The sequence below is a fragment of the Anomaloglossus baeobatrachus genome, chromosome 2, assembly GCF_048569485.1.
Source record: "Anomaloglossus baeobatrachus isolate aAnoBae1 chromosome 2, aAnoBae1.hap1, whole genome shotgun sequence".
Lineage (NCBI taxonomy): Eukaryota > Metazoa > Chordata > Amphibia > Anura > Aromobatidae > Anomaloglossus > Anomaloglossus baeobatrachus.
The window spans coordinates 623,599,487-623,743,665 of record NC_134354.1 but is presented as its reverse complement, the minus strand read 5'-3'; the positions used below and the strand labels follow the sequence as shown (position 1 = coordinate 623,743,665).

The following is a 144,179-nucleotide window of genomic DNA, read 5'->3' as shown; positions in this document are numbered from 1 at the left end:
AGTTTTGGAGCGGGGACTAACCTTCTCACCAACTTATGCTGCTGACAAATTCTCATTAACCAAAGACCTGTACCTGTTTTGCCGAAATCTCGTTTTTCAGGTGATATATAAAAGACCACAAATCATGGATAATATGACACCGATCGAACGACAGACGTTTCAAGATCTACTTGAATTGCTGGAGGAGAACACGGATGGACCAGGTAGGAGACACTTCCCCCTGAGAAACAAATCTGTGGCGGCTCCATCTTTCGCCCTGGTACCAGCAGTGAAAATATTTTTCGAATTGGCTAGAGCAGACATCGCCAAACTGACATCGGGCCCACCTAGGGCTCCGAATTTATCCATGCAGGAAAGGCAAGCCATATTTAAACTCAGGGCGAACAACCACTTTGTCATCAGGGAGGCGGACAAGGGTGGGAACGTGGTGATCTGGCCCACCGACATGTACTTGGAGGAAGCACACAGACAGCTGAATAATGTAGACTTTTACGCCAAGTTACCATCTAACCCGACAGAGGTATTTAAGTCGAAATTCCAAAAGCTTCTGTGTTCCGCATTACGCCATGGCATCATTAATGACAAAGAGTACAAGTACATGTGGGTCCCGGATCCCATTGTTCCCACCTTCTACCTATTACCTAAGGTACACAAATCGGTTACCAAACCCCCAGGCAGACCCATCGTAGCCAGTATAGGAAGTTTATGTGAGAAAGCTGGCACCTACGTGGATTTCTTCCTCCAGCCATTGGTGAACCGACTTCCGTCCTTTGTTCAGGACACTGTCAATTTCATTAAGATCTGTAGGGATATCACCGTTCCCCCTGGCGCTTTCTTGGTTACATGTGACGTCGAATCACTGTACACCAATATTCGGCACCCAGATGGCATGCATGCGGTTACTTATTTTTTAGACTTACAACATCGTTCAGACCGCATGCATGATTCCTTCCTGGTGGACCTCCTGGATTTTGTCCTACGTCATAATTTTTTCCTTTTTGACAGGACGTACTATCGGCAGATCTCGGGAGTGGCCATGGGTGTACGGTGTGCCCCCTCTTTCGCCAACCTTTTTTTAGGTTGGTGGGAATCCACTATTGTTTTTCAATCTCAGGGATTCAGGAGGGGGGTGTCACATTGGCATCGCTACATTGACGATGTATTTTTCATCTGGGAGGGCACGGAGGAGGACTGTCGCATGTTCATCTCCGACCTCAACAATAATGATCTTAACATCTTCCTATCCTATGATATTTCATCTACAACTGTCTCCTTCTTAGACCTGGAAATTTCCATCAAGGACGGCGCATTATCAACCAACCTGTATAGAAAGGCCACAGCCACGAACGCCCTCCTACACTTCTCGAGTTTCCACCCTCGACATATTCGAGTAGGTATACCCACTGGGCAGTTCTTGCGGGTGCGGCGGAACTGCAGTAATGACACCGACTTTGGTCAACAAGCTTCTAATCTCACCTCCAGATTCAAGAACCGTGGATACCCTAGGAAAACTATATCAGAGGCCTTTCAGAGGGCTAGAGATGAGACACAAGAATCTCTTATCCAACCCAGGCCAAGATGTAAAGACAACCACATAAGATTCATCACGACCTTCAACAATGAATGGCAGCAGGTGAGGAACATCTTACATAAACACTGGCCCATCCTAACCACGGATGTGCAGACTTCTTCGGTGGTCTCCCCTCAGCCAATGCTTACGGCCCGACGTGCCCCCAATCTGAGAGATTTGTTGACCCGTAGTCATTTTGTGAGACCCACCATTAAGCTACAACGTGGTGTTAACTTGAGGGGTTCCTTTCCATGTGGCGAGTGCAACATCTGCGGATACATGCAAGTGACTCATAATACTTTTTTCAATCCTCAGGATTCCACAAACCACCCCATCAAGGCGTATATCAACTGCAAAACGAGGAATGTGGTATACTGTATGATTTGCCCATGCGATAAAATCTACGTTGGCCAAACAACTCAAGAATTAAGGAAAAGGATACAGAAGCACTTTTCAACAATTAATCTGGCATCCTCGGACACCGTAAAAGGTAAAACATTAACATCTGTGGCGGCCCACTTTCTAGCCTCTCATCAAGGTAGCCCACGCGGCACTCGGGTTTTTGGATTACAGAAGTGTCATCCTAATGCTAGGGGAGGTTCCTGCACCAGATGGCTGCTTCAGAACGAATCTAGGTGGATCTTCCAATTACATTCTTTAGCCCCAGCAGGTTTAAATGAGGAACTGCTGTTCACGGGGTTCCTCGGTTGATATCATCCTGGGTCTCTTCTCTTTATTTTGTATGCGAATACATATCCATTTCTCCCGACATGCCCTATTAATTGGCCTGTTTGTCCTCTCTACAGATGAACCTTTGCTACACAACGTTTCTCACACACATGGGCATGCTGAATGGCAGAGCTCTACTATCAAGCCTTGGACAAGGACCACGGCCGCGCATGAAAAGCACCATTTGGGCTCTTATCATCACATACCCATCTATCGGCCTCGGACTAGGGATGATCTCCCTACACCGGTCTTATTGACGTTCAGTGACTTTTGCCTGCATCTGTCACGGTCTAATTGCCTGCTAAGGGTTATGTATTTCTAAAGCCTCTTTCAAATTGGATAAGAGTGACCTTTATCTCTTAAATTTAATCACATTTTATTGCCTCCTTGCAAGGCTCTTGTGAACAGTTTTGCATCAATCACTGTCCTCGGTCTGGTTTGATAATCATACCATCAATTGGTACATACCCCGACGCTAGGTTAGTCATCGGTGTACAGGTATCCCAATGGATGGTCCTATATACTGATGGCACTTGCTGCACCTATAAGAGCTGATAAGAAGGTGGGAATCTCAATTTTGCATTAGGTGACTTTATGTGGAACATACGAGCTCAGGTTTACCTATACCATCTTTGATATATTGCCGTATCCCTATGTACTCATTACCATCTAGAAATGCAGCATAGATATGAGAAGGCATTCCTTTGGTGTACTCTATTGGGGTTCTTGTACACTTTACCTATAGGTTTCGGGTAAAAATCCGATGACATATGCAGTTATTTGCACTGCTACATGGAGCTATTCCCGTATGTCTTACCCTGAAGGACCTCCTAGAGTCTGGGGCGAAATCACATATGCACATTTGCATCTTCTGTTAAAAACGCTTGTGCAGGTTGGGTGTTCATAAATAAGTGATATAAATTAGCAGGCATCAATTCACTAAATGGGGTGTCTATGTGCTTTCCATGCGTGTTACCATCAGGGTCTGTATCTATGCACCAGCATGCCTACATTATTGCAGGTTGATGGCTCTGGTCTTTGTATGGCCACATACCTATCATTTTTTGACAGGTCTCTTTATTTTGTATTTTCCACTTATGTCACCGTATATACCATTCAGGGTTTATATGGCCATATGGCTTTGGTCAGTATCTCCTTCCTGGTAATATTCGCGATCTGTTCATACAGTAGTTACATTTCCATGTTGTCATACCAATGACTCCGTCATATGAGTCTTGGATGACCTCCGCCCGGCCGCAGTGGCGGCCATCTAGCCTCCATGTCCGTCCGATCTAGCGCATATGCTGTGCGACAACCCATGTTTATACTGGATATCGCTTTGCCTTCTATGTATTTTGGCCGTTTGGCTCTTCCGTCCGCCCGTAATCGCGCATGCGCAATAGAATGTTTTTGCTTGGCTATCAGCCATTGCTGCCGTATCACAATGCGCATGCGCAAAATGGCGCCCGGACACATAACTTCAGTCCTATCCACAGCTTCACAGGTGTGTACATACTGCTCAATAATATGACTTAGACAGGTATATATACCACGCCCTCCTTTGCACCATAGTTACCTGCCCTGACGAAGCCGCTGGTGCGGCGATACGCGTCGGCCTCGTATCTAGAGCACCCGGCCTGACCGCCCTCATGATCTGACTGACCACCCCGGGACTTCTGACTGGTGACTATATGGCATTCATTCTGTCCCGTTCCACATGACTGGACTTCGGCCGCATGGCCTCAGGCAGCTGACCACTCTGTATTGGACCGTTTCTGGTATACATTCTGCTCTCCTCACATGCAGGCAGCATATGGGTGAACAATAGCAGCCACCCCTTGGCCTCAAACTTGGTTAGATTTCCATCTTCTCTTTCCCACTCCCTCAAAGGAGTCACTATACTCCTGGGACTGGCTTTGCCTGTTGTACATACAGAATATAGCATACTGCACCCGTGGTGCGGTTCCTGTTGGCCGCATTGCAGCTGCGTTTCCACATTTGAATACTAACGCATATCCTCTGTAGTTACTACTTTGGGGCTTTTGGATTGCCAAGTTTCCAACACCCCACGCCCTGGTACCTATACAGGATTTATGGTGTGGCTATCAAACCACATGGTTTTTGCCAGGGACATATTACACTAACTATCACCAAGTGACTTATATTGGTCCCTTCAGCATTCTGTATATGTCTTTCTGACACAGGACATGGGTTTGCAAGGTCCATATTGCAACATGCGTGTGTTTTTTTATATGTATTGTGATTAACATCTGCCATATCTTCTCAGTCTTTTGGTGCCATTATATGGATTGTTACCATCTATAATATGTGATATGCAATATTTGTCCTTTCCAGGGTTTTGATCTTTCTGTCATTCTTGCATCATTTGATATTATACTGTACTTCTTGACCATTTTTGGTCATCTGTGATACACGTTATTTTGGGCATTGGGTCTCGCCTCAGTGGTGCTCCTATGTTGTGTTGTATGTTTTTTAATTGTTTTTAAATACGTGTTTCTTATGTGCAATAATAAAGGTGTGTTTTATACATTATATCATTGGTGTGCCTCTGCTTGCATGTGCGGATTCTTTTTCCCTTCCTGTTTCATGCAATTTCTTCCGCACCAGGGTGCACCCAAAAACGATTTATTGTCCCAGCATGAGTGGTGCGCTCCAAAACCTACCTTTCTAGCTGCTGGAAGACCCATGACCTCTGAGGGAGACCCAGCTTTCTCACACTGGGCCCTACATTATGCTGCAAAATTTGTTGGTAGTCTTCAGACTTCATAATGCCATGCACACGATCAATCAGTCCAGTGCCAGAGGCAGCAAAGCAACCCCAAAACATTAGGAAACCTCCACCATGTTTGACTGTAGGGACCGTGTTCTTTTCTTTGAATGCCTCTTTTTTCTTCCTGTATATTCTATGTTGATGGTTTTTGCCTAAAAGCTCTACTTCAGTCTCATCAGACCAGAGAACATTCTTTCAAAACGTTTTAGGTTTTCTCATGGAAGTTTTGGCAAACTCCAGCCTGGCTTTTTTATGTCTCGGGGTAAGAAGTGGGGTCTTCCTGGGTATCCTACCATACAGTCCCTTTTTATTCAGACGCCGACAGATAGTATGGGTTGACACTGTTGTACCCTTGGACTGCAGGGCAGCTGGAACTTGTTTGGATGTTAGTCGAGGTTCTTTATCCACCATCCGCACAATCTTGCGTTGAAATCTCTCGTCAATTTTTCTTTACCTTCCACATCTAGGGAGATTAGCAACAGTGCCATGGGCTTTAAACTTCTTGATGACACTGCGCACCGTAGACACAGGAACTTTCAGGTCTTTGGATATGGACTTGTAGCCTTGAGATTGCTCATGCTTCCTCACAATTTGAATTCTCAAGTACTCAGACAGTTCTTTGGTCTTCTTTCTTTTCTCCATGCTCAATGTGGTACACACAAGGACAGAGGTTGAGTCAACTTTAATCCATGTCAACTGGCTGCAAGTGTGATTTAGTTATTGCCAACACCTGTTAGGTGCCACAGGTAAGTTACAGGGGCTGTTAATTACACAAATTACAGAAGCATCACATGATTTTTCAAACAGTGTCAATACTTTTGTCCACCCCCTTTTTTATGTTTGGTGTAGAATTATATCCAATTTGGCTTTATGACAATTTTTCTTCTTCATTTTTCACTGAAGACAAATTAAATGAAGATAATAATACCAAAGAATTTGTGATTGCAATCATTTTCAGGAAGAAACTGAGTATTATCTGACAGAATTGCAGGGGTGCCAATACTTTTGGCCAGCACTGTACATTACACGCACCCTAAAGGTAGATTGGTGTCCCCATTCCTTGGCAGCTATCCCTTGGTTGCTGTCCCTACAGCTCCCCTTTTATTCAATCAAGGGTAAATAGGACAATAATATATACCATCAAGGAAATGTGTAAAGAAGTACTTATCTCAGACGTTTTCAAAGGAACACCCTTATACTATTATCTCTCTCTGATATCCAATGATGCCCAGGCTCCCCATAGTCCTTATTCACATCAAAAATCAGTATCAAAGCCTCAACGCATTTCTCCCCACTTATATGTTGGGGTTCATCAGGAGACAGAGTTACGGCTCGATCTCCACAATGTTATCTCAGTTGCACGTATGGCAGCACATGCCTCTCCAGGACGATGCATATTATAAACATCAAACGTATACCCTATGGTAATAAAATATCCAGTAATAAAAAGAAACCACTATGGATAATTAAGAGAATGCAAAGTATAATAAAACAAAAACAAAGGGTATTAAAGCTAGCAAAATTAGCTACTGAAACAAAAGTGACCAAAGACACTAAAATAAACCCCATTTTTTTTTTATAAATACAGCAATGGCAAAGGGAAAAAAAAGGTATGGTATCGGCCCCATAACAGATTATAACAGGAAAATTGCAGACAAAGAAAAGGCTGGGATATTAAACAGGTACTTTTCATTGGTGTTCACTAAGGAATTGACTATTCCAGGGATCATTAAACAAGGCAAAAATCAAAGTCCCCCCATGATATAACTAATTTAACACAAGACGAATGCCTGCATCTGAGTAAATAAAACATTGACAAATCTCCCGTGCCAGATGGTATTCATCCACAGATTTTGAGGGAATTGAGCTCAGTAATTAACGAATGTATCTTATCTTCTTAACTCTCTTGTAACAGGATTCGTACCTCAGGATTGGAGAATGGCTGATGTAGTACCAATATTTAAGAAAGGTAAGAAGGTGCATCTAGGAAACTACCGTCTGGTAAGTCTGACATCAGTGGTGTGCAAGGTTTTTAAGGGCATTTTAAAAGATAATATGCAACAATATATTAGAGAGAATAATATAATAACTGATAAGCAAAATGGATTCATAAAAGATAAGTCGTGTCTAACCAACATGTTGTGTTTCTATGAAGAGGTAAGTGCAAATCTGGATATTGGCAATGCAGGTGATGTGATTTATTTGGACTTTGCAAGGGCATTTGATATTGTGCCACATAACAGTCTTATTAATGAAGCTCCAGAAGCAGGGACTGGGGGAAACTATAAGCAGATTGGTAAGGAATTGGCTAAATGATAGGAAACAAAGAGTAGTCATAAATAGGTACATTCTCTAATTGGGCCATAGTCAGCAGTGGGGTACAGCAGGGATCTGTGATAGGACCGATTCTTTTTAATCTCTTTATTAATGACCTTGTAGATGGGATTGACAGTAAAGTGTCAGTCTTTGCTAAAAACACCAAACTATGTAGGATATTACAAACTGAACATGATAGAACAATATTACAAAGCAATTTGGATTAGATGTCGGAATGGGCAGACACTTTGCAAATGAGATTTAATGTTAATAAATGTAGAGTAATGCACCTAGGATGGAGTAATCCTATTGCTGTATATACATTAAATGGAAATAAACTTGGAACTGCAGAACAGGAGAAGGACTTGGGTATTTTGGTTACAAGTAAGCTGAGCAGCAGCACTCAATGTCAAGCAGCAGCTGCTAAAGCAAACAAAATTTTAGGGTGTATAAGAAGAGAGATTAGATCCCGGGATCCCAACGTATTGTTACCCCTCTATAAATCACTTGTAAAGCCACGTCTGGAATATGGGATCCAGTTTTGGGCTTTAAAAGGATATTAAGAAGATAGAGTCAGTTCAAAGGCGGGTAACTAGAGGTTGAAAAAGTTGGATTTGTTTAGCTTAGAATAAAGACGTCTCAGAGGAGATCTCATTTATATGTATAAATACATGTGTGGTCAATACAAAGGAATGGTGCATGACGTATTCCTTCCAAAGATAATACTAAGGACCAGGGGGCACTCACTGCGAGTAGAAGAAAGGTGATTCCAGCAGCTAGGAAAGGGTTCTTTACAGTTAGAGCAGTCAAACTGTGGAATGCCCTACCACAAGAGGTAGTAATGGCAGATACTATAACAACTTTTAAAAAAAGGGCTGGATGATTTCCTCAGTACACACAACATTGTTGGTTATAAATTACTTAATGACAAAATATATAATTGGTGGAGGAAGGTTGAACTAGATGGGCTTTTTTCAACCTATGTAACTATGTAATGTGGGCTCAACTGATGATGACTCAAGACCTGAGCCTATTATAACTTGTATTACAGTCAGGGCTAAGTGACTTAATTAATGTATTACCTGAAATTTGTCCTCAGGGACATAATTACTGCAGGACATGGACATACAGTTAGGTCCAGAAATATTTGGACAGTGACACAAGTTTTGTTATTTTAGCTGTTTACAAAAACATGTTCAGAAATACAATTATATATATAATATGGGCTGAAAGTGCACACTCCCAGCTGCAATATGAGAGTTTTCACATCCAAATCGGACAAAGGGTTTAGGAATCATAGCTCTGTAATGCATAGCCTCCTCTTTTTAAAGGGACCAAAAGTAATTGGACAAGGGACTCTAAGGGCTGCAATTAACTCTGAAGGCGTCTCCCTCGTTAACCTGTAATCAATGAAGTAGTTAAAAGGTCTGGGGTTGATTACAGGTGTGTGGTTTTGCATTTGGAAGCTGTTGCTGTGACCAGACAACATGCGGTCTAAGGAACTCTCAATTGAGGTGAAGCAGAACATCCTGAGGCTGAAAAAAAAAGAAAAAATCCATCAGAGAGAGAGCAGACATGCTTGGAGTAGCAAAATCAACAGTCGGGTACATTTTGAGAAAAAAAGAATTGACTGGTGAGCTTGGGAACTCAAAAAGGCCTGGGCGTCCACGGATGACAACAGTGGTGGATGATCGCCGCATACTTTCTTTGGTGAAGAAGAACCCGTTCACAACATCAACTGAAGTCCAGAACACTCTCAGTGAAGTAGGTGTATCTGTCTCTAAGTCAACAGTAAAGAGAAGACTCCATGAAAGTAAATACAAAGGGTTCACATCTAGATGCAAACCATTCATCAATTCCAAAAATAGACAGGCCAGAGTTAAATTTGCTGAAAAACACCTCATGAAGCCAGCTCAGTTCTGGAAAAGTATTCTATGGACAGATGAGACAAAGATCAACCTGTACCAGAATGATGGGAAGAAAAAAGTTTGGAGAAGAAAGGGAACGGCACATGATCCAAGGCACACCACATCCTCTGTAAAACATGGTGGAGGCAACGTGATGGCATGGGCATGCATGGCTTTCAATGGCACTGGGTCACTTGTGTTTATTGATGACATAACAGCAGACAAGAGTAGCCGGATGAATTCTGAAATGTACCGGGATATACTTTCAGCCCAGATTCAGCCAAATGCCGCAAAGTTGATCGGACGGCGCTTCATAGTACAGATGGACAATGACCCCAAGCATACAGCCAAAGCTACCCAGGAGTTCATGAGTGCAAAAAAGTGGAACATTCTGCAATGGCCAAGTCAATCACCAGATCTTAACCCAATTGAGCATGCATTTCACTTGCACAAATCCAGACTTAAGACAGAAAGACCCACAAACAAGCAAGACCTGACGGCTGCGGCTGTAAAGGCCTGGCAAAGCATTAAGAAGGAGGAAACCCAGCGTTTGGTGATGTCCATGGGTTCCAGACTTAAGGCAGTGATTGCCTCCAAAGGATTTGCAACAAAATATTGAAAATAAAAATATTTTGTTTGGGTTTGGTTTATTTGTCCAATTACTTTTGACCTCCTAAAATGTGGAGTGTTTCTAAAGAAGTGTTTACAATTCCTACAATTTCTATCAGCTATTTTTGTTCAAACCTTCAAATTAAACGTTACAATCTGCACTTGAATTCTGTTGTAGAGGTTTCATTTCAAATCCAATGTGGTGGCATGCAGAGCCCAACTCGCGAAAATTGTGTCACTGTCCAAATATTTCTGGACCTAACTGTATATGTGATCTTTGTAATCTATCTCAGCCTTGGTAAAGGAGAATCAATTCATAAATTGCCATTTACTGTATACAAACTATGAATAGTATAAAAAATGGATATGCAGTTCAGCATTTCTTTACGTGAGCTGCACTAGATACGTAAAAGTCAATTCAAGTCAATATAAGCAGCGACTCATTGACAATAGCAGATGACATCTCAGTGTCTCATGATTTTGCATTCATTTTTTCCTTTGAATTTACTTTTTTAGTATTTTATTTCTAGATGTTGTGTAAAAGGTAGTGAACAAATACATTGTAAAAATGTTAAGAAAAACAAATTCAATACAAACTATATAGTTGGTAAAATGATAGCTGACACTTTCCTGCCATTATTTACTAAAGTGTAAGACAATCAAGAGGTTTCTTCTAGAACTGAAAGTGCCAGCTCGACCACAAATACTAACCTAACATGGACTATTTGGAATCTGGCACAGTCAGTGCTACAAAAACAGAAAAACCACACAATGACGGCAGAAGCTTGGCAAATATGGTAGAAAGTTCATTTTTCTGAAAACTGAAAAGATTATTCCTGCCGTTATAAAATCATGATTGCCAACATGCTTAATATCATAATATATTAATATTATAATAGGTCACAGCAATAGTCATCATCCGATATTCTGACTATTTTGTGTTTTTTGACATTTTGTTGCTAAACTTAAAAAAAGTTATTGGAAAGTAAAAGCTATTTCAATGAGGGGCAACAAGATTATTGCACGGGATGGAAGGTCTCTGATATGGTGAGAGGTTGGAAAATTGGGCTTGTTTAGCTTAGAGAAAATATGTCTCAGAGGAGATCTCATTTATATGTATAAATACTGTATATGTGTGGTCAATACAGAGGACTGGCACATGACTTATTCCTTCCAAAGACAATACTAAGGACCAGGGTGTACTCATTACATGAACTGCGCCAATTCTCTGGAACGCGCTACCCAAGACAATTTGCTCAATTCACAATACCCATAGTTTTAAGAGTACCCTAAAATCACATTTTTTTAGACTGATCTAAACACCTGCTTTTATACTCACCTGCGGAGCGGTCGGGTTCATTGGGTGTCACTGGTCCTGGTCTGGTGCTTCTTATCTTTTTGCAATCACCATCCTCCTTCCCTGCTCCATGTGGATGACACTTCGTACGACATCCACACAGTGTACTTCTCTCTGCCCTGTTAAGGGCAGATGAAAATATTGTAATGCGCAGGTCTCTTACCTTTCCCCGCGCCTGCGCAATACAGTATTTTACTCTGCCTGCAATAGGGCAAGGAGAAGTGCGGATGTGCAGGAGCACAATGGAGGACACTGTGTGGATGACATAGGACGCGTCATCCGCATGAAGTAAGAAGGAGGACAGTGATCACAAGAAGAGAGGAGGCGTCAAACCGAGACCTGCAACACCCATCGGACCCGACGGCACCACAGGTGAGTATAATATAGCTGTATTTTATGTTATACAGAGCGGCCTGGGTTCTTATATACAGTATTCCAGAATGCTATATCTTAGTGGTGGTGGCTGCAGCTCATAAGGGACAAATCTGGTGACAAATTCCCTTTAATAGCCCTCTGTATCTGTACTTGTAAGCGGGCTTTACATGCTGCGATCTCGCTAGCAAGATCGCAAGCGATCGTACCCGCCCCCGTCGGTTGTGCGACACGGGCAAATCGCTGCATGTCGCGCACAACCTCGCTTACCCCCGTCACACGGACTTACCTGTCCTGCGACGTCACTCTGGCCGGCGATCCGCCTCCTTTCTAAGGAGGCGGGTCGTGTGGCGTCACAGCGACGTCACACGGCAGGCGTCCAATAGAAGTGGAGGGGCGGAGATGAGTGGGACGTAAACATCCCGCCCACCTCCTTCCTTCCGCATAGTCGGTGGAGGCAGGTAATTAGATGTTCCTCGCTCCTGCGGTGTCACACACAGCGATGTGTGGTGCCGCAGGAACGACGAACAGCATCGCTAATAAGCAGAGAACGATTTTTTTGTTTTAGGACGACCTCTCCGCGGCAAACGATTTTTGGCACTTTTGCAATCGTTTTAGGTCGCACATAAGTGTCACACGCTGCGATATCGTTAATGACGCCGGATGTGCGTCACAAACAACATGACCCCGACAATAATTCATTAACAATATCGTAGCGTGTAAAGCCCACTGTACACATAGTGGCTGGTGACCGGTTCATGCACCGAGATATGAATCCCCCATTTATCATTTTGATGGCTGGACCATACAATACAAGCACTTTTACCATTTACATTTTGTGTCTCCCCAATTTCCTCATAGGTTGTAAGCTTGTGAGCAGAGCCCTCACTTCTCTTCTTATCTGCTGAATTGTATTATTCTGTATTGTCTGTATATGACCCCTTTGAATTGTAATAATAATAATAATAATAATTATTATTATTATTATGTGGATGAAAGGTGATTACAGCAGCTAAATAGGAAAGGGTTCTTTACAGTTAGAGCAGTCAGACTGTGGAATGCCCTACCACAAGAGGTAGTAATGGCAGACACTATAACAACTTTTAAAAAAGGGCTGGATGATTTCCTCAGAACACACAATATTGTTGGTTATAAATTAGTAATGAAATGTATAATTGGTGGAGGAAAGATGAACTAGATGGACCTAGGTCTTTCTTTTTTCAACCTATGGCATTGCAGGTAATAAATAATCTAGAGATAGAGAACATATAACTGGTGGATAAAGGTTGAATTTGATGGACATAACTCTTTTTTTCAACCTATGTAACTGGACATATGGATCTGTTTTTTGCAATATAACACATTAAAATGAATGGCATTCAGTGGTGTCTGGTAAAAAAAAACATTGTCACTGACTGGTGCCCAAATAATTCCGTTTGTGTAAGCCCCCGGGCAGTAACTACTGATGTAATAATTGTACCTAATGTGGTGAGTTCACACACCACAACTCTCAGACGTACCATGATTCACGTTACTGGCCTACGCAACAGACATTTCCTGTATTTTCATTAACAGTGTTACACATCCAGGAGAATGGCCCAGGGCGCAGGTCATGTTATACAACAAAGGATATTCCAAGATTTTCCAATAAGATGATATAAAGCATCATTTATTCCCATTTGTACCGTGTAAGGTCACATGCAGGATAAACTGCACCCAATTTTGCCTTATATTGTAGACTTGTAGAAGGGTGAACTATTTTGACATGTCCATTTCTGCACTTGTTGACTTGTTTGTATTTGGCTGGATGTGCCACTGGTTTTAGCCACAAGTAAAACAGCAGTAAAAAATATTTATAACTGTTTTGCGCCTTTGCACAACTCTAAAGCACCACCCTCATTTTATGACATCTGTGGAGCAGGGGATTCATAAATAACCCAGTTGTACTGAACTTGAGCATGCAGAAATTTGGCAAAATAATTGATGAAGTTACACCATTTCTGTGATACAAAATAGAACCCATTTCCTACAAAATCACTATTTACCTGCAAATATAAAGATATTGTGCAAGTAAATAGCATTTTGCCCATGATTAACAGTGTAACTGAAACAGCAACTACAGGGGAAAAAGAAGCTTTATTCTCCCTGTAGCTGCTCACTTCTAGTCAACAGGGCGGTGCATGGAGCTGTTATAGTCACCGCTCAGTACAGAAGGAGCACATTGGTGACAGTTCCCCTGCTATACATGAATAAGGACTGTGTTACAGTTTGTCACAGTTTCGTGTAGGAAAAGGACAGATATATTATACTGGACTACAGTTGAAGCTGTCTCATATTTTTATAAATATTGGAATAAAGTTTTTCTTTTAATCTGGTCAGATATGGCTTCCTCCTTGCTGAGACTCTCACAATAGCCTACAGTGCCTTGCGAAAGTATTTGGCCCCCTTGAATTTTTGAACCTCCTCCCACATTTCAGGCTTCAAACATAAGGATAAAAATTTTAAATTTTTTTGTGAAGAATCAACAACAAGTGGGACACAATTGTGAAGTTGAACGAAATGTATTGCTTGTTTTAAACTTTTGTAGAAAAGAATAAACTGAAAGTTTGGGGCGTGCAATATTATTCTGCCCCTTTACTTTCAGTGCAACAAACTCACTCCAGAAGTTCATTGAGGATCTCTGAATGATCCAATGTTGTCGCTGATAATGATAAACATAAGCCACCTGTGTGTAATGAAGTCTCTGTATAAATGCACCTGCTCTGTGATAGTCTCAGTGTTCTGTTTAAAGCACAGAGAGCATCATGAAGACCAAGGAACACAACAGGCAGGTCCGTGAAACTGTTGTGGAGAAGTTTAAAGCCGGATTTGGTTACAAAAAGATTACCACAAATTTAAACATCCCAAGAAACACTGTGCAAGAGATTATCTTGAAATGGAAGGAGTATCATACCACTGCAAATCTACCAAGACCCGGCCGTCCATCCAAACTTTCTTCTCAAACAAGGAGAAGACTGATCAGAGATGCAGCCAAGAGGCTCACGATCAGTCTGGTTGAACTGCAGAGATCTACAGCTGAGGTGGGAGAGTCTGTCCATAGGACAACAATACACTGCACAAATCTGCCCTTTATGTAAGTGGCAAGAAGAAAGCCATTTCTCAAAGATATCCATAAAAAGTGTTGTTTAAAGTTTGCTACAAGACACCTGGGAGACACACCAAACATGTGGAAGAAGGTGCTCTGGTCAAATGAAACCAAAATCGAACTATTTGGGCACAATGCCAAACGATATGTTTGGCGTAAAAGTAACACAGGTCATCACCCTGAACACACCATCCCCACTGTCAAACATGGTGGTGGCAGAATCATTGATTGGGCCTGCTTTTCTTCAGCAGGGACAGGGAAGATGGGTAAAATTAATAAGAAGATGGATGGAGCCAAATACAGGAACATTCTTGAAGTAAACCTGTTGGAGTCTGCAAAAGACCTGAGACTGGGACAGAGATTTGTCTTCCAACAAGACAATGATCCAAAACATAAAGCAAAATCTACAATGGAATGCCTCACAAATAAACGTATCCAGGTGTTAAGGCCACGTCTCACTAAGCGACATCGCTAGCGACAACGCTGCTGAGTCACGGTGTAATGCCTGATTGGAGCCACAGACTCAGACTGGCTGTAAGGGGAGTCTAGAGAAAAGCCACTCACAAAGCAGGACCCCAAGAACTCTGCAACCCTTTAACCCCCATACAGGGATTTGGAATTACACAGAGCTCCAGAGCTCACTACCTGTGGTAGGCTGTAGTCCGTGGTCGTCAGGCAGGGTCAAAGACCAGGAGATGCAAAACAGGAACCGAATCGGCAGGCAAGGGCGTAGTGAGGAGACAAAGCAGAGGTCAAATCCGGAACTGGCAGCAAGGTACAAAAACGACAGGCAGGAGGGTAGTCAAAAAACAAGCAAAGGTCAGCGCACAGGAATCAACATACAAATAGCACATGAGCCAGGAGTACAGAACTATCTCTGGCAGTGGTCATGTGACAGGAGGGGGAATAAGAAGGGAGTGGTGTCTTCCCATTGGCTGCAGGTGAATGTTGGCAACTTCAGCTGGAAGACACACATGCCACCTACAGTCAGCCAGTGGTACTGCAGGTTCCAGGGAAACCCAGCCTAGTGGATGAGCGGAGCCTGTGCTCCGCAGAGCCACGGGCACGACTCCTCTCCCATCACCAGCACTATCCATGGTGGGAACATGGTGTCGTCTGGCGATCGGAGCAGAAGTCGCAGGAGCGGGCTCCGGTGGGGACGTGACACACGGTTTTCGTGATGCAACAGCAATCTTGCTAGCGATGTCACTGTGTGTGACATCCAGCAACGACCTGGCCCCTTCTGTGAGGTCACCGGTCGTTGCTGAATGTCCTGGACCATTTTGGTCAAAGGCGATGTCCTCCTGGGGAGGATGCATCGCTATGTTTGACACTGTGTGACAGGGTCCCAATGACATCAGAGATCATTATACAGGTCGCTACTGCGACCTGTATCATTAATGAGTCGTTGGTAAGGTCTGATGCCAGCGTCACACTGGACAATTTATCGTGCGATCACATGAGCGATTGCACCCGCCCCCGTCGTTTGTGCATCACGGGCAATTAGTTGCCCGTGGTGTACAAAGTTGTTTACCCCCATCACACGCACTTACCTGCTGAGCGACGTCGCTGTGGGCGGCGAACATCCTCTTCATGAAGGGGAGGGACGTTTGGCGTGACAGCGACGTCACACAGCGGCCGGCCAATGGAAGCGGAGGGGCGGAGATGAGCGGGACGTAAACATCCCACCCACCTTCTTCCTTCCGCATTGCCAGCGGGACGCAGGTAAGCTGTGTTCATCGTTCCCCGGGTGTCACACGGAGCGATGTGTGCTGCCCCGGGAACGATGAACGACCAGCACACAGGAGAAGAAATTACTTTTTGAAAATGAGCGATGTGTCAACGAGCAACGATAAGGTGAGTATTTTTGCTCGCTCACCGTCGCTCGTAGCTGTCACACACTACGATATATCAAATGCCGGATGTGCATCACTTACGACGTGACCCCGCCGACATATCACCCGATATATCGTACCGTGTGACGCCGGCATGACTGTGTGACATCTCACCAGCGACCTCCCAGCGACTTACCAGCGATTCTTATCAGATCGCATCATTTTCGGGATTGCTGGTAAGTTGCTAAATGTGACGGGGGCTTTATTAGAATGGCCAAGTCAAAGTCCAGACCTGAATCCAATCGAGAATCTGTGGAAAGAGCTGAAAACTGCTGTTCACAAATGCTCTCCATCCAACCTCACTCAGCTCCAGCTGATAGAGACATACCCCAAGCGACTTGCAGCTGTAATTGCAAGAAAAAGGTGGCGCTACAAAGTATTAACTTAACCCCTTCAGCCCCCGGGCACTTTCCGTTTTTGCGTTTTTGTTTTTTGCTCCCCTTCTTCCGAGAGGCGTAACTTTTTTATTTTTCCATCAATCTTGCCATATGAGGGCTTGTTTTTTGCGGGACGAGTTGTACTTTTAAATGAAACCATAAGGTTTACCATATAGTGTACTGGAGAACAGCAAAAAAATTCCAAGTGTGGAAAAATTGCAAAAAAAGTGGGATTGTACAATAGTTTTTGGGATATTTTATTCACCGTGTTCACTATATGGTAAAACTGATGTGTGGGTATGATGCCTCAGGTCGGTGCGAGTTTATAGACACCAAACATGTATAGGTTTACTTGTATCTAAGGGGTTAAAAAAAATTCACAAGCTTGTCCGAAAAACGTGGCGCACGTTTTACGCCATTTTCCAAAACCCGTAGCGTTCTCATTTTTCAGGATCTGAGGCTCAGTGATGGCTTATTTTTTGCATCTCGACCTGACGTTCTTAACGGTACCATTTTTGCACAGATGCTACGTTTTGATCGCCTGTTATTGCATTTTGCGCAAAATTTGCGGCGACCAAAAAACGTAATTTTGGCGTTTGGAATTTTTTTGCCGCTACGCCATTTACTGATCAGATTCATTGATTTTATATTTTGATAGATCGGGCATTTCTGAACGTGGCGATACCAAATATGTGTGTATTTTTTATTTTTTTAACCCTTTAATTTTCAATGGGGTGAAAGGGGGGTGATTTGAACTTTTAGGTTTTTTTATTTTTTTTTTATTTTTTAAAACTTTTTTTTTTACTTTTTTTCTTTATTTTACTAGTCCCCCTAGGGGGCTATTGCGATCAGCAATCCGATCGCTCTGCACTATCTGCAGATCTCAGCTACAGAGCTGAGAACTGCAGATTTGCTGCTTCACTTTCAATGCCGGCTGTATTCCGGCATTGAGAGGAAGTGACTCATGTTAGCCACAGGCGTCATCACATGACCCTGTGCTACCATGGCAACCGCCGAAAGTCACGTGATCATGTCACGTGACTTCCGGCGGGGGCGGGGTAAGTCACTGTCATGGCGGCGCCCATATACATATCGCTGCCAAGACTTTGGCAGCGAAATGTAAGGGGTTAATGGCCGCGGGTGGAAGCGATTCCACCCGCGGCTAGCAGGCACACATATCAGCTGTTGATAACAGCTGATATGTGCGCGTCTCGCCGCCGCCGACCGGCGGCAGGGGGCGGGGCTTACCGGCACACGATCCATGACGTATTCAGTACGTCATGGGTCGTTAAGGGGTTAAAGGTGTCGAAAAATATTGCACGCCCCACTTTTCAGTTTATTATTTTTTATAAAAGTTTAAAATAAGGAATAAATTTCGTTCAACTTCACAATTGTGTCCCACTTGTTGATTCTTCACCATAAAATTTAAATTTTTTTTATCTTTATGTTTGAAGCCTGAAATGTGGAAAAAGGTTGAAAAATTCAAAAGGGCCGAATACTTTCGCAAGGCACTGTATATAAGTTTGAGCTATTTTTTTCCATATCATTGCAGCAAACCCCCTGCAACTTGGCTAACAGCCGGTGCTGTCATCACAACTGCAGGGGGCATGTTAATGCCTACTACTGTATAATAAGCAGTGACTGTTACAGCCCCCTGCACCGGACAATGATTGGAAGCGAGTAGCTGAAGGGAGAATATAACCCCATTTTCTCCTTGTAGCTACTGCTTCAGTAACACAGAAAAACATGGTTAATACTCTATTTACCTGCAGATTACCACAATATCTGCAACACAGTACCGTTTTTGTAGGTGACAGGTTCCTTTTACATAACCGTGATGAATCTTGAACGTACTGCTTTTGTGTAATGTTATGGTGCCCACTATTATTCTTTTGATGCCCTCTCAGAACATTGACCTACTATGTCCAGTGTTGGTCACATATGATCAGTAGCTCAGGGAATAAAAAAAAAGACCAGAGACAGCGTAACTAGTATGTATCAGCAATACACAAGACATATCCAGATACACGAACATTTCTGGGGGTTTGTTCAAATATCGTAATTTAAAAACTGTTGTACTTTGTGTGTCACAGAGCATACCCTTTACAGATAAAATAGAAATGTAGGATTTTAGTATTTTCACTTGCCATCTTTCACATAGAATGGAGATTTTAATAATTACCGTAATCTGATTCCAACAGTAATATAGGGAGAACCTTGACTCAGCCGATGTCTACAGTACATTATTATTTGTCATCTTATGCTTTTGATTGTAGGATAGTTCATCATAAGCAGCAATGTGGGTTTCACTGGAAACCACATAGCAGCTCCTTCAGTCAGTGTCTCACCCACTGTGTTTTCCAGTATGACACAGAATATCCACTAACCTACAGATTGTTTTCACGTTATTGGTTTCTAGATGACCTTAAACTTCATTCATGGAATAGATTAGGTCTAGATGGCTACAGACAGAGCATTAATGAGCTGCACAACGTCTGATCATGGTTTTGTACTTGATTGCAAATATGAGAAGAAAATCTTAACAGTCTGGAAGCATGGAAAATGCTAGATGAATTGTAATATTGAGAAATGTAACGCAATGCAGCTAGACTATAGCATTACTGGGGTCACCAACCGTCCAAAAATTCCAGGACAGTCCATAATTCGTAAAAATGGGGCACCTTTTTGCTGTGTCCGTAAAAATAAATTAAGGCAAAAAAATCAAGTTGGCAACCCTAAGCATCACTGTAAATATATTGAATGGTATTAAACTGGAGGCAACACAACATGGGCCTGAATACACCTCTATGACTGGTATTCTGAATACAAGTAATATAAGCAGCAATGCTGAATGCCAACCAACAGCTGCGAAAGTAAATAACATTTTAAGAGTTATTTATTTACCTTACTTATATAGTGCTATTAATTCCACAGCGTTGACAGACATCATCATCACTGTCCCCATTGAGACTCACAATCTAAGTTACCTATCTGTATGCATTTGGATTTATTCTAAGAAAGATAAATTTATCATCTATAAATCCCTTATAAAACAACATTTCAACTATGGAATTCAGTATATTCAGTTCCATATTGGGAAAATGATATGAGAAAACTGGAAAGTGCTCATACATTACTAAATGGGATTGGTGTCTCTATAATCAGAGGCTAGAAAACTGGACTTTCAATTTGGACAAAAGACGACCTAAGGCTATGTTGATATTGAAGTATTTTTTTTCTGCCGTCAAAACTGTCTCTCTTGGCAGTGAAAATGCCCACCCGGTTTGCAGCTTTTTTGGGGCGTTGTTGTTGCTTTTTACAGCCTTTTCTGGGTGCAGAGTACATGTGTGCTTTGTCTACTGTACATTTAATAAAGTTAGTTTTATTCTCCAAAAACTCATGAAAAATGTAGCGAAAAAAGCCAAGCCTTGGAAGGGAGCGAACATGTCAGTAACAGAGCCTGAAAGTCAAAAGGTCAAAACATTGTTACCCTTTTGCTTGTCAATATATAAATATCCATATGAGACATCTAAGAAAACACAGTGCCTATCACTATCATTTTATAATATGCTGCATTAAAAACCACAATCTCAAAAGTGAACCTGACATGTACCCAAACTCTATTAGCCTTCAAATATGGGTTTAAGCTGCATGCTAAATGTGTTCTAAAATTGCTGGCTGCTGAACTGAAAGCCCAGCTACTGGGAGGAAATGCAGCCTCTGGATTTCAGTAATAGAGGCGCCACTGGAAAGGCTTTAGTCGCCGCTCAGTATATAGTGACTGCTTCCTTGAGATTTGCTTGTCACCGGTCTTTATAGCTCTGTTCCTCATTGGAGTGCTTGACCAATTTTTAGGTGGTGTAAAAGACATGACAAATTCCTTTTAGGAAAGAAACAACACACAGGCAGCAATTTTTCTATTTGAATTACACTATGTAGGTCTATGTATTTGTCTGCAGAATTGTTTTTATAGTCTGGCACTTATTGGGTTCAAAGGATACTAGACTTACAATGGTTATTAAGAAATTCAGAGGTCATCAGAATAGCCAAGCCATGGAGAACACCTAGGTAGTAATCTCTCAGGAGGTCATCCCTTTAGTACTTGCAGATTATTTTTCAAACAGGACCTCCCATGTAAGAGTTCGGCATCAGTCCACTCTGGCTCTTGGACTGTTATTATGGTTACTCATGTCCTGTGAATTGTACCATGGTAAAAATTTCTGACTCATTGTATCACATGTGTACAGTAAACCTGGGGCTTTGTTTTACGTTTTACATACTACTTGGAAATATTAATGGGCATTTATTAACTTCAGATAATATCCTACCACATCCCAAGAGTCAAACAATGATGTAATTGATTGCAAAGTGCTCTATTTCTCCAACACAATTACTGCAGCCGAATGCTAAACTGTAATTGCTATCAACGTTTCAGCATTAGCCAGACTAACTTGTTGCCAAAATATTTTATACCAGTTATTTCATCTGAACGTTTTATGTGGTAACACGTAAGTCTAAGCTTTGGAAGAGAAGCCACACACAGTTTTACAATTTCTATCTTCTGATCTTGTAATATTTTTCTTTCCAGTTTGTATTATAATGATCCAAAAATATATTTCTGCTTAGTAGAGACCAAAGAATAGTCACATGCTGTGGATGAAGGGCAAAGGATAAAGCAAAATGTTGGTCGGGTCTTCTACCCAGTTACAAATATCTTGGGATGGGACAATTAATTTGTCACTTGGCAAAGAGAGGGGTGGAGGGGCCATAACAAAGGTCATACTGCTTCCCCCTTGACCAACAGCAGGTTTTGTTTAGAAGAGGAGTAGGGGTGAATGATCTCGAACTATAAACCTGGTGTCTGGGGCTTGAACTCAATCACAAACTTTTCACAGAAGTTTATGTCTGAGTTCGGGTGTTGTTTATATGCTAATGAAAGGCTGCAGCACAGCCAATCAATAAGCTTTTCAGCATGAGGAAGATACCTGTGCACTGCTGAGAACAAAATAAAAAAAAAAAAATGACTTGGGGGTCCCCCCTGTTTTGGATAACCAGGTTGCAGCCCTCAGCTGTCTGCTTTACCTCAGCTGGTTATCAATATAGAGGTGATCCCACACCATTTTTGATAACCAGCCAAAGTAAAGCAGGCTGGGTAGTCCCATATTTATTTGGCCCTTCCCAGCCTACAAATAGCAGCCTTTAGCCTCACTATTAGATGCACCAATTCTGGCACTTTGCCTGGCTCTTTCCAATTGCCCTGCTGCTCTGGCAATCGGGCTAATGCTTTTGGGTTTGATGTCAGCTATGAATTGACAACTGGCATCAAACCTAGGGGTTAGTAATGGAGAGGCATCTATCAGACACCACCCCCATTACTAACTCAGTAAGTATACAGTTAAAAAATGCACACACAGGAAAAATTGTTTTTTTGAGTAAAGACGCCCCCACACACCCTCGTTCACAAGTTATTAATTAAAAATAAATACTCAAAGTTCCAACATTATTCAATGGTGTAATGTCCTACATTGCCCAATAAATCTATGGAATGAGGCTCCAGAGGTCACCCATGGTCAATGGGAGAGCAAGAATTTCTCACGCTCCTGAGAAACTCTGTATCTGCTACAGACCGCAAGTGACCTATGGGGCCAATTTGTAACTTTGAGAATATATTTTTAATTAATAAATTGGTGAATGAGGGAGTGTGGAGGAGTCTTTATTTGCCAATTGGATTATGTCGGAACTTCAAGGATATTTTTCAATAATAAATTGGTGAATATGGAAGTATGGGGGAATCTTTATTCATGTAAACTTTTTTTTTATTGTATGTGTGTTTTTAAACTGGACTGTTACCAGGTTAGTAATAGGGGTGTCTGATAGATGTCTCTGCATTACTAACCACTGGGCTTGCTGCCAGGTGTCATATTCACAGCTGACATTAACCCCAAAAGTATTACCCTGATTGCTAACCAGCTACAGTAAAGCAGACAGCTGAGGGCTGCAGCCCACAGCTGTATGCTTCACCTTCACTGGTTATCAAAAATAGGGGGGAACCCATGTTATTTACTCTTACCTCGTTTGCTTCCTTTTTCAGCACCCTAGCCCTTAGTGCTAACATTTTACAGCCATTTTACAGCACTAAAGTTTGGGATTCTATTGACTTATATGGGTTTCGGCTTCTGGGGTCAACTTTGAGTCAAATCTGGATCCCAAACGAAACTTTTAACTAAAGTCCGTCCGTACTCAGCGACCCTAAACTTCCACAGATTTTTTCATCCCTAGACATGAGGACTATGTCTCTCTGCCTCCAGTCTCCTTCTATGAACCTTGGCCAAGTAATTTCCGACTGCCATGTAGTCTAACAATGCAGTTTCTCTGAAAAGTCTTGCACAAGTTTTTGTCACCTAATAGCAAAGGGCAACCAAAATTGCCCCCTCTCTATTCAAGGACCCTACAGCATCAGTTTGGCTGCCTCTAACTTTGCCCTTGGTACACTTCAGCCCTCAAACCAATCTGTATTGCAAAACAAACCTATATTATGTTCATGTTGTACAACTGTAATACAATTTTAGGTGTAATATTTGTAGCCCAGCTGCACTTTAGAAGACATTTTTCCCACTATAGCAAATACTATCTTTACTATTAAGGGAGATTTTAAGAATTCAATTATCCTTCAATTATCATGTTTCCCTCACAATTGCATACTATCTTGTAAGAGGGTGGTCAAGATGATTGGTTCCCCTTCAAGAAGTGATCACAGACTATAGGTAAACAGTTTATTACACAACAGTTATACTAATTTATATAACATGATATTATGCTTAATAGTTTCAGTCACTTAGACTAGGCACTTATGCATGGTGACACAGTTTACAGCAGTCCAGGGGTGGACATATCATTGGTGCAACTTATGGTGACGCACATTGGCCCTAGAGATAAAGAGGCCCTTTTCCATCTCCAAAATAAATGGAATTGTACATTATGGTGAGCTGGAAAGAGCCCATATATTGTTTTTTCAATGGAGCCTTCCTCTCTCTTGGTCCGCCAGTGCAGCAGTTCTTGTTCTCTCAAACTGATCCAATTCCCTGGAGGTAACAAGTTGTGCAGGTTTTTTTTCCCGACTGGAATAATTTCTGGTTTAACTTTATATTGTCTTTTTTATTTATAATGCTGACGTACATATTCTCCAACTTTTCCCCAGCTCTTTATAGAAATTTTAATCAGTTGCTGTTCTGAGTGGAAGCTCACAATCTAGATTCCCAAGGAAACAATGCTAAAAACTGAGCCATAATTTTGTGTCTAAATTAAAGACCACCTATCACCAATCTGGGGCTGCCTTTTTTATTTAAACCATTTTCAATTTTCATTTTTTCCCCTCCCTCCAAGAACCACAACTTAGTATTACCATCGCCGAGGAGCGTCAAGCATCCAGGGGTGGACCCACTCTGCCATATAGTGGACTCCCCTGGAGGAGCTAACCCCTATACAAGGATTGTAAGGCGCAGCCCCAGGGAGCCTAAATGCACCACTGCCAGGACAGTAATCTCGGACGTGGCAACAGGACGTGGTATTCTGGATGTGGCAGGACGACGGTGGTGGCTCAGACATGGCGGCATGGAGGTCATGACTTAGACGTGACGGCACGGAGGTGGTGACTAAGACAAGGAGGCACAGAGGTGAAGGTAGAAACAGGCTCTAGGAAGAGACATAGGTTAGCGGGTACAAGTTACTGGCACTAGGACACAAGATGCATAACTAGACACAGTAACGGGTATGGGACCTGAGAACTAGCAACGCACTACGGATAGGCAACGTCACTCAGGCATCTCCCCTAGAGGATGATTGCTAACCTCAGCAGTCACTTCTAGATAAAGGGACGCCGACCCTTTAAAAGAGGGCATGGCCACGCTCGAACCCTTCGGGCACTCACAGAAGGCCTGCGTGTGGCCTGGAAGCAGGAAGAGGCTGAGCCAGGAACAGGATGCCTGGGACCGCCAGACAAGTGATGAGAACGTCGCCCACGCCAAGGCATGGGAGCGGGAACTTGCGGGGGAGCCACGATGGGACCGGACACTACACTTATTCAATTGTGGGCTTGTTTTTTGAGGACTAGTACTTTTGAGTGGCATTACATTTTATCATGTAACGTATTGGAAAGGAGGAAAAAAAAGTGTGGCAAAATTGAAAAAAAAAGATAAAATCCACAATGTTGTTTTGTTTTTTTTAACTTACAGTGTTTACTGTACCATAAAGGTGATAAATATGATTTTCCAGGGCAGTAGACTCAGGGATCCAATCATGCATTTATTTTTTATTGAAGTGGTGAAAAAAAAATGTCAAAAATTTGTACAAAAAAAATTGCTTGTGTCGCCATTTTCCCAAGAGCTGTAGCGTTTTCTATTTTCAGTCAATGAAGCAATGTGAGATCTTGTCTTTTGTGTCTTGACGTGACATTTTTTATACCATTTTATGGTAGATTTAGTGTTTTTTATCCCCTCTTACTGCATCTCTTTGCAGTGTTGTAGCAGCTGAAATACCATAACGATAGTGTTTATACAGTGTGTCCACCCATATCCTGTCTACCTCCATTAACTTGAGAACGGCGACAGCTATAGGCATAGAAGTAGTGTCTAGGTATAGTAAAGTAGCCAAGCGCTACACAATGAAACCACCTATAGCGCTACCTGGTGGAAAACAACGGAGTTAGCATTTTTATCTCGAAAACGGAAGGAGATAGAGAAAAAAGTGAATTACAAAGTTGTAGGGCATCATCAATTCAATACGAATCGACACCTTGCATACAGAAATGCTATGATTAGAAAGGAAGGGAATCTATCAGCAAGATTTCACACCCAAACTATTTACACGTACATGTAGCTCTTTCAAGGACAAGACCAAACATACCTTTATACATGGCTACTCTATTCTCCAGTTACTGAGAGATCGGTTTTAAATTTATAGACAAATAAGGCTAAAGAGCTATTGTAGATACGAAGCCTTGTAACTCCAGCTCGTATCCCCGCACGGTGCTTCCTCTTGCCAGACTGTGATCATCTTCTAAGCTGTGCGATATCAGTCAAAATAGTTGTCAGTCATGCATTACATTACTGCTTACTGAATCCAACAGAACATAAGGAACACACCTTATCACAGTGCTGGTGACCACTAATCCTCCTAATTTACATGGCCGTCCCAAAAATAGGTTGTCCAGCCACATACAGCAACCTGTGGTGTTTTGTCAAGTAATGAGCGCAAAGTGGTGCCAAATTGTATTCCTTTTCCCTCTCAGTCTGGGGAAGCTCCAGAGATATCTATAAATGTGTGACATCTGTAACCATAGGCTGTTATGGAATTAAACTTCTAGTTCTTTATTGGATACTGTGGTATGAAATATTGTAGTTTACTATGCCATTCTATACATTTTATTTGATATTTATTGATATGTAGAGCACATAGAGTCCAATGAGATACACTTTTTTGGCCTATGTCTGGCACTGGAAGCCTATGAATACAATGAGCTTGTACAGAAGGATTTTTCCCAATGTACTAAATGTAGAGAAAGACTATGCTGGAAGGGTTGGATTATTTTGCTAAATGAGGCTGTAAATACTAAAATAAATTAATTGAATCTAGATTTTTCCAATACATATTCCGAAAGGATGCATTGCTAATGGGAAAACTTTCCATATATGGAGGAATTGTTATGTAGTAATCATTTTTTTTTTAATTATATCAAGTCCTAGTATATTGAGATATACCTTGTTGCTGGTTAACTGGCTCACATGCATTGACCAATACATAAGCTAATTATGTCTTTTTTCAAATATTTCTATAGCAGTTATGTAATACCAGAGTTCCCTTATTCATTGTTAGCATTTTAGAGTGCAGCTGTATGTATTTTTGTAGTTATATTGTGTTTTCAGCTGGCACCTGTTCACACCTTGGATGTGCAGGTCAGTCTTTTTGATGTATTTGTAGTGCATTTCTGTCTGATTGAGCACTCCGCCCTATAACCAGGCTGTGTCCATATTCCTTTATAGCTGGATCATTTCTGCCTGGACATGTAGGTTTTTAACCCAGATAGAGACATTTGAGTTAGGGTTCTGGGATATTGAGATCACCTAGTCGTGGTTATCGGGCTCACATGCATTGGCCATTACATAAACTAAGTATCTCTTTTTTCAAATATTCCTAAAGCAGTAATGCAATAGCAGAGTTCCTTTATTCATTGTTAGCATTTTAGAGTGCAGCTATATGTGTTTTCTAGTTAGAATGTGTTTCAGCTACCACCTGTTCACACCTTGGATGTGCAGGTCAGTCTTTTTGATTTACTTAAAATTATGTTTGTGTTTCTGTATCACAGTCCATTGCATGATGAAACTGGAAATCACAGTAAAATATATTTGCAATTAAACACTTGTAGAGATTAGATCACTTTATAATTTACATATGAACATAGGTAACTGCAGAATAAGTGTATTTTTGCTTTGGCTATAAAGTAACAGGTAACTTATAGACAGAACTGTGTAGGATGATTCTCCCACACACAGTGAGACAATAAATAAATGTATTTACCTAAAAAAAACGTACTCACTCACTTACTACAAAATCCCTATCCGAAATACGTCAGAAATTATATACAGTACTTAGAGTATTAACAAAGGGATTTTCATGCAGAGATTGTACCATGACATTGACATAAACACTGAATTTAAAGACTATCAAAGGGAATGTGTCACCAGGTTATCTAATGTGAGTGCAGAATAATGTACAAAGACCCTTATTCCAGAGATGTTTTTTACTGGGCTGCTTGCTGTACTTTTGATGAGAAGTTTTATCAGCAGTAGATTATCACAAAAAGAAAAAAGTAAACCTGTTGCCATGTATTTCTCCATATTCATGACTTCTGTATAACCCTGTATAACTCCCATTGGTGAAAAAACACCAAGAAAACAGGAGTAGTTGGAACCTGGGCTGACTGCAATCCCCTGACTATCAGACCACACTAGAAGTAGCCGTGGAACGTTCCTAAAATCCTAGACGCCACGTCACAGCCTGAGAAACTAGCTACGCCTCACAGATTAAAATGAGGAAATCTACCTTGCCTCAGAGTAGTCCCCAAAGGGACCCAAAGGGGATAACCCCCCACATACAAGATTACGGTGATATAGGAAAACACAATACTCAGATGGGAAAAATAGATTTAGCAAAGGCGATGCCTGACTAACTAGATACAAAGCAAAGGAAAGGAACTGATCGTAGTCAGTACAAAATCCCTGTAGAAAAATACCAAACTCCTGATAGTAAAAATGGCCCTGGAGGCCATACGACCTCACCCCCACTATATCAGGTACTCCTGTAAATAATGGGAGAACAAAATACCAAAAGAACACAAAATACAGAAGAGCAAATAATCAAATTTGACAGGGATAAAATCCCTTTTCCTGCAAAAGAGTTAGCACAGGGAAAACCCCTATGCTAACAACACAATTGAAACAAAACTTAATCTGCAAGAAAACAGATACAAAGCAAAATAAGGAAAAACAACACCCTAAGGTGTAAACCAGGAAGCAAGGCAAAAACTGAAAACTTATCTGCAGAAGTCTTCCTCTGGGTTACTGGGAAGGACAAAGTTCCAGGCCAGGAACAGAGACAGAGGAATATACAATTATAATCGGCGCCCGCAGGGCAGAAAGTGCTCCCCTATATAGACCAGACTTGTCTGCAATAGGACTTTCCCAATTCCCAATTAACGCCGACACCTGTCTGAGTCACAGGCTCAGATTCAGCTCCACTACCATTCCTGGCCACCAGAGGGAGCTCCAGAACAGCACCCACACAGACGACATTCACAACAGGCAGCTTTCTGTGTACACTGTGCATAGGCAGAAAGCTTCCAATCAGTGGTGTGGGCGGGATTATATAGAGCTCAGCATTCTGTAAACTGAGGTAGAGGAAAGCTTGACACACCTAATGGAATAGGTAACCACACATCCACGGAGTGCAACGATGAAAAGTCCGCCAGATGGACTATAACTTGAATAGAAGGAAGAAGTATCAGCACATCCAGTGTAAAATAAATTCTTTCTTTATTTTCACATGGTATTAAAAAAGTCCATAAATATTTTGAAGACCCTGACGTGTTTCCGAAGCAAGAGAGCGTCCTTAATCATAGGCTAACATTTTTAGCAAGCTCTAGATATTTACAGACAAAGATCAACAATATAATTAGAGACAATAAGTAACACATGATTAAAATCACTCATTAAAAACAAAAAGGAGGATTAGACAAAAAGAAAGGGGTAAGGGATTGTGAAACACTGTAGTATAAAGTATCTCATATAAAGTATCATTACTAATATTTCAACAACGACATACAACATGTCATATTGTATCTCATTATAATTGCAGCAAACTATGTGACTGAACACATCGCAAACAAAAAAAATTTATATTTTTTTTCTTTATTTTCTTTTTTTGTTTAATATATATATATATATATATATATATATATATATATATATATATATATATATATATATATATATATATAATATAAATCATTCCTATAGTTCATACCTTCTGGAAATGTAGTTTTTTATGTAAGAATCCAATAATCTTCTCTCAAAGCTAGATTTTTCATCCTGTTACCACCTCTAATAAATGCATTGACGACTTTCTCAATAGTAAAAAAGGAGAAGCTACCCAACCTTCCCCTATGTGCAGTTATAAAGTGTTTGGCAGCTCGTGAATATGAATCATTGCCATTATTAATGTTTGCAATGTGTTCAGCCACACGTTTTTTTATTTTACGATAAGTATATCCGACATAACGCAATTCACATGTTGCACATTCAATTCAATAAATCGCATGGTCTGTATCACAATTGATAAAAGATTTTATCATGTGTGTTTTACCAGAAGGAAGTGAAATCACAGTTTTTCTATTTTGGGCAAAAGAACATACATTACATATGGATCCCCCACACCGATAAAAACCTTTCACTTGCAACCAATGCAGTTGTCGGTTTACTGTGGAAAAAAGGCCAGAGGAAAGTATGTTTCCCAAGGATCGACCTCGTCGTGCCACACGCATGCAACCATTTTCTAGCACCTTTCCCGGGATGTCATCCTGATTAATAACAGGTAAGTATTCGAGAATTATTGCCTTTATTTCTTGAAAATTAACACTATCAGCTGTAGAGAAAATCAATCTCTGATTGTTATCAGAATGACCCCTGGGAAATTGGTCATTATTATTAAGTGCATTCTGTCTAGAATGACTACGTACAATATTGCATGTGTGATTTAGGACATAAGTACAATAACTTCTCTATCTTAATCTTTTTTTTATTGTTGAACTCTCCCTGTCAAAACTAGCATCACTTGAACATAGGCGTCGAGTGTAGAGTAGAGTATTGCCTGCGGTTTCTTTCTTATAAAGACAAGAATTAACTGATTTTGTACAAGGATCGCCAGTGAGGGTAATATGACATGTTGTATGTCGTTGAAATATTATTGATACTTTATACTACAGTGTTTCACAATCCCTTCCCCCTTCTTTTTGTCCAATCCTCCTTTTTGCTTTTAGTGAGTGATTTTAAACATATGTTACTTATTGTCTCTAATTATATTGTTAATCTTTGTCTATAAATGTCTAGAGCTTGCTAAAAATGTAGGCCTTTGATTAAGGATGCTCTCTTGGGTCGGAAACGCGTCAGGGTCTTCAAAATATGGATGGACTTTTTTAATACCATGTGAAAATAAAGAAAGAATTTATTTTATGCTGGATGTGCCAATACTTCTTCCTTCTATTCACATTCTGAAAACTGGTAGCTCTAAAGCAGGTAAAACAGGGTGTTTAGCAAAACTGCAGCAAACAGCCCAGTAAGTGATACATCGCAGGAACCAGAGACTCTGTCCATACAACATGTAGCTCTCAAATGGAATAGCAAAAATCTGGTGACATATTCCCTTTAAATGAATTTTTCCATACACTTACAGTATATTGTGGGGTAAAATGTTTTTACCTTGTAGCATATAGTTACCCAGACATAATTGCACTTTTACATAGTTTTCTCTAGAAAAGCAGTAAAATTTACAAAATTCCAAAAATCAAAAAAAGGCCTTGGCCCAGACATGACAAAACAATCTTCATATATAAAAATTGGGAAAGCGAAGAATCAATTTCTCAAGATCCTCTATAAGTTCTATAGGTTCACAACATTAAAAGTTTTGGGTTGTTTTTTTTTTTTTTTATAAATATTGACCATATTTTTATATATGTGGAAAGCTGTATAAAAAAAATTAATCGTACCTGGTGATTGCTATTTATTTTTTCTTGAACCTGATAGTCTTGTGACTTATTTTTAAACTAAAGTGACTACATATATTAAATCTGTAAGACATTATAATTCTAATAAATTGAAATTATTATTATTATTTATTATAGCGCCATTTATTCCATAGCGCTTTATAAGTGAAAGAGGGTATACGTACAACAATCATTAACAATACAAAACAGACTGAAATGACAAGTTTATGAAGTTTCCATGTAGGATTTTATTCTAAACTCAGGACAATTACTGCAGAAATGTACAATATACTTCGGTTAACATTATTTTTAACAGCATTATTTTAGGACAGAAAAATATGTTCTTGTGTGTTTGTTGCTGAAGATGTCGTGCGTGATGTGACCTGAAAAACAGGAGTCATAAGACCTTGTCCCAAACCACAAACAGGGCACTGAGTTCTCGGCAGCAATAAACTCCATGTTAGTTAATATTTTCATGTTATTCAAGTTGTGTTCTTTTTTAAATGCCTACGGAAATAATAGTGTGTTGATCTGTCTGGATGGACCCTATAATCCTTTTGGGGTTTCTAAATGTGAAGAGCCTTAATGACCCAGAGAATCGCAGTGAAATTACTTTTTTTTTCAGCCAAAACCCTTACCTGCCTCCAACAGCTATGGACACACATAAGGCTGGTATAAGGCAGCCGTCACACAGATCAGTGTAGTGCATATTTTATGGCTTACAGCCTATAGGTGTCACCTATACAATTAGATCAGATGGGCTGCACTGCAATATATACAGTATATACAAGTGCATCTCAATAACTTAGAATATCATCAAAAAGTTAATTTATTTAAGTAATTCAATACAAAAAGGGAAAACACATATATTATATAGAGTCATTACAGACAGAGTGATCTATTTCCAGTGTTTATTTCTGTTAATGTCGATGATTAATTCTAAAGGGTACTTTACACGCTGCGATTTCGGTATTAATATCGCTAGTGAGCGTACCCGCCCCCGTCGGTTGTGCGTCATGGGCAAATCGCTGCCCGTGGTGCACAACATCGCTAACACCCGTCACACAGACTTACCTTCCCTGCAACATCGCTCTGGCCGGCGATCCGCCTCCTATGGGGGCGGTTCATGCGGCGTCACAGCGACGTCACACGGCAGCCATCCAATAGCAGAGAAGGGGCGGAGATGAGCGGCCGGAACATGCCGCCCACCTCCTTCCTTCCTCATTGCCGGTGGACGCAGGTAAGGAGATGTAAGTCGTTCCTGCGGTGTCACACATAGCGATGTGTGCTGCCGCAGGAATGACGAACAACATCGTACCTGCAGCAGCGATATTTGGAAAAGGAGCGACGTGTCAATGAGCGACGTGTCAATGAGCAACAATTTTTCACATTTTTGTGCTGGTTGATCGGCGCTCCGTGGTGTCACACGCTGCGATGTCGCTAACGGCGCCGGATGTGCGTCACTAACGACATGACCCCGACGATATATCGTTAGCGATGACGCAGCGTGTAAAGCACCCTTTACAGCCAATGAAAGCCCAAAAGTCATTAGTTCAGAAAATTAGAATAATTACCACAAAACACTTGCAAAGGCTTCTTAAGCATTTAAAATAGTAGGCCACACAATCATGGTGAAGCCTGCTGACTTGATATGCCCAGAATGCAGTCATTGACACACTTCACAAGGAGGGTAAGACACAAAAGGTCATAGCTAAAGAAGCTGGCTGTTTAGAGAGTGCTGTATCAATGCATATTAATATAAAGTTAAGTGGAAGGAAAAAGTGTGGTAGAATAAGGTGCACAAGCAACCGGGATAACCGCAGCCTTGATAGGATTGTTAAGAAAAGGCCATTCAAATATTTGAGGGAGATTCACAAGGAGTGGACTGCTGCTGGAGTCAGTGCTTTAAAAGCCACCACACACAGACATATCCAGGACATGGGCTACAATTCCTTGTGTCAAGCCACTCATGACCAATAGACAATGCCAGAAGCGTCTTACCTGGGCCAAAGAGAAAAGGATCTGGGCTGTTGCTCAGTGGTCCAAAGTGTTGTTTTCAAATGAAAGTAAATTTTGCATTTCATTTGGAAATCAAGGTCCCAGAGTCTGGAGAAAGAGTGGAGAGTCCACAATCCAAGCTGCTTGAGGTTTAGTGTGAAGTTTCCACAATCAGTGATGGTTTGGGGAGCCATGTCATCTGCTGGTGTAGGTCCACTGTGTTTTAGCAAAACCAAAGTCAGCGCAACCGTCTACCAAGAAATTTTAGAGCACTTCATGCTTCTCTCTGCCGACAAGCTTTTTGGTGATGGAAATTTCATTTTCAAACAGGATTTGTCACATGTCCACACTGACAAAAGTACCAATACCTGGTTTAATAATCACAGTATCACTGTGCTTGATTGGCCAGGAAACTCGCCTGGTTTAAACCCCATAGACAATCTATGGGGTATTGTAAAGAGGAAGATGAGAGCCACTAGACCCAACAATCCAGACGAGCTGAAGGCTGCTATCAAAGCAACCTCGCCTCCATAACACCTCAGCAGTGCCACAGGCTGATTGCCTCCATGCCACGCTGCATTGATGCAGTAATTCATGCAAAAAGGAGCCTCGTCCAAGAATTGAGGCATTTACTGTACAGACTTTTCAGTAGGTGCTAACCTTTCTGAGTTTAAAATCTTTTTTCCAGTTGGTCTTATATAATATTCTGATTTTCTAAGATAATGACTTTATGGCTTACAGGCAATGAAAACCCAAATCATCAACATTAACAGAAATAAACACTTGAAATCGATCACTCTGTGTGTAATGACTATATAATTTGTTTCCCTTTTTGTATTGAATTACTGAAAACAATTAACTTTTTGATGATGTTCTAATTTATTGAGATGCACTTGTATATGTATATATATATGATGTACACTCCACTTTCTCTAGCCAGCACTAAAGGGCCTGGCTTCACCATGTATAAAAACAAATAAATAAGCAACAAAAAGAATAAAGATATGAGACATAAAATATGCATTTGGCGAAAATACGCAAACTTGTAACCCACATCAAGGGTCCTCATTGTCTTGCGAGTCATTAAAGCCTTATTCTTGTCCAATTGTTATACTGGCCAACCATCTCTCCATGAATGGTAGGTGTGTGAGTGGTTGTTTCATCGATAATTGACATAGTCCTTTGCTGTATTTCAGGTCACCGTCTTCCAGTATAATATCCTAGTATTGTGACACCATGATTAAGACTATGGTGATTTGAAACGTCAGATATTTTGTCGCTCGCAACAAACACTATTCTTTGTGGATTTCCTGATAGGGATAAAAACCCTTTATTTGCATCATACCTGGAGTGTGCAGTTATGTTGACTTTTCATTACTAAAAGGGAAGCACCCTTATCGGCTAGCACCTCCTCACCCCTTTGAGTGTACTCCACATCATCTCTAGGTATTCTGTATCTGTTCTGCCTCAACTTCTATCATGGGAGCCTTCGGGATCCTACAGTGCATTAGTTTTTGTGACCTGGTGTTGGTAAATCCATCTGGCTTTTTTCTGTGTTTTTTTTTTTTTAAGTAAGCATAACACATGATTGTGCAGTTTGTTAGAGTGATTATCATCCATGATGTCAACAGGAGGCACACATTTGCATTCACATAGAACAGAAGTGGGAAAACCGTGGGTATTTAATATGTTTGTGCTCATATCCATTTCCTCAGTTTTTCAAGGGTTGTAAAAAAACGTAGTCCGTTGCGCTTTATCATCCTTCATAAAGAATTGTTTGTAAAAAAGCAAAAACGTATTTAAGAATAAATTTTATTATTTTTTTAGAACTCTGCTGCCTATGGAAGATGGATGCAAATGTATTGTCAAACGTTTACTTTCGTTTTTTAATGTTTGGGTTTTGTAAACAACCCAATGATCCCCTGACTCTCTCCCATATAGGATTTAAAAAAAAAAAAAAAAAGAAAACAAAGAAAACAAAAAAAGAACGAATGTAAAATGGTGCAACGTATAATGTAAAAAAAAAAAACAACAAATGCTGTAAAATGCCTCCGTTTGCACATTTTATAACAGATCAGGTTTTTGTTTTTTTTTATAATATGTAAACACGTAGCTTTCAAAAGTCAGAAAAACATAGTGTGAATCAAGCATAAGTCTCAGTTATCCCTTTGAGATATGCTATTTCTGATGAGTATGTGTTATATAGGCTTTCAGTTTACAGTCTATAGAAACCAGTGAGAGTGCTGCATATAGCAATTGATGCAAATAATAAACCAAGTCTGCAGGGAAACCACTTTCACAAGTCTGCCACATCTGTATGTAGGAGGAATCATTACTTCAGCTTATGACAAATTACAGGAGAAAATCACTCATCTTGATTAGGATTTATTGTAAGCTTTATTTTTTGCCTGAGATGGCAGTCTGATTTCTTGATAAAATAATCGTCTGGCTGACGCTTGAAAATATAAAGCACAATTTCTGTAAACACATTTATTGGAAGTGCTACCGTATGGATTATTGTGTTTCGGCTTGATACAGTAAACGTGCTGTCATAATCCCCATTCACACCTCCATATTAAGCTGCGGTCATAACCACATATGAAGGCAGTAAACCCTTCTCCAGTAAAAAACAAAAACAAAACACCTTATTTCCTTAGATTTCCAAGCATTCCATCGGTATTATATATTTGCATTCATTGCTATTATTTTCTAGTAGGCAAAAAAGATCAGTTTAATAATTGCAATAAGTGCTAATGAGAATGTAAACGCTTATCAAATGGAATCATAGAATGTTACGGTTGGAAGGGAGCTCCAGGGTCATCTGCTTGAACCCCCTGCTCGATGCAGGATTCATTATGACTATATCATTAGAGTTGAGGGAGTACCTAACTATTCGTACTCGCTATACTCATGACGAGTACTGTCTACTACTCGCGTATTCGTTCTGAATAACGTGTGCAATGCAAATCAATGGGGGAAAACTTGCAATGTAACGAGTAACCTGAATGTCGTACTAGTCGTGCGAGTAGCGAATAGTACGGCATTCAGGTTACTCGTTACATTGCAAGTATTCCCTATTGACATGCATTGCACACACTATTCGGAACGAATATGCAAGTATTAGACAGTAGTCGTTATGAGTATAGAGAGTATGAATAGTTAGGTACTCGCTCAACTCTAAAGATCATCCCACATAGATGTCTGTCCAGTCTCTTTTGGAAGATTTCCATTGAACCCATTGAAGGGGAACTCACTACCTCTTGTGGAAGCCTGTTCCCCTCGTTGATCACCCTCATTGTCAAGGTCTTTCCAATATCTAATCTGTGTCTCCACTTAATTAGTTTTAGTTTCATCACATTGTTTCTAGTCTTTCCTTGTGCAAATAAGAATAGCACTGATCCCTCTATAGTGTGACAGCCCCTAAGATATTTGTAGACAGCTATTAAGACTCCTCTCAATCTTCTTTTTTGTAAGCTAAACATTTTCAAATCCTGTAACCTTTCCTCATAGGCATGGTTTGTAGACTGGTCACTATTCTGGTTTCTCTTCTCTACACTTGCTCCAGTTTGTTATTTTGTTTTGTTTTTTGTAAACGTGGTGCCGAGAACTGGACACAGTATTCTAGATGACGTCTGACCAAAGAAGAGTAGAGGGCAATAATTACTTCATGTGAGCTAGACTGTATGCTTCTGTTAATACATCCCAGAATGGTTTTCCTTTTTTGCTGCTACATCGCACTGTTGACTCATGTTCAGTCTGTGATTAATTGTATACCCAAGTGTTTTTCACACACACTGTTGCTTAGCCCTAATCCTCCCATTCTATATATGCTTTATCCATTTTTCATGTCCAGATGTAGGCCTTTGCATTTCTCCCTGTTAAAAACCATTCTGTTAGTTACTGTACATTGTTTTTATCCAGGGACTACCTAAATTCCTATATATAAAAGCACATCTTTATTTCATATTCTTTTAAAAACAAAGTCACAAACAATCCCACACCGTGAACAAATAACCCGATAGGACCAGGATCACAAAGAGCGTTAGTCAAATATAGATACTTGAATAAAGATATTTCATTGGGATAATAAACCAATATTCATTAATAATAGATTCTAGGAGGACCCTCGCTAGTTCTCTCCGCTACCTAGCAATGGAGATATACAGTTAGGTCCAGAACTATTTGGACAGTGACACAATTTTCGCGAGTTGGGCTCTGCATGCCACCACATTGGATTTGAAATGAAACCTCTACAACAGAATTCAAGTGCAGATTGTAACGTTTAATTTGAAGGTTTGAACAAAAATATCTGATAGAAATTGTAGGAATTGTACACATTTCTTTACAAACACTCCACATTTTAGGAGGTCAAAAGTAATTGGACAAATAAACCAAACCCAAACAAAATATTTTTATTTTCAATATTTTGTTGCGAATCCTTTGGAGGCAATCACTGCCTTAAGTCTGGAACCCATGGACATCACCAAACGCTGGGTTTCCTCCTTCTTAATGCTTTGCCAGGCCTTTACAGCCGCAGCCTTCAGGTCTTGCTTGTTTGTGGGTCTTTCCGTCTTAAGTCTGGATTTGAGCAAGTGAAATGCATGCTCAATTGGGTTAAGATCTGGTGATTGACTTGGCCATTGCAGAATGTTCCACTTTTTTGCACTCATGAACTCCTGGGTAGCTTTGGCTGTATGCTTGGGGTCATTGTCCATCTGTACTATGAAGCGCCGTCCGATCAACTTTGCGGCATTTGGCTGAATCTGGGCTGAAAGTATATCCCGGTACACTTCAGAATTCATCCGGCTACTCTTGTCTGCTGTTATGTCATCAATAAACACAAGTGACCCAGTGCCATTGAAAGCCATGCATGCCCATGCCATCACGTTACCTCCACCATGTTTTACAGAGGATGTGGTGTGCCTTGGATCATGTGCCGTTCCCTTTCTTCTCCAAACTTTTTTCTTCCCATCATTCTGGTACAGGTTGATCTTTGTCTCATCTGTCCATAGAATACTTTTCCAGAACTGAGCTGGCTTCATGAGGTGTTTTTCAGCAAATTTAACTCTGGCCTGTCTATTTTTGGAATTGATGAATGGTTTGCATCTAGATGTGAACCCTTTGTATTTACTTTCATGGAGTCTTCTCTTTACTGTTGACTTAGAGACAGATACACCTACTTCACTGAGAGTGTTCTGGACTTCAGTTGATGTTGTGAACGTGTTTTTCTTCACCAAAGAAAGTATGCGGCGATCATCCACCACTGTTGTCATCCGTGGACGCCCAGGCCTTTTTGAGTTCCCAAGCTCACCAGTCAATTCCTTTTTTCTCAGAATGTACCCGACTGTTGATTTTGCTACTCCAAGCATGTCTGCTATCTCTCTGATGGATTTTTTCTTTTTTTTTCAGCCTCAGGATGTTCTGCTTCACCTCAATTGAGAGTTCCTTAGACCGCATGTTGTCTGGTCACAGCAACAGCTTCCAAATGCAAAACCACACACCTGTAATCAACCCCAGACCTTTTAACTACTTCATTGATTACAGGTTAACGAGGGAGACGCCTTCAGAGTTAATTGCAGCCCTTAGAGTCCCTTGTCCAATTACTTTTGGTCTCTTTAAAAAGAGGAGGCTATGCATTACAGAGCTATGATTCCTAAACCCTTTCTCCGATTTGGATGTGAAAACTCTCATATTGCAGCTGGGAGTGTGCACTTTCAGCCCATATTATATATATAATTGTATTTCTGAACATGTTTTTGTAAGCAGCTAAAATAACAAAACTTGTGTCACTGTCCAAATATTTCTGGACCTAACTGTAACTGATGTTACATGCACCCTAAATGTAAATTGGTGCCCCCATCCCTCGGTGGCTGTCTCTTGGTATCTAACCCTATATCTCCCTCCTTATTGATCAGGATACATAGGATGATAAATATGATACCAGAAAAAAATAGTACTTATCTCAGACGTTTTCAAGAGAACACCTCCATTCTACTTATTCTCTCCAATATTCAAAAATTCCCACGCTCTCCATAGTCCTTATCCAAATCAGTAATACATATCAAAGTCTCAGTCTCGACGCGTTTCTCCCTACTTATATATAGGGTTCATCAAGAGACAGTTATGGCTCAATCGCCACAACAAAATTTCAGCTGCACATGTAGCAGCACATGCCTCTCTGGGACGATGCCTATGATAAAGGAGAACTAGCGAGGGTCCTCCTAGAATCTATAGATGTGCTTTTATATATAGGAATTTAGGTAGTCCCTGGATAAAAACTGATTTAACTACCTTACAGTTTATGATTTCTTTTTCTGGTTGTTTTACTGTACATTGTTCCTGTTTGTTTGGATCCTTTTGACTCATCTCTCTCTTCACTAGTATTAGCTAACCCTACTAGCTTTGTGTCATCAGGAAATTTAATCAGTTTACCCACAACTCCTTCATCAAAATCACTGATAAAGATGTTGAACAACACAGGTCTCAGGACAGAGCCCTGTGGTAACCCACTTGAGATATTCTTCCAACTAGATGTGCAAAAATGTATAACCACTCTTTGGGTCCAATCACTAAGCCAGTTATGAATCCACCTAACAGCTGCCTTGTCCAATCCATACTTTATCATTTTTCCAAAAAGGATGGTATGAAATACTTTGTCAAATGCTTTGCTGTAGTCAAGATATACTATATCTACTGCATTCCCCTGATCCACCCAGTCAGTGATTCTGTCATAGAAGGAAATTAAGTTAGTCTGACATGACTTATTAGTTATGGACCCATGCTGGCTCTTGTTAATCACTTCATTCTCATTCAGGTACTTGCATACATGTTGTTTAATAATTTGTTCAAAGATCTTTCCTGGTATGGAAATCAGGCTCACTGGCCTAAAGTTTCTTGGGTCCACTTTCTTCCTCTTTTTGAAGATGGGGAACAGTTGTTCTGCTACAGTCTTCTGGGACTTCTCGTGTTCTCCAATAATTTTCAGATTATGGAGAGTGGTTCAGAAATTTCCTCTGCTATTTCCTTCAGTACCCTGAGGTGTAACTCATCTGGACCTGGGGACTTGAATTAATTTATGTTAGCTAAGTATTCGCTCACTATCACTCTGTTTAGAGATAGCCTGGATTCTTCTATTCATTCGATAGTACAGTGAAGATCAGTTGATGTTACATTTACTTTCTGAGAGAAAACAGATGTAAAATAGTAATTTAAAAGTTTGGTCTTCTCTATATCATTTTTCACCACATCACCATTTTCATCCTGTAAAAATCCTACAGCAGCCTTTGCTTTTCTTTTACTTTTGACATACCCCAAATCCTTTTTTTTTTTTGCTTTTGACCTTTCTTGCAAGTCTTAATTATCAGCTTTAGCTAATCTGATGTGTGCCACGCAGGTTCTGCAGATGGCATTCTATTCTTTAAATGACTCAGACATATAGAATACACATACAAATCAAACGTACATATAAAAAAACGCGGGCTCCGCTATATTTTTACTGTCCAGCCGAGGTAAACACACAGCGGCGGCCCGGTATCCTCAGGCTGGGGAGGGCGAGGGCCAGGGCCATGGTTAATGCCCCCCCCCCCCCTCCCGCCGCCAAGATTATCAGCCCGCAGCTACCCCGGGACTGTTGCTTTCATTATGCGACAGTCCTAGAGTGTCCCCGGCTCTTCCAGATTGCCGTGATGCGGTGGCAATCCAGATAATAACGAGTTAATGGCTGCATATGGATGCCACTAAGTCCAGGCTTAATCATGACAGTGTCTATGAGACAGCTTACATGATTAACCCATAAGTTAAGTAAATAAACACACACACACCGAAAAATCCTTTATTTTAAATAAAACACAAAAAAGCCCACTCTTTCACCACTTTATTAACCCACCCAACACACAGCTCCAGCGCAATCCACCAAGGTCCCACGACGCTTCCATCCAGCCGCGACTGACACATACTCCATGCAGCCTCGTAACGAGACTGCAGAGGTAATTGCAGGTCATTTCTCACGGTTGATAATGTGAACACATTACCGCTCGCGAGAACTGCAGTGTGTCCTCACAGGGACTCTATTGATTGATTTGTCCTCCATCTATTGATTATCCATCTATCCTTCTAGCTATCCATCATCTATCCGTCTATCCATCCTTCTATCTATCCATTATCTATCCCTCTATCTATATCAGAAGGAAATGACTTTTTTTTTTCAATGTGCTTTATTGCATTGACTACATTAAAACACATGTACCAACCCGAGGAAAAAACGCATGCGGATTTCGGTGCGTTTTTTTTCCGTGGGTGCAGAAATCTTTCAGAGCCTGCGGAATTTTCTTAAGAAAATTCCATTTTCTAGTGCGCACAGGGCCTTAAAGTACAATCTTTGGGTAAACAATTGAGTTTAGATCAGGATTCCTTTCCAACATCAAAGAGCTGGATATTTTTTTTTCTTGCTTGATGTACTTTCCCCAATGTTTCTACAGTAATTACATTATCACCACTTCTTTCTTCCTCATAATTCCCTATTCCTATTAGTAACAGAAGAAACCCCTCCCCTTCCTTTTCCACCGCTATTCGTCACATCATGGATCCCACCCTTTTGGCCAGTATCAAAATTAAGTCCTCTGGTCAAATAACCAGCAAACGGTATGGTCCATTTTTGACCGTCATGGTCTAATAGTCACAGTGAAGCCCATCTACCCAGCAATTCACTGCAAAATCGCTCTCCTTTTGACTCTGTAGTCTCAACATAGCCCTCCTCACCAATAGACAGAGCATGGATTTCCAATTATCTACGAACAGAATAAAAGAAAAACATTTACTGGTTAAAAACCACAACAGTTTTACAATAATAGTTTTATTAATATTAATTCATATGTACATTTTGTGCAAAGGTACACGCAAAATATAACAACTGTTAATACACTGCATTTATCAGTGTCTCAAAGGACAGCAATTGATGTAAGGCTCCTGAAAACAAAGGATGATCACCTAAAGAAATGTATCCGGAATTATTTTATGTAATACAATGTGCAATTGTCTAATAATGTCTCTCAATGGTGGTTTAGTAGTCTATACATTAGAACCATTCTGTCCTTACTGTATTAGCGATCAGCTCAGATTTACTAGCAAGCAAGTGATGGGCTTGTGTATACACAGCAGCCAATCTGAATGGGCAGAGAGCAGGGGAAGGGAATGAGCAGCAGCCTGAACCAATGGGGAGACTAGCATGAAATGTATTACATTTTCTTATCCCATCATCTTGCACTCTTTTTGCTTTAAAGGGAATCTGTCAGCAGGTTTTTGCAATGTAATCTGTGGACGGCATGAAGTAGAGGTTAAAACATAGAATTCAATGATGTGTCCCATGTCAAGCTCCTGTGCAGTCGTTTACTTAAACTGAGTGTTTCATCACATTGCTATGACTCAATATGGCTCTTGCCATATTGTCGAACTCCAACCCCTCTTGTGAGTAGCACTTCACTGTCTACATACTTTGTATACAGAGCCTGGTGTGGGCAGGGGCAGCTTTCTCAGCTCTGCTGCATTGCTAAATTGAAATTCTGATTCTGGCAGAACGGTTGAAGCCAGTTACATCATAATGCTTTTAGATGAGGTAAAAAAAAAAACTTCTAACAGATTCCCTTTAATTAAAATCCATGATCTAATATATAATTTTCTTTAAATAATATCCAAGGTGGTATTTTGCTTAAAGATCACAAACCTTCAATATGTGATCCTCCTCTCTGATCAAAACCATTAATGATGAGATGCATTCTTGATTATCAGATTCCTATTACCATTGGTGCTTAAATAAATTAGTACAGTGATAGATGATGAAAATTAACGCGTCCATGATTTCGTCTGAAGGCAGAAAAACCTGTGTGCTAATTATTGTGATTGAGTTTATCATTTTACAGTTCATAGTAAACCTATGTGATCATATCCGTAATCTAGGCTGTAGACGTGTCACACAATAACAATTATGCATTTTTATAGTTTTGAAATCTGACCTTTTAAAAAAAAAATATATATATTAGCAGTCTGATTTTATTGATAAAGAAAAAAAAAATGTATCGATATCAGATTACCAACCCAAAGTTCCTACCACTTTAACCATGGTGACACTCAAGGCTTGGTGCGACCATCATCATGAAAGCAGGTCAGGTCAGCTGGAACTGTTATACCAAAATGGTCATTTCAAATCTGCTGTGTGTGGATGTTTTTTTGGGGTTTTTTTTAAAATCACACTTACAATTTTTGTACAGTAAAATGCAGCAGGTTTACCATCCAAAATATCCACTGCATTTATTGCTAGTGGGAATGAACCCTATGACATTAATGAGTAGATATTCAGTCAACTATGTGGCTAAACCAGAGAGAAGTACAGCCCGACAAAGGGCGAAGAATTAAAAAAACAAAAACCCTCTGCATATTTCCTAAAAATCACTGGGCGGGAAACCATCCTTAAAGAGGTTGTACAGGATTAAGTAGAACACGGCAGCTGTAAAATAACACTTGAACCCCTTCCCAAAATTGGACGTACAGGTACTACCTATGCCGAATTCCGGTGTATGGAGCGAGCTCAGGAGCTGAGCCCACACTATACACAGCAGGTACCGGCCTCTATCCGCAGCAGGAGGAGACTGATCCGACCACCTAAGCTTCCCTCTGTCCAGCCCGGGCTTCATGAGATCATTCATTTCACTACACACTGCCATACTGATGAATTGCAGCATACATAATACAATTGATCAAATGGTTCACCTCAACAAAGGGGACTAGAAAAGAAATAAAGTATTAAGGCTATGTGCGCATGTTGCATAATTTCATGCATTTACGCTGCATCTAACACTGCAGTGTAAATGCATGCGTCATGCGTTCACTGCGCAATCTATGAAGATTGTGCATAATCCGTGCGCACAATGCTTTTTTGAACGCAGCGATTTCAGAGTAAAAAAAAAATTGACAAAATCCATGCGTTCAAAAATGCAACATGTCACTTATTTTGTGTGCTTTGGATGCAGCTCCCACTCTGTCTATGGGAGAAGCAGCATCCCAAGCGCAGGAAATCGGCATTTATTCTGCAGACACACTGCATCAATTACGCAGTGTTTCTGCAGTGATTTGAAGCACACATGCACTGCCACATCACTGCAGATTTTTCAATATGGACACTATGCAACGTGCGCACAAAGCCTAAAAATGCTATAAAATTTGATTTAAATAAAAATAAATACAATTTTGAGTCACCTTTATTTTTACTATATTAAAATAATGAAAAAAATAAATTTTTGGTCTGCGTGAAGAATTGGTAAAGTGCACTGGTACGCAAATTATTATTGGTCAGTGTTCCGTCTGTTGTACACAAGAAAATACAGATGTCTTATCCCGGCTTTATTCTGCAGCATTTTCTGTCTAATGTTAAACTGGTGGTCGGCAGAAATCCTGTCCCTTAGCCAAGGGGGTGGTGCTTAGCAATGTTAGGTTTACCGAATTCAAAAAGGAATATTTTATTATTATTTCATGTGCATGTTTATTTAGTACTTTAGTGTTTTTTAATGGGTTTTGGAAAACCTCTGCCCCATGTCTGCAGTTTGTTATAAAGAAAACAAACAAACTATGGTTCACTGACCCACACTGCATCCAGGACAGTCCCCATCACTAGTTATCATGTGTTGTCTAGAGCACTGATGTCACGCTGACAGTTCAGCAGCAAATCAGGGAGCTCAGCGGCTTGTGCGGTCAGCTTGAGCAGAGGCTCGGAGCTCAGTTAGGCCACTTTCACACAGTGTTCCTCTCCCTATTCAGTGGTCCCGTCGGGGCTTCAGTCCAAATCCCATGCAAAAAGGGATTTGGACCTATGCGCCGACGAGGCCATTGACTAGAATGATGCAGACGGAATCACTGTGTGCTCTGTCGTGCACCATTTTCGGGGGTAAACGCCTATTGGAGACAGGAACCCAGACATAGTAGACTGTTTCTGGGTGTTCGCCTCTAGTAAGTGTACACTCCCGAAAATAGTGCACGACAGAGCACACGGTGACTCCGTCTGCACCATTATAGTCAATGGCCTTATCGGCGCATATGTCAAAATTCCGTTTTGTAGGGGTTTTGGACAGAAGCACTGATGGGACCACTGACTGGGGGAGAGGAACGCAGTGTGAAAGCAGCCTTATCGGCTGCAATGCTTCCAACGTAACGTCACCACTGTAGACAGTAACACACACTGGCAGATGTAGGAGAGGTTCGTTGTTGGACTCGAGAAGGTGAGTAAAGTGAAAAATTGTGGTTTTTTTTTTAAATAAACTACAGTTAGGAAAGGGTTTTTTCCAAAACTGGAAAACTCCCTTTAAAAAGGTAGGTGCGTATGGCAGCATTTAAGCACCGCTGAGTTTTCCCAGGCAATGGCGCTTTAGGAAACCATTGGCAGTCCTATTCCAGCAGTGATTTTGCTGTTGTTCTCGTGGCGACTTTGCTGCTGGCAGCTCTCCCTCTGATTAGTATACAGAGCAAGCGACTGCCCAGCAGAAGATGCCAAAGAATGAGCACGTCACTTGTTTTAGCTGCTTCAGGGTTACGAGAGCTGAAGTGGTTAACGAAGCAACATCAGGTGGAACATGTGCACAGCAATGTCGTTTTGCCATTGTTGTACACTGTGGGTTTTTTTGTTTGTCTTTTTTTAAAGATACTGTGTGCACATACCCTGAACCTTAACCACTTTTCTTAAAAAGACCCCTTAAAAAACAAAATCCATGGACAAAACAACCCCCGTGGCCTTTCAGCTGTATCTAATCACAACTAAGGCCATGTGCGCACTAGAAAAAGGATTTTTCTCAAATTTCCGGAGTCTAAAAGATTAGCGCACTTGCGTTCAAAAAACGCACCAATAATGCACCCAATTACCACGTTTTTGATGCGTTTTTTCCGCAGATTGGTCCCTGCGTTATTTTACCATTATCTATGGCAAAAAAACAACAGGTACCTGCAGAAAAGAAGTGACATGAACATTCTTTTCTCAAATTCTGCAGAAAGAATGTTCTTGAGAAAAAAAAAAAACGCAGTGTGCACAGCTATTTTTTTTTCAATAGGTTTTGCTGGGGAATGTCTGCAGAAAGGTTACAACCATTTTCTCAAGAAATTACTGCAGCAAAAACGCAAAAAATACCAGTGGGTAAAAACGCAGTGTGTGCACAGGGCCTTAGGGACGTTTCACCAGTGAGGTGTGCCATCTGCCTTAGGCCAGGTACACATATCCGGCTTTTCGCCGGTTTGACGGATGCGGTGCACGCCAGTACAGTGTTTAAAGTACACTGGCAGCGCAATAAGCGCCGGTCACATGCTGTCATGTGACCAGAGCATGTGACCCGGAAGTTGCGGCGCAGCCACTGTACTGGCGTGCACTGCATCCGTCAAACCAGTGACAAGCCGGATAAGTGTACCCGGCCTTACAGTTTGGGATGCATAGGTTTTTGGGGACAAGCAGGATTGTGTTACATTTTTACCCCCTCTCATTTCCCAAGGAGCATGTGACACCAGAGGTGCCCGGCAGCTGCTCATCTCTGCCCCATACCTCCACGCCAACACCCAGCGAGGTCACAAACAAGTATTTATACAGATAACCGAAAAGGGTTGATCTTGAGTGACACATTTCCGCTTAACACTGGCGTGGCCAGTTAACAGACGCATCTTCTATCTTGTTGGGTGAGAATATTTGCTGGGTCGGCTGTGAATTGAATCGTGATACAAATTACAATATAGAAAGAAGTGCTGAGAAATGATACAATCACGTGTCTCACAATGTGTCTGCGCTGTGCATACAAGTTCTCTAAATGATAAAGTAGCAATCTCTAACTTCACTTATGTTGTGACTTTAAAATTCATTTACAAAATAAAAAAACTAGAAGTAATTATCAGATACGGATATGTGACATAAAAATAACGTCCTCAAGCCAATACGATAAGTGCTATATAAACGTCTCTTCACTTTATGCCAAGAACACTACAGGTACTCCAAACGCCTGGGTACGGGTCACAGAGATATGCTTCATTTATGAATGGAGAGGTCTGGACACAGGTCACAATGCAAAGCTATAATATAGTAACTGAACAGAAAAAGCTGGGAGCTAAAGTAACCATCTGCAAAGAAATTCACGTCTGTAATAAAGTGCCTGTTAACAATATTCCAGAAGCCAGCCGTACAAAGGACTGGGGACATCTGAGGACAGATCCAAGGTTTCACAGTAATGCAGAAGAGCTTGTAAGAGGTCACCAATTTTCCAGCCTTTTTCTCGAACCCGTCTGAAAAGCTGAAAGGAAAAGATAAAAAAAAAAATTGTGATGATTCCGTAAAAACACACAAACTCAATGTCAACCCAACATAGGTCTTCTCCTCAACCGAAGATTTGTTTAAATTGACAAGATAAATATTTTGACATAGAAACCCTTACAACTCAGTGGTTTGTGGTTTATTTAAAAAAGTAAAGGGTAAAAAACAGGAAATTTTGAAAAAGAAGGTAAAAAAAAAAAAAAAGTTAGTCACCGCACCCTAATACCACACATGGTAACACGAGCCTAATTATTGATGTGGATTTTCCTATTGTGGCAGAGAGTGGTATTTGTGGCTACTGATCCACCTTAAACCAAAATATTCTTGTATATTTTAGAATTCGGTCTTCACACTGAGCATTTCCTGCAAACAATAAGGTTTTACATTTTTGTAACCAGCCAGGTATACAATCACTACCGTGAGCACAAAAGTTCAGTTACAGTAAGTAGGTTCCTATGGAAAACCACAGAAAATACATTGCGAAATTAAGAACTGAAACAAAGCAGAGGTTGTACAAAATAGATGTGAAGAAATAACAAAAAAGGGCAAGTAAAACTTCAATGAGAATGCCTGTGTATAAGCAGGGCCGGAGGTGGAAGGAATTATGGGCGCAGCTTCCAAAGAAGTCAATGGGAAGTGCTGAGCTACACTGCATAACTGGTATACTCACACATTTGGATTTAAAGGGAATCTGTCACCAGGTTTTTGTCTCCTAATCTGAGAGCAGCCAAATATAGGGGCAGAGATCCTGATTCCAGCAATGTGTCACTTACTGAGCTGCCCCATGTAGTTTTGATAATATCACTGTTTAATCAGCTGTAGATTATCATTAGAGGACTATTGGGCTTCTTGCCAGGTAGTCCCATATTCATGAGTTCGGTATAACTGCAGCAGAGAAAACATTGATTTTATCAAAAAAACAGCAAACAGCTCAGTAAGTGATATCGATGGAATCAGGTTTTCGGTCTCTACATTATGCTGCTCTCAGATGGGGAGAGCAAAAACTGGTGACTGATTCCCTTTAAATGTTGGGACTCAATTGGACAGAAGTTAGAGAGAAACAGGCAGAAGCAAAAACAGCCGCTCACTTAAGACCTATGAATTACAAGTATGGTTTTATGTTCAGGAACAAACATGGCACAATTTGCCCGATTGCAGGGGACCTCAATGTTTTCTGAAGATTTGTGTGGAAGATTACTAGAAACACTAGTAAAGAACTGTAACTTACAGGCAAAAGTTCTTTTTTGCTATGGTCGAGAAAGTGAATCTCAGAAATTCCAGACTCCGAGGCGGCGATCCACTGCAGCATTGTCCTGAGCTGTGACTCCACTGTGCTTGGCCCCGTGTCCACATTTCGGATGTGTAGTATCTTACTCTGCCGATTTACAACTGAAACACAAAATCGGATTATTTCTTGTGTACATACAAATACTCTATTTACAATTCTTTAGCACTACAGCAAAAATCCCTACTTCTTTCACCCCTATTACAATATGTGCACAAGTTTAACCCCTGCAATTGTTCTTTTGTTTTTTTTCATCTGCAGCATTCATTTTACAATAAAACTGACCAGCCGATATGATTCTCCAGGTGAGTACCATTATACAGTGTCGCTGTAACATTTCCAGTTTTTGGGATTTGGAGCTGTGTAAGGGATTGTTTCTTGAGCCCTGAGCCAATATTTTTATTGATATCCTTTGTATAAACAATGTTTTGATCACCTGATATTACAGCGGACCAAAAACAGCAATTCCAGATTTTTTTTTTCTTGTTATGCGATTTACCAATTATATTAATTTATTTTATATTTTGATGGTTCAGACTGTTATAAACGCCACAATACTAAATATATATATATATAAATATATATATATATACATATATATATATACATATATATATATATACACACACACACACACACACACATATATACACACACATACAGTTAGGTCCAGAAATATTTGGACAGTGACACAAGTTTTGTTATTTTAGCTGTTTACAAAAATATGTTCAGAAATACAATTATATATATATATAATATGGGCTGAAAGTGCACACTCCCAGCTGCAATATGAGAGTTTTCACATCCAAATCGGAGAAAGGGTTTAGGAATCATAGCTCTGTAATGCATAGCCTCCTCTTTTTCAAGGGACCAAAAGTAATTGGACAAGGGACTCTAAGGGCTGCAATTAACTCTGAAGGCGTCTCCCTCGTTAACCTGTAATCAATGAAGTAGTTAAAAGGTCTGGGGTTGATTACAGGTGTGTGGTTTTGCATTTGGAAGCTGTTGCTGTGACCAGACAACATGCGGTCTAAGGAACTCTCAATTGAGGTGAAGCAGAACATCCTGAGGCTGAAAAAAAAGAAAATATCCATCAGAAAGATAGCAGACATGCTTGGAGTAGCAAAATCAATAGTCGGGTACATTCTGAGAAAAAAGGAATTGACTGGTGAGCTTGGGAACTCAAAAAGGCCTGGGCGTCCACGGATGACAACAGTGGTGGATGATCGCCGCATACTTTCTTTGGTGAAGAAGAACCCGTTCACAACATCAACTGAAGTCCAGAACACTCTCAGTGAAGTAGGTGTATCTGTCTCTAAGTCAACAGTAAAGAGAAGACTCCATGAAAGTAAATACAAAGGGTTCACATCTAGATGCAAACCATTCATCAATTCCAAAAATAGACAGGCCAGAGTTAAATTTGCTGAAAAACACCTCATGAAGCCAGCTCAGTTCTGGAAAAGTATTCTATGGACAGATGAGACCAAGATCAACCTGTACCAGAATGATGGGAAGAAAAAAATTTGGAGAAGAAAGGGAACGGCACATGATCCAAGGCACACCACATCCTCTGTAAAACATGGTGGAGGCAACGTGATGGCATGGGCATGCATGGCTTTCAATGGCACTGGGTCACTTGTGTTTATTGATGACATAACAGCAGACAAGAGTAGCCGGATGAATTCTGACGTGTACAGGGATATACTTTCAGCCCAGATTCAGCCAAATGCTGCAAAGTTGATCGGACGGCGCTTCATAGTACAGATGGACAATGACCCCAAGCATACAGCCAAAGCTACCCAGGAGTTCATGAGTGCAAAAAAGTGGAACATTCTGCAATGGCCAAGTCAATCACCATCCTGCTCATATACTCCCATCCTGTTAATATACCCCATCCTGTTCATATAACCCGATCCTATTGAAATACACCCATCCTATTGGTATACCCCCCATCCATCCTGCTCATATACTCCCATCCTGTTCATATACCCCCATCCTGCCTGCTCATATACTCCCATCCTGTTCATATACCCCCATCCTGTTCATATACCCCCATCCTGCCTGCTCATATACTCCCATCCTGTTCATATACCCCCATCCTGCCTGCTCATATACCCCCATCCTGTTCATATACCCCCATCCTGCCTGCTCATATACTCCCATCCTGTTCATATACCCCCATCCTGCCTGCTCATATACTCCCATCCTGTTCATATACTCCCATCCTGTTCATATACCCCCATCCTGTTCATATACCCCCATCCTGCCTGCTCATATACTCCCATCCTGTTCATATACCCCCATCCTGTTCATATACTCCCATCCTGTTCATATACCCCCATCCTGTTCATATACCCCCCATCCTGTTCATATACCCCCCCATCCTGTTCATATACCCCCCCATCCTGTTCATATACCCCCCCATCCTGTTCATATACCCCCCCATCCTGTTCATATACCCCCCCATCCTGTTCATATACCCCCCCCATCCTGTTCATATACCCCCCCCATCCTGTTCATATACCCCCCCATCCTGTTCACATACCCCCCCATCCTGTTCACATACCCCCCCATCCTGTTCACATACCCCCCCATCCTGTTCACATACCCCCCCATCCTGTTCACATACCCCCCCCCATCCTGTTCACATACCCCCCCATCCTGTTCACATACCCCCCCATCCTGTTCACATACCCCCCCATCCTGTTCATATACCCCCATCCTGCTATATGCCCCCATCGTGCTCATATACCATCCTGGTATATGGCCTGTATCCTATAGCACAGAGAAAAAAAATAAACGTTTATACTCAACTCTTCCTCACTCCCTCCAGCACCGATCATCTTCATCTCTGCGCCACTGACCTGTGTGTGTGGAGCCGTTCCCCTGCAGCACGCGATGTCTTCCTGTCTGTGCCGATCAGCTGACCAGCTCAGCACAGATCAGCTGACCGGCACAGACAGGAAGACATCGCGTGCAGCAGGGGGGCGGCTCCACACACGGGGACGGGTGAGTGTACTGATTCACTGCACCCCGCGCTGATGATGACGCGCGGGGGGCAGTGAATACAGCCGCACATGATCACTCCAGGCTGTAATTACCAGGGGTGATCATGCGGACCGGCTCTTTGCTATGCGCGCGTCCCCGCTCGTCCTCCCGCCCACCTGTCAGCGCCGGCTTCTGCACTGAGAGATGGGCGGGAGGATGGGCGTGCATATGTAATGAGCGGGCCCACGTGGTCACGGCAGGCGCTGCTGCTGCCTGCTCGTGCCCCCGATGACCCGCAGCACCCTCATTCCCAGCCGCAGCCCTATAGTCAGACCATAAGACGCACCCCCAACATTTGGGGGAAAAAAGTGCGTCTTATTGTCCGAAAAATACGGTACATACATACATGTATTTTAGTTATTTTTTATTGTGTTAAAAGGGGGGTGTGATTTAAACTTTATTCTGTTCAAACTTTTTTGTTTTCTACTTTATACTGAATTTATTCATTGTTTAGGAGTTAATATGTTAATATTTGAAGGAATAAAAAAAAACAAAACAAAAAAAAACAAAGGGTGTCAACTGGAAAAATGCTGCATTAAATATGCACCTTTTGGTATGCGTTTTTTAACCTGCTCATTTGAATAGGTGAAAAACTGAAGCAAAAACACTCAAAAACACTTGAAAAAAAAACACTGAAAAAAAGCATGGACACGAGATTTCAGAAATCTCATTCACTTTACTGGTACAGTAAAACACTGCATTATTTCCTTGGTGAAAACATGTGAAGAAGCCTTTATTCTCTATTTTAGTCTGAGTGAATAGAAAAAAAATCACAACCAAAAGTAATTAGACAAAACACAATAAGTACAAATATGGCGCATGGTCTGTAATACTTTACTTCCACACTCTTTAAATGCGCATTGTTGTCTTTTTATCATACAGCTCTGTCTGCAGTAAGTGATAATTATGTGCACTCAGGTTGAGGTCAGATAACGGACTCGGCCATTTCAGAATATTCTATTACTTTATCTCAAGAAGCTATAGAGTTTCTTTTGTGGTTTGTTTTCGTCGCCATCCTTCGGTTTTGCAACAAAATGTCCTATTTTTACAGCATTTGACTGAATCTGAGTAGAGTGTACACTGCTACCAAAAATTAGGTCACCCGTCCCCAAAAAAAGAATACTTAATTAGGACACTGGATCAAGATAAAAATCTTTACTGATATTTTGATCTGCAAGAATTACACAATTTATGATGCATCAAAGGTCAATGGAAACCCAAGATCATCAACCAATTAAAGCCTAGAGTCAAAATCATCTGGAACATCAAAGAACTTAAAAACACAGGCAGATCCAGTCTGGATGAATATTAGTCAGGATAACTCCATGTGTGCATGGCCCCCACGTGCCGTTGATACCCTCAGCAATGTGTGGGCATACTGCTGATGAGCTGGCAGATGGCGTCCTCCGGGTATCTTTCCACAGTGAACTCCTTGACGAGTCTGTGGTGCTACTTCAAAAATGTCGGATGCACCGAAACAATGTACCAAAAGTTCTCAATTGGATTCAGGTCTGGAGAACGTAAGGACCAATCTTCGTTATCCGGGCATATCTAGCCATTGATGACACATGAAGTCAGGTACTGTCCTGCACCAGGAGAAACCCAGGCTCCACTCCACACAAATTTCGGGTAAACATACAAACTGGAAGCACTAAAATTGGCTGAATTCATAAACTATTAAAGGACTTGTACCAACTTAGGTGTAACGTCCATCAAGCACATGAACCTGTGAGTTTGTCTATGTGAGTGCTAAGCGCTGTACATGCACACACATACAGTGGGGGAAATAAGTATTGCACACTTCACCAATTTCCTGATAGAGATATATATTATATATATAAAAAATCTCTAAAGATGCAATTGACACGAATTTCTCATAAGATGTCAGTACCAAACAATCAAATCTGCACAGGCAAACAAATCAAATCATAAATTTAGTGATGTGTACTAACACAGTGAAAAAGTATTGAGCACATGAAGAAAGAGGATCAAAAAGCCATAGAAAGTCATGACACCAACTGAAATCTATCAGTAATTAGAAAGCAATCCTACCACTTAGTGAAAAATAATTACAGCCAGTTCAACTTACTGATGGCCTATAAATAGATGTCTCATTACCAAGGTGTCACACAAGAAACATCTCATGATGGGTAAAACCAGTGAGCAGTTTCAAGACCTTCACAACTTTATCGTCGCAAGACATACTGATGGCATTAGTTACAGAAAGATTTGTAAACTACCATAATTTGCAAGTGGAGAAAACATAATTTTACCATAAACTGGCCATAACCAGGTGCTCCCTGCAAGATTTCAGACAGAGGAGTGAAAAAAATGATCAGAAGAGTTGTCCTAGATTTTGCTCCTATATGTGTGGATCTAATCTTAATCCACCATGGGTGTTATTATTGTTGATCCTTGTTTTTGCTCCTTTATGTGTGGATCTAATCTTAATCCACCATGGGTGTTATTATTGTTGGTCCTTGTTTTTGCTCCTATATGTGTGGATCTAATCTTAATCCACCATGGGTGTTATTATTGTTGATCCTTGTTTTTGCTCCTATATGTGTGGATCTAATCTTAATCCACCATGGGTGTTATTATTGTTGATCCTTGTTTTTGCTCCTTTATGTGTGGATCTAATCTTAATCCACCATGGGTGTTATTATTGTTGATCCTTGTTTTTGCTCCTTTATGTGTGGATCTAATCTTAATCCACCATGGGTGTTATTATTGTTGGTCCTTGTTTTTGCTCCTATATGTGTGGATCTAATCTTAATCCACCATGGGTGTTATTATTGTTGATCCTTGTTTTTGCTCCTATATGTGTGGATCTAATCTTAATCCACCATGGGTGTTATTATTGTTGATCCTTGTTTTTGCTCCTTTATGTGTGGATCTAATCTTAATCCACCATGGGTGTTATTATTGTTGGTCCTTGTTTTTGCTCCTATATGTGTGGATCTAATCTTAATCCACCATGGGTGTTATTATTGTTGATCCTTGTTTTTGCTCCTATATGTGTGGATCTAATCTTAATCCACCATGGGTGTTATTATTGTTGATCCTTGTTTTTGCTCCTATATGTGTGGATCTAATCTTAATCCACCATGGGTGTTATTATTGTTGATCCTTGTTTTTGCTCCTATATGTGTGGATCTAATCTTAATCCACCATGGGTGTTATTATTGTTGATCCTTGTTTTTGCTCCTTTATGTGTGGATCTAATCTTAATCCACCATGGGTGTTATTAATTGTTGGTCCTTGTTTTTGCTCCTATATGTGTGGATCTAATCTTAATCCACCATGGGTGTTATTATTGTTGATCCTTGTTTTTGCTCCTATATGTGTGGATCTAATCTTAATCCACCATGGGTGTTATTGTTGATCCTTGTTCCTTGATCCATGTGCGCTCACTTCTTTTACGGGCGATTTTTCTTAAGACGTTTTAGCCATCAGTTTGTTGAGTTTCATAAATTTAAAATGTCATAAACTAAAGAAAAAGACTGTTTGTCATGATTTTCTTAAAAAGCTTGAGAAACAGTCTTTTTCTTCAGTTTACGAAGTTTAAATTTATGAAACTCAACAAACTGATGGCAAAAATGATCATGCTGACGAAACCCTGATGGAGCTCCGATCAAACTCACTGATGAAATGTAGACAGTTTTTCCCATACAAGAAAATCACCAACACCTGAATGTGGCCTTAAGGTACCGTCACACTAAGCGACGCTCCAGCAATCCCACCAGCAACCTGACCTGGCAGGGATCGCTGGAGCGTCGCTACACGGGTTGCTGGTGAGCTGTCACACAGGCAGATCTCACCAGCAAGCAGTGACCAGCCCCCAGCCGACGTGTGGAAGCGATGCTGCGCTTGGTAACTAAGGTAAATATCGGGTAACCAACCCGAAATTTACCTTGGTTACCAGCGCACACCGCTTAGCGCTGGCTCCCTGCACTCCTAGCCAGAGTACACATCGGGTTAATTACCCGATGTGTAGTATGGCTATGTGTGCTGGGAGCCGGCACTCGCCGCGTGAGAGCGGCGGATGCTGGTAACGAACGTAAATATCAGGAAAGGGCTTCTTGGTTACCCGATATTTCCCGTGGTTACCAGCGTCCGCAGAAGTCGGCTCCTGCTCACTGCACATTCAGTTGTTGCTCTGTCGCTGTCACACACAGCGATCTGTGCTTCACAGCGGGACAGCAACAACTAAAAAATGGTCCAGGACATTCAGCAACAACCAGCGACCTCACAGCAGGGGCCAGGTTGTTGCTGGATGTCACACACAGCAACATCGCTAGCAACGTCACAAAAGTCGTGCCTCAGCAGCGATGTTGCTAGCGATGTCGCTTAGTGAGACGTGGCCTTTAGCCTCTAGCTTACATTGCAGAATGTTTGCATACTCTTCTGCTCTTCTCCTCAGTTTCACTTAAATATTAAATGTATATACATTATCAAACTTAAATATAAATTTAGCACAACAGGAAAAAAAACAAAAAACAAAAATACCTTCTGCGGTTATTTTTGGGTCTTCATCTTTATCTTCTGTGCCGTCACTAAGGTTCAACAGCCAAAAAATTATTAACAGAACAAAAATCTTTCACAAAGATACTCATGCAACACTTTTAGGTTAAATTAAAACAAAACAAAACCTAGTTAGTAGGTAAACAGATCAGGTTTGTGTAAAGGGAACCTGTCACCTGTAAAAACGCTATTAACCTGCAGATATGGGGGTTAACCTGCAGGTCAACAGTGTCTGAATCCTGCCTGGCATCATCATATTAAATTCCGCTGCCGAGGTGAAAAGAACTTTATTTCTCCCAGCAGCATTTGGGTTTCAGTCACGTGGCAGGGGTTCAGTCACCGCTTTGTGTATAGTGAGCAGCAGCTGTCACCACACCCCCTGCACTGACTGACAGCCGCTCAGTATTAGAACCAGCTGTCAGTCAGTGCGAGGCACTGTTACAGCCACCGCTCACTATACACTGAGCGGTAATTGAATCTGTCACAGCACTACCTCTATTTCCTCCCGGCAGTGGAATTGAATGTGCAGGTGCAAGGCAGGATTCAAATGCTATTAACTTGCAGATAACCCCATATCTGCAGAGTAATAGTGTTTGTACATTTCCTTTTAAGTAGTTAAATTAAGAAAAAAGTAAAATTTGTATAGGGAGTAGAAGTCTAGGGCTGCTTTCACAGGTTGTGGCTCGTTTTTTTTGCAACCACTGATGAAAATTGTTGCAAGATGTGTTTTTTAACAAAATGTTGCTGCAAATATATAAATAAATAAATAATAATAATAATAATAATAATAATAATAATAATAATAATAATAATAATAATAATGAACCATTTGGTATGGTATTTCCTATATAAAAACACAATCCAACTGAATGAAAATGAACAAGGGAATCTGTCACAAGATTTTTGTAATGTAATCTGAGAGCACAATGATATAGGAGCAGAGACCTTGAATACAGGGAAGTGTCAATTACTGGTATGTGTTTGCGGTTTCAATATAATCAGTGTTTTATCATCAGGAGATTATCACTACAGGACAAGCTGCATCATGTCTAGTAGTCCAATCACGCCCCCAGGACTGATTAGCAGCTGTCAGTAAAGAATGTACACAGAAAGGTGCTGATCAGTCGTGTGTGCAGGATTAAACAGGTCTCAGGATCCAGAGCTCTGCTAAATCTGCAGCAGAGCAAGCTGATCTATTATAACTGCTGCATCCAGTAAACTAAGTGATACATCACTAGAATCAGGCTCTCTGTCTCTACATTATGCTGCTGTCAGATTACATAGTAAAAACCTGCTGACAGATTCACTTTAACAATACTTTCCAATACAGTTAAAAGGTTTACCAGTAAAACATATTTGGCTAATTAAGTTAACTACATCTCATTAATTATGTGCAATCAACATATAAAAATTGTGCAATAGGTATATGACCTGTAGTTTTAGGTGACAGCCCGCCAAATTATGAAGGCAGGGTTATAATGTTCCACTAAATATACTACCATCAGTGGTGATTTCTGAGCACCGGGCATACTTTATACTGTCATGTAAGGGTGAGACTGGTGCCTTTGGTGTCCCTACGTTCATCACAATAGTCATCAGCCATGATTCACCTATGGTAGTAACATGTGTTTGGCTGTACTGAACATTCAGATCTCATGTCAGAAATATATAGTATAGCCCTGATCGCTCATCTTTCCTATATATTGTCTATATCCACTAATGGGGCTCAAACACCTACAGAATGAGTAGCCCCTTCAACCTAGAACGCAAAGCATTTTTTTCTAATCTATACATTTTTCCCACCCCCAATGGTGCTATACATTGTGGTCTACTTGGACCACTGCTGGTCCTCCTTTCATGGCTGTTTGTATTTCTTACAGGGTTTTTGTTAACACTTATTTATTTTACATAATGTCATTACTAATAAACATCTAGAGACAAACTATAAGATTATTAACAAAGCCACTCACATATAGGAGGAACGCATGCACATTATTAATGGACAGATCAAACATGCATTAGATCCACTTCATGCATAGTCCAGAAATCACCGATTTGCATGCACCGCTGCTATCTAAACCAACCTGTCTGATGGTGGGAAGGATAAATTCTCTTCACACATGTCTCCCTCCAAACCCAGACTGCTCCAGCTACTGCTGTTACCATTACTACCAGAAGACAATATTGACTGGATCACGTTTTAGGTGTAGAACATACAACATATATCACATGATACAACAGGCCTTCTTTATAAAGCACTGGCCATAAAATGCATGGAATCACAAAAAAGACGTCCTAGCGAAGAGGCAACATTAACAATGTATAGGTTAAAGTGCCCTGACTGCAGGGACAAGCATTTTGGATTTCTCATGAGAATTGTTATATACAGGCATAAGGTTGTCGCCGAGGCCAGTCACTGCTGATGAACAAACTATGGCTTCCCTCTGCAAGAACAGCCGCTTCAGGGGTTTCCAGAGCCAAACTAATGGTGCTTAGTTATTTACAGGGTGGCTATTAGTGGAAAATTAGAAGTCCCTTTTTATTCACAAGCACAACTAGCACAATAATAAAATTTGTGTATTAATTTGGAAAGTTTTTCAAGACCTCTGATATTAAATGGGAGCTTTCATTGTTTACTTCAAGAGGATGTAAATCTGCTTAGATCATTACCCAAATGTGCAGCTCAATATATGTATATTACAGCAAATGACTTGTGCTGACTGTTTAGTACCCTTTGGTATTAACGTCTTCCAGTAAAATGCTGTACATGAAAATCCCATAGATACCAAAGGCACAATAGTCTAGTCGTGCCGGTGTCATTTTCAGAGAGAGCAGGTGGTAATATACATCTACTGGGATGGGAGCTACTGTCAATTCCAGCAATTTATGGCTTGTATCCATGTTGAAGGTATGACTTTTGGCTGCAATTCTACCATGAAGACCACTTCTGGCCAGACGTCTCCGAGCAGTAGATGGGTCCCACAATTTGCTGCCAGTTTTGAGCTGATGGTACCGCTGGCCAACTTCCGATTTTTAAGGAAAGTCAGCATCTGTCATCTGCAGCGCTCAGTTTCTTCGGCTGACCACTGCATTGCCCATTTCTTGGTGTCCTCAATGCTGAGAAATACCGGCAGGCAAATAGTTTTCCATCATGTAATATCAGTGAGGCATCTAATTGAGCCTCCCGGCACCAGCACAGAGAAGTCACAGTCCGATTCTACTGCTTCACACTGAAAGAGCAGCTCTTCCTCTTCAATATTGTGGAAAGGGAGTGACTGCAAATGTCTTGCAGATTAACAGCCGTCACCACGCAGTTAGGCAGAAGGGAGCCAGCATGACGTCTGTATGAACTCCCTGTCACAACAGCAGAGCGGAAGTGAAGCAGCTGCTCTGTCAACGCAATGCCAGCGGAATCCACAAGACGCAAGAGTGGTCTGTCACCATGTTGAGCCAATAGAGATCGGCATCAGGCAGAATAGCAACTACCTGCCTGTAAGTTCTTAGGCCAATAGGAAAAAAAAATCCCAGATAACACCCTTTACAATAGTTAATTAAGAAATGGTACTTGTGAACAGCACAGATATAAATTTTATATGAAAAAAATTAATCCTCATTCAGAAGTAAACTAAAAAACATAAAAGTTATGACCCTAGGAACACAATCACAACTATAAAAAGGGGGACAAAAAGTTTTGTCGTAAAGGCCAAAACTATCTGACATTGTTGAACATGTGAGGGTTGAACATTTCAGGTTTCTATTCAGTTGCTACAGAGATCTTAAAAACCAACATGAGATAATAGACAAAGTATTTAGTGTAAATGGAATCAACCAAGTATTTTGGTTTGTTTGTTTTTTTTAATTTTTTAACGGAAGGATTGTAGCATACAACTTTATTCTCCTGCCATGTACAGTACTGTAGCTAAGATCACCCAATTATACAAGCACCCTGATTGTGTTGATGATCACTGGCAGAACTATATTGTTACCCTCAAACATAGCGTTATACTCCCTTCACATCAGGTTAGAGCCTTCCGTAAGGTGTAGACATTCGGAGTATCTCCTTACGTATACCACTTAAAGGAGTTGTCCGACATTAGCTTAACAAAAAATGTTGAGTTTATCTGTGCTGTATTGTCATATAAATCACACCTACATTGTTATTTTTTGTTTTCTAACTTTTGTTCCTCTTGAATTATCCCTTTATTCTCTGCAGCTCTTGTTTACATTAAGCTCCAGCAAACATGACCACTTCCTGTGCAAAACCTCAGTCAGAGCTGTCACCGCCCGGCCTCAGTGTCCAGCCCCAACCCAGTGTCCAGCCCCGCCCTCTGCCCGCCCCCTGCACACATTCCATGCCAGTATTCTTCCCCAGCACCTGACCTGGTATCACTACAGAACTGCAAATAACAGCCCCACATCGGGCTCTGCACCGCACACGCACACATATGGCTATGCACCGCACACGTATGCTCTGCACCGCACACATATGGCTCTGTACCGCACACATATAGCTCTGTACCGCACACGCACACATATGGCTCTGCACCGTACACGCACACATATGGCTCTGCACACGCACACATATGGCTCTGCACCCCCCCATAGGGAACACATGTGGAGTACATACTCACCTGTCCTCGGTCCCCGCCGCTCCTGCACTTTCGCACGCTGTCTGTGCTCTCTTCAGCACAGTAGTGACGTCACCACTGTGCTGAAGAGAGCACAGACAGCCGGAGGGACAGTGATGAGAAGTAGCGCTGCGCTGCTTCTCATCAGCACTTTCAAATGTACCGGCATCTGTGATCTGTGATGCCGGTACATTTGAATGTGCGATCCTGGGCAGGGGGCCCGGTGCTGGAGCTGACACCACGGCAGCTGCCGCCAGGCCCCGCCCCCAGGTCACGGACCCCACAGCAGTGCAGGGGGAGGTTACTGGAGGTGCGGGGGGAATGTGTGGGAGGGTGCAGGGAAGGGGGCGGTGACTCCTCGCACTGTAGACACCCAGCAGGGAGGCGACATGCTGTTCCACATTTGCATGTCAACATGGCCCTGCCCATGTAGACATGAAATGACCGGAAGCAGCAAAATCGCGGCAGGAGCGGTCACATGACCGCTCTGAGCCGGGGGAGAGGGGCTGACAGCAGGGCAGGTAAGTGGTCTCTATCTACTTACCTGCCCCAATGTAGCCCAATAGGGAAATAAAAAAAAAAAATGTCAAAGAAGCCGGATAACCCCTTTAATAGACTTTCAATCCTGAGTGCTATAAATAGGCCTGCGACTGGAACACGGGGGCATCTGCTACGTCTTGAGGAAAGAAGGTTTAATCATAATCACAGACGAGGATTCTTTACTGTACGAGCAGTGAGACTATGGAACTCTCTGCCGCATGATGATGTAATGAGTGATTCACTACTAACATTTAAGCAGAGCCTGGACGCCTTTCTTGAAAAATGTAATATTACCAGTTATGTATATTAGATTTTATGACAGGGTGTTGATCCAGGGAACTAGTCTGATTGCCGTATGTGGAGTCAGGAAGGATTTTTTTTTCCCCGTTGGAGCTTGTTTGCCACATTGGTTTTTTGTTTTGGTTTTTTTTTGCCTTCCTCTGGATCAACATGTTACGCTACGGGTTGAACTAGATGGACTAAAGGTCCTGTCACACACAGAGATAAATCTGCGACAGATCTGTGGTTGCAGTGAAATTGTGGACAATCAGTGCCAGGTTTGTGGCTGTGTACAAATGGAACAATATGTCCATGATTTCACTGCAACCACAGATCTGCCAAAGATTTATCTCTGTGTGACGGGGCCTTTAGAGTCTCCCTTCAACCTTAAAAACTATACTATGATACTATGAAATACATTTAGTAGAAGCTTTCCCATGTGTATACACCAAACACTAGGCTCCAAACTCTTGCCGACATCCTTATACAGTAAGGGTATATTCACACACAGCATTTTTGCAGTGGTTTTTTTTCAGCACTTTTTTTGGGCAGAAATAAGATGCAGTTTACAGTATCGGCAAAGAAAATTCGATTTTTTTTTTTTTTTTTTTTTTTAAGTCTCATTCACATGCAGAGTCATTTTTCCTTGCATTATTTGAGCGTTCTTTGCAATCTGCATCATGTAAATTCTTTTTACCCATTCAAATTAATTAAAAAAGAAAATACAAGTAAAAAGTTTGCAAAACACACGTAAAAAAAAAACACAAAACAAAGTGTAAAAATATGCATATTTTACATAGTGTTTTTCTGCAGAAAAAGCTGTGTGTAAACATACCTTAACCCTAAAAATGGATTCATCCAAACAAACGGATGGGACTTGAAAACAGAGATGACAAGCTTCAACCTATTTGCATATAGGAAATTACAACCCTAAAGCCTGCTTTACACGGTACAATTACGCATTCGATATCGCATGCGATCGTACCCGCCCCCATCGTATGTGCGGCAAGTTCAATTTGTCGCACAAACGATTATTTCCCGTCACACGTACTTACCCTTCCATACGACCTTGATGTGGGCGATAAACATCCACCTCCTGGAGTGGGAGGGACGTTCGGCGTCACGCGGCAGTCGGCCAACAGAAGTGGAGGGGCGGAGATGAACGGGACGTAAACATCCCACCCACCTCCTTCCTTCCGGATTGCCGGCGGGAGCCGTGGGACGCAGGTAAGATCTGTTCATCGTTCCTGGAGTGTCACACACTGCGATGTGTGCTACCTCGGGAACATTGAACAACCCAACGTACAATTTTTAGCTTTTGAACGACGTGCATGCGATGAACGTTTTTTCGTTCAATCGCACGTAGGTTTTACACGCTACAATATTACTTACGATGCCGGATGTGCGTCACTTATGACATGACCCCGCCGACACATCGTAAGATTTATTGTAGCGTGTAAAGCCCGCTTAAGTCAGAACATATCTAAATGTTATGTTTTTGTCATCTTTTAGGAAGGCAAATTGAGCTTACAGCAGGCTAAAATGCCAATGAGCAAATTACCACTGTGTTTTTGAGCTGACATGGCCAAGAAAACAAAGTTGTGGCCTATAATCCAGAGCTGCCTTCAATTCTGCAGACTGTAAATTGTATTTGTACAAAATAAGTAATGCAGTCAATCTCAAATTTGTCTGTAGATTATATAATTGACACTTACCTGTCACTAAGATGAAGAAAACTGCTGCATTCATCCTGGTGCTCATCTTCAAAGCTCAAATTAGACCAGCTGCCGGTGCTGTCATCACCTGCGCTGACACTGGTTTGTTGACTGGTCACAGAGTCTACTGACTGGAAGCCATCTTTGCCAATAGAACTAAACCCAGAGTAAACAGAGATGCATCCAATTATGTGAATACAAAGTCTTTAATGTCTAATTTGACCAGTTGGGTGCTGGTTAGATGTTATGTTGGAAAAGACTGGTGTATAAAATGCAAAAATATATCTTTTATAAATACATTAATGCCAAAAGGAATACAAAGGATAGTATCGGCCCCTTAAAATATAATAAGTTAGTTATAGAGGACAAAGAAAAGAATGAGACAAACAGGCACTTCTCATCAGTGTTCACCAAGGAACGGACTGTTCCAGGGATCATTCAGCAAGTCAAAAATCAAAAGTTCACCACCTGATATAATTAATTTAACACAAGAGGAAGTACGCCTGCATCTGAGTAAATTAAACATTGTCAAATCATCCGGGTCAGATGGCATTCATCCACGAATATTGAGGAAATTGAGCTCATTAATTGACAGACCACTGTATTTCATCTACTTAGACTTGCTTGTCACAGGGTTGGTGCCTCCGGATTGGAGGAGTGCTGATGTGGTACCGATATTTAAGAAAGGTAAGAGGGTGGATCCAGGTAACTACCATCCAGTAAGCCTGACATTAGTAGTATGCAAAGTTTTTGAGGGCATTTTAAGGAATGACATGCAAAAATATATTGCAGAAAATATAATAATTGACAGCATGGATTCATGAAAGATAAGTCGTGTCTAACAAACATGTTGGGTTTCTATGAGGGGGTAAGTGCAAATCTGGACACTGGTAATGCAGCTGATGTGATTTATTTGGACTTTGCAAAGGCATTTGATACTGTACCACATAATATCCTTATACTGAAGCTCCAGAAGCAGGGACTAGGGGAAACTATATGCAACTGGGTAAGGAATTGGCTAAACAAAAGGAATCAAAAGAGTAGTCATAAATGGTACATTCTCTAAATGGGCTGTAGTCAGCAGTGGGGTGCCGCAGGGATCTGTGCTAGGACAGATTCTTTTAAATCTCTTTTTTAATGAACTTGTGGATGGGATTGATTTTACAATGTCAGTCTTTGCTGATGACACCAAACTATGTAGGATATTAAAAACGGACCTTGATAGTACAATATTACAAAACAATCTGAATAAGATGTCAGAATGGGCAGATACTTAGCAAATAAGATTTAATGTTGATAAATGTAAAGTAATGCAGCTAGGGTGAAGTAATATACAACCCCTGGCAAAAATTATGGAATCACATGGCTCTGAGGATGTTCATTCAGTTGTTTTTTTTGTTTCAAAAGCAGATCACAGACATAGCGCAAAACTAAAATCATTTCAAATGTCAACTTTCCGGCTTTAAGAAACACTAAAAAAAAAAAAAAAAAAAAAAAAAAAATCATGACAACATAATGTGCTAGCCAGTAACTGTTACTTTTCAAGACCAAAACAGGGGGAAAAATTATGAAATCACTCAATTCTGAGGAAAAAATTATGGATTCACCCTGGAAATTTTCATTCCCAAAACTAACACCTACATCAAATAAGATCTGCTCATTAGTCTGCATCTAAAAAGGAGTGATCACACCTTGGAGAGCTGTTGCACCAAGTGGACTGACATGAATCATGGCTCCAACACGAGAGATGTCAATTGAAATAAAGGAGAGGATTATCAAAATCTTAAAAGAGGGTAAATCATCACGCAATGTTGCAAAAAATGTTGGATGTTCACAGTCAGCTGTGTCTAAAATCTGAACCAAATACAAACAACATGGGAAAATTGTTAAAGGCAAACATACTGGTAGACCAAGGAAGACATCAAATCGTCAAGGCAGGAAACTTACAGCAATATGTCTCCAAAACAGGAAATGCGCAACAAAACAAATGAGGAACGAATGGGAGGAAACTGGAGTCAATGTCTGTTACCGAACTGTAAGAAACCGCCTAACAGAAATGGGATTTACATACAGAAAAGCTAATCAATTAAAAGATGACTGCCTGAAGAGAACATGTAAATTTCCACAGTCATTGAAGATATGGGGCTGCATGTCAGGTAAAGGCACTGGGGAGATGGCTGTCATTACATCTTCAATAAATGCCCACGTTTACATTGAAATTATGGACACTTTTCTTATCACATCAATTGAAAGGATGTTTGGAGATGATGAAGTCATTTATCAAGATGATAATGCATCCTGCCATCGAGCAAAAACTGAAAACATTCCTTTAAAGAAGACACATAAGGTCAATGTCATGGCCTACAAATAGTCCGGATCTCAATGCAATTGAAAATCTTTGGTAGAAGTTGAAGCAAATGGTCCATGACAAGGCTCCAACCTGCAAAGCTGATCTGGCAACAGCAATCAGAGAAAGTTGAAGCCAGATTGATGAAGAGTACTGTTTGTCACTCATTAAGTCCATGCCTCAGAGACCGCAAGCTGTTATAGAAGCCAGAGGTGGTGCAACAACATACTAGTGATGTATTGGAGTGTTCTTTTGTTTGTTTTTTATGATCCCATAATTTTTTCCTCATAATTGAGTGATTCATAATCTTTCCCCCTGTTTTTGAAAAGTGACAGTTATTGGCTAGCACTTTATGTTTTCATGATTTTTTTTTAGTGTTTCTTAAAGCCAGAAAGTTGACATTTAAAATGACTTTAGTTTGGTGCCATGTCTGTGATCTGATTTTTTTAAACAAAAGTAAACAACTGAATGAACATCCTCAGAGCCAGGTGAGTCCATCATTTTTGCCAGGGGTTGTACACTAAATGGAAGTAAACTCGGGACTACAGAACAGGAGAAGGACTTGGGTATCCTGATTAAAAGTAAGCTGAGCAGCAGAGATCAATGTCAAGCAGCAGCTGCAAAAGCAAACAAGATTTTAGGGTGTAAAGAGATTAGATCCGGTGATCCCAACATATTGTTGCCCCTCTATAAATCACTTGTAAGGTCACATTAGAATATGGGATCCAGTTTTGGGCTCTACATTTTAAAAAGGACATTCAGAAGTTAGAGTCAGTTCAAAGACGGGTAACTAGACTACTACAAGGGATGGAAGGCCTCCCATATGATGACAGGTTGAAAAAGTTAGAATATGTTTAGCCTGGAAAAAAAAGACATCTCAGAGGAGAGCTCATTTATATGTATAAATACATGTGTGGTCAATATAAAAAGGACTGGCACATGACATATTCCTTCCAAAAACTAAGGACGTGGGGACATTTACTACGAGTAGAAGAAAAGCGATTCCGACAGCTAAGTAGGAAGGGGTTCTTTACAGTTAGAGCAGTCAGACTGTGGAATGCCCGACCACAAGTGGCAGTAATGGCAGATGGTATAACAGTTTTTAAAAAAGGGCTGGATGATTTCCTCAGTGCACACAACATTGTTGGTTGTAAAGGACTTAATGTCAAAACGTATAATTGGTGGAGGAAGGTTAAACTAGATGGACTTTTCTCGACCTATGTAACTATCTTTAAAATTTAAATAATGCCCAAGAAAGTGAAAAAGGCAAAGGATAAACCATGACCCACCCAGCGTCAAGAGTTATGCCAACCACAGTAAGAACAGACAAAGCAGGATGGTTGTAAATTCACTGTTTGGAAGAGTTTAAAAAGGTGTCTGTTAGAATAAAATTAATGTTCAAACCAAGTACAGGTGCTCAGTGTACCCTTGCCGTGGCCAAGCAGTTCAGTGCTCCTTGTCATTTAGGGGTTTTTATCTATTTCTGTTCCCCTTTTTATTGGAAAGAGAAGGGCAGAGACTGATGGAAAAGTTGTTGGGAAGGTGGAACTGCTTGGCTGCACCGAGATCCCGTGCTTAGTTGGAAAGGTTATTTTGTGCTAACAAACTCACTTTAACAAGGAAACTGTAAATAACTAGAGTTAGTGAGAATTGACTTGTAAGTAACAGCGGTTGGTGGCCACTGGACTAGCGAGTGAAATCCACCCCTTACCCAATGGCAACTTCGGCTCTTTTTTGGTTGGCCTGGTGTGACGTCATGTGTGTCAACGTTGTGGTGTTACACTACGCCAAGCCAAAAAAATTCCGTCAGGTAAGAGGCATTTCTCCTAACCAATCCAGTGGACTGGGATATGAAATTTGACTGGCACTAACCCTAGAAATAAACAACATTTGGAATTGTTATATATATATATATATATATATATATATATATATATATTTTATATGGGTTGTTCAGGGAAGATATCATGACAAGGAGTTCAGAAAGGCTTGAAAATAAGTCATAACGCACTGGTCCCCTACAGCTCCTGTTTAAAGGGGGGGGTTCAGTCTAAATCGACAAGTCTGCAGTTGCTCTATGTGGCTGCAGACTCGTGAATCCGCACAATAGCACGCATTGCGAGGATTCATCGGTGTCAGAGCCGGGAACAGTGGTCCCGTGGCCACGAGTATGTGATATGTATATTGCCGGCCACATTCTGACTAGATGGGCGTGTGATGTGACGATTCACAAGTCTGCAGTCACTTTGTGTCACTCAATGTAACTGCAGACTTGTGAATTTAGATCGGACAAGCCCTTTAAATGCTTTACAGGTCTACCATCAGCCTCTTCTTGGTGCTTCTGTTTTGACATTGTACATGCTAAAATAAAATGCCCTCACAGAAGATCACTGGTCACAGCCTTATCCAATGATTGGTTGAGCGTATTTCCTACATCTTGAGTCAGGAGCAGCAGGCAGAGACCAGCGGGGACCTATGTAATCTCAGAGCAAGAGCGACAGTGGATTGTTGTGACAAACTACTTATTTTTTTTTAACCACTCTATGCCCTTTGCCATCATTTCTCCCTTTTAGACGACATCTTTAATATCTTAACATTTGGATATTTCTCAATCCAAATTACAATTTGCCCTGCTTTATACTCTTAAACACTTTCATACGTAACAATTTTAAAAAAATACATTTCAAAAATTCAACATGGCAGAAACTAAAGTTACCTTATACTGACATGCCCAAAATTCTTCATAGCAGACATCATGATTTCTGCAGTAAGACTTTCAGCAAAGCTTATTCCGTTGTGTCCAATGCCGCTGTCGGCTCCCAGACTGGTGTTGCTCAGCTCCCGTTCCGCTTTCTCAAGCGCTGCACTTACAATTTTATCCGCAAACATTGTCCTTTTATCAAGGTCAATGTGGATTTTAGGGACGTTAAGATGAAATAGTTTGGATTTCTGACAGGAGTTTTGTCTGGACTTAGAGCACGGTTTCACTTTTCTGGAGCTATCATGTCCCAGCAAGAAGTGACAAGACGACACTGAACCGCCGTGCTGCTCTATTGCACTACATAGCCTGCATGCAGTTCCATAAGAATGGATTAATTTTCCAGCATGAGGAACCTTACTGTTTTTCTTCTTCTCCATCGCTTGCTGCCTGGCTGCTTCCATGCTGACTTCCAAGGAGCGATCTACGACTTTACAAGCATACTGCTCAATAGCCTTTAGAATGCCATCATTAAGACCATGATCATTTAAGCTGCTGGTACTGTGATAAAGTTTCTGCTTGTGAGGTAATGGAAGGAGCGATTTCGGAAATGAGGATTTGACAAGATCGCCAGTGACATAATCGTTCTTGGATTTAGAGTAGAGACAAGAATCGGTCAGCGACTTGGGAAGAGATGTAGCAGACATTTTGAGCTTTCTTCTTACATCACAAGTTATAGTCTGAGCAAGGGACTCGGCAAAATGGAGTAGGCCAGTGAATTCAGGTTTCTGAAGAGAGTCCTCAGCAAATGAATGAATGGTAACGTTACTTTGTCTACGTTTGTCATTCTCGGAATGGCGGGTCCTGTTTAACAATCTGAGAATGTCTTTGCTAGTACCAGCGTCAGACGTCAGTCTCGATACAATCTTCTTATTACATTTTACTTTAATAGTTTTGGAAGCCTGCTGGAGGCCAGACTTCATAGCCCTATAAACTAACCGGCTCGCATATTGATCTAAAATTAATTCACTATTCCCCCCTTCCATCTTGAGCACTCGAATAAGGTGATCGGCATATTCTTCGGTCACACTTTCACAGCTGGGGTACTTTGATGTCAATCCACCACCACCATTATTGAGAGGTAAAGAAAGAGTGGAAGGGTCAGATGCCCTATAACTCATACCACCATACTTATAGGTACTTTCTTTCTGGCAATAGTCTCTTTTCAAGTTAAAATCATCTACATCACACAAAGAGTTCTTCCTGCTTCCTATAGTTTCCTTGGCTTCACTAAGGACTTCACCAGCAACATTATTAGCATATTTGCACAAAGTCTCCAAAAGGTCTTCTGTGATATTTCTCATGTAGGCCGGGTAACCCCATTTATCACTCAGCACACTTAACTGTGACAGATTCCTCGGTGTTGGTCCCGGTGAAGAGTCATCATTTAAAGAGTAAGCAGCCATGTCAGTGGCTATAGATATGATGTTACTGGATAAGTAGTCGGCATATCTAGATGTTTCTTCTGAGACCTCAAGTTCTTCCGAGCTATCATCACTGCTAGAGCTTTCCACCTCTTCAGACAACGATCTCATGAGCCGAAGCATAAAATCATCTTTTCTACCATTATCATGTTCATGAACAGACAAGTGAGGGGTAGAAGGTGGGGTGGCCGGGTAGAATTCTTTTGCTAGTTGTCCTTTCAGTCTCTTGCTAAGCTTTCGCATACTCCTTTCTGGGCTTCTGTCACAACCAGTCATAGGAGTTGGAGGTGGTGTACCCGGAAGTCTGGACATATTAGAGTCTTTTGGATTATGCTTTTCTTCAACAAAGAAGTTATCACCACAGCTACACATTACAGAGGAGAAACTGTTAATGTGAGGGAGACAGTGAAAAAATGAATGGTCTGCTCCATCAGTACTATATACATTTCTCCTGGAAGTTACAGGGTCAGTATTATATGAAGCATTGGATGTTCCTGGACAGGAGCCTAAAGGTTGCCTCTCTGCAGGGTCACCCTTGTAATCCTGCTCCAGCTGCTTGATAGTAAAGTATGGGCTTGGAACATGTTCATGGGGACATCTAAAAATCCTTTTTTGCTGCTCTGAGGATTTTGGAGAATAAAAAATCATCCCTGGTTCTGGTGCCAGATTTTTATTGTAGTCAATTAAATTGTTGGATTTCACATCTTGTAATCTGTATGAAGACGTCTGAATGCTCTTACCTATAGAGTGCCTAAAAAGAGTCCTGTCCATGTCTTGAACACGATATTGTGATGTAAAGCCATCCCATGAAGACTCCTGCAAGGGCATGCTGATTAGTTTACTGGTCATCATATCGGCATAATCGTCCACGGATTTGACTGATTTTATAGCATCGTAGGCTTCATTTACAATCATATCCACCATCGTTACAGAGAAGGATTTAACCCCATCACCATCTTCTTGACTAGGACCAAGTATGATCTTTTGGTCAGATGACATATCAGTAATGTTTTTTGTAGATATATGATAATTTTTTCCATTGTCTGCATAGAGGATTTTGCTCGCCGAGATGTCAGTTTGCTCATTTGTGATAGGTTGTTGGCTCAAGACTTGAGCGGCTACAGGCACCGGCACAGAGCTCAACAGGCCAGAGGTAAAGAACAGAGCATACTGAACAGTGTAGTCTATTTTAGACTTCTGTTCGGCAGGAGAGACCTCTTGGCTTTTAGGAGCAGGGAATATGGGCGATGATAGACTTGCCTGGATCATACTTTCTGAGCTTACATATTTTAGGTTATCCATTGAAACACTTATTGCAGCTTCTGGTGTAAAACCCACATTCACCTGTGAGAGCTCAATAAAAGCTTCCTGAATTACAGATTCTGACAAATCTTTAGCATAGGAACTAACTACTACATCTTCAAAATCAAAGGACTGGCAGTAAGAAACACTAGGAGTCGGCGGGTGGGAAAACTGACAAACTTCCATAATTCCTTCAAAAACCAGCTCCTCCGCAAGGTCTGTAGCAAAACGGGTCACTGCATTAGTAACCATCTGCTTCTTTATATACCGTAGATCTTGAAGAGCACTTGTAATGACTTCGCTCACCATCAGGTTTGCTAGGCTATTAATGGCTCGTTTCTTAATGGAGAATGCCTGTCTTCTTCCAATTTCATAGAATGCCATTTGGAAAACATATGACGTTAGTCTTGCCGCTAGGTGGCACAGTGCGCTGGTGCACGATGAAACACCTCTCTGCAAGTCCTTAAAGGCGTTGCCTAAACTCTTCTCTACCAGGTCTGCAGCAAATTTCTGGATTCCTCCCTTAATGGATTTGTGTTTGGATTTCGACTTCCGTTCCAACTCTTTGCCATGAGATTTACGTTTCAGTTTGGGAATTTTCTCTTGTTCTTTTCTTACGATGTTGGAGGTAGGTTTGGTATTTAGGACTGTGTCAAACATGTCACTACACACCCGGCTTGCAAATTCACTTACTTTGTCATAAGAACTGTCCTTAAATGGAGGGATATCACCAGGACTCGCTGCATGAGAAGTACACTCGGATGCAGAAGGAACTCCTGGAGGACTAAAAGCAGATGATCGGATAGGACTGAACAGGGTACCTGGATCTTCAGAACAGGTTTTTGTTGGACGAGGGGAGTCGGGTACGTCACTCATATTACTAAAAGGAGATTCCGCTTTACGAGGAGTGGGCTTTTTGACACTGGCAGAAAGCTTAGGGCGATCAAACTTAAACTTTTGTGGATTCATGCACACTGTACTTATGCTTCCTTTGGCACATTTCCTTTTTTTGGATGGGCTGGCTAGAACAGCTTTCTGGTTATTTTCACAGTTGTCTTCTAAAGAACTTTCCAACTCATCAAATCTATCAAAGCTATCAAAGAATTCACTTAATTCAGAGTCAGAGTCCTCAATGCCATCTTTGCCAACAGGGATCTTTGGCAGATTTAGCTTTGCTCTTAAGCTCTTCTGGTAACCCTCTTCATCTAAGAAAATGATAGGACTTGGACTGGAGCACTCAGATTCAGAAGTGTCCACCGGAGATGGAGAAAATATGATTTTCTCATGGGCAGAAACACTTCTTTGTGTACAGGTATTACACATTGATGTTGTGACTGTATTTTTAACGGAAGCTGACATTTCTGGAAGTCCTAAGTAACCCATCAGAACTGCAGACTTGATGGACGATCTACGGCGCACGGAGCTGAATAGGATTTTCGATCCACTGATGTCTACACAGTGGGTAGGTTGAGTTTGAGAAGAAGCATCACGTTGATTTTTCACAGTTTCCCATTCAAGTCCTGGAATTGAGGAAAGGAAAATGAAAGCTTAAAGAAAATGTTTCCAAGAGTAAATAAATGAATAAAGGATAAATTAACAAATAAAAAAAATATTCTGCTACTCAGTGTAATACTGAAATTTCATATTTGAACTTTTCTCTTATAAATACACTTGTTTGAATCTGGTCAGAGCGCAACAGGTGCATTACGTTTTCTGTACAAGATTAGAAAACAGCCATTTTCTTTAATATAGCAGCACCTTAGGTTGTGTCTGGTATTGCACCTAAGTGAATAAGGCTGCAATGTAATACCAGACACAACACAAGGGTGAATCACAATTTCTGTTAAAAAAAAAAATTAAATAAAAAAATGCTGTGGTATTAGTGCATTTCCTAGCAAATATTGACATTCAGCAGTTCTGAAATTATTAGCAGCTTTTCACATCCCCGGCAAGATCACAAGTAACAGTATCATTACATTTGGATATAGTAATATTTGTAATTGTAAAGTACCTTGGTTGTCATTTGTAGTAATAGGCTCCTCTTCATCTAAGTGTTCAAATGCCGTAACAAAATCATCCTCAATTGAAGAGACAGAGTGATTTGTATCATCGTCTTCATGGTGCTCTGCCTTCTTAGTCAATCTGTTTATGCATTCCTGTTCCACCACATATTTCACTCCAGCAGTATATTTACTCAACATTACAAACAGAGCGTCACTTCTAAAGAACGGAAATGATGTAGTACTCATTAAACACACAGTTCCTGAAAAAAGACCCTAAAGGAAAACAAAAATAAAAAAAAAAAATAAATAACAATCAGTATATAGTACATTAAAGGGGTGGTTCACCCATTTCTTTTTTTTCCCCAATGATTCTCACTTACCATTGTCTGCAGCTTCTGCATTGGCTTCTGTTTCCATTTCTGGCACTGAGCGGCGCTATCCTGCACGCTCAGTGCCAGTCACATGACCCCCTGGAGCTGTGGCCGCCGGCATCCTGTGACGTCCCGGCATTTCCGGGCTCTCAAACTGGACGGGTACGTCACAGGATGCCGGCGCCACTCACAGTGATTGACTGGGCTGTGGGCGGTGACTACCTGACGTCACAGCCCAGCATCGAGGGGAGGATCCGGAGGACGCCAGTGGAGCGGTGAAGGCAGAGCGCGCGCTACCAGCATTCAGCTGTGGGAGGTACGGGGCACCAGTGTGGAATACAGGGGGGGTTTCCTCCACTGAAATCCCCCCCTGTCACGCAAGTATGTGATCACACTGTCCACCCGCCCGCTGTGCTCAGCTGTCAGGAGAGCGGGCGGTGTCGGCAGTGTGATCATATACTCCCACCAGCAGCACAGGTGACAGGACGCGGAGTGAGTGTGTATGTGTGTGTATATACAGTGTGTGCGCGTATATACAGTGTGTGTGCGTATACACAGTGTGTGTGTGTGTATATATATACAGTGTGTGAGTGAGTGTGTATGTCATACTCACCTGTCTGCAGGGTCCGGGTGCCATGCTTGCTTCCAGCCCCTGTCCCGGTCCCGCCGCTTCGGCTGTGTGCAGTCTCCCCGGTGCACGCACGAAGCTTGCAGGACCTGGCCGTGGATCACCTGATGCAGTCACCTGACGCATCAGCTGATCGTAGTCTCGCCGGCTTTTTCGCGCCCGGCCGGCTATCAGCTGATCCTGCTGTCAGGGGACTTCATCAGCTGATTACCGGCAGCTCCCGCAGCGATAGGACAGGATCATACTCCGGTCCAATCGATCGCTGCGGGAGCTGCCGGTAATCACACACAAGTGACAATCGCACATAAGTGAGTATGTATTTTTTTTTTTTGTTTTTTTTGTTTTTTTTTTTGCACTGGTGCATCAGCTGATTGTATAATCGGCTTTTATACAATCAGCTGATGTGTCATGTGATTCAAGCACTTGATCCTGACATCATCTGATCGCTTTGCCTTCTAGCAAACCGATCAGATGATATTGGATCCGGATTGGACGGCGCGGGACCCTAACCCAGGATTACTGCGGAGGGGGGTTTATTTCAATAAAGATGGAGTCACTAATTGTGTTGTGTTTTATTTCTAATAAAAATATTTTTGTGTGTTGTGTTTTTTTTTTTATCATTACTAGAAATTCATGGTGGCCATGTCTAATATTGGCGTGACACCATGAATTTCGGGCTTAGGGCTAGCTGATAATATACAGCTAGCTCTAACTCCATTATTACCCGGCTAGCCACCCGGCATCAGGGCAGCTGGAAGAGTTGGATACAGCGCCAGAAGATGGCGCTTCTATGAAAGCTCCATTTTCTGGGGTGGCTGCGGACTGCAATTCGCAGTGGGGGTGCCCAGAAAGCTTGGGCACCCTTCACTGTGGATTACAATCCCCAGCTGCCTAGTTGTACCCGGCTGGACACCAAAATTAGGCGAAGCTCACGTCATTTTTTTTTTAAATTATTTCATGAAATTCATGAAATAATTAAAAAAAAAAAAAAGGGCTTCTCTATATTTTTGGTTTCCAGCCGGGTACAAATAGGCAGCTGGGGGTTGGGGGCAGCCCGTACCTGCCTGCTGTACCCGGCTAGCATACAAAAATATGGCGAAGCCCATGTCATTTTTTTTTTCTTTTTGGGTAAAAAACTGCATACAGTCCTGGATGGAGGTTGCTGAGCCTTGTAGTTCTGCAGCTTCTGTCTGCTCTCCTGCATACACTAGTGAATGGAGGATGCTGAGCCTTGTAGTTCTGCAGCTGCTGTCTGCTCTCATGCATACACTAGTGAATGGAGGATGCTGAGCCTTGTAGTTCTGCAGCTGCTGTCTACTCTCCTGCAGTTGTCGCGGGCGGGGAGGAGGGTGTCAGCACACTACGCTCACCCCCTTCTGCTCGGGTCCGGCGGCCGCTGCTCAGTGGTGGCTCGAGCTGTAGGCCGGATCCCGGGGGTTTCTCGAGCGGCACTCCTCGCCCATGAGTGAAAGGGGGTTGTTGGGTGTGGGGATTGTTTATTGTCCGTGACGCCACCCACGGTTGTGGTGATTTCACCACCGCTGCTCGGTGTGGGGATCCCGGGGATGGTGATGCGGAGCAGCCAGGTGTTGTGTTGCCCCTCCGTGGGTAGGGGTTGGTGATCCCGGGGCCCGGTGATGGCTTCGGAGGTGCAGGGCCTGGTGGGCGCAGGGACGTGGGGGCAGCGCTGTGCCTTGCGGCACTGTGGTACTCACTCAGCCTGAGACGTTGACACAGTTTTTACGGTAAACCAAACGGCTGGTAAGACGGTCCCACGGACGGCTGCACTTGCTCTCCCAGTAGGTGACGGTGATGTCCCTCTTCCTAGCACCTTTGTGTACTTGTTGGTTGCGATGGGTCCCCACCGGTAACCCGCTCCCCGGCTTCAAGCTGGACCGGAGGAGCTCTACTCTTTGCCCGCAGGCGCTGGCCCTGAGAAACTCGTGCCTTAGCGGTGGCGGCGTCTCTCTTACACTGGCTGGGCTGTTGCCTTCAATCGGGACTTGGTTGTTGGGGGATCTACGTCCCCTGCACTGACGGATTTGGCAAATTCTGGCGACTCCTAGCCTTGCCGGGGTCCGAGAGGCCCCTGCCCTGGTGCTGACTGTCCTTCGTAACACTGCTCCAGACCGCCGGGCACACAGCCTCCGGGGTCCTTCCAGGAACTTCCAAATGGTCCCCCTCCAGACAGTCACCGCCGTTGCGGACCTTGCTGACCTGTCCTGCTCACAGCTGGACTACTTCAGGCTTTTGCACACTCTTTCTGTTCTGTCACCACTCTTGCTTTCCTCCTTTACTACTTTTCTTTCCTCACTTTCACTTAGTTGTTTACTCCTTTCTAGCCCTCAGCTAGACTTCACTCTTGCCCTGCCTGGGCTAATCTGCCTGGTACTTCCTGCCTCCAGAGCTGTGATCTCCTCGGTGGGCGGAGCCAACCGCCTGGCCCACCCCCTGGTGTGAATCATCAGCCTCTGGAGGAAGGCAACAAGGATTTTTGGTTAGCTGTGGTGTTCCTAACTGGGATGTAGGGTGTGATGGTGTGTGACCTGTGTCCCCTGGCTTGCCCAGGGCGACACACATACACTAGTGAATGGAGGATGCTGAGCCTTGTAGTTCTGCAGCTGCTGTCTGCTCTCCTGCATACACTAGTGAATGGAGGATGCTGAGCCTTGTAGTTCTGCAGCTGCTGTCTGCTCTCATGCATACACTAGTGAATGGAGGATGCTGAGCCTTGTAGTTCTGCTCCCCCTGCCTCTCCCTCCAGCATACAGTCCTGGATAGAGCATGGTGAGCCCTGTAGTTCTGCAGCTGTATGCTCTCCTGCATACACTAGTGGAGAATGAAGAACATATTGAAGAAGGAAATTACTTCAGAACTTGTTTATTTTTTTTTTCTTTCAACAATCTTTCTCTGATAAAAAAAAGCATAAAAACACAGAGCAAAAAACGCACAAAAACACCGCTTAAATAAAACGACGCAGTGTGTGAACAGTGTGTGTCCCCTGTCAGTGTTAGACACCGTGTGGAATTTTCCAAAGCACGCAAAGCATGGGTTGTAAAATATTTATATCACCCAACATCACAAGCTTTTCAACAAGACATCCAGGACGATGTAATTCGAATTATGAAGCAGGAACTTCAAACCTCCTGGACCTCCAAACGTCCAGATTTTCCAACAAATATTGCTTCTATCCCGAAGCCGGATAAACAACAAATTGTTGAAGAGCATGAAACCCGATATTAAAATGTAATAACGTTGCATGTGTAAAAGTACTAGTCTAGCTAATGTTTGTAGTTAAAGTGGTTGTGTGGTCTTGAAATCCAAGTCAACTGGTACTATGTTCCACTATGTTACTGCAGACGTAAAAATCCTCACATTGTGTGCTCTGGTTGCTCAGAGGATTTTCCGTTGTTGGGAGAGGAGAGGGTGTTATTAAAAATATGCAATTTGCATACGTGCAATCACGTGGTCACTTCACTTTAGCGGTCCACGCTCTATCAAAATGTAGTTTGTGGCCAGATATAGTGTATTCATAATGTGGATGAAACTTAGAAAAAAGCAGACTTGCAGTAGCATAACAGGTTCATTACTGTAACGTCAAATACTCACTTGGTGTATTGTGAGTGCTGTGAGGACAGACAAGTACGTAGTCAAATGAAGTGACTATTGGCTTGTCCAGCATTTCTCTGTTTTCCTTTGTCTGTTTTAGTTTTGGGGTATTCCCATCACCAAGATCCTATCTCAATATGTATGAGGTGTTATAATAATAATATTAGCAAATATATGCAATTTGAAACGTAGTATACATCTCATGATTAGCCATGTATCTTACCTGATGTGGAAGTGATTAACTCTAAGGTATCCATGGTTACAACCAATCATATAGTGAAAGTTGATACTGTTCGTTGCCATTGATGCCTAGGCCGTTGGAATGCCCCTGCCCATGAGGTAAGGGACATGGCTTATCACGAGAGCTACACTACATTTATAATGCGATATATTTGCTAATATTCTTATTATTACATCTACTACATAGTAGTAGTGGATCTTGGACATGGGAATACCCCTTTAACTGTTAATAATGTTATCTGTTTATCTAATAATATTTTTTTTTTAGTTGACATTGATTAAAACAGTTAATATTTTCATACACAGGTATAATTAAAAAGTCCAGTCAAGTACATATCATATTTTTCATTTATTTTATGCAGCAGAAATCACAGAGTGGGGCAGTTAGTGACATGTATCATCCGGTCACCTGCACAACAAGTCCCAGAGTGGAGGCAGTGACATGTAGCATCCGGTCACCTGCACAACAAGTCCCTGAGTGGAGACAGTGACATGCTCTGCTCTGACACATAGTGTGCTGCATGTCACTATCTGTCTCCACTCTGGGACTTGTTGTGCAGGTGACCGGATGCTACATGGCACTAACTGTATCCACTCTGGGACTTGTGCAGGTGACCGGATGCTAAATGTCACTATCTGTCTCCACTCTGTGATTTCTGCTGCATAGTACCAACTGTATACACTCTCACCTGCAGAACAAGTACCACAGTGGAGACAGTTAGTGACATGTATCATCCGTTCACCTGCTCAACAAGTCCCAGAGTGGATACAGTGACATGCAGCACACTATGTGTCAGGGCACAGCATGTCACCAACTTGCTCTGCTCTGTCACCTGCGGTGCTGCATGTCACGTTTTTGCTGCGATTTGGTGCATTTTTTGCTGCGTTTTTGCTCACTGCGTTTTTAATCAGTGCACAATGCCATTAAAGATTGTTGATGAAAAAAAAAAAAAGGTCTGATGTCATTTCCTTATTCAAAATGTTCATTGTATGCAGGAGAGCAGACAGCTGCAGAACTACAAGGCTCAGCATCCTCCATTCACTAGTGTATGCAGGAGAGCAGACAGCAGCTGCAGAACTACAAGGCTCAGAATCCTCCATTCACTAGTGTATGCAGGAGAGCAGACAGCAGCTGCAGAACTACAAGGCTCAGCATCCTCCATCCAGGACTGTATGCAGTTTTTTACCCAAAAAGAAAAAAAAAATGACATGGGCTTCGCCATATTTTTGTATGCTAGCCGGGTACAGCAGGCAGGTACGGGCTGCCCCCAACCCCCAGCTGCCTATTTGTACCCGGCTGGGAACCAAAAATATAGAGAAGCCCTTTTTTTTTAAAATTATTTCATGAATTTCATGAAATAATTTTAAAAAAAAAATGACGTGAGCTTCGCCTAATTTTGGTGTCCAGCCGGGTACAACTAGGCAGCTGGGGATTGGAATCCACAGTGAAGGGTGCCCAAGCTTTCTGGGCACCCCCACTGCGAATTGCAGTCCGCAGCCACCCCAGAAAATGGCGCTTTCATAGAAGCGCCATCTTCTGGCGCTGTATCCAACTCTTCCAGCTGCCCTGATGCCGGGTGGCTAGCCGGGTAATAATGGAGTTAGGGCTAGCTGTATATTATCAGCTAGCCCTAAGCCCGAAATGCATGGTGTCACGCCAATATTAGACATGGCCACCATGAATTTCTAGTAATGATAAAAAAAAAACACAACACACAAAAATATTTTTATTAGAAATAAAACACAACACAATTAGTGACTCCATCTTTATTGAAATAAACCCCCCTCCGCAGTAATCCTGGGTTAGGGTCCCGCGCCGTCCAATCCGGATCCAATATCATCTGATCGGTTTGCTAGAAGGCAAAGCGATCAGATGATGTCAGGATCAAGTGCTTGAATCACATGACACATCAGCTGATTGTATAAAAGCCGATTATACAATCAGCTGATGCATCGGTGCAAAAAAAAAAAAAAAATACATACTCACTTATGTGCGATTGTCACTTGTGTGTGATTACCGGCAGCTCCCGCAGCGATCGATTGGACCGGAGTATGATCCTGTCCCATTGCTGCGGGAGCTGCCGGTAATCAGCTGATGAAGTCCCCTGACAGCAGGATCAGCTGATAGCCGGCCAGGCGCGAAAAAGCCGGCGAGACTACGAGAATCGATCAGCGGATGCGTCAGGTGACTGCATCAGGTGATCCACGGCCAGGTCCTGCAAGCTTCGTGCGTGCACCGGGGAGACTGCACACAGCCGAAGCGGCGGGACCGAGACAGGGGCTGGAAGCAAGCATGGCACCCGGACCCTGCAGACAGGTGAGTATGACATACACACTCACTCACACACTGTATATATACACACACACACACTGTATATACGCACACACACTGTATATACGCACACACACTGTATATACACACACATACTGTATATACACACACATACACTGTATATACGCACACACACTGTATATACACACACACTGTATATACACACACATACACACACACACTGTATATACGCACACACACTGTGTGAGGCAAATCCCGGGATATGAAGATGAATTATGACTCCAGTCATAATCCCTCATCACTCCCTGGCAGTGCCCCCTCCCTCCTTGTTCTCAGTGTTCCACTTACACCTCCATGGCCATGTCCTGTGATATGGAAATGAGGTGGTGTGGGAACAATGGACACAGGATGACTCCCTGCCGTCACCCTGTAACAAGAGTTGTATCTCATTAGCAAGGCTATGGAAATAGCCAGACAGAACGACTCCAGTAAAAAATGGTTCATATCTCGCAAGCCATATTTCCGATAAATATGGCAACCATAAAAATGGTGTCTCTGCATGCGGACGATGCCGGCACACCCTTTTTATGGGAGCAGGACATTGGGAAATGCCCCAGGCGTGATATCAGCCAATGGGGAACTGGCAGACAGGTCATGAGTCCCCTCGTTCTGTGGCTAAATTCATAACTGTCACAATGAGAGCATTGGAGTCCGCCTACGACGCTCCCAGGCAAAGTTATGGCCCATATTCCATGTTGGGATATTGTCCATAACTCAAGCCAGGGGTGGAGCAGTGCTCCCTGTGAGGTCACTAAGGTAGGAGGGGACCTGGATCTGCCCAGGTTGATAACCCTACTTCGGCCATTTTCCAGTGTTCTTTCGCTGGGGGCACGTGTAGGAAACATCTGTGGGAGTTCCTGGAAACCTGGTCTACAGCGCCCCCCTGTGGCCAGACGCAACAAGGTAACTGTACTCTGACATATGTATATTCTGTAGATTCCCTATTGTATATATTGTAGTTTCTAGTGTGCTTTAGGCTGATTAAATTATATAATTAATCTTGGGCTGTTCTGTTATCTCGATCTTGAATCCCACGTCTGTGTGTTCGGCTAATAGTTACCGTAAATCGGTTGGTGGCAGCGAATTGTGCCAAGGATTATTGTGGGGAGGCCAGTGAGATTCGGGGAGATTTTATATATTCCGCCCGCGGAGGTCGGGGGAATATATACCTTACTCTCACCGGGGACCCTTCAATAATCGGCATAAGTAGTATAGCGGCCTCCTTGCTTATCGTCGGGCAATTCCATAATTGGCCTGACTATAAGAGGGGCGCTAGAGAGCGCATCACGTGCTCTGTCTGTCGGTCGGGAGGTATAAAGGAGGGGTGACCCCCCACTTGTTACACCCCGATTGTGACGTACTGGTAGCCAGCGCGGGGGATTTCTGAGTGACCCCCCCGGTGGTTTGTGACATATTGGTGGCATAGCGGTGGGATCGAGATAATAGTGTGTGTGAGTGTGAGACCCATACTCCCAGACACTAAAGACTGCCTGCAGCAGCTGTGGCTGCTGGGGTCTTCAGACTAGCTCAACACTAGAGTGTCAGAGTGCAGATACTGTAAGGTGTGTGGAGGCATCAGGTGTCAGTTCTGTGTCAGTGACCAAAAGTCTGCAAGAATGGCTGATGGCACCAGGAGCAGAGCTATGCAACTGGCCAATGCTAAGGCAGGAGCCGAAGAGAGGGAGGACGGTGCTGTGGACAGCAATGAGGAGGTTGCCCACGAGTCCTCCAGGAGCTCGACGCCAGAAAACCGTTCTGCCGAGGACATTGCGCAACCTGGCACTGCTGGACAAGATGAGGAGGAGCTCACCCAAGGTTCCTCAACGAGCCAGATGCCAGCCCTCCGCTCTGAAAGGGACAGTGAATCGCCTAGCTCTGCAGCGTGCCGCAGATCACCACGTGCCATTCCACCGAGCCTGGGAGGCTCGGATAGCCTTCTTCAAATGGCTATGGCCCTTCTCCAGGCTGGAGACCAGAAGGGCTACAAGGAACTCCTGGCAGAGCGCAGGGCAGAGCGGCAGGCAGCGCGTGACGCTGAGGCTGCGGAGCGGCACGCAGAGCGTGAGGCTGCGGAGCGAGAGCGGCAGGCAGCGCGTGAAGAGCGAGAGCGAGAGCGACAGGCAGACCGTGACTACCAGCTGCAGCTAGCTCAGCTCCGGCCCTCATCAGCCACACGTGACCTTCGAGACACCAAACTTCCAAAGGTCCGTGTTGAGGACTTCCCAGTGCTGGAGAAGGATGGAGACTTGGACTCTTTCTTGACTGCGTTTGAACGGACTTGCTTGCAGCACCATCTGGACAAGGACCAGTGGGCCAAATACCTGACCCCCCGTTTAAGGGGTAAGGCCCTGGATATCCTTGGGGACTTGCCTGCTGAGGCAGATCAGGGCTACGACACCATCAAGCGGGCCCTGATCCAACAGTACAACCTCACTCCAGAGTCCTACCGCAAGAAGTTCCGGAGCCTACAGAAGGGACCAAAGGACTCCTGGGCTGACCACCGGCGGGCACTTGCCCGAGCTGCCGACCACTGGACCCAAGGCCTGCAGCTTTCCACCGGACCGGAGATCCTGGACTTGTTCATCACGGAGCAACTCTTGTGGAACTGCCCTGAGGATCTCCGCCAGTTCATCCGAGACCAGAAGCCAAAGGGGTCCACGGCTACAGCTGCCCTTGCCGATGACTACACCAACAACCGGGCCCCTGAGGCCAGGAGAGCAGCCACCAGCAGCACCTGGAGAGGGGGTAAGATGAATTCTGCGACTGCCCCACCTGCCCCTAGACTGCAGGGGGTGTCTCCCTCAACTCCCCTCTCCAGGCCCGTGGCAGAGCCAAGACGGTGCCACCAGTGCAACCTACCTGGACACTTCAAGGCCATGTGCCCTCAGCGTCCCAAGGCCCCGGCTCCGTCCCCGTCCCAAGGGCCGCCCAAGGTGTATTGTGTGGGTGGGGGTGGTGGTAGGTCCCTGGACAGCTTCCAACCTGTCACCGTCGGCCGGTCTGTGACCATAGGACTGCGAGACAGCGCCTCGGAGGTGACTCTGGTGCGGCCTGAGATGGTGTCCCCCCAAGACTTGATCCCTGGAAAAACCCTCGCTGTCTCCGGGATTGGAGGCACTGACCCGGCGCTGCCTGTTGCTGACATTTTTGTGGACTGGGGCGCAGGGCGAGGGGTGAGAGAGGTGGGGGTAACTGATCGGATCCCTGCAAACGTGCTACTTGGGACAGATTTGGGGCAGATAACCTCCCAGTTCGGGCCCCAACCAAGGGCTGAACCTTCAGCCAGTACTGACATGACTCCTGACAATGTTAATGTGTTATCTATGAATGATGTAAGGGAGGAGGGAGTGAACTCTGATATTTCTGCTTGCACAGACACCATAGACACACACGCAGCTGCAGCTGTGACAGGAGGGGAGGGGGTCAGAGAAAGGTGTGACAATGCCTCTACAAGTAACCAGCCTGTGAGCTGGGATCTGTTGCCCTCTGCAGGGATAAGCAGAGAGCAGGGTGCTGCAGGGGGAGGACCAGTGTGTGGGGTGGGGGCTACCACAGCAAATGTGGGGTCCCCAGAGATTTCACAGCGGGGTTCTGTTGCTGCAGGAGGGGAACAGGCAGGTGAGATTGGGGCCGGTCCAGGAGCGGAAGTGCTCCCAGGTAAGATCTCGGTGCATGGTTCCCCCACAACCGGGGTGTCAGGAAGCCAGGTAGGTCTGCCTGAACCGGCGACTTGGTCAGGAACGGAGGAGGAGCAGGCACGACCCACGGTCGCAGCGGCTGTGGCCGCTGTCACCCGCAGTGGGAGTGCTGGAAGCCAAGGGGCCTCCCGGAGGTCCGATAGCTCTTCCCCTTCTGACCAAGTGGCAGCCGAGTCAGGTGGAGGCCAGGACACAGGTCCCGGGGTACTGACCGAAGATGTGACAGTCTCGTCGATTCTGGCCACATCTAGTCAGGGGTTTCAGGCAGCGTTAGAAGCTGACGACAGCCTGAAAGCTCTTAAGGAGCAGGCGGCACAGCCTCCCTCGGACTCGGACCCGGAGCGAGTGGTCTGGGACCAAGGACGGCTGTACCGGGCCACGGTCCAGCAGGGTTCACCGGAGGCGTGGCCCAGGGACCGACAGTTGGTGGTACCCTATCCGTTCCGGACGGAGTTGTTGCGGATCGCACATGAGATTCCGATGGCCGGACACCTAGGGATCGCTAAGACCAAGGCCAGGTTAAACCAGCATTTCTACTGGCCAAAAATGGGGGCCGATGTGGCTGCCTACTGCCGTTCGTGTGAAACCTGTCAGAGAGTGGGGAAGGCGGGGCCACGCCCCAAAGCCCCACTGGTATCTCTGCCAATCATCGATGAGCCTTTCAGGAGGGTGGCTGTGGATCTGGTCGGCCCGCTGGCCATCCCCAGCAGCTCCGGGAAACGCTTCATACTGACGGTAGTGGACTATGCCACCCGGTACCCAGAAGCAGTGGCCTTGTCGTCCATTCGGGCTGACAAGGTGGCCACCGCATTGCTGGAGATTTTCTCCCGAGTGGGGTTTCCCCAGGAAATGCTCACTGACCGGGGGACCCAATTCATGTCCCAGCTGATGGAGGCCCTCTGTAAGCAAGTCCAGGTGCGACATCTGGTGGCCAGCCCGTACCATCCACAGACTAATGGCCTGTGCGAGCGGTTTAATGGCACCTTAAAGCAGATGCTTAAGATGTTGGTCGACTCCCATGGGCGTGACTGGGAGCGGTATCTCCCACACCTGTTATTTGCTTACCGGGAGGTTCCACAGGCCTCCACAGGATTCTCACCGTTTGAGCTCCTGTACGGGCGACGTGTGCGGGGCCCCCTGGCTCTGGTGAAAGAGGCTTGGGAAGGGGATTTGGCCACCCCTGGAGTGTCGGTTATCGAGTATGTCATGCGCTTCCGGGACAGAATGCAGGCCTTGACGCAACTGGTACACGACAATATGGCTCAAGCCCAGGCCGATCAGAAGCGTTGGTACGACCAGAACGCTTGTGAGAGGACCTACCAAGTGGGTCAAAAGGTGTGGGTACTGGTCCCCGTACCACAGGACAAGCTTCAGGCAGCCTGGGAAGGCCCATACCTCGTGTACCAGCAGCTCAACCCTGTGACGTACCTGGTCACCCTGGACCCTGCCCGTGGAAGGCGGAAGCCCTTCCATGTGAACATGATGAAGGCACATCATGAGCGGGAGGCATGTGCGCTCCCCGTGTGCAACCTGCCCGAGGAGGGAGAAGCGGAAACCCTCTTGGATATGCTAGCCCAGGTTAGGTCAGGCGGATCCATTGAGGATGTGGAGGTTGGCCACCAGCTCTTGGAAGACCAACGGTCCCAGCTGTGGGCCACCCTCCTCCCCTTCCGGGGGTTGTTTACCAACCAGCCCGGAAGGACTGACTTGGCTGTCCATCACGTGGACACTGGGGATCATCCCCCGATCCGGCGTTCAGCATATCGGGTCTCCCTGGAGGTGCAGCAACACATGCGCCAGGAGATTGACGAGATGCTGAAGCTGGGGGTGATCCAGGCATCCAACAGCGCTTGGGCCTCGCCTGTAGTCCTCGTCCCTAAGAAGGACCGAACCACTCTGTTCTGCGTGGACTACAGGGGGCTCAATGCGGTCACGGTCGCCGATGCGTACCCAATGCCACGCATCGATGACCTGCTCGATCAGTTGGCCGGGGCTCAGTACCTGACCATCATGGATCTGAGCCGGGGATATTGGCAGATCCCCCTGACTCGCAAGGCCAGGGAACGCTCTGCCTTTATTACCCCATTTGGACTGTACGAGTCCACGGTGATGCCATTCGGGATGAGGAATGCCCCTGCCACTTTCCAGCGGATGGTCAACACCCTGCTCAAGGGACTTGAAGGGTACGCGGCCGCGTACCTGGATGACATTGCCGTCTTCAGTCCCACCTGGGAGGACCACCTAGAGCATCTAGCACAGGTGCTCAGGCGGATCCACCGGGCAGGTTTGACCATCAAGCCGGGAAAGTGTCAGCTGGCCATGAGCGAGGTCCAGTACCTCGGTCACCGGGTAGGTGGGAGAACACTGAAGCCCGAGCCTGAGAAAGTGGAAGCCATCGCATCCTGGCCCACCCCCAGGACCAAGAAGCAGGTGATGTCCTTCTTGGGGACCGCTGGGTACTATAGGAGGTTTGTTCCATGCTATAGTAGCCTGGCAAAGCCCTTGACGGACCTCACCAAGAAGAAGCTGCCCTCTGCAGTCGATTGGACAATGGACTGCGAGACAGCCTTCCGGGCCCTAAAGGACGCCCTGTCCAGCCCGCCCGTGCTACAGGCAGCCGACTTCACGCGGCCGTTTGTAGTACAGACCGACGCCAGTGACTTCGGCCTCGGTGCGGTGCTCAGCCAGGTGGACTCTGCGAGCCAAGAGCACCCAGTCTTGTACCTGAGCAGGAAGCTGTTACCAAGGGAAGTTGCCTATTCCACGATGGAGAAGGAGTGCCTGGCCATAGTGTGGGCCCTGCAGCGTCTGCAACCCTATCTATACGGGCGCCACTTCATCGTGGAGACGGACCACAATCCCCTCAGCTGGTTGCACACCGTCTCTGGGACGAATGGGCGATTGTTGCGATGGAGCCTTGCGCTCCAGCAATACAACTTCACCATTCGCCACAAAAGGGGCCGTGACCACGGTAACGCAGACGGGCTGTCCCGACAAGGAGAGGTCGCGGACGGGCGCACGGGGGAACACCGGAGTGTGCTGCCCCCTAGCGCCCTCAAAAGGGGGGAGGTGTGAGGCAAATCCCGGGATATGAAGATGAATTATGACTCCAGTCATAATCCCTCATCACTCCCTGGCAGTGCCCCCTCCCTCCTTGTTCTCAGTGTTCCACTTACACCTCCATGGCCATGTCCTGTGATATGGAAATGAGGTGGTGTGGGAACAATGGACACAGGATGACTCCCTGCCGTCACCCTGTAACAAGAGTTGTATCTCATTAGCAAGGCTATGGAAATAGCCAGACAGAACGACTCCAGTAAAAAATGGTTCATATCTCGCAAGCCATATTTCCGATAAATATGGCAACCATAAAAATGGTGTCTCTGCATGCGGACGATGCCGGCACACCCTTTTTATGGGAGCAGGACATTGGGAAATGCCCCAGGCGTGATATCAGCCAATGGGGAACTGGCAGACAGGTCATGAGTCCCCTCGTTCTGTGGCTAAATTCATAACTGTCACAATGAGAGCATTGGCGTCCGCCTACGACGCTCCCAGGCAAAGTTATGGCCCATATTCCATGTTGGGATATTGTCCATAACTCAAGCCAGGGGTGGAGCAGTGCTCCCTGTGAGGTCACTAAGGTAGGAGGGGACCTGGATCTGCCCAGGTTGATAACCCTACTTCGGCCATTTTCCAGTGTTCTTTCGCTGGGGGCACGTGTAGGAAACATCTGTGGGAGTTCCTGGAAACCTGGTCTACAGCGCCCCCCTGTGGCCAGACGCAACAAGGTAACTGTACTCTGACATATGTATATTCTGTAGATTCCCTATTGTATATATTGTAGTTTCTAGTGTGCTTTAGGCTGATTAAATTATATAATTAATCTTGGGCTGTTCTGTTATCTCGATCTTGAATCCCACGTCTGTGTGTTCGGCTAATAGTTACCGTAAATCGGTTGGTGGCAGCGAATTGTGCCAAGGATTATTGTGGGGAGGCCAGTGAGATTCGGGGAGATTTTATATATTCCGCCCGCGGAGGTCGGGGGAATATATACCTTACTCTCACCGGGGACCCTTCAATAATCGGCATAAGTAGTATAGCGGCCTCCTTGCTTATCGTCGGGCAATTCCATAATTGGCCTGACTATAAGAGGGGCGCTAGAGAGCGCATCACGTGCTCTGTCTGTCGGTCGGGAGGTATAAAGGAGGGGTGACCCCCCACTTGTTACACCCCGATTGTGACGTACTGGTAGCCAGCGCGGGGGATTTCTGAGTGACCCCCCCGGTGGTTTGTGACACACTGTATATACACACACATACACACACACTGTATATACGCACACACACTGTATATACACACACATACACACACTGTATATACGCACACACTGTATATACACACACATACACACACTGTATATACACACACATACACATACACTGTATATACACACACACTGTATATACACACACATACACACACACACACTGTATATACGCGCACACACACTTTCTTCCCCGGCTGTGTAGAGCTACTGCTGTCTCTGTGTAATTGATCTCAGTGTATCCACTGGGAAGAGGCAGGGAGGAGGGTTTGGGTGGGAGCAGAGTGGGTGTATTAGACACAATGGGTGTGTTAGATAAGCCAGACACCGCCCTAGAGCCACAAAGAATTCTGGGACTTGTAGGAACTGAACACAGGAAGTCAGAGGAGAGATTAACCCCATCAGAGCTGGAGCCAGCAATGAGCATGTGCTGCTAGTGCACAATGAAAGGTAATTTTGCTGAAAAAACATAATAGATGTGTTGAGGGGCACATATTAGCAAGATTTATCAGAAAAAAAAAAAATCAGTTTTGGTAACTGGACAACTTCTTTAAGAAAAAAGTAGGACTTGTTTAAAGGGAATTTGTCACAAGGTTTTTGCTACCTCATCTGAGAGCAGCATGATATAGGCAAAGAAACCCAAAATCCAACAATGTATCACTTAGTTTACTGAGTGCAGCTGTTCTGACACAATAAGTTCTTAAGTGTAGCAGAGCTCAGAAGCTAACCCCGCCCACACCAGGTCTGTATGTACATTGTCTATAGACACTGAGCTGCTTATCATATGAGGGGAGGAGTTGAATGAGTGGCCAAGCACCAGATAGTGACAGCAATTATAATCACCCAGTGATAAAACCTTTAAGAAAACAACAGCACAATGCTTGATATGTCATTGACACTTAGTTGAAACCGGTGTTTTAACCCCTACCTCATGCTGTCCTCAGATTACATAACAAAAACCTACTGACAGACTCCCTTTAAAAGGGAATCTGTCAGCAGGTTTGCGAAATTTAATATGAGAGCAGTATGTAGGGGCAGAAACCAGGATTCCAGCAATGTCTCACTTAGTAAGTTGTGTGTTGTTGCTTCAATAGAATCAGTGTCTGCCCCACGGAGTTTCTAGGCTTCCTCTGGATCAATAGGTTAGGCTATAGGTTGAAATTGATGGACTTAAGTCTACCTTGAAGCTTTAAAAAAAAAACAAACCCACAACAAAAATGATGAACTAAACTATAGCTAGTAGAGTCGATCTTGCCATTTGTGGTTGGATGTTAGTGAGTAGTATAGAAGGGGTGTAATCCCAATCGTGGTAAAAAATTTAGTAAAAGTCCTAAAAATTTATCAAAAAGTCTAACACTTTTCAGCTATTACAACCTTCATCACATTTATTCCATTGTTAAAAATGTGTAAGAAATAAAATTACATTGACACCGGGTCCGGTCGACGCATTTCGAGCAGCTTTTGCTCTTAATCATGACCAAACTCATGAATAAGAGCAATGGACTAAACGTGATGTTTTATTGTACTATTATCATGCGGATGCAGTTTTTTTTCCTACTATTCCAGTATGGTTCCATTTCAGAGGCCTCACATGACAACCGAAGTACAATATTATCTATATCCATAAAATCTGTGCCCCACATAATCCATCAAGACAATCATGATCAGGGTACATAGTCGTATCTGTGGTAAAATCATAAACATTTTGGCAGCTGACAACCCTCAGGAATGCAATATCTCCCATAATTATAGATATATCATATTCGTGTGTGGTATGTATAGAATGCTGGGTGAGTTGATGGCCATATTGTTCCTCTAGGAGACTCCCAGGGGAAAATATGGCCGACTGTGTAAATATGGCCCAAAACTGGATTATTATTATTATTATTATTATTTATTATTATTATCTAGTAGACCCATTTATAACAGGTCATCTACAAAATATCAGTGTCAAGACTCCAGAAGAAGTAACGAGTATAGCAGATCTAACCATATTTTCCGCATCGCTCTCCTTCAACAAAAACTTTCACGGATTCAAGTCTTAAAAATTCTTCTATATTTTAGCCCTTTTATTTTACACTATTTTGCCTGCATTTATATTGTCTTAGTATTTCATCTTTTGTGAAAACTGTACTTTCTTTTGTATATTAAATCTAAAGTTTGATAAGTTTGTTCCTTACTGCTCTAAATGAGCCCACATAACCTGTAGACAGCAATAATCGCTTGGTTATGTTACCCTGTATATGCCAGAGTGCAAGAAGAGAAGTCATTAGGCTCTTGAGAAGGCTAGGTGGCATGCGTGCTACTGTGTGACCCAGTGCAGGGGCTTTTACTGGCCTATCAAACAGCAAGTGGTGGAAGCAAAGTGTTAAGTGGACGTGAGACCTGCCTGTGGGTGCACCTAGCTCATGGTCAGCCTATAGCCATAGGTGAATGGATGAGTGCGGGAAGCAAAGTCCCCCATCACAGTAGAATGCGAGGATCGAGGGGCGTTCATGACAAGTCGGCAGCAGTGATTAAAGGGTGTTCCTGACATAATTGCCATCAATAAAACTTGATAACACTGACTAAAGAACTCTTCACTAATTCTTTTTACTTTTTAAGATGTGAAAATTGTCAATCAATAGCATCCCCTATATACATAGCTACAGAGATAAAAACTTCTCTATGCAGACATATGCAGGGGAAGCTGTGGCAGACTTCCAGGAGAGCTTCTTTATCGCTCAGAGCAAAAGTACAGTTCCCAGGATGTAAATACCCTGGGCACCATGCCCTCATGGCACATGTTCTCACTCCACCCATGCCCCATCTCTGAATTGCTGCCTGTATTACACTGTTCACCTGCGCCCCGTCAGCCTTACCTGTGGTGCATTTGACTTATTTGCTTCCTTTCCATCTTTTAACAGAACAACTTCATTCTCATTTAGGTTGCAGAGATGAAGGGATCTGATGAGTTCTGGAATGTCCGAGTGAAAAGCCGCTACACCCTACATAAAGGAGAAATATAAGCTCTGGACCTGGTACATAAATATACTAGATAATACACACAATGACAGAGCAGGTGCAGGTGGGTATTAAATTCTTACTGAACAAACCCAAGGAAAAAAGGCATGAAAACAACCAAGTGTTGTAAATAACTAATGTAAGTTTTTATTTTTTAGAGCGGTCTATATTCTTATAGGATGATGTATAATTAAAAGGGAGTGCCCTTAGACTTGATACCCACCCCTGACAAAGCACATTATGCGAAACACGTGACAGGAGGTGCTGTGTCTGAATTTGTGTCTACTGTGATCTCTTTGCTATTATCTTGCTGTTATATTTACATATCTATGATTATTGAACATATAATATATTGTTTTGATATAGTCTTTTTTTACTTTTTGGATTTACAGCTGCTCTATTATGTACTGCGTATTTATACATAGACCCATTACCTTTGTTTTCTTGAATTGTGTTATGTTGTTTTTATATGTACCCAGCCTTACAGATATAGAGAGTTTCTGGTTATCCCACCTCTTTTTTTATTGTGTGGATTAATTTTAATTGTTTTTAACTACTTTTATCTAATGCATTTTCAATAGTTTGTGATATTTTATATTATATTTACTCCACTTGGTCATTCCCTTGCCTCTTCTAAGGGTTAGTTGAATAAATTATTTATTGCCATTGTTTACCACCTACTGCCACCTTCAACTGCCAGCATTTCTCACGTCACGTTTTCATTGCCAGTCGACAATTATCAACTTCCTTTAAACGTAATTCAACCACTTCACCGCTACTGAATGTTGTCATTATTAACTTTAGTTTAATTAATCTCCAGCAGCGTTAATTACATAGGAATGGGTGTGCCGAGCGTTAGCTGGCTGGGAACAGCTAGTATATATGTATATTATATATATATATATATATATATATCTATATCTAATGTGCTTACTGATCACACCTGGACCTGGCTGCAGGACATCAACGAAAACGTGACGTGAAAAATGCTGGGAGTTGCAATTTAGCATTACGCAGCCTTTGTTTGTCATTGGCTGAATCAGTTCCTCTTGAGATGTGTGAGTGTGCAATGTACACAACAGCATTTGTGTGTGTGCTTACAGTACCTGTGATGATGTCACATGTAGGGGAGGAGTCAGGGGGTCACATGATCAGCTCCTCAGTGTATGCAGGATTCTGCTGTGCTGCTGGTGGTGCTGGATGAAGTGAAGTTTGTGTGTGGGACGATCGGCTGTGATGATGTCACATGGAGGGGAGGGATTATATAGTAACCACGAGTAATCACATCGATGTATATTATATATATATATATATATATATATATATATATATATATATATATATATATACACACACACTGTATATATATATAATCATGAACAGGCAAGCCACCCATGGGGTGATCTTCTCCACAACTTATTCACTCCTCACCCAGTCAGCCCTAAGACTTCTACCAAGTATCCACCATCTTTTAAAATTCTGTGCCCAAGACATCTTATCCTGCACATTGGGAACTTTCAGATGGAACATGAAAAAATCTTACAGCCTACAATAACCCTCCTCACAACCACGGGAGCTGCTGCAACCCCCCGTAAGGGCAGGGTCCTCTCCCCTTTATACCAGTCCGTCAATGTTCGTTTGATCATTATGAAAACCCTTTTTCACATGTACAAAACTATGGAATCAATAGTATCCTAAAAATAAATAACGTGATTTTAGATACACTTTTGGACCTTGTTTGCGTTATTAAAATCATACTGAGCCAAATTAGAGATTGCTTAATTCCTCTAATGAAACCACACGTGTGATATTACCCCAATATACATGACTGCTATACATATTTAGCGGCAGTGAATCCTGGCGCACGGTGCAGTACCTGAATATTTCCGGCTCTCGATTCCTCTGAAAATCCAAGGAAAGTAACCTGCAATACAATTACGATCAGATTAGCAGTTCCTTGTATACGCACCTTTTACATTCGTACTTACTTTTCGTGTAAAGCGCAATTTTAAGAACAAATTATGAACATTGTTTTTTTCCCCAAATATTCAAGTTACAGCAAAACTCGATGCAAAAACTCAGAACCCCCCAAAAATCACTTTACAAATAAATAAGAAATGGAGTTTTGAATCCGGCACATGTACAAGTTATTGCCGATTGATGATTCAGTATAGGAACTCTGCACAATGTCTCACATTCATTAGATGATCAACACACAATGAGATATAGGTGAAGAGACAGAGTTTACACAGCACACTGCACACAGACACTGCGATGGATCTAGAGCTCCACCAAGAGTCCTATGTACATCACTACAGAAAATGGAAATCAAGCAAAACATGAAACTCACAATATCTGATCTGTTTGCTCATCCATTATGGAATTTCTTTTAGGCTATTAATTCCCTAGCGTACGGCTATTACCAGAATCCCTCCTTAGTGGAAGCCGTGCACGTAGCAGGAAATAAGGCAAGAACATCAGATTCCCAGATAGTCTCCTGGGCCTCATCAGCAGGATACAGGTGCTAGGAAATGAGCATCATGACAGCAGCGAGGACATCAGACGGGGGGCAATGTGTATGGGCTAGAGCAAACTAGACATACTGGAAGGGTGTTGGGTCCCTGCATCGCCCACATCACTTAGGTATATTGCACAGTGATATTTTATTTACAAACATGCTACTATTCCTAGATATCAATCTACGATACTTAAACCAATAGTTTCATAAGATTCTGAGTCTTAAAAAGACATAAAAAAAAAAATAAAATAGGTCAGTTGCAGGGTTTCATGAGCTTTTTTGGAAGCTTTGTAGCTTTCAATCCTATTACACCCGGAATAATGGCATATCATGGGTGTGCCACTTTCTACTACCTAGCCCAAGGACCATTAGGCTATGTGCGCACGTTGCGTATTTACATACAGTTACGCTGCGATCTGCACTGCAGCGTAACTGCATGCGTCCTGCGTCCCCTGCATAATCTATGAAGATTATGCAGGAGACGTGCGCACGTGGCGTATTAGAGCGCAGTGCTTCGGCTGCTGCCTGAAGCGCGCGTTCTAAGAAGTGACTTTGGTACATTGTGGCCATCAATATAGGAAAACTGACGGTCCCCACAGTCGCTAACAGACGTTCTGTCGCTTATCCATGTTATGTAAATAAAAGCTTAAACCTGACTTTAAATTCATCCATTGGTTTCATAAATTACTCTTTTGAAAAAGCTGAAACCCTGCAAATTTGGTTTAGGGTATGAAAATAAAGTTGCTGCAAAGCTGAAATATTGATCACTTAATGAACACAGAAAGGTCAGATTTTGGCAAGACACAAGTTTTGTCGCCCACAGAAGGTAATGTGAAATTCAAACAAAGAATTAACTTCTAATACAAAGTTATGTTGCATAATATTGGTCAATGACGTTTTGGTGCTATTAGAGCCATATTTAATATTTTGTATGACTTGTCTTGCTAAAATCTGACCTTTCTGTGTTCATTAAATGATCAATATTTCAGCTTTGCAGCAACTTTATTTTCATAACCTAAAGCAAATTTGGGAGGGTTTCAGATTTCAAAAGAGTAATTTATGAAACCAATGGATGAATTTAAAGTCAGGTTATAAGCTTTTATTTACATAACATGGATAAGCGACAGAACTTCTCTCAGGGACTGTATATTTGGAAACAAAAGAAGGGTCCCTATATCCAGGGGCACAGTGGCTATCTGAGCACAATATAGCCGTCATATTTGGAGGCAGTCTGGCCATCACGGCATGTGAGGAAAATATGGCGGTCATATCTGGTGGTCCAGTGGCCATCACTGTATGTGGGCACAATATGGCTGCTGCTATATCAGAGGGCAGTGTGCGGTCAACTTGTGGTCTCCAATATATTCTGCAGATTAGATAAGAAGTCATTCTTCACTATTATTTATAAAGTACATGTTTGTGATGGGAACATTGGCAAACTTTCAGGCTATTTCTCACATTGTCCTTGGCAGATTCTGACTTCTAGACCTCTGAACCAGGTGAATCGAGTTATATAGAACCGCATGATGTTTTCCAAACCAGCAGGCAATTGCTCAGTTTTTATAACCTTTTAGTCTCCGCTGTGAGGCTGTAGAAAGTTACATTATTTATGAAATGTGGTAAACTGAAGACTGCGGAAAGAACTGACCTCAATAAAATCCCCGGTCTTGTTACTCTTCACGCTGTCTGTGATGGCGCAGAGCTCCTTCCTGCTCTGTAGTAGCGATTTCACAAAGCCGAGCAGCCCCTCGCTGACACACTGGAAAAAGGAAAGAAGAAGTGAGAGAAGCCAGACACCAAGAAACGGGGTAGAGCATGAGGAATGGCGAGAGGAAGCGATCAAAAAGGACATTCCAAATCTACAGCTATACACACTGTGGGAATGGTGGAGAGTGTGCAGCACACGGCAGAGACAGGTGCTCCAACCACCACGTCAAGGGTCAGCCCCCAATCACAGCAGTGCGGACTCCTGTCCCGTCCCCCCCTATAGCCCCTGGATGTGCCTTCTATGTGCTCCTTAGGCCAAGTTCATCAGAAAGTTTAAAAAGGAAAATATAATAAAAAAATTGTCCTAGTTTCATCCAGAAAAACCGCAACATCCATGTGCAACCTCATTCTTGTACATCAGCAATTAACCCCTTCCCGACACTGAGATTTTCAATTTATTTATTTTTGCACTTTTCTCCCTCCCTTTTTGTTTTTCAGTTGACATAACCATATAAGAGCTTGTTTTTTGCGGAACGAGTTGTACTTTTGAATTACACAATCTATTTTATCATGTGATGTAAAGCGAGGAAAAAATTTCCAAGTGCAACAAAATAAAAAAAAAAAAAAAAAATGTGCAATTCTGTAATTTTTTTTTATTATTTAGAATATTCATTATATGGTTAAAATGACCTGGCAATATGATTCTCCAGGTCAGTATGGCTACGGCTATGCCATGCGTGGTTTTTTTTTGCACTTTTGCCATAGCCAGAAAAAAAACCATAATTCTGCCGCTTTGTTTTTTTTCTCCTCTCAGTTGACCGATTAAATTAATTCATTTCTATTTTTTGTTAGATCGGATTTTGTACGGACATGGAGATGACGGGTGCATATTTTTTTCTGGTTTCTTCGCTTTTAATAAGAGAATATAGGGGGGGGGGGGGAGGGGTGAAGTGAAACTATTTTTTTATAAATTTTTTCTTACTTTTTACTGTATTTTGTAGTGGCTTGAACCTTTGATCATCTGATAGTTTGTACTATACATTATATTTATGGCCAGCATCTCGTAGTATCTGCTCCATGTGACGTCATGTATAAAATCAGTCCAGACCTGGGATGTATCTTTTTCAGGTTAACAGAAATATACGAGGCACCAATGTGACTTCTCACATGCATTGATAGTTGATATGTTGTGCAGTTAGAGATTGTGTCTATGCCATTTATTTTTCCATGCAAACCATAGAGATGTGGTTTAATGGTGCCATTATTTATTTGTTCTTTAGATACCACAATATATTACAATTTAGTGTAATATCCATGTTTAGACAGACACTGCAGTCTACAGGACTGTGTGGAGTGAACTTTACCTTTTAAACAATATAGAGTAATTAAAATTTAATTTTTATAAACTCATTTTGGTGCTTTCTTCAATATTTCTCTTGTGAAATATTTAGGCGTTTGTAGGGTTGTAAAATCCATTTGACCTTCCCGGTATTTGCTGCATATAATTTGTTCTATACACAATTCCAGAGTACTGCTGTGTATAGTAAAAATCACGGTCTCCTATGAACACCAGAGACAAGCTGGCTTTCATAGGAGTAAGGTCATGACAGTCTTGGTGGTCTACAGCAGAACCCCCAGCTATCACGGCAACCCATCAATGTTTTCAGGGGAGCTGATAAGCAATTAGGACATCGAGACCCATGGGATACGCGCTGAAACTACCACTGTCACAGATTGGCGGAGCAGAGGTCCCGCACGCGGCTGTTGGAGGGAGGTGACCGTTGAATAACATGGGTTCGTGTGATGCCCATTTCTTCACGGAGAATACTCAGACCAAAAATACGGTCATGTGAACTTGGTCGTAAGCCCAGTAATAGCGCATTGTTCAGTACTAAAGGTATGACAAAAGTGTGGGGAAATCCACCTTTCACACAAGCAGATTTTGCTGCAGGTTTCACTTAAGCTGGAAAAATTGGCCGTAAAAAGCTGTATCTATTTCACAGAATAATGAGAATATAGCAGGCAATCGCCTTTCACACTATAATGCTGTACCTATAAGAGGAGTTAATCATTTATGACTCTATACTTTTCTGCTGGAATGTAATTCACATTCAGATCCGATACTCAGCCGTACAGCACGGGGGGATAATGAGCGGCTGCCCGGAAAATGCAGAATGAAGCCATCCATTGTATGTAGTATGTAGGACAGCGTGGCGCTTCATTACAGGACACCATAATCACATCAGCAACTTACTTCCTTTTTCATGGACAATTTAGGCTTCATCTGGCAACACTGACTCTGAGTACAAGCGTCCATGATGGCCGATCTCAGGTTCCTATACACTCCGCATATCTGTAATGGAAGATAGAAACATCAGAAAATGTAGATTTACCTCCCGGGTCATAGTACACAACATAAAATAATACAAAATGTATCCAGAGAAAAAGAGAAGAAATATTGTATAAATGTGGAATATTCAGACACCCATGAAGATGACAATACAGGGGAAGAGGAAGCAAGGTCTGATTCATAAACAAGAGAACGCACTAATATATTATATATAGCTATATAGAGACACTCACACAGACACACACATAGCCCTTCAACAAGGCCTCCAGCTTCATCTCCCTCCTCCCCTTTTCTATTTACTGCAGTACATTTAGGCTGAGGCTACATGCCGATTCTGGCCACAATATACACAGTACACTCAGATATGCTGTACACCGCTGCAACACTGCATTTGAGTATGGCCAAAGCATAACTGGCAAATACCCGCGACAAGCAAGTCACAAAAAGTCAGAACCAGTTGGATTTCTCACAACTTGCTTCCTAAAATACCTTAGAATTCACAATATGGACTATAATGCGGTGAAAAAGATGCATAGTTTTTCGGCCTTGCAACTTGTGTCACAGCTAAAGTCACTGCAGAACCCCAACTGAAACATAACACAGCACGTAGAAAACTGGGAGGAGGGGGATGCAGCTGCAGTCCATGGTGCAGTAAAATAGCAAGAGGGTGTAATGGGGAGTGGAGTAGGATGGGGAAGACTATGTACAACACTTACATCACACAAACAAGATCCTGGCCACACAGTAATCATGGAGACAAAAATATACGTTTACAAGAACAGGGAGACCTCCTAACTAAATGGATGATAGTATTTGTAAAAACAAAAGCGTGAATATATGCATCTGCCGGGATCGCTGCTAATATGTCGGCATACTAGACGGTCCCAACTATATGGATGAACAGATAAAAAAAAAAAAAAAAGTTATAGCTTTCGGAAAAAGGCAACAAAATACAAAAATGAATATTGGCAGTGTGAGGAAGGGGTTAAGCAGCCAGACAAGTATCGACGCAGTTCAGACATGGTGGACCTGCAGTAATTAGGCAGCACCCATATAAACATACCGCCCAGTCTCTGACCTAGGACCTCTCAGTGTGGACAGGCACCAGTAACATTCCCATTTGGGTTCATGTTTTCTAAAGCCTCTGCTATTACTTGAATCTCTTTATGAACTATTTAAAGGGAACCAATCATCAGGATTTTCGTGTATAAGCTGCAGCCAGTGCAGTACTGGCACTATCAGGCACAGTGTGTACATACCATCAGGGGGCAGCTCGGGTGTTTAGGCAGTGAAATCCAACTTTATAAAGTTTGAAATTTCGTGCACTTTTTGATTGACGTGTGCACCTCTGCAGATAATGTCCGGGCGGGTTATGCAGGAGTTCCCCGCCCCCCCACCATTCCTCCCTCTCTCCTGATGTCCGGGCGGGTTATGCACGTGTTCCCCGCCCCCCCCGCGCTGCCTGTTCCTCCCTCCTTCCGGCTGTATGTAAATATCTAATCTTCAGAAACATGGCGCCGGAGTGGGCCTCCGCGCATAGCGCTTATCTCCGGCGCCATGTTTCTGAAGCCCGCATTACACAGCTTGGTGTCTGCAGACTGCAGAACAGCTGATCGGAGGACGCGATATCACTACCGTGACCGGGTCTCGCAGCACTGCAGTCACGGGGTCATGTGAGTCCATTGTGAACTTACCTCACCTGACCCCCGATGTCGCTGGCAGGCTGCTGTCCTGGCCCGGTGTCCTGAGGCGGCACGTCATCATAGCTACAGCTGATCGCGTCCTCCGATCAGCTGTTCTGCAGTCTGCAGACACCAAGCTGTAATGCGGGCTTCAGAAACATGGCGCCGGAGATAAGCGCTATGCGCAGAGGCCCACTCCGGCGCCATGTTTCTGAAGATTAGATATTTACATACAGCCAGAGGGAGGGAGGGAGGAACAGGCGGCGCGGGGGGGGGGGGGGGGGGGGGGCGGGGAACACGTGCATAACCAGCCCGGAGAGAGGGAGGAACAAGCTGGTGGGGGGGCGGGGAACTCCTGCATAACCCGCCTGGACATTAACAGAGAGGTGCACACGTCAATCAAAAAGTGCACGAAATTTCAAACTTTATAAAGATGAATTTCACTGACTAAACACCCGAGCTGCTTCTGATGGTATGTACACACTGTGCATGATAGTGCCAGCACTGCACTGGCTGCAGCTTATACACGAAAATCCTGATGATTGGTTCCCTTTAAGGAGTAAAGGAGCAGAAACCTCATCCCTGCTGAGCAATTACCGCGGCACAGAGTCAGCCCTATGACAGGAGAGCATTATTCATTAGCAGGGAACAGAGCGGTGTGCTGCAATCATCTGCGGTAGGAAAGCGAATCCTAGGAGGGATAGTTACTGATTCTGGGTAATCAGGGAGCAGATATAGATCTGTTATTAGATCACACAGCCAAACGTCTTCTGTAACCTACGTGCCACTAAGATACTCCCTCTTGGTGGCCACAGAGGAGATGACTGGCCTGATATATACCGGGGTAGGTTTATCTGATAACATAATATTATAGGACGTTTTAGTTCCGCAGTCAGCACTTGGGGAAGATCATAAAAAAAACAAATGGCAATTTGGGATAAAGCCACATGTAGTTCTGGAGTGAGGTCCTCAGCTGTGGCGCAGGAAACGCAGCCGGACTGAATATACCCGGTGACCCGGAAAAGCCCTCAAAGCCTGATCACAGCGGACTGTGCGGCTGCTAAATCACAGGAGTACAATGCAAAGATGCTTCATGTGCTCGCATCCGTCTGGAGAGGTGGGGGACTGGAGAACATTGGTGACAAATGTTTTGACTTTTTGGAAAGTCATAAATGATGAATAAAGCAAAAAAACATCTGGAAACCCTAAACCACCCCCCTCAGTGGTAAGCTTAAAGGGAATCTGTCACCAGGTTTTTGCTCCCCCATCTGAGAGCAGCATAATGTAGAGACAGAGACCCCGATTCCAGCGATGTGTCACTTACTGAGGTGTTTGGTGTCATTTTCATAAAATCAATGTTTTCTCTGCTGCAGATCTAGCAGTTATACAGAGTTCATGAATATGCTGGACTACCTGGCAGCACGCTAAGTAGTCCTCTAATGATAATATCAGCTGATTAAACAGTGATTTTATCAAAACTATACTAAGCAGCCTAGTAAGTGAAACACAACTGGAATCAGGATCTCTGCCCTTATGTTATGCTGCTCTCAGATTAGGTTGCAAAAACTTGTTGACAGATTCCCTTTAAAAGAGACTGTCAGCACAGAAGGACTGCTCAAACCAAGTGGAGGCACTCGGTGCACCATGCCGGGGCCAAACATCTCAGTGCGCCTTCCCACCTGCTTTCCATTTCCGCCCTTCTTTCTTCTTTGGCTCTTAAAAGCTAGAGCTGTCAATCCAAGAAGGAAGAGGGGGTGAAGATAGAGGGAAAACACATGGGAAGAAAGGTGCAGCTAAATGTTTGACTCCACCATGTTGGACTGAGAGCCACTTACTTGGCTTGAACATTCAACAGACTCCCTTACAAAAAAAACAAACGAACATAAAAAAAAAGCACAAAGTGGAAAAGATCAATTTGATTCAAAACAACCAAAAATAAAAAAAAAAAAAAAGGCACAACTCACCAAACACAAGAGCAAGTGCAGTCATAAACTGGCCCATTTGTGTTTATTATATTTATTAGTTTTGTAGCTTTTTTTTTCTTTCTTTCTTTTAAGGCTCTGTGCGCACTGGGAAATGGAATTTTCTTGAGAAAATTCCGCATGCTCTCAAAGATTACCGCACCCGCGGTAAAAAACCGCGGGAAACCGCACCCGAAAACCGCATGCGGTTTGCCGCGGTTTTACCGCGGTATTATTCGCGGTTTTGCCGCGTGCGGGTTGGGATGTGCTTTATTGCATTCAATGCAATAAAGCACATTGAAGGAAAAAAAAAAAAATACATTTAATTCTGATAGTAGATAGACAGAAGAATAGATAGAGGGATAGATAGAGGACAGATCGCTGCATTTCCCACGGTCGGCAGTGAGTTCACATTACCGGCCGTGGGAAATGACCGGTAATTACCTCTGCTGTCTGCTGCATTCAGCCTGTGTCTGTGACAGTCGCGGCTAAATGTCAGCAGTGCAGGACGTCGGAGCCGGAGCTGTGGATTATGCAGGACCCTGTGGATTACGCCGGAGCTTTGTTTGGGGGGGGGTTAATAAAATGGTGAACGAGGCTTGTTGGTTTTATTTAAAATAAAGGATTTTTCTGTGTCTGTTTTTTTCACTTTACTTACGGGTTGATCATGTCAGCTGTCACATAGACGCTGCCATGATCAAGCCTGGGGTTAATGGCGGTGGTCCCCCATCACCATTAACCCCTTGTATTACCTTGCCACCACTGCTACACGGTGGCAAGAAGAGCCGAGGACACTCCGGTATTGCCGCATAATGCATGCGACAGTGCCGGGGCAGCTGCGGCTGATATTCTCGGCTGCGGGAGGGGGAGTGAGGCGGGGGACATTACCCCTGCCCCTCTCCCTCCCCAGCCTGAGAATACCGGGCCGCCGCTGTGTGCTTACCTCGGCTGGAAGGTAAATATGCAGCGGAGCCCACGTTCTTTTTTTTCTATATTTCCGTTTTCTTTCTATGTGTGTTCTATGTGTCTGTGATCTGTGTCTATGTGTTCTGTGTCTGTGATGTGTTCTATGTCTGTGTGTGTGTGTGATCTGTGTGTGTTTACTCTCTGCACGGCTTCCTCTTCCTGTAATGACATCACTTCCCTGCAAAACCGCAGACAGGCGATGTACATTACCGGAGGTAAACCGCGAAATACCGCAGGGAATAACGCAGGAAAACGCAGTGAACCGCACAGAATTTGCTGCCTGCGTTATTCCCTGCGGGATTTCATGATTAACATTGAGTCAATGGAGTGAAATCCCGCAGCGATGTGCGGAAAAGAAGTGACATGCACTTGTTTTTGCTGCGGGAATCCCACAGCAAAACATGCAGCTGTCAAATTCCGCCCAGTGCGCACAGGATTTTTTTTCTCCATAGGATTTGCTGGTGATTCACTGCAGAGATGTTATGAACATTTTCTGCAGCGAAACATGCAGCAAATCCGCGAAAAATCCGCGGCAAAATCCGGTAAGTGCGCACAGGGCCTAAAAGATCTTAAAAACTTTCCCGGTGTGGCCACACACTTTTTTTGGCATTGCCAGTGAATGAATGGGCGTTGATAGAGAAGATGAAGTGGGTAGTAACTTGTGAAATCACTCTTTCCAGTGCCCATTTCATGCTCTACACACACATCACAATAAGAGTGCATTCAGATGACTGGATGAATTAGCCGGAGATGGGACAGCAATATTCGGACTGCCACCGCTCTCTGAGTGTGCCAGCTTCATGTATTTCTATGTAGCGGTCATGAGATGTGTGGCCAGTCTGGTCACTGCAGTTTGATCTCCGACTGACTTATCAGATTGCATTTTCACCTACGTTCACTGGTCCCATTGGGGCATCCGTCCAAACCACCCCCCCAGCAAAACATGTTTCAGACGCATGCGCCGACGTAGCCATTAACTATAATGGAGCAAACGGAGTCAGCGTATACTCTGTCTTGCACCATTTGCGGGCGTATACATTTTCTGCAGATGGACACCCAAACGTATTAGACTACATTCGGGTGTCCGCCTGCAGAAAACAAATATGGCCAAAAATGGAGCAAGACAGAGCACACCCTAACTCAATCTGCTCCATTATAGTCAATGGCCACGTATGCGTCCGAACAACACTTTTCGGGAGGGAGGGGGGGGGGGGGAAGGGTTGGACGGATGCCCCAACAGGACCGGTGAACGTGAAAACGCAATGTGAAAGCGGCCTTAGGCCTCAGGTCTGCAAAAACCAGAGAGGAGTTTGTTTTTTTTCAAAGGCATAAATGAAATGTATCAATACAATTCTATGGCTTGGTGAAAATCGTGGAGGACAGCACGTGGAGGACAGCACGTGGAGGACAGCACGTGGAGGACAGCACGTGGAGGACAGCACGTGGAGGACAGCACGTGGAGGACAGCACGTGAGCCGTCTGCATTTAACATTGGAAAGGATAAGAGAAGCTTTGTCATTTATTTATCTATATACGAGAAACACAGATGACACACGGATCCAAAATACTGATGACACACGGATCCAACATACTGATGACACACGGATCCAACATACTGATGACACACGGATCCAAAATACTGATGACACACGGATCCAACATACTGATGACACACGGATCCAACATACTGATGACACACGGATCCAACATACAGATGACTCACGGATCCAACATACAGATGACTCACGGATCCAACATACTGATGACACACGGATCCAACATACTGATGACACACGGATCCATTTTTTGCTTATATGGAAATCACTGGCGTCTGGATGAAGCCGCGAGCTCATGTTTGGGGTTGCACTTCGCAGACCAGCATCTGACCTCCACTCGCAGGGGTTGGACCCGATGGCCCTTGAGGTCCCTTCCAACTCTACCATTCTAGGATTCTCCACAACCGGAGACACATTAAGATGTCATGTTTTGGGTCAGACGTTCCGGGCCGGGTCAGGCATTGTGACACCTTGGCGCATGAACCCGGCCATAGGCTCTTTTCACGCACATTTTCCATTTTCACCAGAATTCAAAGCCATGCTACATTTTATGAGGACAATGAAGCATAACAGAGCCTACGTCACCTCTCCTGACATGTGGAGTTCAGCAGACACTTGTACGCCTAGAAAATTACAATCAAGGACAATTCTTCTTTGAGATTTCCGTCTGTTATTCCTCCTGGACATTTCTCAATAAATTTCCACATTAGTGGAAAATGTCACGCCTAGTGGGAGTAATGTTATAGACGGTAACATGCATGTTAATACATTCGTACAGCCATGAAAGGTCTAAACAAAGAAATATGAAAGATTTGTGGCTATAAAACAACATCTGTAATCCGGTATCAGATCTGCGCTGATGATGGATTGGCCTAGTTTTCAGACTGGTCAGAAGTGAATGTAAGGAGCGGACACAGTTATATGCACGACACTGAACACCGTGCCCTGCGCAGAACAATGTCCGAGACCAGTTCTAAAATACTGCAGACCACCCGACACCACTGAGGACAGAATACAGAACAGTTAATAAATTACTATTTTTTTTTTTCCTTACTATAAGCGGCCGTCCATGCTGCGGAGTCTGGTAGCTCATCTCTGCCCGTCCAGAGACCGGATTGTGTCTGGATTTATTTAGAATGCAGCAAACCTGCAATGAATGATCGGGGTCTAAGTGACGCCCTGAAAAACAGGAGCATTAGGGGTGTGACTGGTTAATAGGGATACACAAAACCAATGCTCCCTGCTGCGTTGAGAAACACGTGATGGTGTCTCCGCAGTGTTGGATGTTGATCTCCCAGAGGTCAACCATCCTTACCTATGTATTCTTTTACTAGGCATTGCTCCCACTAGCCAGTTTCCTAATCCACACTGATGAGGGGCAAATACCCCGAAACAGCTGTCTGTGGATGGATTCCATGTTTGGTATAGGTGGTCTCCTTGACTGGAGACTGCCCTTCCCATGGTTATTCCTTCCCGGTGAAAGACCTGGCTAGTTTCCTGCCAGCGTTGAGAAACATGTGATGGTGTCTCCGCGGCGTTCTTGTTTTGATCAGAGCCCCATGCTCCCCATTATAAGGCGACAGTGCCTGCAGAGTACGGGGCGGTGTAATCAGAGCCCCATGCTCCCCATTATAAGATGTCAGTGTCTGCGGAGTCTGGGGTGGTGTGATCAAAGCCTCATGCTCCCCATTATAGGGTGACAGTGTCTGTGGAGTAAGGGACGGTGTGATCAGATGTCAGTGCCTGTGGAGTACGGGGCAGTGTGATCAGAGCCTCATGCTCCCCATTAAAAGATGTCAGTGTCTGTGGAGTACGGGGTGGTGTGATCAGAGCCTTATGCTCCCCATTATAAGATGTCAGTGTCTGCGGAGTCTGGGGCGGTGTGATCAAAGCCTCATGCTCCCCATTATAGGGTGACAGTGTCTGTAGAGTACGGGGTGGTGTGATCAGGTGACAGTGCCTGCGGAGAACGGGGCGGTGTGATCAGAGCCTCATGCTCCCCATTATAAGATGTCAGTGCCTGTGGAGTACGGGGCGGTGTGATCAGAGCCTCATGCTCCCCATTATAAGATGTCAGTGTCTGCGGAGTACGGGGTGGTGTGATCAGAGCCTCATGCTCCCCATTATAAGATGTCAGTGTCTGTGGAGTACGGGGCGGTGTGATCAGGTGACAGTGCCTGCGGAGTACGGGGCGGTGTGATCAGAGCCTCATGCTCCCCATTATAAGATGTCAGCGCCTGTGGAGTGCGGGGCGGTGTGATCAGGTGACAGCGCCTGTGGAGTGCGGGGCGGTGTGATCAGGTGACAGCGCCTGTGGAGTGCGGGGCGGTGTGATCAGGTGACAGCGCCTGTGGAGTGCGGGGCGGTGTGATCAGGTGACAGCGCCTGTGGAGTGCGGGGCGGTGTGATCAGGTGACAGCGCCTGTGGAGTGCGGGGCGGTGTGATCAGGTGACAGCGCCTGTGGAGTGCGGGGCGGTGTGATCAGGTGTCAGCGCCTGTGGAGTGCGGGGCGGTGTGATCAGGTGACAGCGCCTGTGGAGTGCGGGGCGGTGTGATCAGGTGTCAGCGCCTGTGGAGTGCGGGGCGGTGTGATCAGGTGTCAGCGCCTGTGGAGTATGGGGCGGTGTGATCAGGTGTCAGCGCCTGTGGAGTACGGGGCGGTGTGATCAGGTGTCAGCGCCTGTGGAGTACGGGGCGGTGTGATCAGGTGTCAGCGCCTGTGGAGTACGGGGCGGTGTGATCAGGTGACAGCGCCTGTGGAGTACGGGGCGGTGTGATCAGGTGACAGTGTCTGTGGAGTACGGGGTGGTGTGATCAGGTGACAGTGTCTGTGGAGTACGGGGTGGTGTGATCAGGTGACAGTGCCTGTGGAGTACGGGGCGGTGTGATCAGGTGACAGTGTCTGTGGAGTACGGGGCGGTGTGATCAGAGCCTCATGCTCCCCATTATAAGATGTCAGCGCCTGTGGAGTACGGGGCGGTGTGATCAGGTGACAGCGCCTGTGGAGTACGGGGCGGTGTGATCAGGTGACAGCGCCTGTGGAGTACGGGGCGGTGTGATCAGGTGACAGCGCCTGTGGAGTGCGGGGCGGTGTGATCAGGTGACAGCGCCTGTGGAGTGCGGGGCGGTGTGATCAGGTGACAGTGTCTGTGGAGTACGGGGCGGTGTGATCAGAGCCTCATGCTCCCCATTATAAGATGTCAGCGCCTGTGGAGAACGGGGCGGTGTGATCAGGTGACAGCGCCTGTAGAGTACGGGGCGGTGTGATCAGGTGACAGTGTCTGTGGAGTACGGGGTGGTGTGATCAGGTGACAGTGTCTGCGGAGTACGGGGTGGTGTGATCAGGTGACAGCGCCTGCGGAGTACGGGGCGGTGTGATCAGGTGACAGCGTCTGTGGAGTACGGGGCGGTGTGATCAGGTGACAGCGTCTGTGGAGTACGGGGCGGTGTGATCAGGTGACAGTGCCTGTGGAGTACGGGGTGGTGTGATCAGGTGACAGTGCCTGTGGAGTACGGGGTGGTGTGATCAGGTGACAGTGTCTGTGGAGTATGGGGTGGTGTGATCAGGTGACAGTGTCTGTGGAGTACGGGGTGGTGTGATCAGGTGACAGTGTCTGTGGAGTACGGGGTGGTGTGATCAGGTGACAGTGCCTGTGGAGTACGGGGTGGTGTGATCAGGTGACAGTGCCTGTGGAGTACGGGGTGGTGTGATCAGGTGACAGTGTCTGTGGAGTACGGGGTGGTGTGATCAGGTGACAGTGCCTGTGGAGTACGGGGTGGTGTGATCAGGTGACAGTGCCTGTGGAGTACGGGGTGGTGTGATCAGGTGACAGTGCCTGTGGAGTACGGGGTGGTGTGATCAGGTGACAGTGCCTGTGGAGTACGGGGTGGTGTGATCAGGTGACAGTGCCTGTGGAGTACGGGGTGGTGTGATCAGGTGACAGTGCCTGTGGAGTACGGGGTGGTGTGATCAGGTGTCAGCGCCTGTGGAGTACGGGGTGGTGTGATCAGGTGTCAGCGCCTGTGGAGTACGGGGTGGTGTGATCAGGTGTCAGCGCCTGTGGAGTACGGGGTGGTGTGATCAGGTGACAGTGCCTGTGGAGTACGGGGTGGTGTGATCAGGTGTCAGTGCCTGTGGAGTACGGGGCGGTGTGATCAGGTGTCAGCGCCTGTGGAGTACGGGGCGGTGTGATCAGGTGACAGTGCCTGTGGAGTACGGGGTGGTGTGATCAGGTGACAGTGTCTGTGGAGTACGGGGTGGTGTGATCAGGTGACAGCGTCTGCGGAGTACGGGGCGGTGTGATCAGGTGACAGCGTCTGTGGAGTACGGGGCGGTGTGATCAGGTGACAGTGCCTGTGGAGTACGGGGCGGTGTTCTCAGGTGACAGCGTCTGCGGAGTACGGGGCGGTGTGATCAGGTGACAGCGTCTGTGGAGTACGGGGCGGTGTGATCAGGTGACAGTGCCTGTGGAGTACGGGGCGGTGTGATCAGGTGACAGTGCCTGTGGAGTACGGGGTGGTGTGATCAGGTGACAGTGCCTGTGGAGTACGGGGCGGTGTGATCAGGTGACAGTGCCTGTGGAGTACGGGGCGGTGTGATCAGGTGACAGTGCCTGTGGAGTACGGGGTGGTGTGATCAGGTGACAGTGTCTGTGGAGTACGGGGTGGTGTGATCAGGTGACAGTGTCTGTGGAGTACGGGGTGGTGTGATCAGGTGACAGTGTCTGTGGAGTACGGGGTGGTGTGATCAGGTGTCAGTGTCTGTGGAGTACGGGGCGGTGTGATCAGGTGACAGTGTCTGTGGAGTACGGGGTGGTGTGGCAGCTGATCACACGTAATGGCTTACCGGTAATGACCGCAGATACACCGTATAGTACAGGTGATATTACTCATTATTACCAGTAACACAGCAGTATCATCCACACTGCAGAGAGAATCCGTGCAGATAAGGGCACACCTCATCCACACAGTGCCCCATACAGACAGCGATGCCACCTCCTGGCACACACCGCACATGTGCAGGGCTGGAATGGGTACAGACACTTTTCACCCTCCTGACAGTAATCCAATGAAGTCAATCACGGCCAGCTTCTCCACAGACTGGACTGGCTGCTAACAGAGAACAATAAAGCAGATGTATGATTCATAAAGGACAGAGCCTGCCCACAGCGGATCACACCCATCACACATGGTGAGAGGACAGTGATCGGCGCAGGTGCAGGCTCCTCCGCCACCATCATCATTACCAGGGACAGCAGGCCCCGCCGCTCCCCCGCCCGGTGCTCGCTGCCCCGCAGACGTGAAGGCCGTTACCTGCTGTCCGGGATCGCGGCGGATCAAGGCCTCAGTGCTCGTGTAGTCAGCGGCACCATCCTCAGCAGCGCCGGACACCGACCCCTCCAGGCTCCGCTGCGCAGCTGACGAGCTGTTGTGGTTCCAAGCACTGACGTCTGCTACGTCATCATCCGGCGCGGGCTGCGGCGCATTGGTTGGAATGGTTGGCAGCCGGAGGGTACAGAGACTACAGGGTCCTATCACCATGCGACCAGGACGGCCGTAGCAACCAATCACACGCCTGCCTTCGGTTTATTAAAGCCAAATCAGTTGCTATGGGTAACAGTGACGCTTCTTCTTTCCATCCTCTTTTCTTCGTGACCATAACCTCCGTTTTTCCCTCTCCTTCCTAGAGCCGTAGCTTTTCTGTTTTCATGCACATAACAGAATGAGGGCTGTGTGTTGTACCAGTGAGTGACACCTTCATTTTCTTATACGATGTACTGGAAAGCAGGAAAAAATTCCAAGTGCATCGAAACTGGGAAAAAAGGTGCAATTCCACAATTATTTATTTCTATCTAATATATAAAGCTGTATACGTATGTATGTCTGTGTATGTATGTATGTCCGGGATTAGCATCTGCACCGTCGCAGTTACAGCCACAAAATTTTGCACACTCACACGTCTGGACCCCGAGAACGTCATAGGCTATGTTTTGAGGGGAAATTTTAACCCCGCACATTCCAATTTACCAATCAATTTTGCCCCTATCTACATAATGGGGGAAAAGTGAAACGAAAAGTGTTGGGGGCAAATTGACAGCTGCCAAATCTGAACAAGGGGGACTTAAAGAATGAGAGCGATGGCGCCAAAGAGTATATACCGTACAGTTGCTAAGGTGGGGCCCCGCCATGGGATACTCACCACACTCGGGGATATGAACACACACACAAAATGCGCCACACACTACCACGTGCTTGAACACATATACCACCCTCAGCACACATGTCACCACACATACACCAACCTCGCCACATAATCGCCCTAAAACACACACAAGTTTGGGATTATCCTTCACAAATAAAAATCTGATTAATAAGCAGCCAAACTACAAGAACAACAAATGTACCACATAGGAAATAAGGTAGCTTTGTTAACAGCAGTTATTAACCCGGGCGAAGCCGGGTAGTACAGCTAGTTATTTCTATAGCCCATGTTCATTACCTGGTAATACTGACCCAGCTTATGATTCTCCACAGGGGTGGACACAGACTGCAGGGGGCTCCAGTGCAAGAAATTTTTTTGGCCACTCATAACATAATAAAGTGATGTAAATGTGGCGCCCCATGGTTCCAGGTTCCTAAGAAACCGGTGTCATTACCATCAGTACCACAAATCCCAATCACAGCTCACATCATGATCTGTCAGACACACCAGTGGGTTGGTTAAGCTGGAATAGGGCCACTCATCTAGGGGTCAGGCAGACTGGTGGGAGGAAGGAAGAGAGAGTTCAGTGAGAGCCCTCAAAGAGTGAGGAGCTGGAGCTGGAGTAGTAGCTCCCGGGGAGTTAGACCGGGGTTGGGTCACAGACGGTGGTCCGGGACCAGAGTAGTCGGAGACCAGTGGCAGAGACATTGGAAAAGGGTGTGATGGACATAGGCTAGGAGGACTGTCAGCATCAGAAACCCAAAAGATCTGACTGGTATCGAGCATTACTAGGTACAGGACCCTAGGTCAGGAGCCAATTCAATGACCCGGAAGTTGCCAGAGATCCCCTATTCCAGAGAGGTTGGTGACGAAAACCAAGGGGGAGCAGGAAGATGTCGGAGGCGGATGATGGGAGCAGGATGTGAGAGCGGGAGCTGGCGCAGGGACACCAGGACTCTGCAGAAAAGTTCCTAGAATAGAGAGCAGCAGGATGTCGATGCCAAGAGACTGGTCGCCTGAGCGTTCCGTGCCGGTAACCGCTACCTGGATCGAAGAAGAGACAGAGCGGCTCTTCAGGAGGATGCGGATAAAGTTCCTGTTCCTGCTGGACAACTAGAGGATTGAGATGAGTGTGGCCGCGGTGGTGCGGGTCCGTGAAGTGGAAGCCCTGCGTGTGGATCGGGTAAGCAGAAGCCCAGTTCCGGTTGATCCGGCCTACCCGGCCGCAGAACCCGGTCTGCCCCCGGCCACTGGGACAGCAATGCCACCTCCTCCACTCTCGGCTGAAGCGATAGCCGAGCCACTGCCCCCGACACCGGCAGTGGAGCCTCCAGCCCCCAAGGAAGACGAGCATGCCGCAACGCCTCCGGCCCTACGCCCAGCCAGACCAGGCCGCAACGCCTCCGATACCATCCACGGCCCAGCCAGACCAGACCCGGCCACATCCCCGGGCCCGTACCTCGGTATGGAGCACCCAGCCTCTGCTACTCCGGCTGCGGAACAGCCGGTTCATCTAATCACTGCTGCAGAGGAGGAACCCACCGACATGCTGGTTCTGCTGCAGTGCAGCCCCCCCGGTACCTGCTGGGGCCACAGAAATCCGAATGCAGCCAGTTCCTCTGGAGGAGGCAGAACCCGGCTGCCTTAGTAGTTACTGTTGTGTTTGCTATTTTTCTTAAAAATTTACATAATTGAAAATGTTTGAACCAATGCTAATAACCCGAATAAGTCACCTGATTTAGAAATGTTTTACAATTTTTGCACCTAGTGTGTCTAACAGAGTCGTCTCCTGAACCATCAGGACTTCAACCCTGTCACCACGGACACTGCAAGGAACTCGGGATGGTGTGACACCATGGCTAGCAGTGGCACCAGGGGTTCAGGTGTTTTGGGTGGCGGGTTGATGGAAAAAAGGGACAATGGGAATGGACTGTCGCAGGAAGGAGCTGCAGCAGAGTAGGCTGAGTCTCCGACTACCGCTACAACCGGTAGCGTTCAAAAGTGCTTTACTGTTAGACTATGTGAGTTAGTAACGTTTAAGTGTATTGCGTCCCCTGTGTGGGAAGAGTATCTAACATTTAAAATGTTATCTTTTTCGGTTCCAGTTCAATAAAACCTCTGTTTGTCCTGTAGCTCGTGTGTCCTGTAGGGAACGTGGCGCCCCTGAGTATATCATGGTGCCACAGGGAACTGCATCCTGTCACCCCGGGTGCAGGGCCTACCCCCCATGGTTCCAGGTTCCTAAGAAACCGGTGTCACTACCATCAGCACCACAAATCCCAATCACACCTCACATCATGACCTGTCAGACACACCAGTGGGTTGATTAAGCTGGAATAGGGCCAACTACCTAGGGGTCAGGCAGACTGGTGGGAGGAAGGAAGAGAGAGTTCAGTGAGAGCTCTCAAAGAGTGAGGAGCTGGAGTGGTAACTCCCCTGGAGTTAGACCGGGGTTGGGTCGCAGACGGTGGTTCGTGACCAGAGGAGTTGGAGACCGGTGGCAGAGCCATTGGAAAAGGGTGTGACGAACATAGGCTAGGAGGACTGTCGGCATCAGAAACCCAAAAGATCTGACTGGTACCAAGCATGACTAGGTACAGGACCCTAGGTCAGGAGCCAATTCAACGTCCTGATACTCTCCCTCCCAGGTTAATTATCTTTATGAACTTCCCTAAGAGCTAAGAGATTGAAGGCAACAGCACACCACGGGGGATAGTGCTTTCCAGTAAAGCAGCCCACTAAAATCCCAAGTGCCAGCCATCAAGAGCACAGCTATACTAAATATAGTGAGCGAAGCCCTAACAGTTTCAAGCCAAGGGGCACAACAGAGAACTAAATTGTGCACGGAGGCGGCTCCGGATTACCCAGTGACACCGGTGGGAGCGGATACCTGGACGGGCTCCTTGTAGTGACTGTGATGCACAGAGACTTTGGTTTATCTTCAGTGTGAGTGTCTGCTTTATAATCCTCATCCAGCACCACGACTACCCACAGTGAGTACAAAAAAGATCACAGATAAAAGGGGAGCACACTGCAGTGTCATTATATAAATATAAGTATCAAAGTTTTCTATAACTCCCTTATCTTAGGATTACACATCTGAAAAAACCCACAGTGAGTACCCTGGTTTCCCTGCACCCTGCGTTCCCAAATATCCCACTAACACCCAGAGGCCGGGGCCTTCCCTACCTGCGGAGGAACTGACACCTTGCTGCTCCACACCATCTACCCCGGTACTCCTTCCAGTAGCGGCGGTACTCCCATTATCGCAACCCGCAGGTGGCGTCACAACCTTCTCCCCTGTAAATAATCCCCTTTCAAGGATCGGAGTGTCTGCCGAGCCCGGGTCCGGACCCCTCGAGCTATGACCACCCCGGTCTGCACCGGGGCAGCACATAAACATATAAGTTGCACTGTTTTTTCCTAAGCACCATATTTACCATCTGAATATAACACAGACCAGTGCTGCCGCCCTTCTATCTTGCTGCAGTGTCAGCGGCTGTCTCCAATGCTTATATTTATATTGGCTGGAGATGGCACAGCCTGGACACCCTGTGTGTTTTGCAGCTTGTCAGTGGTATATGGCTCAAGAGTCTGAAACCAGTGATTGTCTGCAGCAGTCACATGGGCACCTGGGCTGTGATGTCTGCAGCCATTGTAAATAGAAGCATCAAGGGAATAGAACACTAGCACTGTCCGATGGAAGAAAGATGAGGATTATAGTTTATTAAAGGCATTGTCCAGCAGATTATGCAAAAAATAAATAAATTGTATTCACCTGCTGTCACCTCCTAGATCCAGCGCCAGCCGCCCTATCGTCTGTGCCAGCATTAATTATGTCACCGTTCTATGGAACACAGGACCACTGCAGCTTGTGATGCCTGCAGTTCAAGTCACCTGATCGCTGCAGCCAATCACAAGCTGCAGCGGTCCTGTGTCTGGTAGAACAGTTTCATAAGTAATGCTGGGACAGACCACAGGACGGCCTGCGCTGGATCCAGGAGGTGACAGCAGGGGTGAATAATTTATTTTGTTGGTTTTATAAAATGTAACCACAGTAGATAATTTTGCCAGACAGTTTCTTTACAGTGCATGTATTTTAGACAACTCCTTTAAAGGGAACCTGACAGCTGATACCCATGAGCCGTTGGCATCCTGTACCAGGCAGTGGCTGTACGATCACAGGCAGTTGTGTGTGACCCTAAAACGACGAGGAGATTCACAGAAAGACATTAATAGATGTCGAGGACTGAGCCGCATGAAATACTAGTCGTACAGATGTGATGTCTGATACAGGCTGCTTGATCCACGGGTGACATGTTTCTGCTGGCAGGATCCTTGTAAGCAGTGCTCTATACCACAGGAGGGGACAGAAGAGAAACAGAGGAAATACAACAAAAAACAGCCGCACCATAGACATCATTAAAGAAGATCTCACTCAAAATTTGTTTACTGATGGAATATGTGTATATGCATGTAGTGTCATAATATACTCACCTACCACACTGCTCTCACCAGTGTCCAGCGCTGTTCTGCTCCCTTTTTCAGTGACATGATCGCCACTCTTTCCAGTGTCCAGCGCTGTTCTGCTCCTCTTCTCAGTGACATCCCCGCCACTCTCTCTGGTGACCAGCGCTGTTCTGCTCCTCTTTTCAGTGACGTCCCCACTCTCCAGTATCTGCGGGTCACACTGCTCTGCAGGACCTGAAAGTGACTTACAATGTAAGTCTATGGAGCGTCAGAAAGATGCTCCATAGGCTTTAATTGTAAAAGACTTCTGGCTCAGAGTGTAGTGTGACACCCGGCGGTGTCAATAAAGATGGAGGAGTTATTTACAGGGAAAAAGAGTTTGTATTCGTGACGCCACCTGTGGTTTGCGGCTAATATAGGAGCCGCCGCTGCAGAAGTTATGCGCAGCTCGGTTGATAAAGCTCTCCACAGGCAGAGCTGGGCCCCAGGGATGTTGGGAGTAATAGTCCACTCTATTAGAGGAGCGCAGGGTTGGGGGCGAATGAGGAAAGAGAGCGACACAGGCATTGCAGTCAAAGTTCTTTACTCACTGTTGTATGTCCCATGGGAGCACGACATGTCAGTGTCCACCTTTGGAGTTCCGGGGTTACACTGTGATGGGCTCCAGCCGATCCCAGGTAGTTCAGAGGATTAGACCAGTGCACCTTTCTATATGTCCTTCCCTGGTCGTCTTCCTGCGCTGAACTCTTCTGCCTGTCCTCCGCCTACGCGTACAGTGCACTGAGCCGGTGTCCGCGGGCCCTACGGGGTTTTCTCCGTACTTTCGGGCCTCTGACCCTAAGTGGACACTTTCCAGCAGATTCGTGCACAGGTTTTGGCCTTGGTACTTGAAGCCTCTGGTTTACTAGTAGGGCACGTAGTTATTATCTCCTAGTCTAGGGTCCAGTCCCCGTTCTTGCGGCCAGTCCCTCCACTCAGCTGTTATAAGTGGCATGAGTTTAAGGGTGTATGGAGCACAACCCGTGGCCCCTAGGACCCCTTCTACGTTGTACCTGGGTCGAGCTGTCCCAGCTCCAGACCACAGATCTTTCCTCCTTGTCTGCTGACTCGGTTCCCTTTGCTCCACACACTTCCCTCCCACTCGCTAAGCTCCACCCCCGTGTAAGCCGGAATAGGGTGCCATCACCACTGGTGGCTCTCTCTAGCATTAATGGGCCACCCCACCCATGTCCCTGTGCAGAGCAGCTAACTGAGAATGTTGTGTGTGTCGCGCCCCGGGGCAGCCGAGCTGGTCTGATCCAGGCAGTCCGTGGCTCGAGGGGCCCTGGACCCGGGGGCACCGTCAAACAGTTTTTAAATGAAAAATAAAAATAAAATAAAAGTCTGACTATTCCACTCGCGGTTTGCGGCCAGGGATGATAGGGCCGCCGCTGCAGGTTCCCACTGGGGATGATGGCTGGGGGGCAGCGTGGATGGTGGAACCCTCCGCAAGCAGGGCTTTTCCCCAGGGGTGGGTGAAGGGTTAACGTGGAGGCATGGGGTTTTGAAGCAGTCCAGACGAAGAGGGCTTTTTTTTTTAACGTGTGTTTAGGATCAGTATCCATTTGTAGAAGCCATCCTCTTTTCAACTTCAACTTTTTTATAGATGGAGTGATGTTTGCATTAAGAATTTGTTGAAATTTCATTGAATACATTCTTCCCTCCACCTGTGAAATGATCCCCGTGCCATTGGCTGCACTACCCCAAAGCATGATTGATCCACTCCCATGCTTAATAGATAGCGAGATGTTCTTTTCCTGAAATTCTGTGTCTCCTTTTTTTCTCCACACACACCTTTGATCATTGTTGCCAGAGTTCCATTTTCACCTCATCAGTGCACAGAACTTGTTTCTGTGGCGCCCTGAGGCCTCAGTCGCCAGAGGGTACTGCATCTGATTTAGGGTGCTGTACTGATCCAGGTACGAGATGGTTAATCGCTGGTGTTTGGAGCTTTACACAACATCTTCTGCTCTTATTAAGTTACACAATTAGGAAACCAGGTGCTTTCACACTGAAACTAGGGCAGAGGTGGTTATCATGGCAGTGGGGAATTCCCGGTCAGGGTGAGTCACCAGAAGGTGGGAGGCACTAAGGAGTGAGGAGAAAGAGCAGACAGGAAACCACTTCAGATTAGTCTGGGAGACAGATCAGTCTGGGACACAGAAGGAGACAGGTCGCTGAGGGGCGCGCCAGATGGCTCCCCTCAGGGGGGCCGACTGGAATGAGTGCTTGAGAGCTATTCCAGGGGAGAGGAGAGAGACAGTACCGGAACACCATGGACACGTAGAAGCGTTTAGACTGAAGGGAACCGGAACCGGGTAGACTTGGAGTAACAGACTAGCAGGTGAGACTGAGGAGGACATGACAGCTGAGGGAACTGAACCACTCCCTTGGGGCCGGCGCAGTCAGGTTGCAGAGCCCTTGGATGGACCATACTTCAGGTTGTTCATCAGATTCTGCAGGGTCGCGGGTAGACTAGGTAGTCCCATGTCTAACCCCATTTTGAATGGGACACAACATTGAACTGGAGTCCCCAAGTTGGTTCATGCCACGGGGATCCACACTACACTACAAGCGCAGAGGAGAAAGGTCTTACACGTTCACGAACACCGGTGGTTGCTCCTTGCTTACCCGGGATCGGCTGGGGCCCAGCACGGCGGTGACTGGTACCCTGAAGGCAGCCTATTAAAGCACTGTAAGTAAATGACATGGACCCGAAGTTGCTACCTTGGCCTCTTATTTCCGGCGCCCCGCGCTTTGGCGCCAATGGCTCCTTTCCCCGGTCGCCACCAACCTCCCAGGGGTACGCTCCACCTGTGGGGAGCTGGACTACCTGAGCTGCGTGAATACCAGCCCCGGAGGAGAGCAACATCTCACAGCGGCGGCTGATCCCTGGCCGCACACCACAGGTGGCGCTGTAAAGCATCCCCCATCTCCATTCAACACCGCTCCTGGGGGAGGGAGAAAGTCGCAGGGAGGGTCTGTGGCGGAGGAGGCAGAGATCCCTGTCACCACCGCAGCCGGTGACACGCTTCACAGGGACCCTTCACGCTCCTTCCATTCTCCTTTTACATTGAACATCCTTACACCTTTCTTTATATGTAGCTGATGGGGCCACGGAGGCAGGTCAGGCCAGTCACAGCAAACCCCACGAAACCACTGGCCCGGTGATGAGTAAACCCTGAGGCAGGGTCTCGTGCCTGCACCCGTGGGTACTGCTTGCCTTTAAAACTTTTCACCTGGCAGCACAAACCGGATTTTGTTATGTGACTTATGCACTGTTTGGTTAAAAACAACGGCCACCATTGTCTGTCCAGCGTGGGAAAAGGCGGAGGCGTGCCTTCGTGGGCAGAGCCCAGATAAGCACGTGAAAGTGAGTCCCGCTGCTGGAAACTGGCAGGAAACCCTGTACCTCCAAGATAGGGCGGGAGGCAAATACTTGTTCACTGAGGAGGTTCATGCCCCCACTAACTTTAAAGAGAGACTGTAGACTAAGAACTGCTAATGTTTCCAAACGGATTTGCTGCTGCTGTGACCGGGTGAGGTATTGTGTTTGATGATGTCCCACATATAGACAGTGCCTGGGGGCAGGAGTCAGCGGTCAAGGAAGAGTGAATGTTTTTTTTTCCTTATGCAACTGTTGATTTTATATTGCATAGGACAATACTGCTGACCTGACATGTTATTATTGCAATGTTTAACCCCTTAGTGACGGAGCTAATTTTCACCTTAATGACCAGACCAAATTTTGCACTTCTGACCAGTGTCACTTCATGAGGTTATAACTCTGGAACGCTTCAACGGATCCTGGTGATTTTGAGATTGTTTTTTCGTCACATATTGGACTTCATGTTAGTACCAAATCTAGGACAATATTTTTTGCGTTTATTTATGAAAAAAATTGAATTTTGGCAAAAATTTTGAAAATTTAGCAATTTTCAACTTTTGAATTTTTATACCGTTCAACCAGAGATTTCTGTGACACAAAATAGTTAGTAAATAACATTTCCCACATGTCTACTTTACATCAGCACAATTTTGGAAACAAAATGTTTTGGGGTTAGGAAGTTAGAAGAGTTCAAAGTTTATCAGCGATTTCTCATTTTTACATCAAAATTTACAAAACCATTTTTTTAGGGACCACATCACATTTGAAGTGACTTCATTAGGCCTAGATGATAGAAAATACCCAAAAGTGACACCATTCTAAAAACTGCACCCCCCAAAGTACTCAAAACCACATTCAAGAAGTTTATTAACCCTTCAGGTGCTTCACATGAACAAAAGCAATGTGGAATGAAAAAAGCAAAAATTAAATTTTACCTAAAAATGTTGCTCTAACCCAAATTTATTCACTTTTAGAAGAAATAACACAACAAAATGGACCACAAAACTTGTTCCCCACTTTCTTATGAGCGATACCCCACATGTGATCAGAAATCTCTGTTTGGACAAATGGGAGGGCTCGGAACAGAAGGAGCAATATTTGAATTTTGGAAAGCAAATTTGGCTGAAATAGATTGCGGGCACCATGTTGCATTTACAGGTCCGCTAAGGTACCTAAACAGAAGAAACCCCTACAAGTGATGCCATTTTGGAAACTAGACCCCTCAAGGCTTCTATCTAGGGGTATAGTGAGCATTTTAGATCCACAGGTACTTCACAGATTTTGTTAACGTTACGTTGTCATATTGAAAATTTTAATAATTTTCTCAAAAATGTTGCTTTAGCATCAATTTTCTCACTTTTTCAAGAGGTAATTCCAAAAATTTGACCTCAAGGTTTGTTAACCACTTTTTTATGAGCGCGGTGGTACCTCACATGTGGTCTGAAACCTTTGTTTGGACAAATGGGAGGGCTTGGAACGAAAGGAGCAATATTTGAATTTTGGAAAGGAAATTTGGCTGAAAAAGATTGCGGGCACCATGTCGCATTTGGAGGTCCCCTAAGGTACCTAAACAGCAGAAACCCCGCACAAGTGACCCCATTTTGGAAACTAGGCCCCTCAAGGAATTTATCTAGATGTTTGGTGAGTACCCTGAACCCCCAGGTGCGTCACAGAATTTTATAACGTTGAGCCATGAAAATAAAAAAATAAAATTTTACCACAAAATTGTTATTTCAACCAGGTAGCTTTTTTCACAAGGGTAACAGGAAAAAAATCACCATGAAATTTATTGTGCAATTTCTCCTGAGTTTGGCGATACCTTATATGGGGTGGAAATCAACTGTTTGGGCGCATGACAGGGCTCGGAAGGGAAGGAGCGCCATTTGACTGCAAAATTGTCTGGAATCAATAGCGGACGCTATGTTGCATTAGGAGAGCCCCTGAGGTGTCTATACAGTGAAGCTCCTAAACATGTGGCCACATTTTGGAAAATAGACCCCTGAAGGAATTTATCTACATGTTTGGTGAGTACCCTGAACCCTCAGGTGCTTCACAGAAGTTTATAATGTTGAGCTGTGAAAAAAAAATAATACATTTTTACCACAAAATTGTTACTTCAACCAGGTAGCTTTTTTTTTTACAAGTGTAAAAGGAAAAAATTCAGCATAAAATTTATTGTGCAAGTTCTCCTGAGTATGCTGATACCTTATGTGTGATGAAAATCAACTGTTTGGGTGCACAGCAGGGCTTGGAAGGGAAGGAGCGCCATTTGACTGCACAATTGGCTGGAATCATTAGCGGACGCTATGTTGCATTTGGAAAGCCCCTAAGGGGCCAAAACAGTGGAGGTCCCCAACAAGTGACCCCATTCTGGAAACAAGACACCTCAAGGCTTTTATCTAGGTGTATATTGAGCAGTTTGAATCCAAGAGTACTTCACAGAATTTGATAAGCTTAGGTTGCCATATTGAAAATTTTCATTTTTTTCACAAAAATGTTGCTTTAGCATCATATTTCTTACTTTTTCAAGAGGCAACAACAAACCGTGGACCCCACAGGTTGTTATCCAATGTCTTATGAGCACAGGGATACCCCACATGTGGCCAAAAACCTCTGTTTGGATAAATGGGAGGGCTTGGAATGGAAGGAGCACCATTTGAATTCTGGAAAAGTTGAAATAAATTGCGGACACCATGTCACATTAGCAGGGCCCCTTGGGTACCTATACAGCAGAAACCCCCCACAAGTGACCCCATTTTGGAAACTGGATTTTATTCAGGAGTATAGTAAGCATTTTGAATCCACAGGTACTTCACAAAAATGTTGCTGTAGCAACAAATTTCTCGCTTTTAGGCTATGTGGCCATGATCTAGCGACACGGCGTCTAGTACACAGTGTCAGCCTTCCTGCAGAGATGTGAGTGTTGTCCACGGGAGAACGCAGCTGCCCATGCCCACGATTTGGGTTCAGGCTGCTGTGGAGCTCTATGCTACCTGCAGACAACACTCTTGTCTCCGCAGCATAAATTGACATGCGGAGGCTCGGGAAGCTGCACCACAGGTCGGTTTATTCTGCGGAGAAAAGAAGCACATTGGGCATAGGATTTCTAAAAATCCTTCCACTGTGCTTCTACTGCACAATGCAGCGCTATGGATGCAGGGAAAACACTCTGCGCCCAAAACGCTGCAAACCCTGATTGTGGGAACACAGCGTAAAATGCTACAATGGATGAATGGATAGATGTCAAACATATATAACGTCCCACCCCCTGCATATTCTAAGCTGGCGCCCTTTAGTGCCTTTCATGTGGCACTAAAGGGTGCCTAGCCTTGTATTTAGCCCCCCAAAAAATTAATAATTAAAATAAACGACGTGGGGTCCCCTCTATTTTTGATAGCCAGCTAGGGTAAAGCAGACAGCTGTAGCCTGCAAACCACAGCTGACAGCTTCACCTTGGCTGGTGATCAATTTGGAGGGCTCCCCAGGCGGTTTTTTAAAAAAAAAACAAAAAAAACAAACAAACGTGGGGTCCCCCCCCCCAAATTAGATCACCAGCCAAGGTGAAGCGGACAGCTGGGGTCTGGTATTCTCAGGGTGGGAAGAGCCATGGTTATTGGACTCTTCCCAGCCTAAAAATAGCAGGCCGCAGCCGCCCCAGAAGTGGCGCATCCATTAGATGCGCCAATCCTGGCGCTTCGCTCCAGCTCATCCCGCGCCCTGGTGCGGTGGCAAACGGGGTAATATACGGGGTTGATACCAGCTGTAATGTCACCTGGCATCAAGCCCTGGGGTTAGTGATGTCACGGCATCTAAACAGATACCCGACATCACTAACCCAGTCAGTAATAGAAAAAAATAAAGACAAAAAAAATGTATTTGAAAAAAAAACTCCCCGAAACATTCCTTTTTCACCAATTTATTGAAAATAAATAAATTTCGGTCGCTGTAATCCATTTTGGAGGTCCCTCGGCGACTCTGGACCTTCTAGAATATGGGGGGCACGTTCAGGGAACGTATCCCCCATTTTCTGGAAGAGCAAGCTCTCCATGAGCAGTGTGGGTGCAGTAATCTGAGAATACTGCACTCACACTGCCCCGGTCCAACCTAGGGCAGAGTGACCTGCAGTAACCTCATTCCAGAATATGAGGGATACGCTCACAGAACGTACCCCCCCATTTTCTGGAACAGCAGTCACTCCACGTGAGGAGTGTGGCTACAGATTACTGCACTCACTCTCCCCCGGTCCACAGTGGAGCAGCCTGTGCAGCAGCGACGTCAGCGTCCCTGCTTGCAGGGATCCAGCTGACAGCCGCTGTCTGCGCATGCGCCGCCAGCTTTCCAGAGGGAGTGATCGCGGGGACGGAGCAGCAACAGCCGCCAGGTAACGTAAGACCGGGGGCTGGGGCTGGGGGGGGTAGTGACGGGGGGACACCTTTCTGCCGCATGTGACGTGTCACATGCGGCAGAAAGAGCAGGATGAATGTGGCCGCTGCATGCCGACATCCTGCATGCTCCGGAGGGGGGAAGGGGGAGCGCTCTGGAGAACCGGAGGGGGCTCCGGGGACCAGAGATCTCCGGTGCACCGGAGGAGGGGTCAGGGGGAGGACATTTCCCTCCGATCTGAAATGTTTGATCATTTCAGATCGGAGGGAAATGAATGCAGAGCCGGCGGCGGCGGCAGTTTTCGGCGCGCAGCGGCGCCATTTTGGATGTCCGGTGGGGGTGGGGGGGGGGTTGGTTTCTCCGGTACCGGGGGCTTTGGGGGCACTAAAGGATTATATTTCTTTCTCATCGGACATGTTTGATCATGTCCGATGAGAAAGAAATCAGTATTATTTGCCTTTTTTTTTTTTATGTGTACGTCGGTATACGGTGTATACCGGCGATCACATTATCGGGGGCCAAAAAAAAAAACCCGATTCATAATCTTGGGGGTCTCAGCTACCTCCGGTAGCTGAAACCCCTGAGATTTTTCGTCACTGGGGGGCGCTACAAGCTTTTTCCGTCCTGACGTCTCAAGACGTCGGAACAGAATAAGTACCCTGTTTTTCCGACGTCTTGAGACGTTAGGCCGTCACTATGGGGTTAAGTGAACCTGACTCCCATAAAGGGAAGATTGTTGTTTGTTACCTGTTCTGTGCATAATGAAAATTGCGATGTGCTGATTTTGTTTGGTTGCAGCTCGGGAATGCTGTCATTTGCCATGGGGGAATGTGGCGTCCCTGAGGTCTCAGTCGCCACAGGGTACTGCATGTGATTTAGAGTGCTGTACTGATCCAGGTAAGAAGGGGTTAACCACTGGTGTTTAGAGCTTTACACAACATCCTGTGTTCATATTAAGTTACACAATTAGGACACCAGGTGCTTTCACACTGAAACTAGGGCAGAGGTGGTTACCATGGCAGTGGGAAATTCCCGGTCATGGTGAGTCACCAGAGGGTGGGGGCTATTATGATTCAGGGACCGACGAGGATCAAAAAATGCGGAAACCCAATAAGTAACAGAGTGGCTGGAACCTTAACGGACTGCAGACCTAATCCTGACACACAACTAGAAGTAGCCGTGGGACAAGCCAATGATGACCCAGTTGACTCAACACAGCCGGAGAACTAAATATTCTTACAGAGAGAAATATTAGAAAAGCTAATCTGCCTCAGAGCAATCCCCAAAGAATAGATAGCCCCCCACATGTAAATACTACGGTGATATAGGGAAACACAATGCAAAGCTAGAAAAAAACAGATTCAGCAAAGGTGAGGCCCAAACTAGCTTTATAGGAAAAGATAGGAAGGAGTAACTGTCTGCAGCCATAAAAACCCTAATAAATACCAGCACGCCTGATATGGGAAAACCCTGAGGTCACACGACCTCTCCCCCACTATATCAGTACACTGTTACTGGAATCCAAAAACACTAATATAGATGAGGGACTGAATTAATACCAAGCATGACAAAACACATTGCAGAATCATGGAGCTAAGAGCTAAGTATACAGACACTCCCATCAGGAATGATCAAATTCCACCAAGAACTCCACACAGACAAAATAGGAATCAAGCATTAGTATCAAAGCAGAAAAAACAACAAGAAAGTGGAAACAATAAGCAGGGGCACAAAGACCACCTGTCTGAGAGGAGTTCTAGTAGTGAGCAGGGCTGGTTACAAAATGTCCTTAACACACAGGATATCCATTGAGCACCGGCAAGTAACATAACTGCTCAGTTATATAGTCCAATCAGAAATAGTTGATTGCCAGTCCTCCACAAGTGTGTGGTTTTCATTCCACACATTAACTGCACCGCCAGCACTGACCACAAGAGGGAGCCCCAAACTGGAAAATGTATTCACAACAGGGGGCACTAGGAGTGAGGAGAAAGAAAAGACAGGCAATCACTTCAGATCAGTCTGGGAGACAGATCAGTCTGGGACACAGAAGGAGACAGGTCACTGAGGGGCGTGCCGGATGGCTCCACTCAGAGGGGTCGACTGGAATGAGTGTTTTAGAGCTATTCCAGGGTAAAGGAGAGAGAGAGTACCGGAAAATTATTGACTCGTAGAAGTAGGCAGACTGGAGGGAACCGGAACCGGGTAGACTGGGAGTAACTGAGACCATCGGGTGAGGCTGTGAGACTGAGGTGGACACGGCAGCCGAGGGGAAGCTGAACCACTCCCTTGGGGCTGGCGCAGTCATATTGCAGAGCCCTAGGATGGACCATACTTCAGGTTGCTTCATCAGATTCTGCAGGGTCACGAGTAGACTAGGTAGTCCCCGGGCTAAACCCATTTTGAATGGGACACAATGTGTAACTGGAGTCCCCAAGTCGCTTCATGCCACAGGGATCCACACTACACTACAAAAGCAGAGGAGAAAGGTCTTACATGTTCACGAACACCGATGGTTGCTCCTTGCTTACGGGGATCATCTGGGGCCCAGCATGGCGGTGACCAGTACCCCGAGGGCAGCCTTCTAAAGAACTGTAAGTAAATTACATGGATCCGCAGTTGCTGCCTTGGCCTCTTATTACCGGCGCCAATGGCTCCTTTCCCCGGTCGCCGCCGACCTCACTGGGGCTCTGTTTGGAGCTGGACTACCTGAGTTACATGAACACTAGCCTTGGAGGAGGGCAGCATCTCGCAGTGGCTGCTAATCCCTGGCCGCGCACCACGGGTGGAGCTGCAAAGCATCCCCCATCCCCATCAAACACCGCTCCTGGGAAAGGGAAAAAGTCGCAGGGAGGGTCTGTGGTGGAGGAGGCCGACATCCTTGTCGCCACCGCAACCGGTGACACGCTTCCCAGGGACCCTTCAGCCTCCTTCCATCCCCCTTTTAAACCAGACACCCTTGCACCGGTCTTTACATATAGCTGACGGGGGCCCACAGAGCCGGCTCAGGCCAGTCACAGCGAACCCCACAAAACCACTGGCCTGGTGACGAGTAACCCCTGAGGCCCAGTGGAGCGCTACATTTCCAAATGCATTAGACTTGTTTACATGTCCCTTTGCATCCTTCTGACCCGGAATTTTATGGTGAGGATGCAGGAGAAGTTTTCTTGTGATGGCTCTTCCATGAATTCCATATTTGTGCAGGTGTCTCTGAACAGTAGAACATTGTACCACAACTCCAGAGTCTGCTAAATCTTCCTGAAGGTCTTTTACAATTAAGCGGGGGTTCTGATTTGCCTCTCTAGCAATCCTATCAGCAGCTCTCACACAAGTTTAGCTTGGTCTTCAAGACCTTATCTTGACCTCCATTGTTAATATTAACTACAGTATATACTGTAAAGTGCAGCCATCACCAGTAAGTTTTCATATGCATCATTCTAGAATGCTGTATACATTTCCCTATGCCGCTCTCCATAACTTAAAATAATAGTTTTTATTATACTTACCTATGGGGCGGTCCTGTCCGATGGTCATCGCTGGTCACGATCTGGCACCTCCTCTCTTTTTGCTTCATGTGGATGACGTGTCCTATGGCATACACAATGTCCTCCATTGCGCTCCTGTGCAGGCGCACTTGTCTCTGCCTTACCAGGGGCAGAGTAAAGTGTTGTAGTGTGCATGTATGAGCGCTCTCTGGCCTTTCTCCAATCATGCACAATACAATATTGTGCTCTGCCTTGTTTGTTGTGACAGAGCAAGTTTTTTAACTGCAGTCTTGATGAAGGAGGCTGCGACCTCGGAAACCCGTTCTTATCTATTGTCACCATTGCATCTCCCGGGGCTGCTGCTATCACAATTTCCATGCTGTTATAGGTGTTGTGACTGTCACAACTCCTTCAGGTGAGTGTATTCAAGTACATTTATTTGACATTGCGTATCGGATAAGACCCTATTGCGCTATATCTCTCCACAGGTTTTTTTTTTCCCTGCATTGTTACTAGAGACTTGTGACAGAATCTGAGCCATAGTCTCTCTTTGCCATCCGAGACCCCTAACATTAAATGTATTCCCTTTCCTTTGGTGGTGAAAGAGTTAAGGGGGCTTTACACGCTACGATATCGTTAATGTTTGGTCGTCGGGGTCAAGTTGTTAGTGACGCACATCCGGCGTCATTAACGATATCGCAGCGTGTGACACTGACCAGCGACCTTAAGCGACCTCAAAAGTGGTGAAAATCGTTCACCATGGAGAGGTCGTCCCAAACTCAAAAATCGGTAAGGGTTGTTTATCCAGGTGGTTCATCGCTCATGCGGCAGCACACATCGCTATGTGTGACACTGCAGGAGCGAGGAACGTCTCCTTATCTGCCGCCGGCCACAATGCGGAAGGAAGGAGGTGGGCGGGATGTTACGTCCTGCTCATCTCCGCCCCTCCGCTTTGATTGGCCGGCCGCTTAGTGACGTTGCGGTGACGTCGCTGTGATGCCGAACGTCCCTCCCCCTTGAAGGAGGGATTGTTCGGCAGTCACAGCGACGCCACCGACCAGGTAAGTATGTGTGACGCTGCCGTAGCGATAATGTTCGCTACAGCAGCGATCACAAACAATCGCATGCACGACGGGGGCGGGTACTTACACGCTCGCTATCGCTACAAATTGCTAGCGATATCGCTACAGTGTAAAGCCCGCTTTAATGTCAGTTTTGCTTTGCAGCAGCTTCTGAATCCTGGCCTCAGGTGTTTCTGGTTGATGACCACTCCCTTCCCCTATATATGATCACATCTCCCACTAGAGGGGGCTGGTTATTCTAAATCCATTCTCTATCAGCTAGGCCTCAAGGTGGAAGGAGCTGCTGGAGCCCTTGTTGCTTTGAAGTGGTGTAGGTTGCAGTCCTGGTGTCTGAGGGCAGCCGTGAAGCTGGGCTTTACCTTCCCTTCATGTTGTATTAGTGCACCAGTGGGACTAGTGATCCTTACCTGACAGCTCACTAACCAGGGTTATTGCAGGGCTTCAGGTATTCTGTTTGGCTACAGGTGCGTAACGTATATAGGGACTAGCTAGGAGTGCACGGTGTAGCTACAGGCGAGTGCAGGAGGTGTCCCATCTTCCCTCTCACAAGCACCAGGGCCCACTGTTGTTTAAGTGTCCTCAGTGTACCCCTTGTTGTTGTGTGTCTTGTTTCATGCCAGACCTTCCCCAAGTCTGTGCATGACAGGGAAGTAGGATTTATCCAGGGGCCTAACTACCGCGGTCTCAGAGGTCGCCACTGCGACCGGGCTCGGGAGTGCAGGGGGCCCGCCGGCCCCAGGCACTGATTCAGATAGATGTGTGTCGGAGGCTGTACATCCAGCTGAAATATATCACAGCACAGAGATCCGTCGGGTTCCTGTACTGCGATGTGCTGGCTGCCTATTAAGGACATGAATATTGCTTCCCATGCACACGATCCTGCGCATGGGGAGCAGAGAATATGCTGATAGCTGCCGCTGCTGTAAGTGGACGCGCATCACACTGACATCATGCGCTGCGCCGCTTACACGCTGGTTAGTTCCCAGCATTGCAGGAGGACACCAGGGGAGCGCAGGGTAGGTGAGTATCATGGCCACCAGTCGCACAGGGCCCCTTCCGACAGACAGCAGATGTGGTGCCGCAGGGAGCACCAGTTCACTGTCACTTGCTGCTCCTGTGGTGCACATGCTCCAGCACAGGATGCCCTCCCCTCCTCTGTGTCCTGTCTGCTCCTGTCTTCACCACACAGAGAGGTGGGAGAGGAGCCTGCACTGCTGCAGCCGGAGAAGCTGCTTCTAAAGACCCTCTGAACTCCAGGAGGCCAAGAAGGAGGCGAGTATAATGTGAATCATGTATTATGTGCTGTCTGTATGTGTTATGTATATGTTTGTTCTGTATAGTGTGAAATATGTAGCTGTCTGTCTGTGCATACTGTCTGTCTATCTGTATATACTGTCTGTGTATACTGTCTGCCTATACTATCTGTCTGTATGTACTGTCTGTCGGTGTGTACTGTGTGTATATATGGTGCCCCTGAGGCTTCAGTCGCCACAGAGGTACTGCATCTCAGCCAGAGGTGTGGTGCCCATCCTAAGTAAGGAAGAGGTCAAGCACCGGTATGCACACAACATTCTCAATTAGCAGCTCCCCTCCGGGTCAGGGTTAGGGATTGGTACCATTAAAGCTATGTATAGCCACCACTGCTGATGGTACCTCCCTCCCCCCTATTCCGACCGAGCCTGGAGGTGGAGTCTAGTTAGTGGGAGCAGACTGTAGTGGAGAGAGGGAATCGAGACGGAGCATTGGAGGAGTGAAGACCTATGGTCTGGAGCTGGTGAAGCTCAACCCAGGCATCAGACAGAAGGGGTCCTAGAGTCCACGGGAAAGTGTGCCATACACCCGTGGTCTCGTTCCACATACGACATATTGTAGTGGAGGGACTTGGCCACAGACGGGTATCCGGCCCCTAGACTAGGAGAACAACCAACGTGCTCTTCTAGTAAAACCGGAGGCCTAGGTCACTACAAGGGCCAAAGCCAAACCCGCACACGAATCCGCTGAAGGTGTCCACATAGGGCCAAGGGATAGAGCTTTAAGCCACCCGACAGGGTCCGTGGGCACCGGCTCAAGGCACTGTGTGCGTAGGCGTGGGACAGGCGGGAGAGAAGTTAGCGCAGGAAGATGACCAGGGAATGAACATAAGAAAGGTGCACCGGTCTTGACCTCCGAACTACCCGGTATCGACTGGAGCCCATCACAGTGGAACCCAGCACTCCAAAGGCGGTCACTGACTAGTCCTGTTACCTTGGAACCTGCTACAGTGAGTAAAGACCTTGGGACTACATCCCGGAGTTGCTCAGTTATTCACATGCGCCTCCAGCCCTGCATCCCCGCCATCACCTACTACCACTCCCATCCACCCCAGGGCCCGGCTCTACCTGTGGAGAGCTATACCAACCAAGCTGCGTCACCATCTGCCCCAGATGCCCCATCCCGCAGCGTCGGCTATCTCTGGCCGAGTACCACAGGTGGCGTCAAACTACCATCCCCATCATCGTCCCCTTCCCTTTAACTGACACTGCTGGGGTCACAGAACCAGGTCTTGCCACCGCAGTATCCCAGACGCAGAGCCGCGGCCAAGTAACAAGTAACCGCAGGCCCCGGTGCGGGCGTGTCATATACTGTCTGTCTGTGTATACTGTCTATACTGTCTGTGTATACTATCTGTCTGTCTGTGTATACAGTCCGTGACAGTAGTTCTGTCGCTTATCCATGTTATGTAAATAAAAGCTTATAACCTGACTTTAAATTCATCCATTGGTTTCATAAATTACTCTTTTGAAAGCTGAAACCCTCCCAAATTTGGTTTAGGTTATGAAAATAAAGTTGCTGCAAAGCTGAAATATTGATCATTTAATGAACACAGAAAGGTCAGATTTTGGCAAGACAAACGTTTTGTCGCCCTCAGAAAGTAATGTGAAATTCAAACAAATAATTAACTTCTAATACAAAGATATGTTGCATAACATTGGTGAATGAAGTTGTGGTGCTATTAGAGCCATATTTAATATTTTGTGTGACTTCAATGAGCTTGAAGGACTGCATCCATGCAGTTCAACAATGATTCATATACTTTATTGATGAAGTCATAAGGAATAGCAAAGAATGCAGTCTTACCTGCCTCCCAGAGTTCATCTAGATTCACACACAGCATCTTTTACTGCGTTTGCGAGGTCACAAAGATGCATCTAAAAGCATGCATTTACTTCTCCCAGCAAAGTGTATGAGATTTCTATTTTGCGGTCTGCACATTACATCTTTTTTGGCTGCGTCTTCGTGGTAACCACAAAGATGCAGCATGTCAATTCTTTTTGCGTTTTTCCAGCATTTTTGAGCCCTTCCAGTCAATAGACTTTAAAAATGCACTGGGTAAAAAGCGGTAAAAATGCATCAAAAATGCATGCGTTTTTTGATGCGTTTTTGCCGCAGGTGCATTTTTTTCGGGCCAAAAACGCTGCATCTTTGTGTTAGAAAAGATGCAGTGTGTGAACATAGCCTTATGTGTTAGAAGTTCTCCTGGATCATAAGCAGAATATATACTGCAGACATAGGCCTCAAATCATCAAAATGTTTTCACCTAATTTCTAGCGCAAAACTGATAAGTCTTTTGCGACTCTGTGTTTGCACATAACCTCTGGTAAGCGCCAAAAATGTTTTGAAAAGTGTATGGAGATAACTTCCACAAGGATAACAAATGAATCTTAGTGTATGCCACAAAGGTGACGTCAAGTACTGCAGAAATTTTCTCCATGACTAATTAAAATTATGAAGAGGCCCATAAATGAATAGCCGCATCTTACTCCAGAGCACCCTTCATCAAGACTAATGTGCAAAATGCCAATCTGTAAGAATCAGCCATAGAGTAAGCCAAAATTTGCTTAATGTACTGAAATACGTCCCACCTTTCCATTGCACATAGCTTTTGATGCCACCTCTCTGCTTCTGCCAATCCATACTAAGATTATGAAATTCATACCTGCAAGATCATCAGTTCTGGTAAGTCAGGAGCGAACACTCTTCGGCCTTCTGTGCCCAATGCGCTTTTTGTTGCAGATTTGGAATAGATTGGGGCCCAAATCTGCATTTCTATCTTCATGCCAGCAAAGACAATTAGAATTCGGAAGTGCTGTGCGCACGTTGCTTATTTTTTCCTTGCAGATTTGGTGCAGAATTGTCAATTGTTGGTGGATGTTTTCCTGCCTTTTTTATCCCTTCCACTCATTGACTTAAATAAGAAAAACGCATGGCATTAAAACGTTTTTTTTGCTGCATTTTTTTTCTGCCAGAAGGTGCTAATTTCATGCAGAAAAATTCGGCATCAAATGGGCAGGGTGCGCACCTAGTCTAAGGGTAAGTACACACGGGGAGTAATACGGAGCTAGTGGAATGCGATTAAAAAAAAAAAAAAAAAAAAAAATCGCATTCCACTCAGACCAATATTACTCTATGGGGCAGCACTCATGAGCAATTGTTTTCTCAGCCCTAAACGGACCAAGAAAACAGTCGCAGCATGCTGCGAGTGGAATGCATTTTGTTCCGCTCGCACTTATTGAAGTCTATGGGGTGAGAGAAACATTGCATTGCTCTCGCGTTACACCGGTGTAACACGAGAGCAGTGCGATTCTCGCATTAGCCGGCAACGGAGGAGATAGGGAGATAAATCCCTCCCTCTCCTCCGCAGCGCTGGCCCTCCCCTCCGCAACTGTAGTCCGATCGCATGACCCGCTGTGCTGCAAGCGTGGGCCGAGTGTCATGCGAGGACTCACAGTAAACCCCGTGCGGCGTCAGCCTAAAATCTATCACTAGGTTGAAAAGGAAGCATGAATCAGAGCCCGGTTGTGCTTATTGCAGCCAGTTGTAGTTTCAGAATTAGTACGGTTGAAAAAACACCTGTGTCTTTCAAGTTCAGCTGAGACATAGGAAAGGATAAGAAGAATGGGGTTTAGGTACTACCATAATACATGAACTAGTCTGTCCTAAAGAGAACATTTTTCCCTCGTGATCCCGAGTGTTGATTGACTGGATCAAAAGTCAAACAAGAAATTTAAACATGTACAAGTATTTTTTTTTCTAACAAAACATTTTAGCATAAAAAATAAATAAATAAATAAATAAATGAACCATTGATGGTTCCTGCTGTGACCAGCTCCGGAGGTAAACTATTCCACAGATCGATAGTTCTTATGGTAAAGAAGACTTGTCTCCTCTGGCGAGTGAACCTTCTGTTACGGGGGGACTGGCAGATTAGGATGAAGGTAGTAAATCTCCCAATCGCCAGTCGGGGTCCACTGTGCAGTGATGGTAAACTGCTGCTGGCAACCTGAAAGTCAAGCGGATAATACAGAGCTAGGTGGCTCCGAAATAATATAAGCCTGACCCAAGTTTAAAGTCACTTGGACCAGGACTATTGTGAACCCTGCTAATGCCACAGGGCCCAAACCAGGACCTCTCCTGTTAACACCACAGGGAGTCCTGGGGGTAACTGCCCGTGCTAGTGCGGGACAGAAGGCGCAGTAGACGCAGCACAGTTAACACCACTGGGCTGCTACGGCACAAATGGAATGGTAGGAGGGGAATCGGGAAAACTGACCCTCGCTGTAAATATTGGCGTGACGGGCACTGGACGCCTAACCCTACCTACCGCTTCCAGTATAGTGGCTCTAGCCACAATGTGGCTGCAACGCTCTAATAATGCTCTCTGAGCAAATGTGTGTCAATATGTGACGACTGCATCCCTGGGGTGCGCTCTCCAGGACCTTTAATTACCTAAGGTCCGCGACAAACATCATGTCACACAAGATGGCACCGACAGGTACCAATTGCGGAGCACCACATCATCAGTGACGTCACCAGCAGCCTATCCGGACCTGCCACCACACTGATGACACAACCACAGCACCGCCCCAAACACCGTACCAGTCATCATCCGAAGACCAATGATGGGGTGCCAGGTTATAGTGGCGGGCCTCTGCGAGCCAGTCCGGAGTGGCCACATCAGCAGGAGACCTGACGCTATCCAGCCTATCAGGCCCTACCACTTCACGGACATGCCCAGTGAAGTCCTCACTGGACTTAGCATCAGATACTGCACCAAGTGTGTGAGCATTTTCAGTAGCCTGAACTGAAGACTTTAGGTTGCTTTACACGCTACGATATCGTTAATGTTTTTTCGTCAGGGTCATGTCGTTAGTGACGCACATCCGGCGTCATTAACGGTATTGCAGCGTGTAACACTTACCAGCGACCTCAAACGTCCTCCAAAGTGGTGAAAATCGTTCACCATGGAGAGGTCGTCCTAAAACCAAAAATTGTTAATGGTTGTTTATAGATGTTGTTCCTTCTTCCTGCGGCAGCACACATCACTGTGTGTGACACCACAGGCGGAGGAACCTCACCTTACCTGCGTCCCGCCCGCAATGAGGAAGGAGGTGGGCGGGATGTTAGTCCCGCTCATCTCCGCCCCTCCGCTTTGATTGGCAGGCCGCTTAGTGACGTCACCGTGACGCCGAACGCACCTCTCCCTTGAGGGAGGGATTGTTCGTCAGTCACAGCGACGACGACGACCAGGTAAGTGCGTGTGACGCTGCCATAGCAACAATGTTTGCTGCGGCAGCGATCAAACGATATCGCATGCACGACGGGGGCGGGTGCTTTTGCGTACGATATCGCTAGCAATTGCTAGAAATATCGTAGCGTGTAAAGCCCGCTTTAGCCTCAGGAATGGTGCGAACAGGCTGAGCATGCTCAGTAGGAATAACACAAGACTTAATCGGGCTTTACACGCAACAACATCACTAACGAGATGTCGTTGGGGTCACGGAATTAGTAACGCACATCCGGCCTCGTTAGCGACGTCGTTGCGTGTGAAACGCAGGAACGAATGCTAACGATCAAACTTACTTACCTAATCGTTGATACGTCGTTCCTTTCCCGATTATCGTTGCTGTTGCAGGACGCAGGTTGTTCGTCGTTCCTGCGGCAGCACACATTGCTATGTGTGACACCGCAGGAGCGAGGAACATCACCGTACCTGCGGCCGCCCGCAATGAGGAAGGAAGGAGGTGGGCGGGATGTTCGGCCCGCTCATCTCCGCCCCTCCGCTTATATTGTGCGGCTGCTTAGTGACGCCGAACAAACTGCCCCCTTAGAAAGGAGGCGGTTCGCCGGCCACAGAGACATCGCTAATCAGGTAAGTATGTGTGACGGGTCCTAGCAATGTTGTGCGCCATGGGCAGCGATTTGCCCATGACGCACAACCGATGGGGGCGGGTGCTTTCACCAGTGACATCGCTAGCGATATCGCTGTGTGTAAAGCCCGCTTTAGTCACAGCATAAAAACCAAGTACCTGGGCAGAGTCTTTTCGCACTAAATGTGTGAGCATTCTCAGTAGCCTGAACTGAAGACTTAAAGCCGCTTTACATGCTACAATAAATCTTACGATGTGTCGGTGGGGTCACGTCGTAAGTGACGTGCATCCTAAAAATGATTGTAGCGTGTAAAACCTCCGTGCAATTGCGATTGAACGAAAATCCGTTCATCGCATGCACGTCGTTCATTCCTCAAAGATTGAACGTGCGGTTGTGCAATGTTCCCGAGGCAGCACACATCGCAGTGTGTGACAACCCGGGAACATTGAACGGCAGCTTACCTCCGTCCGCGGCTCCCACCGACAATGCGGAAGGAAGGAGGTGGGCGGGATGTTTACGGCCCGCTTATCTCCGCCCCTCCACTTCTATTGGCCGGCTGCCTCGTGACGTCGATGTGACGCCGAACGTCCCTCCCACTCCAGGAAGTGGACGTTAGCCGCCCACATCGAGGTATGGACGAGTAAGTACGTGTGACGGGGGTTGTTTGTGTGGCACGTTCAACAAATTGAACATGCCACACATACGATGGGGGCGTTGCAAATCGCATACGATATCGTATGCGAAATTGCAACGTGTATTTAGCCTCAGAAATGGAACTATCAGGCTGAGCATGCTCACTAGGCGAAACACTGGACATAGGCTCTGGCTGGGATAAATCGGCACACACATGCGAACTAGCCACCTCTCCACACTTAGGCTTGGAGGAATAAGCAGCCAGCTGGATGACCCGAGGTACGGCCAAAACTGAAGCCGACGCCTTGGCGTATCAGAAACCACAGCAGTGGTATGGCAGCGCTGATTTGTAACACCTTCCTTTCTCCAGGCAGAGTGAATCCCCCATGTACAAGGAGGTTTTACACAAAGCTGCTTTTGACCTTACCTTTTAATATGGGCCATTTATGTACATGTACAAGTTAATCATGTCCCCCTTAGATGTCTCTTTTCAAAACAAAACAAATATTTAAATCTTTTCTTATAACTAAGATTCTCTATTTCCTTATCAGTTTTGAGGCTCTTTGTACCTTTTTGTTAACTGATGCCAGAAATAAACTGCATATTACAGCTGAGATTGAACCAACACTTTAATCTAGAATAATGTCCCTGCTCCTTGAGTCTATGCCTCTTTTAATGCATAACAATTTCCTCCAGAACTTAGAAGTCGCTAATTGACATTGCTTGCTGTGTACATTGTGGCGTTTTAGAGAAAACATAGGGCCCAATTCATTATTCGGCTCTTGCCTTTTATTTGTCTTGGTGTTTGTCATTTGTGCCCAATTCCTTTAATTTTCACCTTTATTAAAGTTAAATTTATATGTTGTCACCATTTTTTGTGGGGTTTAGGGTTTTCAGATGATTTTGGTTGATTCATCATTTGCAGCTTTAAAAAAAAAAAAATTCAAAATCTCTGTGCACTTGGACTCCAGGAAAATTTCATGTATGATTGAAATGTGGATGCAACATTTTAGCAGAACTGTAGAAGGGAAGTGTTGGTACATAGTATAAATAAATATAAATACTGCATATATATATATATATATATATATATATATATATATATATATATATATATATATATATATAAATAATGTCTCCCTATGTATGTATGTATGTATGAGACCGGGGAAGGAGGAGACACCATGTGTTGGAATTTACATTTTAGGCCGGTTTCACACATCCGGCTTTTCGCTTGTTTGCCGGATCCGGCGCTCTCCCGTACAGACAATACAGTACAGTGACAGCGCTGTAACTTCCGGGTCACATGCGCCGGTCACATGACAGCACGTGACCGGCGCTTGTTGCGCTGTCACTGTACTGTAGTCACTGTATGGGAGAGCGCCGGATCCGGCAAACAAGCGAAAAGCCGGATGTGTGAAACCGGCCTTAGCTTCAGCCAGGATGGAAGGATTCTTCTCCAACACCTGCACAAACCCCCATTATTTTACCTGGGGGAAACATGGAATTAGAAGGGGCTGTCCTAGTAGTGGAAAACTTCTTTAAATACAAAAATATATGGTTTTTATTTTGTGCAAAATTCATAAACCATGTGGGCTATTTTTTTAGCAAAAATATCAACAAATACTGTAAGACAGAAAAATAAATACTCCCACAAATGAATCACACACTTTGCTTAAAAAAGCCAAAGGAGACCAGACTAGTCCCGTGCAGCCCCGGCTTCTCTCTGCCCCCCTTCATTTGATTGACAGATCTCTTTATATATCGGCATATAAGAGATACCTGGTAATCAATTGCAGCTGGGCTGGGAGATCGGTGCTGTGCTGAACTAGTTAGTTTCATCTTTATGTTCCTCGGCTGGTTTTCTAAACATTTTCTCTGAAACACTGTGGCACTTTAGAGAAAAACATACCTGGCTACAATCACACAGCGAAGGTTTGAGTCATGCTTCCCGTGGTTCAGACAGCATGAATCTAGTGACAGATTGCCTTGAGACAAGAAGGTTCATTACAGTATGTTGACATGCAAATAAGGGAGATGTTCTAGAGGTTTTCTGCCATATGTACAAGTATTTCTTACCTGATTATTGTTGGGAAACATTGGTATTTTTCATCCAGGTCTATGGTGTCAATTAAATAAATTGGTGATATATATATATATATATATATATATATATATATATATATATATATATATATATATATATATTATATATATATATATATTAGTGTATACTGTATATACTGTGTATTTCACATAGGTAGCTATAGAATAAAGCCTCAAGCAAGCATGCACAGAAAGCTGCCACCAAACTTTCCACAGAGAGCAAAGTGAATGGTTAGCAGAGATCGCCGGGTGTACTTATTTCTTTCCTGAGCCAGGCTACTGCAACACATTTCAGGCCCAAGCTGTCTCTGAGGATGTCTTCAGTGTCAAGAAGCAGAAAAACGCACAGCTGCGTGGCTCATAAACAGAGAAAGTCGCTCTGTAAACCTGGGTTGTGGGCAATATAATTATTTTATGTGATGGCGTCAAGTCTGGCATTTGCATTCTTCAGGCTTTCATTCTCTGCTCCTTTAGAAACCCTTTCACAGCACGAACATTAGTGGTTTTATTGCTTTTTGACCTTGACAATTGGTGTAAGCAGAAAATGTAGCAGCTTCTCATCCCGCGTGACACTATAGTATTGAAATCTCTATTGGATATAACACTACACCTGTGGCATTAGACGGGCATCTTTCTTCCTGCAGTGCGGTAGGATTTCCCACAATAAAGTGCAGGATACACGTTCATTTCGGATGCATTTAGATGCAGGGCATAGAAGGTTCACACTGACTTTGAAAATAGGAATATTTCTGAATGTATTATTTTTTAGGTACTTGGGGTGGGGGTGATTCAAAGAAAACATATATAATTGGTCATTTTTGTCTAGCTACCATTACTCCCTTAATTTCCTCAAAAGAACAGTTAAAGGGAACCTGTCACCTTAAAATATGTGTTCTGACCTATCAGCAGACGCATGTGTGCCATAATTACACCTCCCTACCCATCCTTGTGTTATAAAATTGTATAATATGAAAGTAATAAAAAACGTTTTATCACCTTCATATTTCCTATCTAAATAGCAGGGAATATGGTCACATGGGCGGCACCTTGCCATGCATACTTTCCGTGGTATCACGCCCCTGTGGGCGCGATACCATGGAGTCACATGAGTGACGTCCCCGTCGCTCATTCTATCCTGCGCACGTTTATACTTACTATTGCGGCAGGCTTCTCTTCCGGGTTCTCATTGTCAGTTTCAGTGCGCGTCTGAAGCCGGCGAGTGAACACCCGGAAAAGAAGCCTGCCACAATGCGCGCAGGATAGAATGAGCGACGGGGACGTCGCTCATGTGACTCCATGGTATCACGCCCACAGGGGCGTGATACCACGGAAAGTATGCAGGGCAAGGCGCCACCCCTGTGACCATATTCCCTGCTATTTACATAGGAAATATGAAGGTAATAAAACGTTTTTTATTAACTTTCATATTATACAATTTTATAACACAGGGATGGGTAGGGAGGTGTAATTAGGGCACACATGCGTCTGCTGATAGGTCAGAACACATATTCTAGGTGACAGGTTCCCTTTAAATATTTATGGGGAAAAACACTTAGTGTGTATACATGGGGTGTGATTGTTATTTAATATGTCTTAGGTAGGCTGTATACTGCCACCATGTGGCTGGATGACCACAGGACACGGTAAAGCATTTATGTACAGTGCCTTGCGAAAGTATTCGGCCCCCTTAAATTTTTCAACCTTTTCCCACATTTCAGGCTTCAAACAAAGATAAAAATTTTAGTTATGATGAAGAATCAACAACAAGTGGGACACAATTGTGAAGTTGAACTAAATTTATTGCTTATTTTAAACCTTTTTTTAAAAATAAATAAACAGAAAAGTTGGGCGTGCAATATTATTCAGCCCCTATAAGTTAATACTTTGTAGCGCCAGCTTTTGCTGCGATTACAGCTGCAAGTTGCTTGGGATATGTCTCTATCAGTTTTGCACATCGAGAGACTGAAATTCTTGGCCATTCTTCCTTTCCAAACAGCTGGAGCTGAGTGAGGTTGGATGGAGAGCGTTTGTGAACAGCAGTTTTCAGCTCTTTCCACAGATTCTCGATTGGATTCAGGTCTGGACTTTGACTTGTCCATTCTAACACCTGGATACGTTTATTTGTGAACCATTCCATTATAGATTTTGCTTTATGTTTGGGATCATTATCTTGTTGGAAGACAAATCTCCATCCCAGTCTCACACACACTATATATTACATGCAGATACACCCATGTAAACAATAAAAATATTAGCAGGAATGCTGCTTTAATGTGTGCACATACTCTTACATTACATTGCAGAGAATAAAAGGTTTATGGGAGTGCAGCAGAATAACATCTCAATGACTTTTACATCATGTTTTGGATCCATATACACAAAATGTTTTGCCTGTATATTCTTCATACGTGTGCTTTTATGAGCACAGCAAATGTCCACACTCCAGGTGCATTGGGTCAGTGCAGTGCCAGCTAGACATGTCAATGAAGCCAAGCTTAAAGTGGAACCGTCGATTTAATATTTATTTCATAAATCAATAGTACACATGAAAATAAGCCACTTTGTAATATATCTTATCAGACAAATTTGTTAATTTTCTCTGCCAGAATTGGTCATTATCAAAATTTCCAATTCTGAGGTAAAATCTGTATTCAGTGAAGACCTTCCCATTACTGAGAGGAGATGAGAGCTGCTATGAGATGAGATTCTATGATGGGAGGATGAAGTAGCTAGAGGAAGAGGCAGGAGCTAGAGGGTGGGGCTAGAGGCAGAGGGAGGTCCTAGAGGTAAAGGGTAGGGATAGAGGCAGAGTAACAATAAGGCTACTTTCACACATCCGGTTTGAGCCCTGCGGCCGGATGCGGCGCGATGCGGTGTTTTTTGCCGGAGCAAAAAACGTTGCAGGGTACGTTCGATCCGGCCGCCGCATCGGCTAAATCTGCCGCATGCGGCAAAAACCGGACCGAACGCAAGCCCCTACGGCACAATGCGGCACTAATGTAAGTCAATGCAAAAAAAACCGCAATCGGCGTTACAATAGCCGGTTGCGGTTTTTCTGCAGAACGCCGTATTGTGCCGCAGAGCAAAAATCCGGATGTGTGAAAGTACCCTAAGACAGCACATCGCAATGTAAGTGATAAGCGCCCTGAACCTGTACTAAAGTTATATTAGAAAATTGCATTTGTTGGGATTTCTAGATTAGCAGCATCATTCATCCGCTATGAGACTGCCAGAGAAAACACAACACTGTGCTCTCGTTATCTCCAGTCCTATAGAGAACAAGTGGAGCAAGGATCAAACATGCACCGTGCAGCTCCATCCCGACAGGATGGAAGTGTCCCATTCCATCAGTGGGGGGTCTCTGCGGTCAGACCCCAATTGATTTAGACGTTATCACTAAAATACCCCTTTAAAAGGAATCTGTCACTAGATTTTTGCTCCCACATCTGAGAGCAGCATAATGTAGAGATAGAAACCATGATTCCAGCGATGTGTCACTTACTGAGCTATTTGCTGTCATTTTGATAAAATCAATGTTTTCTCTGCTGCAGATTTATCAGTTATACAGAGCTAATGAATATGCTGGACTATCTGGCAGCACGCCAAGTAGTCCTCTAATGCTAATCTACTGCTGATTAAAGTGATTTTATCAAAACTACACTAAGCAGCCCAGTAAGTGATACATCGCGGGAATCAGGGTCTCTGTCTTTATATTATGCTGCTCTCTGATTAGGTGGTAGAAACCTGGTGACAGATTCCCTTTAAGCGCTAATACTTTTCTAAGCATTAGTGGCCCTTCGGGCCCCAGGGTGATCTGAGATATTTTACCAGTCTATACTATTGGGGTTAGCAATTCTTTTGAAGATGAGCCCTTGTACCCGATCAGCCTATGCACCGTAGACTATGCATAGTAGAAGCTCCTTTATTTTCCCTTCATGCTTTTGTTTTTAAGCATTTAGTTTCTCGGGTATCAGACAGTGATATGTTCAGTAATTGTAGATGACAAAGCAGTGAATAATAGATACTGGCACCAGTGTTTTCGCTGTATACGTGTGTAGTTGCGCTACTAGTTGTGTGATGAAATGTGAGGAAGATATTGGATTATTCAGGCACAAACACACACGGCTCAGCTATTCAGTGAATGTATTAGGTTTATTTGAGAAGGAAGATCTCAACTGAGTGCCCAACAAAAGGCAGCAGCTCAATTGTATACAACAAAAAAACCAAAAAAACAACCATCGCCTCCATCAATTTACAAAAATACACATCTCAGTGACTTCCATACAATAATAATAAATAGGTTATAATGCATCAAACAAAAAGGCACAGAAAACTGGTCACTTAGTAGTCATAAAAATGTCTAACTATGGATACAAAGCCACCCAATATCTGTACAGGGAAATGTAACATTATATTCCAAAGGTGTAACCACAAAACATTGTTTCATTGTATGCAATAAATACCTTCAATTTGTATACAGTCTATTACAAAATAAAAAGTGTGCCAATGTAAACATTATGTAAACAGACGAAACGCACGTTACTCAACATCGTATCTATGGAAAGCCAAAAACTACACTACAGACTTTGTTACACTGTTAGAAAATTTGGTTTTTAAGTTATGCAATGGACATCAACGATTAATAAAGATTTATTTTTTATTGTATGTGGAATACCAGCGTCAGTGGGGGACTCAGAAGTATGGTCCTATCAAAGACCTAGAATTGCAGGAGCAACATACACGTAGTAATGACAGTAGCTGGTTAATAGAGGGATACCTTATCCTAATAATCACCCACATGAGACTCTGCCCCATACAGAATGTATTACACAAAATCCATCAGGGCTAGATATAGTGATATGCCCAATACACTGTAAATATACACGTTATCAGCAGTGGAAAACAAGTTAAAAACCATGTGCTTTTAATGGACTGATTATTGTAACTTTGTTTATGCTCTTTATATACAGGGAAGGACTAAAGGGGGCTTTACACGGTAGCGATATCTGTACCGACATCGCTAGCGTGCGTACCCGCCCCCATCGTTTGTGCGACACGGGCATATTGCTGCCCGTCGCGCACAAAATTGCGCTACCCCGTCACTCGGCTTACCTGCCTTGCGACGTTGCTCTGGCCGGCGATTCGCCTCCTTTCTAAGGGGGCGGGTCGTGCGGAATCACAGCGACGTCACACGGCAGGCGGCCAATAGAAGCGGAGGGGCGGAGATGAGCGGGATGTAAACATCCCGCCCACCCCTCTTTCCGCATTGCCGATGGAGGCAGGTAAGGAGATCTTCCTCGCTCCTGCGGTGTCACACACAGCGATGTGTGCTGCCGCAGGAATGAGAAACAACATCGCTAATGAGAGGTAAACTATTTTTTGTGTTAGGACGACCTCTCCGCAGCAAACGATTTTGGTCGCTTTTGCGATCGTTTTAGGTCGCACATAAGTGTCACACACTGCGATATCGTTAATGACGCCGGATGTGCATCACTAATGACGTGACCCCGACGATAAAACATTAACGATATCGTAGCGTGTAAAGCCCCCTTAAGTGTCACCATAAACCTTTATTAGCTGTGGGGCAAACACTTGTATAGCTGAAATCTATTCCTTCCAACTTCATACACATATACATTGTTTGGTCACACCTGCATGTGTTCTCAATAGTGGAAGGCGTAAAAGCTTCTGCCAGACTCCTCCCTTTTGAATAAAGGATCAGGCATGTTGAAATTAAAGAGAATCTTTCAGCAAGCTTCTGCAATGTAACCTGAAGATAGCATGCTTTTTTTTTTTTTTTACCTGCAATGTTAGTTTAAGCCTCTTATCTTTATCATTAGTGGATCTCAGCAGTGCATGAGCTCTAGTTTGACTCCGCCCCCTCTGTGATTAGCAGCTTCTGTCTATTGAAATGTACACTGAAAACCTGGTTTGGGGGGATAGCTCTCACAGCACTGCTACATACAAAATCTAAAATCTTTCACTGTGTCAGAACGGCTGCAGCCACTAATCTAAGTGATACATCGATGAATTCAGAGTCTCTTTGCCTACATCATGCTGCTCTCAGATGAGTTAGCAAAAACCTGCTGACAGATTCCCTTTAAATATGCCCAATCCTAAACATTGACTACATAATATATGGTTGGCCAATCCTGACCAAATCGATCATAGTCTGACTTTAATATAGCCACCATTAAAGGGAACCTGTCATCAGAAATTTGGCTTTCAACCTAAATGTTTCCCCCTCTGCAGCTCGTGGGCTGCATTCTAGTAAGGTTTCTATACTTTTTGTGCCCCCTTTTAAACCAAAATAAATACTTTATAAAACTGTACCTTTCGGTTTGAAAATCTTGTAAATCGTCCATGGGGGCGGGCCGTGTGGCGTCCGTTGCTGTATCTTACGCCGTCCCCCATGCTCCAAATCAACCCTCATAACGCCGCCCACTGCGCCCGAGGTCCCGTGCACGCCGGGACACCTAGTGACGTGGTCGCACGCACGAGAGTATGGGCGGCGCTGTGATTGCATCGCAAGTGCGCGCCCATACTCTCGTGTGCGTGCTCTCCACCCTGTACGTCGCTCAGATCCTCTCCGCTTCTCTTGTAGTGGCCTGCTCCGCTCTTCCCATCTATTTCCTGCTGCAGGGTACGATGGGAAGGAGGTGACGTCGGGCCGGCGCAGA

General features: G+C 44.5%; 1 protein-coding gene across 2 annotated transcripts; it reads right to left on the bottom strand.

Annotated features, from left to right (window-relative positions):
• Positions 1-46,419: 46,419 nt before the first annotated feature.
• On the bottom strand, positions 46,420-109,991 carry AKAP11 (A-kinase anchoring protein 11). Of its 2 annotated transcripts, XM_075336862.1 has the most exons (12): positions 109,837-109,991; positions 98,262-98,360; positions 95,949-96,059; positions 93,659-93,706; positions 91,641-91,766; positions 73,562-73,826; positions 68,783-73,070; positions 63,720-63,875; positions 58,642-58,725; positions 56,543-56,589; positions 48,929-49,089; positions 46,420-47,680 (listed from the first exon to the last, which is right to left on the bottom strand). In XM_075336862.1, the coding sequence occupies exons 2-12, from the start codon at positions 98,322-98,324 to the stop codon at positions 47,546-47,548; spliced, it is 5,484 nt and encodes a 1,827-aa protein (XP_075192977.1). In that variant the 5' UTR covers positions 98,325-98,360; positions 109,837-109,991; the 3' UTR covers positions 46,420-47,545. The 2 variants fall into 2 exon arrangements, with proteins under 2 accessions (XP_075192977.1, XP_075192979.1); XM_075336864.1 differs by lacking the exon at positions 58,642-58,725.
• Between the last annotated feature and the right edge of the window lie 34,188 nt (positions 109,992-144,179).

Bases quoted from the DNA above. Each gene is read 5' to 3' on its own strand.
- AKAP11 (XM_075336862.1), bottom strand. From the start codon at position 98,324: ATGGACGCTTGTACTCAGAGTCAGTGTTGCCAGATGAAGCCTAAATTG. The intron at 58,726-63,719 runs GTAAGTGTCAAT...GTCTTCTGGTAG, and splicing joins TTTCTTCATCTTAGTGACAG to TAATGGTAACAGCAGTAGCT. The intron at 49,090-56,542 runs GTATTTTTGTTT...TTTGTGTTTCAG, and splicing joins CCCAAAAATAACCGCAGAAG to TTGTAAATCGGCAGAGTAAG.